At 37.5% G+C, this 126,674-nt stretch overlaps 1 protein-coding gene across 1 annotated transcript; it reads right to left on the bottom strand.

The window, feature by feature from the left end:
- Window positions 1-8,147: 8,147 nt before the first annotated feature.
- On the bottom strand, window positions 8,148-69,917 carry SPRED1 (sprouty related EVH1 domain containing 1). Its single transcript, XM_063160485.1, has 6 exons — window positions 69,464-69,917; window positions 35,656-35,830; window positions 27,671-27,839; window positions 26,346-26,395; window positions 18,191-18,349; window positions 8,148-13,038 (listed from the first exon to the last, which is right to left on the bottom strand). The coding sequence occupies exons 1-6, from the start codon at window positions 69,490-69,492 to the stop codon at window positions 12,379-12,381; spliced, it is 1,242 nt and encodes a 413-aa protein (XP_063016555.1). The 5' UTR covers window positions 69,493-69,917; the 3' UTR covers window positions 8,148-12,378.
- Between the last annotated feature and the right edge of the window lie 56,757 nt (window positions 69,918-126,674).

Here is a 126,674-nt window from a genome sequence, read left to right as displayed (position 1 = left end):
CACAAAGCTGGTGCTTTTCTAAAGCTACAGGCAGCAAGCAGCATTAAAAGCCTAAACTTGCTGCTCAGGGAACAATGTATGCAAGCAAACAAGTGACTGAGAATAAGAGAGAAAAAACCATAAAACAACCCAAAACACTTTTCTAGGATGTATTTGCTGGTAGGAGAGAAGCAGAATCTCCTGGCTGTGGAGAATTTGCTTGAGACACCACAATTTTTTTACCTGGCTGTGGAGAATTTGCTTGAGACACCACAATTTGCTTCAGCATCAGGCTGGGTGTATTTGCCATTCCTTGGGACATGCTGTGGTTCACTAAGCTCTGCTCAGCTGAAAAGAAACTTTTCATGCCATGCCTCTGCAGAGTGTTGCATGCAATATTTATGTTGGTAGAAGAGCTGAAATTACTGTGTTTGAGTTAAACAGATGAGCAGAACTAATGCAGGGTTGAGCAAGGCTGAATACCAAGCTGCTAAGGTAAACCACAGCTCAGCTTTCTCATTCTGGTCAGCTAATGGCTTGAAAACATTGAAATGAACTTACACTAGACTACGTGTACCATCAGCCATCAATAACTCATCTGGAGCTATTTCACCTGAAGAGGACTGTCAATAAACCACTGTGGGACATTGCTTACATGTTATCTAGCTGCCTGATTACCTGCTGCTTGTTCACTGCCATACATATTGGATGGACAAAATGTCTTCAGCAAGCATGAGTTTTTGGATGAAACCAAGACCGTCCACTCAGCAATCCTGGGCATTCACCACATTGTATATGAGTCCAGTTAAGATTTTAAGCAATGTTATATTCTGAATTCCTGAGATCTATGATCACTGTAAGTTCCTATATTCAAACATATAGTTGACTTGGAGGATACTACGAAGAAAAACCATATTAGGGAAAGATCTTTGCTTCAGTCCTGATTTGACATCACAAATTACTGTCAGCTGTGATTTAACAGTCAGTATCAAGACAAAAGTAAGTTTTCAGGTATTGTGCTGATCGACATGATGACATGGCAGGCTTTTGAATAACATAGCTGTATCTATCTATATCTATAAATGACATAGCTAGACTATGACTACTGACACTAAGCAGCACCTGTTGATACCTACCTCTTTACTAGCTTTCTCCACTTTTGTAAGAAATCAAGGTAAGAGTGAACTGACAATCTATCAAGATCTTCTTTAAAACTGTCACTGTAGATGTGTTATTGACAAGTTACTTACTGTCCAAAAAAGGAAGAAAAGAACTCAGTGGAACTTCTATTAGCATGTTGCTACCAGCCACATTTCAGAAGTTGTTTGAAGTCTAGTAAGTGACTATCCAAGCATGTCAGTAGCTGGTGAAAGTACTGCAAGTAGAATTGAACTTCAAAGTCAGAGATATAGTTAAGCATTTACAGCACCATGTAGTGGAAATAGGGAAGAAAAGATCATTGCAAGCTGCAATGATCTGCAGCTGATGAGGTGCCATCCAATCATCCATGTAAATATGTAACCTGAAATTCCTCTTGGGCTGCATCACAGATGTCAAAGTTCCACCAAGTCCTGGCAGTGTGTTCTCCAAATGCTCTGACAGCCAAGACTTTCATCTCAAGTGATGTTGTGATAGTATGTCAGTTGCTGTGTTTTTGCAGACATGAGTCATTAATGATGTCAGCCTTTCCTAAATGACCTTTGCAACACGTGGGAGCTGTTCCATTTAAATGTTCTTACGTCCAGTTGCCACACACACAGCTTTAAACTGGGCAGGCTCGAAGATCTTTTCTACAGTACAATCATTCATTACACAAAGTGAGATTTTTTCACCTACTCAAAACTTTTAGAAGGCAAACAATCCCAGAAGAGGTCCACACACATAGCAGGACCTAGTTTGTCTATTTATAAATCTGTATCACTTTGATGTCTTGCAAGGGACAGTTCTTTAGCCAATAGCCTGATAAGGAAGCCTACATTTTTTAAAGGTCATTTGTGGGCAAACAACACTAATATACAACCCATTGCTGAGTTAGTACATGCTACTTTATCAATCAGGGAGCAAGCCCAGGTGGTGTTCTGTCCAAGTCTACAAAAAGATTCCAATGTATAACCTTTTGATTGCCTGCTTTATGAATGGTAAGGCTTCTATATCTTCCTCAGGAGATCAAAAGTAGATTCCCAAGTGCAAGCCCTTAAGAAAAGAGTGAAAAAATATACAAATGAAGGGAGCAAGGACTTGAAATAAGCTGTTTCCTAGTACAGGCAGCTTTGAACTCAAGATGTAACTGAAGCCTGTCCCCAGGGTTTTGTTTAAAGCTGACTTCTGTCTCATTCTTCAGCAGATATATAGCCAATTGGGAATACCTGCTCTGGGCAAAGCACATTGTAAAGGTTAGTTTGGAAGAAAGTATTCTATGTTGTCTAGAAATGTACAAGTCAACTGGTTGAGCATTTTCTAAATTATTCCAATAATAACTGGAACTGTCCTAACAAACTGTTACAATACAGATCTGTTAATGTTCTCACTCTACTTTTCCCTCTAAATGTAAATGTTTATGTTAAAGAAATTCAGAGGGAATGGAGATAACTGCTGCAGCGAAGGAGTTTCAGTAGATACATCTGGGCCACACATTCAGGGTGTGAAGTCAAAGTGAGTCTTACACTCTAACTCTGGAGCCAAAGATATATTACTGCAAAACTGAGGAGTGATAGCATGGAAAAGTACAACCAACATATTCACTCCCACCCTCCCTTAGCTTACTTCCCACCTTATGGGAGGAGTAGATTTTTAATTTGATCTTGGGGCAAAATCCTTCTACTTTCCTTACACTACTGTAAAGCCTCACAGCATCATTTACCAATAAATTATATTTACAATTAATAAACATTGGAGGAAAATACTCTCAGTAGTGAGAACTGCCACCACATTCATGAATGTGAGCCAGTTCAGAGGTATCAGGCTGAGCAAATGAGGACTAAGGGGAAAGCAAAGATGTGACTGGTCTAAAGGGAAAAGAAACCTTGGAGACAGTGGTAGATTAATGGAGAGCAAAGCTACAGTGAGCATGAAGTCATCAAGGATAGTGCAGGAAGAACTTGAGTCACGATCAGCATGTTATTGAGTAAGCTGATGAGCCAGACTTACCACCTCACTGCTGGCTGGAGGTAAACTAGCAGGACTCCATTGGCAACAAGCAAACTATGCAGTTCAGATACTTGTGAATTTTCCAGAAACACAAAAAGGGCCAAAGTTTTTAGAATATTTCATTTTTCTAAACTTCATAAAAGAGAAATGGGACTAGGAAATGTGAACTGGCAATTACATAGTTAAAATCTATTCTAGTAACCACTTTCAAAAATGTCTAACTAAAAACAGGATGAATATTTGTGTGCACTGACATTACTTTGATTTTTTAGTAGTGGCATGAAGGGGAATGACTCAGTCTTCTCAAGTCCCCACCCATCCTCTGGCTCCTAAGAACAGTTTAAATTTTGTAGTAGAAACAGGGTCCCAGATTCACTGACTAGCTGCCAGCTCTGCCCGTACTCACCCACGGCCAGTGTCACCCTGCTGCTGATGCTTCAGCCTGAGCGGATGTGTGTGCCCCCCAAATATACTGTGCACAGGAATTTTTACCTGGCTGTTCAGGCCCCAGATTCCAGCCAGGTTTTAGAGGTGCTTTTAAGATAGATTGGTAATCTGGAAAAGGTTTGGAGGTTCTGATTTTTTTAACTAAGCTATCTTGAAGTTAGCAACTCTGTGAAAACATTTTTGTGCCAAAAGAGCATGTGAAGCAGCTGTTCAGTACTTATGCAAACACCTGTGAATAGTTTTAAGCTTACTAACACTTAGCTTTCCCCCTCACCTCAATACCATGCTAATACCGATTACTTATATTGAAAAGCCTTTGTTCATGAAATATATTCATATTTTAATAATTCTGACAGTGAAAAACATTGAGTTATAATGATGACATGACTAAAATGACAATTCTTTGATCGTAACTTGAAATATTCAAGCATTAACGGTAGGATTTGCCTCAAAATTAGAGATCAGGTTTAGCAGGCAGAAAATCACATCACTTATTCTGAAACTATCTTGCTTCTTCAAAATTCATCATTTTCTTGAAAAACCACAGAATTTCTGATGCAGTAAGTGAATTCTGGAGATCATCTAGTCCAACCTCAAATGCCCAAAGCAGGGTCAGCTTAAACAGATTACTCAGGGACCTGCCTCAGTGAATTCTGAATGTCTCAGAGGATGGAGACTCATCACTTCTTTGATCAACCAGCTCCAAATGCACTAAAGCCTTCAGAACTATGACTTTAGAAATATAAGTTTACTAATGTAGCTAACTTATAGAAATCTGTGCAAGTCTGCCACAGACTAATCAGAAGTCTGGATAGCACCGCTATTTTAGAACAGCATTGTTAATTGAAATGTCTGGACAGCAGTCAGCCTTCAATACCAGTCAATTAGCTATTCATCTGTGCAAATCCCAGACATGCACCAAGTAGAGTGTCCTGGACTAGGACTTGGCAGATTTCTGAAACACTCCCTGTTATGGAAGAGCCAGGACCTTGACTCTATCAGACTTTACTTTTTAATTCAGGTACACAAAAAGGCTTAAAGGTGCTGGGGAAGTCAGAAGCTGCATAGCTGTATTCAGAATGTTTGAAATTACTTGTGAACACATCCTGAAGAGAATAATTTTGTGAGCAGGACCCAGATGATGTTCCTCTTCCTCTTCTCCCCCTCTCTAATCCCGATTCAATGGAGGTGATTTCACCCCTGTCCCACAGTGTACCTCTTTGCCTTGCAGGGATCACCATTCTTACGTCTCCACCAATTTCCAGGCTTCTAAGAACTAACAGAAGACCACTAAGCCCAAGGAAGCAGGAAGAGTCACTCACCATTCTCATGAGAGAAGTAGCCCTGAAAGAAAAAGAGTTCTCTCCTTCATAAGCAGCATTTTTAACACTTAGCTGTAGAGTCATGGAAAACAAGAACAGTGGATCCTGCACAGCTGGTGACTCAAGTGTCTCTTGTACTCTTGAAGGCCAACAGTGACAACCTTCTCAAACTAATTTGTTCCACCTCGTTGGTTTCAACATAGGTCTAACAACTGTTAAAATTATTTAACTCTATTACCAATGTGATTTTTAGGACAAGAGAGCAAACCAACAGTTGTTTAGAGTTTCAGTGTTTTAGTTTTCTTGCTCCCCTTGAAAAGAGTCTCCCAATGTTTTGCAGAATCTAGCCCATTGTCCATCTTATAAACAGTTAAATGCAAATAGGTAAGAGACAAAAGAAAACTTAGGTAAAACCATATCAGACTTGGAAAACAGTTTTTGGATTGGTCAGTCTGTGGCTGAATGCCCACTTAATGGAGACAACTTCTCAGCATTACTATATTCAAGAGTGATGTAGTATTTCAAACTCTTTTGAGGCTTGCAATACAACTTTTAAATACTATTTACAATGGGCATTTAGTAATTAGCAGCTATCATCATCAGATGCACACAGAGACTGTAAAAACTTTATATACTGGCAGAGAAAGCTGAAGACAACTTCAGACCACACAGAAAGAAAAAGGGCACAAGTTATGGAGAAAAGACAGGAAAGAACAAGTCACTGTAACACTTCGCTCACAGGCAATAAAAGCAACAACAGAAAAGCACCAAAGCACATTGTCAGGTACAAAGAGACAGCCAGCTCCAGCAAAGGGCACTGATAACTGCTGACAGCGGCAATATGTTTGCACAACCCCCTTCTACTTCACAGAAACAATATTTTCAGTTTGAAAGAAGTGGTTCACTAGACCACTTGCTGTTTACATGGGATACAAAATGGCAAGTTACTTACACAGAGAGCTAGGAGGTGTCAGCTGTAAATACATTTGTATCCTACAAATGTAGTACTGGAAGGAGAGAGCTCATACAGGAATGGTTTGGCAGGTTGCAATATTGGAGTAAGGAAGATTAGCCCCTAACTCAAAGCCAGTTTTACATGCAACAGTAAGTTTAATCATCTTAACAGGCTTTCTTATAGCTACTTTTAGCACTTACCACAGGAACAGATTTGATTGATCAGTACTGGGTCTACATTTAGAAGGGTGTTTCTTTCAAACATTTATTATTTGGTCAGCTTACTTACCTTGATTCATATTACTCAAGATCAGAATGCAGAAGAGGTTTTTGTTGGTGGTTTAAAAAATAAAAAAGCAGCGAATGCCAAACATGAAATAATTTTTCCTGTGCATTATCTTGAACTGAAACAGATAATTGCATATTGCTAAAAACATTGGATTTAATTTGGTGGATACTGAGATGTGCCTGGAGTCTGCCAAACCACCACTTAGCTGAAATCACAATTAATCTGAGAAGCTTATTCTGACAAAGACATTATAGTCTTAAATATTCCCAAACCCCTCAAGTCAGGGCACGGATATCTAGAGATACAAGTTTCTTGAAGAACTGACTTCTCTCTTTCTTTCCTTTTCCTTCTAGGTAAAACCAAGTATTGTTAGTGACTCACAGTACACATTACTCAAAGCACAATTAAGTCAGATCCCATTGTGTGTGTATACACACTGTCCAATCTCAAATTAAAGGTATAAAATGTGGATTATTTTTTATTGTCATTCATTTACTTGTTATGTCTGTTTCCAAACTCTTAAATTACAGCTCAGTGTTCTCAGATTATGGAAGTGATGATACAATACTACAGATTGAAGTCTTTGGCACAGGATCCCATAGTGATCCACAACAGTAAGCCAAAAGGCTCAGGAAACAGTGATACAAAATCTGAGTATTAGTTGGTAAATGACTTGGATATTTTTGTGAATTGTCTTTAGAAACTGGCCACCAGGTCTGTGAACTCCAGCAACTGACTCAGCTGTAAAGAAAAAAAGAATAACGGAAAAAAAGAATAAGAAACAAAAACCCCCACAAAATCCACCACCACCACAAACCCCCCAAACCAAAAAAAAAACAAGCCCAGAAGAAAAAAAAAAAAGAAAAAAAAAAGAGAAAAAAGACCAAGAAAAAGAAATCAACGAGAAAATTAAAAGAACAAGTACCCCTTACTTATCCTTTTTTCTTGTTCAAAGCCAGAAGATTATGCATTAATCATTACATTAAGGTAGATTTGTGTGAGATGTAACACTAGGTTTCTAAGTCATATGAAACCATATTTAATGCTGAACTGCTTTCTCATACTTGTTTTTCACATAGTTCTATAGTTTTCTCTACTAGCTCTTCACCTTATTCGTCATTCAATTCATTTGTCTGCTTCATTTCTCTGGTAGAGGTGCATTTTCACATCATCAATTAAAAGCACAAGTATCTACACTTAATAGTCCATGTAAAATTTACACCTGGCAATAAAAATTCTTCAGGTTAGCAACTGATCAAATGAACAGGAAGAATTACTTTATTGGCTGTAACCAATAAGAAAGCATTTGTAAAACCTAGAGGCAAATACAATTCAATTTAAAATAATCTATCCTAAACCCTGACCACTGAACTTTCAAATTACAGTCTCACAGATTTCTACTTGTTCATTTTTCTTCATAGACTGATTCATTTCCCTTCCGTTTCTGGTGTGTATCTTATTCAGTAACTTACACAAGGTTAGAATTATATTCAGAGATACACATTTTTGTGGTGGGGTCAAGTGGGAATTCAGATATATATGTTTTATGTAAAGGAATCTTGACCTCCTCAGCATGATGTCAACAAGTACTGCTGTGCATACAAAGCAAACTGGTATAAGCTCATTTTTCTTTAAAACATTACAGCAATTCTTAAAAATGCTTCCTACAATGAAAGATGTTGGAGTTTGAAGGTAATACCTGTATTTACTTCTTTTTATTCTGTTCTTGAGCTGCAACATTTCATGTGCACTGTTCTGAGCAACACCAACACAGAATGGGAAAACATATTTTTTCATTTCAATATAGTTTTAATCATGTAATTACAGGAAAAAACATTGAAACGGTTTTTATGGTGTTATCTACTTCGGCAACTTAGAAGGATATGATGTAACAAACCAGTTACAAACTTAAAGACATATTTACATTATATACTCAAAGTAACAAGCTAGATTCATATTCTTTACGCAAACACCTATGGGATGAGTTAATTAAATTATACATCACTTAGTAGACACAAATAGCAGTTGAGGTTTAATGGAAACAATATACACATGAGGCACTTTGAGGTCATTAGGGTGAAAAGCATATGGCACCAAGCAAAAGAAGAAAAACCATGTACAGCTCATACCACAGCTTTAAACATGAAGGCTGCTTTTTCACCAAATGCTTTGATTTCTTTAACAAACCACAACTTTTGCAATTAAGGGAAACTTTCAGGGGGAAAAAAAAACCAAAATGAAAATCCAACATCCTCCTCAACCCCTCTTAATATTTGTAAATGCACCAAAGTAAACAAGTTTTATCCACCCAGATGCTGGACTAATAGTACCATAAGGCATCTTGTTAAAGTTCTTGGGGTTTTTTTGCCAGCCAGCAATCCTGATCTTCATTTTACTAATATGAATGTATAGCTGTACTGGTTGCACATTGTGCCATAAGCTTGGAAAAGATTTAAAGTCTAATTTAAACCTGGGCATTATTTACATAAGTGTTCAACATCACCCTTCAGATATACACAAACATATCATTCTGAGGAGAACTCATCCAAAATGGGAATGTTATATTCCAGCATGCACAATTACGGCATTCTTTAAAATACATTTGCTTCTCTAGAGGAAACTGCATTGGTTAAGACTGAAACTTCTATAAGCTCTCGAAGAGTTTTATGATGCTGTGCTGTTTACTAAACAGTTACCATAATAATTGTAGATTATCACTAGATATTGCTTTAACCATGCACACAGCTGTTGGTGTATCCTTCACAGCCACTGAATTTCATGTGTGAGAGCACACACCCACCTGTGCATACTCACAACTTGATTTGTATCACAAAAGACCAAATTCCCTCAGCACGAGCATCAAAACTCCATCCCTTTGCTGTGGGAAGAACTTCAAGAGGGGAAATACATAAAATAATTATAATCATAAACCCCTTTTCTTAGAAGCCCAATGACACAATCAAAGGAATTTTCATTTCATTCCTGGTTCTTATGCTCCTGTAACAGGCCATCACAACAAATTTAAACCTAACAAAATATATAGCTAAAGGATTTTTTACTTCAGTATTAATAATGCAGCTTAAGAGGCACGGTGAGCTAAAGCATCCCAGTCAGACTGCAAATGAGTATTGTGTAAATTCACGGCTAAAGCACACCCTAACCGCGCGCCTTAAGCCGTGCACGGACAGCCCGTTAACTGCGGCGTCACCAAGAGCGGCGCCTGAGGCCGCCGAGCTTTCCCCAGCAGATGGCGCCCGAGCGCCGCGCTCCCTTAGCTCCCCCCTCCCAAAGGGCAAACGCTTTTCACCGTAACCGAGGCTTTCACCGTAACCGAGGCTTTCACCGAGCGAGGGACTCAACATTCAGTGGAGGCTTCCAAAGGCTCGGGTCCCCTCCAAGCAGCACAAAGCTCTGATACTACATGCCCGACAAAGTACAGCTCGGATGTTAAGGGCAAGCATTATGGATCGGAGAAGAAATTTCTCTATTTCCAAATGCCCAAGAAAGTATTTCAGAAGAGATGGAATGAATGTTACGTGCCACCAAAACCAGAAGATGTATGGATGTAACAAGCTGTTCTGGAATGGGTTTACTTCCACTTCCACTGCTCATCTCCTAAATGTAACAGTGGGCGAGATCCCTAGCACCAGAGAAAACGTACACGTGCCTGCCACTGAAACCAAGCCTTATGCAACCTCGGATCTCTGCATTTGTTTGGTCTCTCCAACCAGGCAAGCTGGCTGACACTTGCTGCACAACAGGAACAAGCGAGCATGGGCCCATTCAGTAGCCCGTTTTAGATGATACAAGTCTTCAAAGAGAAAAGCAAAAGGTGAAAACAGTTTAGCAGCAAAGTGGTTAAATGCAAGGTGAAAATATTAATGCACACATTTAGTAAAAATATTAAAGTATATGTGTCATATAAAATACAGTACAGGACCAGGAGTTTCACTATGTTGTATAGTGCTCAGAGGAAATTGCTAAAACTAATTTCTTTCTGAAGTATATATACAGTGTGATTATATAGCATTTTCTTATACAGCCAGCAAGTTCTTTTCTTAGGTTGTTCATACCTCTCCACCTTCAATTAGGAACTTAGCACTTACAAATATTAATATTCTCTCATTCACTAGAAAAACATCACCATTTTTTAATGAAAGTTGTTTTTAAAGTTAACAGTCTATTCTAGGCAACCAAGTTTAGCTGAAAATGTGTGAAGCATGAAAACCAACCAGAGTAGCAGCTTTCAAATACATAAACAGTAAAAACCCAAAAACCATGACTGCTGCTACTGTGTCATATTCTTGGACTTCAGCCATCCAATCAACTCTGAATACAAAACTAGAAGCTCTTCCATAACTTCTATAGTTATCAAGATATTTGTCATCTTTTTCAATGTGAAATAATACTTTGAGATGATCTATGTACACAAGGTGGTCAAGTCAAGCTGTAATATAAATATAAATGTTTTCTTTTAAAAAGTATTTTACAGACAGATAGTTATATACATTTGCTCATTTTACTTCTGGGCTACAAAGGAAAATTAAGGGGACAGATACATGCAAAAAAAAATTACACAAAATATATTGAAGAAATGCATGTAAGTGAGAAAAGTAATGCATTTTTAAAATGAAATTATTTGGTTTTGTGTTTAAGAACAAGGGCATACTAAAGACAATCTGTCCCACTCCAGCCAAGATGTCAAACAGGCATGTTTGCTAATGAATTATGACTGTTTTTCAGTGTTTTACATGTTTTTAATAAGTAGTAAATGATTCTTATTTTATAACACAGCACAACATGTAATGCTTTTAAAAATTCTCTGTGGGTTAATTGATTAATTCTTACCTGAAAGTTAGACTTACTAAGTACAAAACCATAAGAAATACCATACACAATATACCAGCACTCATACACATACATAGACACGCACTCTCCAGCCTCCCTCCCCAGCCCTGCCTTCAAATTTCCCCAATTAAGAAGTTCACTCAGTTTTGCCTGGGCTTTAATTTATTTCTCAAGCTAAGTCTTCTGTTGTTCTTTTTGAAAAAAACACACAGTACTTTTGTTCTTGCCCATTCAAATTAGAAAAAGTTGTGGTTCAAAATAATGAAAACAATTTCACTTTTGTTATTAATCTTTTGTTTTAATCATAGTACTTGATAAACAGCTGAACAGGATCCTAGTTTAACAGAAGGATAAACAAGAACACTGGTGACAATTTGTTACAACTGCCTTAATGTACCTTTTGCTTAATGAACATTTGAATATGCAAGAAAGTATTTTTGGAGGACACCCCAAAAGAAAACAACTTGCTGGTTGAACAACAGAAACAACGTCCTTCTTGCTATTATGTTGAAATCAAAGTCATTTATATATAAAAATAAATGTTATGTTCTAACAAGAACATTTTAGACAATTACATCTGTGCTTAACAAAAAAAATATTGGTCACTCAAGACTAGAATAATTAATATTTTAAAGGTTTTTAGATTATCAGAATGCATGGATACAACTCAACACAAACTGTAGCTGAAGGGAACCAGGACTGAAAATATCAATTTGTCCATCTGGAATAAAAATGCAACTAAATTAACTATTTAAAATACTACCATGGAATGTGACAGTAGATATGGTCCATACCTACTATATCGGAGGGAAGGAAAGTTTAACAAGTAATAATTCGTACCTTACACATTTAGTTAAATATAAACATTTGTTATTTATACATAAAGTTGCTTCCAAAAAACTATTAATAAGTGATTTAGTTGCACTTAAAATCAGTTTCATTTCTCATTTGCTGAGCTGAGTATTAACTTTTCTTAATCTTAAATCAACTGTCACTAGTGCACTTTTAGTTAAAATTTCCCCTCAGATAAGTTTTAATCCTTTTAAAAGAGCCCCCTCACCTAAACCATGAATGTACAAAGTGGCAAAAGTTAATCCCTTTTAGTATAATCATAGTTTATATACTCATTTTATAGCCAATAATAAGAACAGGCTTTCCTTCGCAAAATCTCCTTCACAACTTGCAACAAATGCCACGCGCTCAAAGCAAATAGTTAGGCGTGGCTAGCACTTGTAAAATGCCAAGGTCTGACAAGTCTCGTTGCTTCCTCCACATCAAGCATCTCTTACGTGAAAGAAGATTCCCTTCAGCTTGCCAAAAAGCTTCCACAAATCCAAGTTAGATGCTTCCTGGAAACAAAGATTTTTCAGCTCTGTTTGGCACAAGACTGATTCATCCTGCAGCTTTATGCTTTCCTCCACAGCACCCACACACCTCACCACAGTGATGGCATGCTCTCAAGGGGAGGTAGCAGCACATACATGGAGCAATGAACGAGAGCGCCACCAGTGCTAACCAGCGTAAGCAGAACTTGTCATCACTAGTGTCACACGAGCAAGGATCAGAGAAATCTCCTTCAGAGTCTGACATGCAGTGATACAGCATGCTCTCTGCGCAAAGCATGCAACTAACTTGGTAGATACATCTTTTAATAGGATCTGGCGCATCTTGACATTTTCCTCTGCCATTATCTTCATGATTAAACCTTTCCTGGCAGTATATACAGCGGGAACGCTCACCATCCTCTTTTCTTCTTTTTGAGTTTTTAAATTTTGATGAGGAAGGCTGAGTTTTAAATACCACAGAACTCTTTGAGTCTTTTAGGGAATTCAACTTAGTTCCATCTCCACATGGGTATAAATAGTCAGATTTTTTACTGTCTGATTTAGAAAATGGTATATTTGAGTCCGCATCATCCCTCTCCAGATCATTCTTCCACATGTCAGGATGCCTGTAGTCTGCATAACGACGTATCAAAATGTCACGAGGGTTTATTCTGACAATTTCATCTTCATCCTGAAAACTAACGTGTCTGATTGACTTCAGTGGGACCTGAAAAGTAAGGCAAAGTAAGAGAAGTTACTATGGTGAAGTCCCAAATTTATGTCCACTTACAATGTTAACTTAGATTAGAAAACTAAAAAACCAAAACTTTTTTCTTTTGCTGACTGAGGATAAAAAATTCAGATTATTTTCTCACTACTAAAATTTACAAATATCCCCACAATAATGAGTCCTCTGTAGGGTATTAGGTCTATGAGCTTCAGTATTCTTTCCTGACTTTTTGGTCTCTCGTAAGAGCTTTGGGTATTTTGGTATCCACATAAAACTTGATGCAGATCTGTGAATTATTCTCAAAATTAGAGAATTAACATCTTAAAGTGGAAACGAATTCCACAGACTAATTATGCCTTATGTGCTGATTTCATGTGATGATCTGCTGCTTTAGGGCTAACTCCCTGCTATATTCATGTGGGAACTCAGCACATCACTCCTGATGTCCAGAGTTGCTGAGGTAACCCTTGGGGGGGCTCGGAAATCCTGGAATGTTGCCAGGAGTGCTTGGTGGTTGGATTTTGACCCTGCACGGGATGTGCCACCTATATGAGGACGAGAGGATCACTTGGTAATAAGTGGTGAAGGAATTGATTATTCACAGGGTGAAAGCACAGGTTTTGGGATCTTGGTATAGGGGAGTTCTTAGGAGGCTAGATGGAGGAATTAGGGCGTGCCCTGTCCTTCTGCTCTTCTTCTTGTCATCCATCTTTGATGGTGATGCTGGCACTTTGGGATTCGTTCACACTAAATCTGCACTTGTTAATAAAAGTAAAAGGTACTGGAAGGTAAAGGTAAATATCTTATGCGTTGTTTTTAGTATAAAAATAGATGACCGCCCAGAGGGAGGTCAGTGTGCCCACGGCTGTCTTGCTGGGTAGACCTCTGTCAGGCTGGCAGACAACTTTGTAGATAAGAATTAATAAACAATGTTGAAGACCGAAAAATCTGAAGAGTGCTTTCGTCCTTTGGAGCGCGGGCTGCCTCAAGGCCATCCTAAGCCTAACCAGGCAGAGACAACAGGCCGAGAATGGAGACATTCACTACTGTGTTATCCAGGAGAAGCTTTCCTTAATTCCTACTCTAAGTCTTCAAACTCTCTTAAATTCATAACAAGAGCACTGAATACTGGTAACTAATTATCAAGGCTGTGTTCTACATAAGGATTTCACAGTATGAAGAACATTCAATAACAGCCTCTGTTATTGAATGTGTCTCTCCTTAGATAATGTACAGTCCTTATATTGATTAGTTTAGGACACAAGCAGGCAGAGACCCAAGTACTTTTTAAATTCTCAGCTTGTAATGAACTGACCAATATTTAAGACCTTATACTTCAAAAGGCAAGTAGTAAGGAATGTGCTAAATACATACAAAACCATCAGAGAAATAAGGTGAGAATTCTTGTTTATTCTCCCTCACAATAAAAGGGCGTGGGAACATGAAAAAGTTGATAAAGATGACAAAATTAAGAGAATCGTCCAAACTGAAATATTATAGGCCTTAGATATCTAAGTGTAAGATAGTGAATTGCCACTAAATGTGACTGAAATCACATTAGAAGTGACTTGCAAGAAAAGGTGCAAATAATTACAGGATGAAAATTTAGCATGTTTATAAAAGTAGCTCCTGAAAATAGCAGGCAGTGCAGCAAAAAAGCAAGAGTCTCAGTATGCCTCAGTATTTCCACCTTCCAGGCAGACAATTATTTTTCTACACTGTAGGGCTATTATAATCAGAGCCAGATTATGAGTGGGCTTCAAGTCAAATTCTGCCTTTTTCTCTGTCTAGTGCACAGCCTGTAAACCATTTCTCAGAAAAGACAGAATACCCTTCCTCTCTCTAACCTGTTAGTCTTACAAATTCTTCCAGAATCTTGAATTACTTGGGAATAATCTTTGGCATCAATAAAATGAGAGAGTTTATCTTATTAGTACTCAAATTAATGAGAATTAATGTGTCACCATTCCATAGTCAAGTACAACAATTGAACTGCATGTTCCTAATCTGTTGCAGTGTGTGAAACTACTGAAGATGTTTTAGGTTAAAACACTTCTATGTCACTTTGCATGCATCTATACTCCTACTGTGCTGAAGTCTGCATGTCCTGATTTTGGGGTAGAGACAGACAAGGGAAAAGGGAAGGCAGCTGGAAAAGAGGAAGGAAGAGCTTCTTAAAATATGCTATCTTCTGATTATGTAAGAATATCTGTAGCATGCTCTAACCATCACTTCCCTGCTCAACAATCCTTGTGTGATGAGTACAGAACTGTAATTAGAGATGCTTTGCCCGGGGACTTTCAACTGGAGTATGCTAACAAGAAAAATTTTTTTTCCTTGGCTCCAAGCCACATAGTTGAACTTCCACAAGGTTTCAAGGATACAGGGAGAAGAAAGGTTATACCCTATTCAGCTAACATTGCTTCTCTTCCATACTTCCCCAGGCTCCTATACAAGCAGTTAAGCTTCCCCTTTGCTTATAAAAGCAGACTGCTTCTCAGCCCTATTCTGTTTCAAACAAGAGGAATAATCTATTGTTTAGCAGAAATAACTAACTATGGCTAATGGGTTTATTTCAAAATTTTACAGCATAAATTTATTTAAGAAAAAAAGCCGTAAAAGTTATTAAATTCCAAGGCATATAGGATCCTTACCCTGCTGTCCACATAGAATATTATGCATGCACTTAAGACAGTAAATAAAACCCATTGTTTAGAAGAAAAAACCCTGAATCCTCAATACAAAAACACCCCCTCAACTTCCCATTGCCCAGACAGTTAATAGCCATTAAAGATTACTACAAACACTAACAATGGTAGAATCTGACCTCTCCTTAGCCTTTGAAGGCTTTTTATTTGTTTGAGCAGAACACACCACATACATAGAACTAATTTATTTTTTTCAAGTCTTGAGTCCAACACCTAAAAATGCTTAACTGGCACGTTACAAATAAGGCACTGCTACATTCTTTAAGGCACTGATATTAAGAAATATTTTTGGAGCAGAACGTACTGAAAAATAAGCAAACTGAAGAAATGCTGAAAAGAGCTTACTCATTGGGTATTAAATGGGACCTATGTGAATGCATGAAGTACATGAAAACTTTTGAACAATTCACAATCCAAATTTACATAGGTAAAACAGCAGCAAAATTTAATGAAAATAATGCACTTAGTCCTCTAAACAGTCAAAACTAAAACTCAGTACAAATGTTATCTATGTGAAGCTGAAGCAGGAAGGGAGGGCGAATGTTACAGCAAACTGAAATTTCACAGAGAATCTGATTCCGAACACGATTAGCCAACTGGAAATCAGACAGAAAATTTTTGTTGGTGCAACTGAACCCACAAGTATCACACCTTACTTGAAAGTGCGCACCTTTAAACAAGGCACAGTCACTTGCTCGGCACTGTAGCCTTTGCTGCCTCTCCTCAAAGAATTACACCTGATTTTGCTCATCTTGCAGCTTCTCAGTATGAAGACACCAGCAGCTGCCTACATCATTGCAAAGTACTAAGTTTAACACACATCCATGTATCAGAAGCTGGAAAGCTGAAGGACTTGAGTAGTTTTTACTAACAGTCAAAATATTACAGGTAAAATCTTAATTGTCATTAATAATTTATTTAGTTGGAGCATGTACTTCTTGAGCTATTTAACTTATGAGCACACTCTAAAGTAAGAATATTCAAACTTATTTACACAAAATTGAAATAAACCCATGAATTAGCTCAAGATCTGTAGTGCCACCTGGTCACATGCATGGAGTTTAGCAGACCAGTGCAGTGTGTGCACATAAAGAATGTGAAGTTCTGGTGACCCGCCTATGTTCCAAATGTGTGTACCACAAGACCATGCAAAAAGCAGAGAGTGTCTGTTGCTGGCAGGAGGTGCTACAACAGGAGAAAAATATTTAAAAGAATATCTGCTTAAATTTTCATGGAATCTCCCATAACTTCACTTTTCAAGAACTGAATTCTAACATTGTCATTTGAAAGAAATCTCTATTTAATTTCTATCAGACAGACACAGATTAATCAGTTTAACACAATCTAAATTATTACTTTTTCAGTAGTCAATTTTATACATGCTTTTAAAATATACAGGCATTTCAAGCTGCTGCACTTTTCTTTACAATGCAAAGAAGACTAACAGGACATATATCACTGAGTACTGTAGCCATTAGCTGCAATAACCTCATCACCAATCCATTCTATTCTAAAAAACATTTACAATTCTCTTTGAAAGTAAACGAGAAGAGAGAAAAATATGTGTCTTAACAGAAACAAAAGGTAAACATGTACCTTAACAGAAACAAAAATATGAGGTGATGTACATGAAGAGATAATTGGAGTAGATCAACGATTAAAGATAAAAAAATAGTAATTTCAAGCTTCTGAGTTCCCCAGATAACACTGCTTGCTTCTTTTGCCCAATAAAACAGATTAAAAGTAGCTGATATAAGACTTAAGTACAGTCCTATTTTTCTCTGCAAAAATAACTGAAGGTACTAAAAAGTTTTATTATAAGCAGTAGAATTATTTTTGTAAGTCTTCAGAACTACCTGAACTTGCATTCTGCTTTGACATCTGTTATTCAGCATATTCTAAAAGCTTTCTATGTCTTTGGTTCTAGACATAAGACCATCAAATTAATTGTAATCCAACTTACTAAGACTACTTCCACAGTCTACAAAAACTCAGTTCTTTTAGCTTTAGAAAAAAAGAAAAATGTATAGTGATATATAGCTGTACCGATGGCTGAATACTTTTTAATATTTCTAAGCAAAACAGTATTAATATACATGTAACTAAGATTGAGCTAATGTCCAATGAACATTTTCTGAAAAAAACTGAACAGCTTTTTAAGGCTGCAGATACTGAAATCTGCAATACAAAAACAGACTTCAAAGAAATTAAATATTTATTCATGTAGTCTGGTGCACTACAACGAGAGCTAAATACCTTCACAAAGCTTTACCTCTGTCATAATAATGCTATAATATTTCAGCTGCAAAGTTTGTATCGAACATTTCAAGAAGTTGAAAGTACATGGACTTGGAACGCAGTGATTTCTTGTCAGAAACTACATACTGTGCCATTAATACAGCAAGCAAAGTAAGGATTGCTTCTTTTGTTGATTTACTTACCTGGTTAGGTTGGCTAGGAAAACAGGCTCTCCTGGTGTTGAAATCCTCAAATGTTGAAGGCCGTAAATTTGCACTGTTGTAAGTTTCACTGGTTACTACAGTTTCATGTTGAAAAAGGTGATCTTTCATTAGTGAACCTGATGTATTTTCTTGAGCAGTCTAGAACACATAAGGAACTTCCATGAGATGATTTTTGCATTTATATAAAAACAACACCAAATCCAACCAGTGCATACATAAGTGTGTTAATATTCCATATAATGTGTTAGAGGTATCTATAAACACTAGTAATCTTAAATGCACATTTTTTTAAAGCATTTAGAAGCAGGCAAGTATTTTCTTTATTTTGAATCAGCCTTTATAAATACAGAATTTCTCTGCAGACAGTACACAACTTGGGCACTAGAGATACGTGCCATTGAAATACAGTTGCAAAATCAGACTTCTTTAAGGAAATAGATATTAACCTGTCTCTGAGATGTTTTCTCTAACTACCCATGAAGCTGCCAGTATTTACAAAAACACAATTGGAGAAAAAAAATTTGGAGACTATTTTATAAGGCAAAAGCTAGTCAGATCTTTTAATAAATTAAAAGTAAAATCAGCTGGAAGAAAAAAAAATAACCTATACTGGCTCAATTAAAATATCTAATTGCACCAAGTGTGCATTAGACATGAATGACAGTCACTTTGTAATTAAAGTTCTATCAGGCAACTCGATACAAAAATGAGACTATGAAGCAATACATTATGAGATAGCTGCAGGACCTGTGCTATTTAAAAGAAGGAACAGGAAGTATGTTTGGGTGGAATACTGGCTTGTAAGATGATCCAGTTTCTGAAATGAATTGAAAAATGAACAGTTCTCATTCTTTAAGCTTGACTGACTGGGACATACTAAGGATACAGCACAGCATTTTGATACAAATTCCATTGAGCTGCCAAAAATATACTGTATGTTTTGTTTGCATTGAGGGATGCTGTAAAGTTAACTGGCTGTCATCGTGGATAGCACTGAGAAAATTCTGGCATCATCCAGCTTCCAGCAATGAGAATGTTTCAGCTTTATTACAGGGATTTGTATGTATCAAGAAAACATTTAGAGGAAAAGAATAAGAATACTACAGAAAAATACTGAGGCAGAGGCAAACCTAAAGTTTTGGCAGGTTAAATATTGACCCAGAATCATTAGTTTTCACTTATCAAAGTACTTAAGGAACTTATTCTAGGATTACATTAGTACCTCACATACATAAAAGCCTAATGTATCAAGTTTTAAGAGATCTAGATAGCTTGAAGTAGCTGGCTGGTCTGTAGCTGATTTTGTAGGAGAAAAAAATCATCACATCACTAAATTTATATCTATTGTTTCAGAAGCCCCATGTGGGGAAATATTAAATTTAGTAATTCATTCATGATCAGCATAATTAATACTACAGAGCATACACGCCAAGAAAGTCAAAAGCTCACTCAATCAGGATAAAGTACCCCCGAAAATTTTTGAAGACAGGCAAAATACCAAAAAGAAGTACTATTGGCAGATCCTTAAGCATGACACCACCACAAAGTAATTGACCCTGTTATTGTCAAAATTAAATTTTCTGGTCAAACATTGTTGGAAAATGAGTATAAAAGAAATATTGGAATGACTAAAAAGAATTGGACTTCATATATGTATACTTATTTTAAGAGCAAAAAGCATCAAATATTAGTGCTATAGCAAACATCTGCACAGCAGGAGGTACTCCTGCAGATAGATTGCCCAATAACATAAAAAGCTTCCAAAACAGTGGCTCAAACTACAGAAGAACTGTATTCAAAATGAGGAACAACCATTTTTGGTATGAGCAATGTTTAAAATTACTACAAGCATTTAAGCTAAGAGCCAGAAGCCATTTTACAGAAATCACAGTGATAAGCATCCCCTTTCCCCTTCCCCTGGCTATTATAAACTTGAGTGGTCTAGGAAGAAGGGAGCAAGCTGCAAAAACTTCTACTCCTTCCTTCCCAGGGAAAAAAACATATACTACTCACAAGCCTGTTTTTATCCCTGGGTGAGATTTGCAGCAGCCTGCATTATTTCCTGTCCCTGCAGGTGATTCACGCCTTTCTTCTTTAAAAAGAAACTATCTACACTATAGAGCAAAAAGGACACATGCACATGCTCACACAGGCAGACACAAGTACTTCCCTTGGCACTCAAGGAGGGCTCCATCTAATGAAGGACACAGGCACGGATCACCTCTGACTGTGCTAACTAGCAGTGCCACATGATGCACTAAACCCAAACCTTAATCTTAAAGCAAACCTTCATGCCCTATACACAGCAATTATCAAAGAATGCTTTTAGAAAATTCCAACACAGATACCACAATTCAAACTAATTGACTTCAAGGACAAATTTCAGGGTGGCAGCAGACAGAGAAAAGCATGTGACCTTTTGTAAGGCAAGAACTCGCCAAACAGCATTTCTGAAAGCACAGTGCTCAGCTTACCATCCTATACCGTACAGGTAAGTGGACACAGACTAACTTCTGGTATTAAAATAAAAAGCAATCATGTCAGTCCTTTAGCCAATAAATATTCACTAGGCTGAATTACAGAAATGCAAGATGAACATGGTGAACTCTCTGCTTTTAACTAAACTGCAGTTTTAATACAGTCAAACCACGCTTATTAGTATCAAAAACCTTTTCCTTGGACAACTTCCTGCTCCAATGTGAGGTTTTATTAAAAGGTCATAAACATCTGAAAACCCACATTTATAATGGAAACACTGACAATCTGAAGTAGGAAGCCCTAGAAACAAAAATGGTATTGTGTTGAAAATGCATTTAAGTAAGAAGCAAACATATAAAGTTTTCCACAAGAACATATACAGAACAAATATACAGAGTATCACACACTAACACAGATGCACACATTCTCCCTTTCTACTGTCCAAAACAATTACACCGCCCACATTCAATATTCTTTAACCACAGCCTGCAAAGTACAGTACTGGCATAGGTTATTCAGTATCATCTGTAAAGCAACCTACGCCAGTTTTTAATGCACAACGGAAATCTGGTTTGCTCCCAGCTGCTGGTATAATAATTACTGTCCTATGGTTGCTAAGAGATACTCTGAATTTTTTTCCAAGACTACTAAAACATTTCTGTGCGCACAAGCAAAAGGATGCTGGGTAAAGCAATAAAATGACTCCAGCTGTAGCTCTCCAGCAGAATTCAAAGCCAGATGACAGCTGTAGAGAAAATGAAAACCAGACTGAGCTTCTCTTGTTCTTCAAATTTTCTCTCCTTACTTCTCCCAGTTTGCCAGAGTTAAGTCTGGGAGAGAATTCAACATTGTTCTGCAAACATTGTTAAAAATGTTCTCCTCTAAGTAAGTTTAATGATTACACAGAAGGATGGATGAGAGACCACATTTCCGCTGCATCCCAGTTCTTGCATTTACTTCCCATGAGGCCCGAAAATCTGCTGCTTGATGCTAACAACACAAGAAATGTTTTAATGCTTTTTCCTTAATTTTTCAATTCTGAATAAATGATATAGGTTTCAAAAACATCTGAATGACTTCCTTCTGCTTTGGCTATATCTGAGACTGATGGAGCAATATATTTGGCAAAGAAACTCTATTATTTTCAGGTATGTGTTTCTGACATAGGCTGAAATATTACCTAGGTTACTGTAAATATTTCATACAGTTTAAACTAAAAAATAAGATATTTGACATGTCTTTTTCTTCAAAGGCTTTACCACCTGGATATATAGAGAACTCTACATATAAAGAGGCTGCCAGGAATACTGGTGAAGGAAAAAAAAATTCCTCCTGTTTTTTATATACAACTCCAATAAAAAAGCTTAATAAATCAAAATGGTTTAGCACAATATATTAATAGATTTATTTGAAATTGATAATATGAATTAGTATTACTTTTAGTTCTAAGAACTGGATCTAAACAATTTATTATGTGCACTAAATATTTCTAATCTTTACTGTTTTACCATGTAGTATTATCTTATCCATAAAACAATACAGTGTATCAAGGGTAAATTATTTCACATTTCCTTAAAAGTCATAATGTTATTTTTATAAAATAAAACTTCTGCAAACATTTTTTTAGAGACAAAATAAATTGAGTGGTCCTTGAAGGCCCTTATGAAAAGGTCACAAAGCAGTGTATTTACTGAGCAGCATATGAACAATTAATGTCTTCCCTGCCTGCACCAACCCCACTTAAGATGCATGTAAGTTTCAGGCCTTTCCCCCTTACTATTAACAAAAAGTCCAGTGTACTTCTGAAAGAACAAGCCAAACTTTTTATTTTCTGCTTACAATTTATCAGTCTACAGTTTTCTTCTGCCAGTAGTAAGAAAAGTATAAGTGATCCAATTCTTATTACTTCAAACTGTTAAAATGTGTTGGTAGCCTATAAGTAACACCAATATGGCTGAATCAACAAAAACTGAAAGAAATTAAAGCTCAACTACTCTATTTTTCAGTCCACAAAACCCCTACAAAAATAATTCTGAATGTATGAACTCTAGATTTCATTTAGATTTACTTCTAAGGAAAAAAAATATATTTTGGGGTTTTTTTCAGATAAACTAGGTGAATTTTAGAGCAATAAGTTTATATTTGGTAGAGGAAAATAACCAGAGACAGTATTTTAACAAACAAGCAAAGTGACTTACACAAGCTGCTCCTACATTCAAAATGCAAGGTTTTATACCAAAACCATCTAAACTTTCTAACAGAACAAATTCCCAATGTACATTTCCATGTAAGTACATCTACTTTTCCAGGTTCCATTTACCAGCATTATTAGGAAGTCAGATAGTTCTGCCTTAACTCATTGGTGTATTTCTGTTTGAAATGAGTCTGGTAAGACTAGGACTTATTTGATGATATGAACAATTTGCATTGAATAAGTTAAATAAACAACCAAAAATAATTGCAATAATTTAAGTAACCATGAAAACCCTTAAGTGATCATATTCTTTTAATACTAGGATTTTAATATTTGGAAACAACAGAGAGGTTAAAAAAAACTATAAGGAAGCTATGTCTTAAAATGATAAATTTGATCTTCAGCAAAAGGAATGCTTTCTCCAGGAGATTTTATTTACAAAATGTAAATTAAAAAATCAGAAATTTAGTGAGTCTGGGTATAACACAGCAAGCCAATTGCTAGCCTAGAAGGCACAAGACGAGTTCAGTTTTTAGATTTACATTTAAGATATGCACATACAACTTTTGGACAATCACTATTTCTGCTAACTACTTCTATAAAATGTGATAATACATATTACAAGGAAGCACTGAGATTTCACACTGAGATGATAATTTTTGATCTTCTTTGGATCATTTTATTTGCTCTCTGTAGCACCAAATATAACCAGCCAGTAAAATAACTTATGAAACATGTTTAGCTTTCTTCATCATCTAATCATCTTCATTAAAAAAAAAAGCAAACAACAGAACCAAGCCACCATTAATGAAATTTATGTACAAACCAAATACTATATTTATAATTCAAATGCACATTAAATATAGGATTCCTGCTGTGTAAGATGACTAGAACAGTACAGAAAAACTACTATTTAATATTCTATCCACACTCCAAAATGCCCTTGCACAGATATACTCCAAAACACACTTAAAAATAGTAATGGAGACTTAGGAAAACAGCTTATAAAATGAACAGGAAAACAAAAAAATCATTAAGTCTTTTAAACAACGTAGAAGTGGCAAAAAGCAGGGGGACAAGTCAACACAACTCTTCAAATACTCAACACATTCTCTTTAAAGAATGCCGGTCTTACACATCAAGTTAAAAGGACCCTGGGGTATCCACTTTCTCTTATCAGAGTACCAATCTTGGAAGGGGGGGGGGGGATTTAATAATTTGAAAGAAAATGTGGACTATTTAGTATTTCAAAGGTGTTCTTGGAGACTAGACCTGATGCCTGTGACTAAAATGGTGTAGCTTTTCTGCACTCGTTCATAAGTCTGCAATTGCAGATTCGTTACTGATACATAAACCCAGTTTAGATGAAGCATAGCTAAACCAGGGTGGATTCAGTTTTCTGAGTTTCTTCTTTTTTCCTTCCTTCTAGTATTAGTATCACTTATTTTACTTTGCTGTGCAGAGATATGGTAAGACATATTGACTAGCTTTTTTGTTTTTAGAAAACAGGACATCTATCCACAGCACAAATCCACAGTTAAATAATATCTACTGTGATGAAGTCTTTAAGTATGTTTTCCTGTCTAGAATGTAAAAGATAGTTTGGCCAGTGGCTTGTACCACACAAGATTGTTTGTACCTTAACATATATATCTGGTGTATGAGTATTTATACATTATATGTATAATGTAATAATAATATATAATCTATATATTTTAATATATAATAATAATTATAATTTGGTTTACAGACATTTAAAGATATATACATTTATTTATTTATACATTTATTTTTTAAAATGGAATATAAAGTAAGCCTATACTTACATATGTAAATAGCTGGTGTATTGATATTCACATGTATAGAAGAGATGCTGTAAATACACTTTCCTCCACTTTGCCAATAACAAATTTGTAACTATAATGAATCTCAGATATTTTCCTCAATTTTGGCATCCTTATATAGAAATGTAATAACTAGGCAGCAAAATCAGAGGTAATTGGTTTGTTCTAATCTCATTAGGGCTGTAGAAACTGTTCAATTAATCCTTGCAACAAAGCATGTTTAAGCAAGTCATTTAAGAGCTGATTAAGGACTGCATTAACTTTGGCACATATTTCCTTCACCCTGTAAAAAGATAATCTCTTTTAAAAATCTGAAATATCTAATATTCATAAAAATTTTACTTTCAAGTGCCTCAAAATAAAGCACTGAAAGTATAGAACAACAGGTGATTACGCAGCCAACACTTACACAAAGTAATACATTTCTTCTGCCGTAAATGAAAAGATATCAGGAGACTTCTGTGTTGCCACTGCATTGCAGTATCCTTTCCAAATGCTTGACTCTCAGTCTCCTATCATATCTTCAAAGTAAGCTGCTAGTTTTCTTGATTTTGTGTTCTAGAGGTTCTACACTGGATCTATTTACACAGATACAGGATTTATTATTGCATAAGTGGCAAGACTCCTTCCCAGAAGAAATCACTTAGCAACACTAGCAGTTTTCTGAATAGTCACTAAGACCCCTGAGTCTACTTGTTTCTTTGCCATCTTCATAATAAATTAAATTTCTGCACTCTGAAAACTGAATATATGTGTGAATGAAGACACGGCTTTCCCTTAAAACCATACATAAGAAGGGAAAAATGACAAGCATACAGAGACACAAGTAGGACTTCCTCACTTATAATATAGTTATTCACTCTGCATGTGTGTATCTATAGCTAATCTACAGCTATATATCCATTCATAATGGTTTTTTATACTGGCTTTTTAATTACATGATTCTTGGATATTGCCAGGCAGTGCTATGCATCAGTGTTACCACACTTATGGTATATGATATGGTGTACTTATATAGTACTGTAGCTCTGAAGCATGGTTGGACATAAATTTTTATCTCTTAGGTCATTATGACCTACAGAAATTGAACAGTGCAAAAAGAAGATCAATAAAAACTTGAATCTCAGTAAGTGATCACTTTATTTTCAGTGTGTTTTTAAAAATTGAACTTCTGTCTTTCTTTGGACCAGATTCTCTCAACCATTGTCTCAGCATCTTTTCAACTCTAAACATTTGAAGTTAAAGAGTTTTATCACTGCAAAGGGAAATCTAAGGAAACAAACAGGATGTATAAGTAGAAAGATTCTTCATCCCTCTATTTTGTTGCCCAGAAGAATATTTCTTATTTCAATAAGATCAAAGAGGACATATAACTTGAACACATACTGAAGTTAAAAATTAAACTCGGGATACTTAATGATCCTATGGATTAAATAATAACTACTTTGTTTAGGACAGATAATTTTATAAGTCTTCTAGATAATTCTTCTAGAACTTATTTCATTAAACTGAATTTTGCTATTGCTTTTATTTTGCTTATTCTCAGTAATGAGAGCAAAATCTCTTCAGTACATTTGTAAAATAAAAAAATGTACTATTAATTAAAAAATTTACTCACTTGAAAGCAGTCTTCTGCCACTTCAACATCATTTTGGGAGGGTGGATAACCTTCATGTGAAGAAAAAAAAGTAGACAAAGTTATTTTCTTCATATTTACCACTTACTGCTTCCAGTTATCCACATCATCTCTCAACATCCAGTGATGATTATACAAATATTCTTGTTTATGGTTTTAACCTATAGATCACTGCATTTAAAGTTGATTTAGTAAGCATGATTTATTTCTACACTGCATTTTCTATACTGAGTATTCCTAGCCACACTCCTCTCTCTTGTTCCCACCTTCCTTATAAAAGCATTTTCAGTGTCATCAGCAGTCAGAAGCAAGGGAGTATACTCCTTTTAATGTAGCACTTTGAAAACTAAAGACAGATCATTTGGTTGGCAGGAATGCACACTGTTTTATTTTGCTATAAATTGGCAGAAATTGAAAGTGTGAGACCCTAAGAGAAGAAAATTACTCTCATGTTCTCTAAATATTTGTCTTGAAGGGATATGGATTGTACCAACAAATTTCCAAAGCAGTCATTAGAGTATGTCAAAACCATTTCCCCTCAGAAACATGCTCCTCCCTTCATTAGTAGGATAACACACATAAAATCCCTAAAGTTACTTTTTACAAGCCTGAGATGTTCTTTCAATTCAACAGACACATGTTCTCTTCCCTCCCTGTCTCAATCCAGCAATACATTTATCATATTTTCAGCTTAGAATCTAGGCTTGATGATATCTTTCAGTTTGCTCACTGGTTTCCACTAATTCAGTGAAACTCTGGAACTTCATTCCAGAGTGGGCCATATTGTTATCTGAGTAAATTCTTCTTCTGTTTCTAAAAAACCTGTCCTCAGAACCATGCTGAACACAGAACTACTACTAACTCAGCTGTTAGTAAAAACTAAAACTATTAACTGAAAGTATGTGTAGATAAAAAGAGAACTCAATAGGTCACAAATTATTCAACTTCCCAGCTTATCCTACAAGAACACAGGAGTTGCAAAAAGCTTCTAAGATCCAAGTGAGAGAATATTACACTCCAGCTTCCTCCATTTCTTCATGTCTAAAAGAAAGAGGCAATGCTTTATTACGTAGGGATGTTTCAGGAAATTACCTAATTAGTGTTTGTGAAACAATTTAAGACACTTGAATGAATGGCACTTTAGAAATGCCAGAAGTACTATTACCTATTAAAATCCCGATATATATAGTTTAATCCACATCCTTAAGTACTGTCAATGAAAATGTTACACAAAGTGCTTTGACATCTTTTTTAGTAATGACTCAATATTCATCCCCCCCACCAAGTCTTTCACCTGAAATATGTACCTTGAGAAATATCCTCTACTGCTCTCCGAATACCTCTATCAAATGCTCTTGCATCAGCAGGACTCTGAAATGTGAGGCCAAACTTTTTGTCATCAATCTTCCAGTGGTAAAAAGTAGGAGTAACTTTGTTGTAAACAAGGTCTTTCTTTAATGTGCATTCCAAGACCACCTTGCAGAAAGAAAACAGAAGGAAAAAAATATCAATGATGAATATATCGAATTTGTGAACAAAAGGTAGTCTTTGTGAACTAAAACATACATCATAGAGGTCCCTCTTCAAATTTCTTCCTGCTACAAGGATGTAATTTTAACTTCATTTCCATTATGAATTGTTCACTATCGATTGCTGATAAATAGTATGGGTTGAAGACACTATTTGTTTACTGAGTCAACATTCCTGTTCAAAAATCTCATACCTATAAAAGAATCTCATAGCTGCAACAACAAGTATAGACTTGGTAGATGTTCAGCAAATGAAATAGGTCACATCCCCCAAAAAAGTATTATGTGTGCTGGTATCAAATTTTGCTGTATCACTGAGATCTACAAAATTTTTTAGCACTAGACTAACTTCATGCTGCTTTCAGGCAGATTTTCAGATTTCTCTCAGAAAGGCTACTAGACAAGTGAAAGTAATACAAGAGAATTCTTTACAAAAAATGAGATTAATAAAATCTTTATAGTGCCTGCACCTAGACAAAAATACATTTGTGTATTGTATATAAAAAAAAGTAACTGCAAATAATGAACAGAAGTATTTGGCTACAAAATCATTAGAGGTATATATGTACATTCAGTTCTAAAGCAAAGTCACAGTCTTCACACTGAATCATAAAATGGTTTGTGTTGAAAGAAACCTCAAAGGGCGTCCAGTTCCAACCCCCCTGATATGGGCAGGGACGCCTTCCACTAGACCAGGTTGCTCACAGCTCCATCCAAAATGGCCTTGAACACTTCCAGGAATGGAGCATTCACCACTTTTCTGGGCCACCTGTTCCAGTGCCTTAACACCCTCACAATAAAGAATTTTTTTCTAGTATCTAATTTAAATCTACCCTCTTTAAAATCAAAGTCATTCTGCCTTGTCCTGTCACTCTATTCTCTGTTAAATAATCCCTATCCAGCTTTTTTTGCAGGCTCCCTTCAGGTATTGGAAAGCCTTATCATTTCTCCTTTAAATAGACTGGTTTTAAAACTATATTTGCATTTTTATTTTACTGGTAAAAATTATTTTAAGCAGCATTGTTGCACTGAGCATTTATTGATTAAAAAAAATCAAATGTGAACAGGAAAGTATGGAGGGAAATGCATTGATCTGCTCCCACTGCAGTATGATGAAGCTCCCAGTAAGATATGTCTCTCTGTATTGGTATTTGATGATGGAGGCCTACACTGACTGAGAGATGAATGAGGAATTTCAATATTCTATCATTTCATTGATGTACTTCTAGAATTTTTTCATTTTTTGTTTTGTTACATACGTGGCTTTTTAAAAGAAAAAATAGGGAATTCCTCACAGAATATGGTAAAATTAGTTAAAGCACAAACAACAGCAAAACCCCCTCAAATTAATATATAAATATATATATATATATTTGGGTTATTCCTACATATTCTTTGCATTCCTCTTCTCCTTTCATTGTCTAATTATTACACAGGCAAATAGGTTTTTTTCTCTTGCACTTCATTATTTATTCCCCCTACAACCCACCAGTAATCATCTCCTCTCAACTGTTACTGCCTTTTACCTCTGCCTCTAAAAGGATAATAATCTATCTGCACATATAAACTCCTTTAGCATTAATGTAATTTTTTGTTTCTCCACTCAGATCTCCCTAAATGGTCAACAATATGTAGGTAAAAACGCTTACAAGAAAACATAAAAAGGAATCTGTTTGCTGTAGGTCTGTGGGAAAAGTTGTTGCAGGAAGAAAAAAAGGATTATTCTGCAGTTCTAAGGTGCATCAAATAGTTCTTTGTTCCTCTGGATGATTTTAAACTTGCTTCCTCTTTCAAAGAACAGTTAAAAAGGAAGGCTTCTCACACCACTGCCTTTTCTAGGTCTGAGAGCTCTTTAGGGGGAATCGCTAATACATTAACAACAACTATTTTCAGTCTATTTTGTGTGCCATGTCATCCAAAACATCAACAAAAAGTACTGCAAGCCTGATTTTATAGCATTACAATGATTTTCTGGTGCCCAAGGGATTAATCCAGATTACTTCACACTGAAAATTCATACCCAGTAAAAATGTTACCACTAGAGATGAAAACTGGATTAAAACTTCACCACTGAGTAGAAGTTAGGGTTTTCAAAGACACACAAACCAAACTAGAAAATTCCCAAACCAACTCCCTCCAGCCCAAAAAGCAACACTCACCCCCAACTTCCAACCCTCACATATGATATAACAAGCTTTGATTAACAAAACAAGTAAACATCCCATCCAACACTGTAATTGTTTTCAACTTGATTCAAGGAAACAACACATTTGAGGGAGTGACACTGATTTTTTTCCCCATTCAAACCTGTATGAAAACAAGCTGCTTAACACAGAAGATATAAGTGAAAAGGCATTGAAAAGGGAAAAATATGTTGCATTAAAATTAAGCAAGGCTTGATTCCTGCCCTACCCGAGAGAAAGCTGAAAAGCTATGGGTCTCAATGAGCAGTGAGACACAAATTTATAAACATCCAGCACTTCGATAGTATTTGTTACACTCAGAAATACAAAAAATTGCAGATCAGATTAAAAAACATACCAACCATCCCCAGAAGCATTTTTCTCTCCCTGAAACACTTCTATGCTTTGCAACAATAGTGAATTTTTTAATTGTAAAACTTAATTTTGCCAAAGGCTACCTTATACTCAAGCATGTGAGCTATCATGAGGGCTGGGGAGGGAGTATCCTCATACACATATTCTCCAAGGCCTGGAAATGGAAACCAAGCTTTTTCAATGCAGTTATATTTCAAAACTCCAATTATTTTTAGTGTGCTTTGCTATGGTTCAGAACTCTCCATATCATAGGTGAAGATCATATACTCTTCCACATCATTATCCAAAATATGCACTCCCAAACCTTCCCCAAGATCTCCAGGGATAAGCACAGCAAAAGCCTGAAAAATTGTAAATAAAATGCCTACAGCTTAACTAAGTTTCATTTCCAAAAACATCCCATGGGTTACTGTTCTGAAAGTTTTCTTCATTTGGAGACTTAAACATAAGACTTCCATACAAATATGAAACATCTACCTTGGCACATAATTAAAAATGTTGCAGAATCATCAGACTCAAGACAGAAGAAAAACAGATCCACGTGACCAAAATTTAAACTCTCAGAGCACAAATATAGAGCCCTATTTATGCTCTATGTCTCCTGTTATTTATTTAAAAGCTCCTTTTAATATCTAGATGTCATTAAATGTAACAGTAATGAATTCATTGCTACTCAAAAATACTTGTTAGCCTAATGTTTCTTTTCTCAACTCTAAAAACTAAATTTTTAAAGATAATAAAATCTATCTGGCTTATGTGGATAATATCAATCCCCAGAGTCAGAAATTTTCTACTTTAGCACTTAAAATCCAAATACTTTTAAACAGAAATGAGTATTGAAGATATGACATCATTATTTAGAGCTTATTTCAGAAAACAAACAAACAAAAAAATCCCAAAACTTTTGCATTTGATACAAATTTCTATCTTGGTAACAGACTCAATAATTGCACGTTTTGAGATCCTGGACACTATTGTACTGTTTTCTAGCTGTACTTTCAAAGCTTACAAGAGAACATGTGAGATAGACAGCCTCACTGTTTCTCATTCCCAACCCAAACCTACAAACTTACAAACACACCACTTTTCAATGCCTATTCTGCTTTACTCCTGGGAACAAGCAGCACGACCTGAGCGGATTCATGCTACAGAGTACATGAACCCCGTGTCACAGTAACCATTTGACAATTATTCCACGCATACTTTACATTCAGTTCAAAAAAGAAGATGATGTACTGAGTTGTACTATAGCCCATCAGAATCAAACTTCCCTCAAACTTCAAACACAATTTAAAAAGTAAAATATTAAGTTTGTAAACAGCAGATTTTTAGAACAGAAAGGTATTTCTATTCAGTTTTAGCTTTGTGTCTCTTCCTTTACACAATTAGTTTTCATTCAAAGGAAAGATTTTAAACTTTGTTACTCCTGATTCATGATCTAAAAGATACTAGTAATATTTTTTTCTCTCCTTTAATAAAAGGAGAAAAGTCTGGAGAAGAAAACAAACCAGAGAAGCCTATTAGACTTTGCATTCAAGAAGGTAAAATTCCCCAAAGCCTAAAAACTAGAAAGTTTGAGCCTAATATGTGCTTAGCTATTGAGATAGAAGAGAGCTACTGTGAACACATTGAAAGAGAACAGCAGATCTGACCAGGTTCTGAGGGAGTGCAATTGTTCCAAGCAGACTGGCTGGAGCCTGATCTAGGAAGGTGATTATAATAAAGGGGGAAATGTGTAATTATGGGAAAAGTCTTCATGAAACACCCTTACATTCCAACACAAATCTAAACAACCTGTGCAAACTAGTGGGAAGCATTCTCTCTCAAATTAATTCAATGGAGCCACCAGTTTGATTTTCATCTCAGATAACTAGGATGCTTTTTGTGAATGCCACAAGATGTTTTAAATAGCTGTGTATGCACAAAAATTATGGAAGTTTACATGTAGATTGAAGCTGATTCATAGAAGGGCTGACAGCAACCTGCCCCTCAGGTCTAAAAAGAAACAAGATGAGCCCTCTCCAACAAGGATCTTCAATATTTTGATGTTGATTCCGGAGTATTTAATTTATGCAGCTGACTAACAGACTGAGATCTATTGTTATAACTAAATGCCTTCATAGCCTATAAAATACATGGAAAGATTGGTAAACTGGAATGGAACTGCAATTAGGGGGAGCAGCAGCAACTAAAGCTAATTCCTCTTCAGTATAACCATTTAATAGGCATCTGGAAAATATCTCCAGCAAACATCTCATCTATAGATTTCAAGCTGGTTTAGAGAAAATTTCACCTTTCACAATCTGACACATTGGTGGTTAAACAGTTATACTGGCATTATGATTGCCATTTATCTTAGGTAAAAGCTATAGTTCTGAACTCCATTTACTTTCTAACCTAAGATATTTCAAAACCTATGCTTCCCCATGACAAAGAAAAGTGTTCCAAGTTCCACACTCTAGGTTTTCATGTTAAGGGAATTTCTGCACCTTTTCTGGAAGCTAAGCCATTTCACAAAAGAAGAGACTTATTGGCTAGAGAAAATCAAGATATAATCTTGATTAGAAAGGTATTTCAGCAACATGTGACTTTAGAGAATGTGGGGAAGTTTTGCTTTGTAAAAATGACTTTCTCTTTTAATCCACAGAAGTGTTTTCATAAACAGCTGTGTGTACCATGCAAAAGTTTCAGTGAAATGGAAACCATGGTCCAAGTGACTTGTAGATATTACAGCAGATTATTAATTAAACATTCCTGAAGACACATGTACTCAAAGCCTGAGTAACTGAAATGTTAGAAACTGTTTAGGAAGCTTTAAAAAAAAAAATTGTAACGTCTTTTCAAATACAATGGCAGAGCAACCAACTAAACAGCATACTACTAACTTCAAAGATTATACAGCCATTGAGATTTACCAAGGGCATTCTAAAATGAGACTTAAGGGAAGTTGGTGCACAGGAACAGTAGATTCAGCATAACACTTCCACAACATCTGAAGATTATCAAAATATTTGGTCTCAACTCAATAGCAAATACAGTGGCTTCCACTTTTACTTTACTTTAAAATAAATATATATAATTATTATGAAATATAATAGTCACCTGTCACTTCCATTTGGACTAAAACCCCACTTGTTTGACTTCATTAAAGAAAAGGTTAAAAATTGTGCTTGAACAGTGAATCCACAGGAATATCCTAAGAATGAATGTAAAACCATTAACCATATTGAAAGCATAATGATCAGAATAGTTTTAGAATCAGTGACGTGTCCAACAGAATTTCTTGTTCAGCGCCTGCTATCTTCTGCCCTTCTAAATAAGCGTCATGACCTAATTTTGTCATCACATTTCTTAGTGTAGGATCTTGTTCTTTCTGTGCCAAGTGGGGTCTTGTTGCATTCCATACAACTTGGTTGTTAATTCATTACTCATTAGCTGTTGCTTATAATTGCATTAACTGAAATCTGTAGAAATACATGAATACACAGTGACTTTCATTCAGTTATCAATTAATTACTGGTTCTCCAGTGTTCTTCTCCACACCCTAAATTTACATGTTAGTTCCCTGAGTTTTATTAAATATACACAGGAGAGATGTGCGTCCTAGCTGCACTTCTTCTACCTTTTATCCTGTGTTTTTGAGAGGCTGACTTCCAATAGCAACTTCCCATAACTACAGCAAGATTGCAATCTTGTTAGGTCACATTTGGGGGGCCTAAGTACAAGAAGACAGATGGACACAGGATGGGACACACACACCAAAAAGCCAAAACCAAAACAAACTGTTCAAGACAATAAATGTTTGGAAAAAATATTCAAGCTAACATGAGCTTGACTTTAGACAGGAAGAGGAGGAGAAACATTTAAAACCTTCTACCAGAAGTGGAAACAAAACAAGTCTTGCCGAGGGGAAATGGGAGAGAGGACACTGCAAACAGATCAGGACACTGATGACTGGACATCTTCATATGCATGCAGGCAAGACATTAAACCAGTCTCTACTTTGAAGCATTTTATTATTCTCAAGGCAAGCTGTGAATATTCCAAGTATTAAGAATTAAGAAAAAATTATCAAGTATCTCTAAATGCAATTAAGCTTCTCAAAAAGAGCCTTGACAAGACTAAAAAAAGTTCTAAAGGGAACTACTGCAAAGTGAGGAAGGAACTGCAGGTGCACGTAGCTGTGCGGGAACACAGGGTACTCTGCTAATTGCGCTACGCCCCACTGAAACAACTGAGTCAGCACAATTTCTATTTATATGCTCTCTTCCTACAATAGTCACAGTCAAGGCAGAAAAATCAGCAGTCCTGCCTCAGAGGAGAAACTGGTGTGCTTGAGGAAGGGTCAGCAGTACAGTATAGGAAGTAATTCTATCTTTTAAGCTTACAGAGGAGTCAACATTCATTTGCAGAAAATAATAAATTCTTGAAAAAAGTCATTAAGATGGAGCTTTTGTGCATTCTCTACTTCTTTTTGTTTCCACAGTAAAACACAGCCCCTTTCAGAAATCTGTTTGCCATACAAGTAACCAAGCAATCCTTAGTAAGCCCATTTTGTCTTCCTTAGGTCTACATGTAGAAATGGCTGAGATCCTGCACCAGTTTTTCTTTTGCGAGGCTGATATTCATGATGCCTCTTACGAGACATTTATTACTGGTATTTTATGTAAGGTAGCTGATGAATTAATACTGTCTATGTGTTCATCAAGCCAGGTCAATTCTTGGACCTGTCAGCTTCATCTGTCTTCCAATACAAAGTTGTTCTCATGTAAAATGGCTTCTTTTTATCATAGCCATATTCCATAGCTAACCAAATCACTACTGAGCAATTCCACCTGGTTTCATGTTCTTAATAGAATTCTCATTTCCAACACTCCTAAATGCAGTATCACTGCTATAGGAACACGATTTAACTCTAATCTTTCATTGGAAGAAAAATTAATAGCAAAATTTTTCCCAATATGGATGGAGAGTTCAAAAAAAAAAATCAATGCGCTTGATTCTAGAAAAGCAGAATCAAAACCAAATAACAGGCTCTTTTGGTACACAATCACAGATACAGAGAAGTTCAGCAGCGCATTAGACTGAGACTACAAATTTACTTTGTAGTTTAGAGGCAATAATAAGCAAGCATCTATACCTATGCCCCATATAGTTTTATATCATCTATTTTAGTATCTCTATTAAATAGATAGAAATTGTTACCGTTTTATCCCTGAGTCGTTCTCCATGGATAAGAAAATCAGCACAGCTATTCTCTTCCTGGGGAATGACTTTGAAGACTGTGACACAGCTTAGTCCACCCCCTCCAAGTGGTAACCATCCACCACTTGAGTCATCCCGGGTCATCACCACAGCTCGCACTCGTGCATAACTATTACTGAAAGAGAAGCAAAAGAAGACATTAGTTTTCCATGAAGTCTAGTAAAACCTAAGCCAAGTTAAAAACAAAACAAACCAACAAACCCACAACCAAGATCACAATAATTAGCAGTCTTTCCACAAACATCACCTAGAAGAAAACAATTTAAGATCACCCTCTAAAAAATGTTCCTCTATATTTTTGTGCCTTTATTAGGACTTCTCAGAGGTCGTGATTTTTTGTAAAGAGGCTTAACCAGAGAACATAATTGACAAATCAAAACTCATATTCTTCCAAAAACTTTACACTCAATGATCTAGCTAGAGGGCAGGAAAGAGAATATGAACCAACTCCTGATTTATTTTAGACTAATCATGAAGCCAGTCAGCCACCATGAAATTGCACAGAAAAGAGAATAAGAAAACAGAAAGAGGTCAGGCCTTCTGTCACTGAAATCTAAACAAGAGCAGGCTTCTAGCCAGAAACTCTGCTTCCCTTCATCCATCCCTCCTCCCCATGCATATAACTTGTTCTTTGCAAGGGCAGGTCAGGACACACATGGTGGGGTTTGAAAACAGGACCAGTTACAACTACTTAAGATCCACATTTGCAGTGTCTACTTGCTGCTTCTCTCCTGTATTTGTATCGTGTGTAAAATTACTGTAACTTTACAATCTAGCATTTTTCCATCATTTAGTATTTTTATAAAATAAACAAATTATTACCATGTTGTTACTTAAAAGCCAAACTCCAGAGTGTTGGAAAAAGAGGTTTTGGTCACTTCCCTCTTTCTCTGCTCTTAGTTTTTTCTTTTAAATTAAATGAAAACTTTTAGTTTTGGTTATGAATTTGCCACTATATCACTTGGAAAACCCCATGGTTTGCCAATGATAAGAGGCTACATTTGAAGTGCAGTTTACTGGATGAATGTAGCAGTTGATGACTGAACATTTCACTACCTTAAAATAAGGTGTTATCTTTTTGCAACATATTCCTGATTGAGGGTTTAAGTATTTATGCCACTTAGCACCAGTGATGTCAAACTTAAGGGCTGAAGAAGAAACATTAGAAGAGATCAAAGTTGTTCCTTCTGGATTTGAGATAAAACTATTAATGAAGCTGTTGCACTTTTAAAAGATCACTACTTTATTTCCAACATCCCCCTGAAAATCCCAAAAATAACAAAGGTAGGCTTTTTTGCATAATTAATATGTTACATTCTCACACACATGCATGATTCATAAATATGATTCACTTGTGTGCATATATATATACACACACACATATATATATATAAGAATTTTGCTGCAAGCATGTAAAGCCCAACTACATAATGGTTTGTAAAATGGAAAATTTTATAAGACTATAAATTTTTAGCTTGTGGGCAGCTGTATTTAGTTTGCTGCCTCTGAGCACAGCCCCCTCCTCTCTCTATCTCACAGTTAAAATGATGTTCAGTCAACGTTGCTCACCATTCTTTACCAACATCTTTCAGTAAAATACTCAAACAGAGCTGAGAAATATAATAAAGAAAAATCCAATCCTTCCTGGTATGCATCTATCACAATTTCAATACCTGCAAACACAACTGGCTGCATCTCAATGCCGAATAATATTACTGAAAGTTGAATCATTTATTCACTGGTCTCCATCACTGTGTTTCACTCAGAGCTAAGGTCAGACTGCAGTTGTGCACTTCATACACAGGCAGTCTCATCCCATTCCTCTCAGAGGAGCCTCTTCTGACAGAAACTGAGGACACCAGGACTCTCCTCCAAACCAGTAAGAAATTGGATGTAACAACTGGTTAAGCCTAAACACTGTCTTTGTATTCTCAATTTAAGTGAACCACAAATTTAGCTTTTAAGTTTTTCACTCTATATTTGGCTGCAAATCTGAATATTAGAGCTTTTATTTGTATATCCCCCAACTGCAGCAAGAATTCAGTTAAGGAGAACTTCCCTTAGGCTACATGAGAAAAACCTACAACATTAATTTTTTCTTAAAATGGAAGTTCACACTCCACATACATTTTCTTTCCAAGAACTGCTAAGAAGCAAAGACAGAGGCTTAAGCTACTTCCATTCAATAGAGTTTTCTGTCAGTGTTGGGGCTTTTCCCCCTGTCCTACACTGAGATGCTTAGTCTGGTCTAGTTAACAATCTTTAGATTTGCTTCTCATATATTCCAAATGAATGTTTTAAACATTTAGCCTTTCAAATATTTTAGAAACTACTATCAAATCCACTGCATTAGTGCAAAATGACATTCTCCAAAAGGTAATATTTAATGAACAATCTTTTAAATTGAAACTAGCCTGTTTCAATTCAATAACCATCCTGTAGATCCATATAACCACCCTTGTGGACAAATTTTGTACTTGTTAAAATGCCAAAGTCTACAAAAAGATTTTTAGTTTTATGTTTCTGTTGGTGGTTGTTTCAAAATGTTTTTTTTTGTATTTGAATGGAACTCACAATTGGTAACAAATATAGCTATTTTTAGCAACAACACAAGCTGGTTTGCAATTAACCAGAATGCAGCGGCAAGACCTATAAATGATTCCCATTTCCAAAATCCTCTGCAAACACAACAGGATCTGCATGTCACACTATTGGCACTACAAAAGCACTTGGAAGTCCTGTATCTGTAAGGACTATAGCCCCATCTACTCTTGGGAACTTTAGAACAAATGGTTAAACTGCTGGTGTACCTTAGCAGTGGGAAAGAGGGCAGACAAGGCTCTAGTGTTTTCCTAACACAGCCTAGGGTTTTTACCTACTCTTGCATGTTAGCAGCTCTATCAGGAATACCTCAACAAAAGAAAAGCCAAGCAGAGCAATCAGTTGAGCACTGCTCTTACAAAGCCTTTTACCAAAGCTACCACAAGAGTGTGAAATGGAGCATGAAGGCAGCATTGCAACAGCAGGTCCAAAGCTACTGTACTGCCAACCTTTCCTGAGACTCCCTGGTTTTGGTTGTGGCCACTGGAAATTCTTGAGGCAGAGCAAGGTTTAAAGGAAATGGTATTCTGGACAAAGGAGCATGCTGCTTTCTTAAAGTCAGTACTGAGGTTCAGTAAGACTGGGGACAATGACACTTGAAATCCAAGATCTTTTACTTTTTAATAAAAGATGTCTTTACTTTTTAATAAGTGAGGAAACAGATCTTTCTAACAACTGAGTGCCTCAGGTAGGAGATAAGAGTATGGTATTATAATGTGATTAAAGGGAATTATAAATTGGAATAAAGGAGAAAGAGAAAAAAAAAGGTTATCTACACTGTTTTTTCCCTCTAGCAGTGAAGACTTACTGAAGAGTACAGCATGTGTCTGAGTACTATAGCTAGTAAACCTGAAACAAAGCAATTTTAAGACAGCATAATAAATATGTTGTGTGAAGTTTCATTCTAAAATTATAATCAAATGAAGATTATGATACCAAAATCAAAACCTGAAGTGGGGTGAATTAAGCAGTCTAAGAAAGCATTAGGGGCAAAATCAAAAGGTTATAAATCATAAGTGGACAGGAAAGATATGACCTACAGTCCTTGTGTGTTTCTATCACTGCAATGCTCTTGGGACCAAACTGACTTATAAACTGGATGACTAAACCATTGTGCAAGTGCAGGAGGCACATCACTGGCCAAGAGGGACCTTCAGCTCTGCAGCTTAGGAACAAACCTGCTTTTGGTGGCTAGGGAAGGAACACAATTGTAAAAAAGGGGAAGAGATGCTGGGGATAGTGGGGAAGCAGCCGTCTTGTTGCTTTACATATATTTTAACCTAGTTTCAACAGTATGCAAGTCTTTTCTCTCCTAATTCATATTAAACATTGCCATGCTTCTACTTACACTGCATTTTGCACATTTCTATTTTAATATGGGACTGAAAAACAAAAGTGATTTCAGAAATGTTGCTTAAAGTGATTGTATTGTAATTGCAAATTCTTTTTTTTTTAGTACTATACAGCTACTACCATTATCATCGAGAAACTTGAATCTGCAAGTGGAGTTATAAACTGAACCATAAGAGAAACTGACTCTTTCAGCTTTGGTAAAAATATTTAGAATTAAAATTTCTTTCAAAGCTGGAAAGCTGATCTGAAGAAAAGGACCTAAAGTTTCATTTTCACCAAGCCTAACACAAGCCAAAAACACGCCCTAGAGACAAAGGAGGCCAACAATTACACCAGCAGGTCACAGAGGCCGATCCTCTGTCTCTACTCAGCCCTACTGAGGCCACACCTGGAGAGCTCTGTCCAGTGTTGGGCTTTCCAGTACACAAGAGACAGACCCTGGAGTGGGTCCAGCAGAGTGCAACAAAAATGATTGAGACAGAAGCATCCATCATATGAGGGAAGGCTGAGAAAGCTGGGACATCTTAGGCTGAGAGAGTTGGGACATCTCAGGCAGAAGAAGAAAAGACCTGTGGGTATCAGTGTACACAAACAGCTCAAGGGAGGATAGACAGTGCAAAGAGGAGAGACAGAGGCTCCTTTCAGTGGTGCCCAGTGACAGTGAACACAAACACAGGAAGTTCCATTTGAACATAAGCAATCACTTCTTTGCTGTGAGGGTACCTGAGTACTGACACAGGTTATCCAGAGAAATTGTGGAGTCTCCATCCTTGGAGAGTTCCAAAATCCACCTGGACACAGTCCCAGGCGAGCAGATTTAGGTGACCCTTCCTTGAGCAGCAGGGAAGGTGGCAATCGGAGATGTCATCCAATCTCAATTATTCTTTCTTTTCTTTAGTATCATATTTCAAAGCACACCAATTTCACTAAAATACAACTTCATAAATACAATCCATGAATATATGGGTTAATTTAGAAGAATTCATGATACTTTGAAGCAAGAGTTGTCACTGTGCAAACTGCTATTTAAACACTTCTGACAAGGCTAAGGGGAAAAAAAAAAAGGCATTCTGAAAAATCATGACACACTCTGCTATGAAATTGCACTATCTTTGCTGGCACCCACGTAACAGCTCCAGGCTGGTCTCCAAATGTGAAATGGTCATGGATCAAGGCTCTTTACCTTTGACTGGTTTTACACACATACTTTAGTCCCTCCAACTTCTGCTGCAATATACTTTTGTGTTTGTATCCTTACCAAAAGAGCATACATTGGCTTTTTATGGTTCTTCTTATCAAAGTAGCTTAGCAGAAGACCTTATAATTCCCAGCTAGGGAAGTGCTCAGGAGTACATGCATGTCCACATACCAAAAGGTACTGTCAGACCACTAAGCTAAAGTCTCTTTTACTTGCAGATAGCATTTTTTGAATATTGACTCAACATAGAAAGAAAAATAATGTCACCAATACCAGATGATCTTGTCGGTACACTGCTGATGTTATAAACCCTTTGTTACTAAAGGTTTAGAGAATGAGTGCCACTGACACAAAATATTAATGACTTACCTAAAACAGAAGGAGACGCAAATGTAGCACAAGTGCTAAAGAAGACATCATTTACATCAAGAAAATGTATGATAGAGTATGTTCTGATTTTTTAATGAAGAGGATATTGCTATAATAACAGCTACTAAATGAGGCTTTGCTTAAAATGTCTGTTACCTTCCTCCTCTCAAAACTATACCAACAAATCAGAATATACACCAAACTCTTACGCTGGTAGAATGCAAAACTTGTCAGATTTTCTCCTTTAAAAAGAGGCAAGAGGTATTCCTCACAATAAACAGCAAATGTGCACGGCTACAATGCCTAGGAAGTTTATTTCTTTGAGGAGCTTAGCAAGAAAGACATGGATTTCTGGAAGGAACTACAGACAAATGCTGTTACATGTAGGATATTGGTAACCACACTGATTTACTGAAGAGCTTCAGATTTTGTCAAAAAACCTGAATGGAACATTTCTGCTCAAATAACAAACCCCCAAAAACCAATAAAATGAAACAAAACAACAAAAAGAAATTCTATTTACAGAAACCTGAGCTACCAAGCAAAATAGCTTGAACCCAAAATGGCAAAAGGAAAAAGCTACATGGGAACCAGTATTACAAAAGCAAGGGATAACTGGTATCCTGAAAGAGCCAAAACCACATTATTACAATTATTATTTAGTAGAAGAGGCTCATAAAACAAGCTGTTTAACAGTGCACCTACAATTCAAAAGAGCAAATGAGACACAAATGAACAAGAGTCAAAATACTATATTGCTCTCATGAAGTGTTCTTTTGGACACAATATAAGAATAATTAAAAAAAAAAGTAGGAATGGGGTTATAGTGTTCCTATTTGAATACAGACAATTTAAGATTTATGTCCATGTAAAGTAATCAATGCTGCAAGGAAGAAAGGCTGCAGCTGTAAGCTCTTTTGCAAAGCACAAGAACATACGAAGAATAGAGAAGCTGTTAAGATTTGAAACCCATCAAAATGACATATAAAGTACTTATTTGACATTTGTACGAAAAACATTTTAGCCCTGTTCCCCAGCATTTTCTCTTCTTTGATAATTGTAGCTAGTTTCTATTACTTCAGTATGTCATTTATGAGGGTTGGTTAAATGAAGAAATATTTATCACACTAAAGATAAAAACATACTTGGATTCTACTCCTTTTAAAGAAATTCCTTCTGAAGGACTAAATAAAAAACCCAAACAAATTTATTTTTCTTTCTACCCTTCCCCACAAAAATTAAAAAGACTCAAGGTAGCATTTGAAGGTGGTTCTACAGGTTTTGGACACATGTAGCAGAACTAAATAAATAACATATAATATGTAATTTCCCTTTGCAGTGGTTTATGTGATAAGGTGGACATGGAAGATGCTTTTTGATCACTTCCACAGCTGCCTGTTCACAACAGAGGACTTGGCAGTACCAAGGACTTCTGAATTAAATTCCATCCAGTTTTAGGCAGATGGGTAACATGATTCGAGTGGTCAGATCCTGGTACTCATGTACCTTCCAGGTTTAATGGGTTTTCTTTCAGAAAACCCTAAATTTGCCTCATTTTTAAATGCTGACAGCCATAACTCCAGAAATACCCACTCGCTATTCTAGCCTTTCTTCCCTTCTCTGCATATATTCTCATAGTTTTTACTTCTTCCTCACCTCAGAATTTCTGAAGATCCACAGGAATCTCTTCATTCCATTTATAGCACAGAACTGTCTGTACCCTCTTTTAATTCTGTGACATCATTACTTGTTTCTTACCAAGCTATTGGGTACTGATGCCATGTATTAATTCTGATTTGCTTACCATGGAAACATATAGAGAAAGATGGAAAAGCTCACAAACGAAACAAAAGAAAGAGGTTTAGTTTGGGTGTTTTTAGTGAGAAAAGTTACCATTTCTTTCCAACCTTGCAAAAACAAAGAAACATCTAAAGAAACGATGGAACACAAGCTTTTCATTTTCTTGAGCTCCTTAGCAAACAAGCACAAGTCTGCAGCCTAAGGCAGATTCCACTGAAACTAAGACAACTTGACACTTCCAGTAAATTTCATCAGACAACACCATCCAGTCTAGTTTTTTTTTTTTAAGTGAAGCTTGCAGATTCAGTTGCACTTTTCATTTTCCTGGGAATACTACAATTTAGGGTAACAATCTATGGAAAGATTTTAGGTAATATTTATATCTGAACAGGTCAGAATTCTCTCTTCTCACAGCCATTGTCCTCCAGTCTTATTTGCTCACAAATTCCGAGAATGAAGTATGCAAGTGCAATTAGATCACTCTCGTTGCCAAAGCTGGCCATCTAGCCACTGAGGTTATGGATTTCAGGACTGGAAACCCTGTTAACAGGTGTGAATACATTAATCAACAAGTCATTTTGTAATAAAGTTCTAGACCACTAAAATAAGATGAAGGTAACTAACACATTCCTTATAAACAATTTTAACTACCCTAAGGTACAACAGACTATACCAAGTATATTATTTTCAAACAAGCACCTGTGTACTTTTTATCCCAGTGCTTGTTGTATTTAGGAATAGAACTCCACAAATGCTCAGATAGCTATTATTTTCCTCCACCTAAGAATTTATACAGCAAAAATAAAGGACAAAGCTGTTATACTTTCACAAACAGGTCAGAAAACATAATCACAGACTTTCTGTGTTTACCCTGCCTGAATTTCTGTCAGGTTATCCTGGACTTACAGAGCCTTTAGGCCAGACAGCATCTGTAATGAGCATCATCCAGTGAAGCTCAGAGTTGCTTGTTGGTGTACAGAGCTTAGGGGGTGAACTGCTACATACTCTTGAACTTTTGCATTATGGAAGAAAATTCATTATGGAAGAAAAAAGCATCAGATTTACTGAGCTTATTCGCCTAAAATAGTACTTGATATTAGGTAGGCAAGCACAAAATCAAAATTTTATTCTTACCACATTAAAAGAAATTTCTAAAAGGCACAGGTCATTTCTGGCATGCATTTCCCACTCAGCCTGCACAGAAAAGGAGACAGAACCTGGAACCAAATAAAGTATATCCGCACATAAGAAAATACTCAAGCAGCCTTTGCTGAGCTCTGAGATTGCTAATGAATATTGTATACAAGAAACATTCACGTCGTGAAACCCATGTGAATTGAAACTGCAGCATCATTCATTGATACTGCTAAATCTAAAGCTTGTCTTAACATTCACCTTGACGTGGCTTTTCAAGGACTTTAACCACAAAACATCAAAGCCATCTTGCAAAGTAAATTATATTCTAAGAAAATCCCTAATGCTAAATTTCTCCTTTTATATATATATATACTGGTTTTTTATTATAAAAAACCAGTAAACATCCAAAAGGAAGTTTCAAACATGCAAATTGACAAATCATTAATGTCTGCATTAACAAAACAGAAAGACTACAAACCAAACTGCCACATGCTTAACAACATCAAAGTAAATTAGGAAGTCCAAATGAGCCTTAAGAAAGAAGCTTGTGAACTAAAGAACCTTTTTAAAGGTGTATGTTCACTGACCAAAAAAAGAAGTTCCCATTTCCTTGCTACAAAGCACCACATTTCATGGCTTGAACCAGTCTTTTCTGTAGTTTTAACAAACCATGAATATTTCAGAGAGAGGAAGTAAACAGAAATAAACAAGTGAAAGACAAATGCAAATACTTCTATTATGATAGTGCATCAAACCAGAAAAAAATATTAATAAGATTATACAAAATGTTTCAATGGTATGCCCTTTATATTTGTCATACATCCACATGAATAATGTAACTTACATAGCCATTATGTAATCGTATTATTATGTTTGATAATCTCAGAAACAATTAGCAGTCTAAGTATAGAAATAGGTGACCCACAGGCCCTAAGGTGAGAACACAGGAATTTTAACAAAACATCCCAAAAAATAACTAAGCCTTGTTTACTACATTCCCCATTCCAATTACTGCTAAAGTATTATTCTTCACAAGTTTCTACAAAAAGATGCCTGTATTGAATACATGGGTTGTGTATGAACATAACACAGAGACAAGCAATAATCAGGCACTGCAAGGCCTCTAAGTTCAAAATGAAGATTATATAAGTTCCATTACTTGCGGTTTTTCCAGAGAAGTTTAGAAACTTGTAAGCAACTGCACAGAAAAAGAGTAAGGAGTACACATGCATTCCCCTTCCCCACCAAATATGTAATAAAACAAAATAAGAACAAACCCACACTTTATAAACGATAGTCATGAGAACTCCCACAAAAATCACTGAGTCGCTGTCTATTCAGAAACTTAAAAGGGATCCACCAGATACATTTTCCTTCTTTAGGCAACAACACAACTCTGAACAAAGGGTTGCAACAGAAATGATGAGATGAGATAATTTAGTGTTATAATCACATCTCCTTGTTTCTTTTTTGGACTTTTAAAACCATTAATGCCATTAGAAGGCTAATGGCCTTAAACTGATGAAGGATAGGCTTAGATATTAGGGAGAAGTTCTTTACTGTGAGCGTGGTGAGGCACAGGAACAGGTTTCCCACAAAAGTGGTGAATGCTCCATTTCTGGAAGTGTTCAAGCCTGTCTTGGATGGGGCTTTGAGCAACCTAGTCTAGTGGAAGATGCCCCTGCCCAAATCTTCCACAGATGACCTCTGGGCTCCCTTTGACTGCAAATCATTCTATGATAAATTAGGGTGGAACTTCAACCTGTGGAAGAAATTCTGAAAAAGGTGATGGAGACAGCTAAGTCAAACTGCACAAGATTCATGATTAGAGTACCAAGAAAGCAAGTGCAACATTGTGCAATGCAAGCTCAAAACAGTTGTTAGACAGCAGAATCCAAGCAAGGAGCGAAACAACAGCCTTTCAGCTGCAGTCAATCTATGAGACAAAAACGTCACATAGGAACAGCTAAGCAGATTTTTTTTTCTGGTGCAGCTCTGACATCAATGTTGCACAGCTTTACTAGACAAAGCTGATTGCTATCCACTGTAAAAACGTTTTGAATGGCATTTTCCCATTTTATTATACAAAATAAAGTGCAATACCTTATAAAATATAGGCTAAAGTACAAAACTAAAAAACTTCACTAAATTAATGAGATATACATGAAGCCATTCCAAAAATATTTGTGTCTTTACATTTAACAGTACTGGAAATGAATCATGAGTACATAATTGAAGAAATACAACCAGAAAATTAAATATCTCTGCTTAGAAAGACTGAAGACATTACATATTCAAAAAAAATAAGGAGAAATTAAATTGGTATAACAGACAAATAGGTGTAGATGGAGAAGATCAAACTCAAGGATTTAAATTTGGCTCTTTCATTAGTACCCACGTGTTTTGTTACAGATCTTCGCTCTTACTGCAGCAACAGAAGGATCTTCTATATCTATACTCTAAGGACAGGATCTACTATCAAAACAGTGAGGATTACAAATAATTTTCCTTTATTGTAACCAACTATGAATTTTGAGTACTTTTATCTGCAAGGATACTGTCCAAGTAATTCAAATAAGGCAGGAGAAGTCATTAACTGTTTTATTAGTTGAAGAAGAGCAATCAACATTTTATTATGCATGCTGAAAAGCAAAATTGAAAGACCAACAGCATATTACAAGTAACTTTGGTGGTGCTAACAATCTCTAAATTTTGAGCTAAAATATTCACTGTTTAGGAATTTAGGCTTCAAGTATCAGCTGCATCACACATGTTCATCTGACAGAATTCTGTGCATTTTGCTCAAAACCCAACATTAGGAATGCATTTATCACATATGAGGTTTACATACAGGATGTAAAATAGTGCTTTTGAGGGCTCTGCTTCTTAAATTTGGTTGTTCAAATATCAAGAAATTAAATTGAGTTGGAAGAGAAGAAAGACTCTTCTCTAGTCATGCAGCAATTTCTAGACAGATTCATTTCCCTATAAGTTCAATAATATCGGGAGGAATGGATAAAAGAGTTTTTTAGCCAGTACATTCTTAGAAATAGTTATACTGATAGAGAGAAGTGATTATTTGAGTAGAAGAATTTTAGAACTGGCACTGCACTTTTAGCTAGGATTTAGGTAGCTACATCCTTGTAGCTCATCCTTGTTTTCTTCACCCCTGCGTTGACTGGGAAGTGTTGTGTGCTCAGTACTCAATACAACCATCTATATGAGGCATTTTCTCAGAAGACTGAGTAAAAACCTAATATTGCGTATTCTACATAAAAAGATGATTAAAAAACAAACAAAAAACAGCTGACAGAGTTGTTTCTTTAGGAAGCACCAAAAAAACCCAAAAAGGATTGCGTAAAGTGTTACTTAAGGGGAAGAAGAGGAGCTAAAATGCCAGAAGTCAAGTAACCAAAGTGAAGTAATAGATGTTTCAAAAGTCAGCGACATTAAAAGATTGGGGGGGGGAAATATGGTTTGTATAGATTGTCTGCTGTCAAGTAAATAACAGTAGTGGAGAAACAAAAAAGAAGGAGAGGGAAAAAAAGAAGGAGAAGAAAAATAAATAAGGGATGCAGAAGAAGTAGGAAAGAGAAAGGAAACGGTGTCTCCTTTTCCCAAACAAGAAGCAGACATGAGGAAAAACTAGGTGCCCTTTATCAATGACAAGCATCATCACAATGCACATCATTGTATGGCATGCAATTGTTATGCTATGGCTTTCTATAATACACTGGGGTTTTTTTTTCCTGGACTAAAAGGGCACTATAAGATCTTGCAGCCAAATTTATGTCAGGAAAAAACTGGTTAGATTGGTTCAAATTAAAAAAACCAAGACTAAGATAGAAATTTTTCATTTTAAGTTGTATATTAAGTAATTTCCAGCAAATACAAGTTATTGTATCAAAATCTATACCATATTAACACTTTTAAAAGGTGGAAAACTGGCAAACATCATGAAGAAGTAGAAAGAATGGTTTTAAGAAGCATTTCCAATGAGTAAGCAGAGACAGCTGAAAATGCAGAGCAATCAGATTTCTTTTAATCTTTTCTGAAACTATTCTCTGAAGCATGATCTCAGGAGGTACTTTAACAGAGACTTGTGAGAGAACACAAAGCTACTGACAGATCTACACTACCTTCTGCTAATAAATCCAGGGCAACTCACATACCTGCACTACACTGATTGTTCTAAGCACTCCCAAGTAATGTGATCTGGCACTGTTGCCAGAAGCACTCTCCATCCTTCTCTTGCCCTGACCATTTATTTCTACATTCGCTCTCTCCACTGCTTCTGCAGTGATCAACATTGGGAAGGCTGATGTGAATCAAGAATAATCCAGAAGAAAGAGCATCTTCAATCCAGAACAATTATCCAGCCTTGATCAGTAAATTACAGCCCAGTTGGAGCTTGCCTGCTTATCTACATTACACATGTATTTTGAGATTAGGACACAATTAACAATATGAGCACCCAGAATTTAAGTCACAAAGTTTGGCATATTTGACCTTTTTCTGCAGTATAAACATAAAGAGAACATCTAATTATCAATTTTTTTGACTTCGTATGTGAGAAATTATGAGGACCAAGCATGTAAAAAAAGTTATGGAAAAAAAAAGTTCTTTCTCTGAATCCTTACTCAGAGAGGTTTTGGCCCTCCTTGTGTTAGTTAAGCCCAGTTTATATGCTAACAAATCAAACCACTTCCTTTATGAAATGACTGAATACACAAAGGGAAAGCAGCCTTGATTCCAGAAGGTGCAAAGGGATTAACTTTGATAGCACAGAAAATAGGGTTTCTGAACACTAAAAAGTTCATCCCTTAATGTGGTGAGAGAAACAATTTTCAAGAAATACTATTGAAAATACATCACAAGCAGATGTGATGTATTTAAAAGCACATATAACCTGCATGTAGCTTTAAATCTGTGTATCATTAATTCATGCAAAATCTAATATTTCCAGCCATATAACAGAAATGAGTACTACCTTTCTGCACGTTAAAACATGATACAACATATATGGCCAAACTTTTATACTAATAAACAAATAATTTTACAATAAATTAGCACTAAAGATAGTAGTCATACTGTATGAATTTAGAACTTTGAATGCAAACTACCTTCTCAGGAAGGGTTAGGAGTATTCAGTCTGGATATTTTCACAGGAAAGGAATTATAGCAGTCTCTGTTTAATATACAGCAAACAAATGTGATTTTCCTGAAGTGATTCATCACCTCATTTTCTCTGATGCATAGTCACCAATATTCAAGGAAGTATTACTTTTCTGTTACAATAAAAAAAGTAGTCTTTAAAAACAACTTAGAAAAATTCATTTGGCAACAGAACCTTTTCTGCTACAAAACACTTATTCACAACAAAGAAAAACAAAACTGATGAAGTGACCAGGCTGCTAACTAACTACTTGTTAAGGAGACACTTTAAATTGAGATTAGTCAATTTATTAGTAAAACGCATTTTCCAACCACAGTACTACTGGCATAATGAACCGCTGTTGCTTGTAAACATTTCCCCCCTGCCCCCCTTGCTCCTGCTCCTGCTCCTTATGCCAAGCACATAAGGGAGAGGAAATACAAATCTCCTCTCCACAAAAGAGGAAGAAGAAAAAAAAAGTCCCAAACATGAAAACTCTACAAGTTTTGCAGCTATTCATCCTTTAATAAGGATTGGTTCTTAAAAGAAGTAATTCAGCATTTGCTGAGAATGCAAGGAAATAACACAGAATCCAGGGATTTGAAACTTTAACACTGGGTTCCAGTAAACTGGCACTCAAAAGAAAAGCTTGCACTCATGTAAGCATTTTGACACAGACAGATGATGCATCTCCAGGAGACAAATTAAAGGGTGTTGCTCCATTGAGCGGGTATGTGACAGGAGTACACTGTACTATGCATAGCACATAAATGCTACGTAGATCTCTCATTTTTTGAATTCCTTATTAATTGCAAGATGTTATTCATAGGAGATGACTGAGCAGCCATAAATGCAGAGCTCTATCAGTGATTCAGCATCTGTAGGTCTGCAGCAAAAATTATTTGCTTTTATGGGATAATGGAAAGCAGCTAAACCTCTACAACTAAATCCAGCCTGAACTCCTTCCCCTTTCTTCTCCAGTCTTGGGGTACAATTCTCCTACCTCCTTTGTGTTAACTTAAATCAGTATACAACTGTAAAGAAAACTAGTTGTGCAACCAAAACAGAAAACCCATCCTCCCAAAAAGATGGTTCTGATGGATCAGTGCCCCAATTTACCTTCAGTCATGTGCCCCTTATGTCTAGGGCCAAGGCTGTGAATGTCAACTATGCCTTTCATTGGCAGCTCAAAACAATATTTCATCATTTTGCATAGTTTGCATAGGTTTCATAGGTTTGCATAGGTTTTTAAAGACTTATCGAAAATATTCATTTTGGGAGACACATGTACATATAAAATATTTTTTTTATCCACAGGAAAGCCACAGAAGTTGTTCTATAGTCTACATAAGTTTTTAAATTCTAAATAGACTACCTGTTTACTACTTTAACTCAGTAAAGCACTAAAGATTTAAATCAGACTGAAACTGATGACCAATATCCTAGTCATTTTTCCAACATAAAAATCCATTTGTTCCTCCTGTATACTCTGGGAACAAATAACATTACCCCTTTGCTTTAAGGGACCCAGAAACCAAGAGAAAAAATTCTGTTGCGTTTGGCATATTTCAATCACTCTCCATCTATTTATACACCTATTTCCTAGGTGTGAACCCTAAGAAAGTCTCATTCAGGTATGATACTGCTACAGCAGTGTTTTCTAGATGAAGCCAGTAGTGCACACATTCAGCTGAATGTAGAGTTTGAAAAAAAAGGGAAGTTAAAAACAAAAAAAAATAAAAATAAAAATAAAAATAAATCAAGCCATGATTAACTTCACCCAGCTAGAGAGGCTGAGAGCACCACAGCCTTGTTTCAGATTTGAAAGAAACACTTTAAAGATTTTTAATTGAAATTGTCCCTTTAAGTCTATTTATGCATTTACTCTTCATACTCATATTCCAGCTTCCTCAGCAGCATACACAGAGTTAAAATCCGACGCTTATTAGAATAGACTTCTGGTGGGAAGTGCTAAGAATTCACCCCACTGCCTACCAATCTATCCAGAAATCTGTTCTCACTCCTACTTCCTCCTGTCTGTTCCTTTCTGAAACAGCAGTAGGGGGGCTGGGAGTTTGCCTTTCCTCTCCTGGATCACAGTTGTGTACATGAACTGCACCAGACCATATGGCAATCTCTCTCAGTCCGTAAGAGGCACAACAAGCTTCCTCCCAAGGCAGTCTGGAGAGGAGCAGGTAAGAGCCAGAGCCGACAGCAGTGTCCACGTGCCTGCTCACACACACCAGCTACTACATCTGGGCCTAATGGAACAGGCAGGAAGTACAGAAAATGGTACTTCAAGGGTAAGAGCAGCCCTGGCCATACTCACAGAAGCACACTCCAGCTTCTATCTAGCTGCCTACATGCAACTTTAAGTGGTCTGGAGAAAAATCAGACTCAGAGGTATTGTTTAGCATGCAGGAAGGCTTTGACATAAAGAAAATTACTGTATTGAAGAAAAACCAGTGCCTGTTTGATGAGCAATGCATGCAGAGGATAAGCTCACTGCTGGAGAGTGAGACTAGAGAGAAAAATTGGACTCTGAAACCTCAATGGCTGTCTGGAAGCTGCTAGACAAAACCAGCCAATCAAACATAGTGAAAATGGATCTTCCTTTCATGAAGGAAAAGCATTAAAGTTTTATTGAATACCAAATTGCAAAAATCCAGTAGGAAAATCACTCCAAGAAGCAACATCTGAGGAGATATTCCACTGCTCTCAGTGAAGAGCTGATAGGATTCCCAAAAGGGCCCAGCTTTTACATCCATGAAACCTGTGTTTAACTCTGGTAAAATTGGAATTGTCTGATCAAATACACCGAAATAGGATCCCACTCATGTTCTTTTCTGGGAAGTCAAAAACTATTTTTACAAAGATTTTATTTTCAATCTAATAAATTAATAATTGCATTTTACAACAGCTTTTAGCCCAGCAACCAAGTTCTTCTGTAAATTAGTACAAAATTTTGTCAACATTTTTTACATTAGATTTTAGGGTATACAACCTACATGAGCGTGCAACAAGTGACTTGAAAGAAAATACATTCCCTCAGCTAGAGCTATGTCATTTTCACTTTTTAGCTTAATTCAACTAGTGGAGTCATTATATCTGTATAACAACGCAGTAATCTAATTTTCCTATTTAACTTTTCTGCTCACTGCTGTGTTCTTAAATTCTTTACTACCACAGAGACAGCTTACTGAGAACAAGAAGTTGCTTTACTTAAGGGAATAGGGAGCAAAACTGAAGCAGCAGAAGGCGCTGCAGATTTCCTGTCCTAAACAAACATGAAAACCACCAGAGACAAAGAATTGTCAAGTAGCTGGAGATACATCCAGGATCTGCCTACATTGAAACATTATTGCAATAATGACCAAAACTAAACCACAGTTTTCCATCGCATCATTTCTTCATCAATATCCTGCACAACGTGGAAATAGACATGGGTCACTCAGCATAGGAACTGCATAATTGTTTGCCTTTAACTCAGGTGTTAATGCACCTGTAACCTGCCACCAATGATCTATGACATTTGATACACTAACACCAGAAGTGTTATTGTAAAAAAACATTCCATCTTCAAGTTAAGGTTAAATATTCATCCCTCTCAATTTAAGAGATTGTACATTTCCCTCTGTCCACGTTACATTAAAGAAAAGTACATAAGCAATTAAAGAAATAAGGGATTTCAACAAAATCCCTAAGCACCAAACTAAGAAGCCTGACCACATATGCATTTCCCTCAGAGAGGGAGTCATCCTCTATGGAAACACTGCTGTAGATATGATGAAAGTGTCACACTCCCACAATACAAAAGAAAAATAATTTTCTTTTCATTGATAAGCAGCTAGGAAAAGATGGCACCTTTTTATTTTCTTGGTTCTGCCTTAGGTCACAACTTCACATTATGAAGATTAAACATCCAAAAACCTTAAAGGATTCAAATGTTAGTGTAAAAACATTGAAGGATTATAATTTTCCTTCACTTAAACTTTAAAATGAATATTGACTGGCAAGAAAATGTCAGCAATGCCACTAGCCTATCACATTTTCAACCTTCAGAAGACAGCTGTAAAAAATAAAAATCCAAACAACCCCAACAAAAAAAAAATCACAACCCCTTCCTCCCCTCAAACCCATCTTTGATAGAAACTTAAAAAGTCTCTGTTAATAGCAACAAGTTTAAATACTCGATCTTAGAAGTCCTATAGGGTAATATAGATTTGAGAAATCTCATGGAACCTCTTTAGGAATGAGGTTCTCTAATTCACACTACAATAATGTGAGAAATTTGAGGTTCAGTTAGCATCAAACATCATTATTTCTTAAGAGTTTTTCCCAGACATATTATATGTCAAATAAAATTAACCCCAGAGATGTAACATGATCCTATAATAGTTTGACTAAATTACAAGTTTTAAAGTAGACAGCCATCAAAGTAAGGAGAACAGGCAATCATGAATTCAGGAAATGTACATTGCCCCATAGTCAGCTAATGGCAACTTTAATAGGATGTGATGGATTTTTCTCCATCAGGAGAAAATACTGCCTGCATTTTTGCTTCAACAACCCACGCCAGCTGACTAATGGAGTTATATTTTTGTCTCGTATGAGGATGGTTACTTGCCCATCCTCTAGCAGTTGCAGAATGAAACATTAACAACAGCTGTGGGGTGAACAGAAAAGCTGCTCTATTTGGTAGCCAAGATCCAAAGTACAGGCCTTTCCTCCCAAACAGTGGAGCTCATTTTCTGTCACAGGGTGACAAAAAGACAGCACAGAACAAAGCCAGTTTTAGGGCCTGAAGTAGCTAACTGAAGGTACTTCTAAGGAGGAACACATCTTTATGGAGAAAAAAAAAAAGTACAGGATTCACAGAAATTAAAAATAGGGGTACTTGGATAGATAAGAGCCCTTGGGAGCTTAGAAGTTGTTGCTGAAAAGAAATACCAGTGGATCCAGACAGGTTTCTTTAAACAACACTTATCAAATACTATTAAATATAAAAGTCTTTAGCTCGGCATACTAACAATCCTAATCATAGCAGACCAATCCCAAACACTCCTGCCACACTACTGAATAATCAGCATATGCCTGCAACTAGAAACATCTTTTCATGCAAACACTTGGGCTTCAGTCCTGCAAAAATTTAAATATATCACTCTGAGTAGACCTACAGATCTCTCTGGAAGTCTGTAGAGTTTATCACACACATAAAAGCTAACACATATTTATAAGTCTTGCAAGATAATTGCTTTTGGCAGAATATAAATAACATTGCTCTAATGTGTTTCAGCATCATGGTCTCCTGCTTTAAGAGCCAGACATTCTGGTGAAGCCTGTCATTCTTCATATAAAGAGTGGCAGCTGTATAGCCCACAGAGACATTTAAACTTCTCTTTGCATTTTCTTTAAAGTTTCAGAATAGTGTTTGGGCATTCTTTTAGAGTAGCAAGAAAGCTAACAAGTGAAGCCAATAAAAATTGCCTAAAAATGCTTTCTTACTAGTGCCATGGATACCACTGGTAGGACTGGAAGCAATTCTTAGACAAACTATCTATAGCTTCCAACACTGCCAAACAGAACATCAATTAGGCTGTGGAGTTTACTAGGTATTTTTCCAGAACTCAATGCACTGGGCAGCAGGGCAGTAATTCAAAATGAGAAGCAGCCTTAATAAAGGACTCTAATGCTCACTGTACTATATACTTCAATGAAAAACCTTAAAAATCTGCTACAAGAAGAGTTCTCAAATAGCAACACAGGCATCTGAAATAATTTTAGAAATTTAATGCTAGCAGTTTGCCTGATTTCTAGATGCATACCTAAAACTAGGGCCCAGATTTCTCTCCTTGTCAGTCTTTATTTTTTTTTTTTCTTTCAGCATTGTCTTACTGTCTCTATTGCCTTTCATGTCAACCTCTAACAAGGATAGTCAGGAGCAAAGAAAAGTAGCTTCAGGTTCCATCAATGCCATTGAGAATTAGAAGAATGGTATATACCACCTACTGCAAGCCCCAGCTGGAACAGCAGACCTGTCTTGGCAGAAGATCCAGTTCTAATTAGGGGAAAGAAATGACTATATTTTGTAGACACTGGTAGCCCTTACAGCAGCTTTACTTTTGCCCTTCCGTGCTCCTTCCCTTATTTTCATACTTTCATCTCTCTAATGGTTTATCTAACAGATGAACCACCCTTGAAAAAAGATTTTACAGTTGAGGAAGTCTTGCATGCAACACCAGACCTGTTGTTAACTCTAGTTCAACAACACAAAAAATGTAATTTAAAACACTCAGCAGCTCTCTCAAACCCCTATGAATTCACATTTGCAGTCAGTATCACCTTGGCCCAGAAAAGCAGTTAGAATTTCCTTGAATTAAATTGATTTCCATTAAGCATATTTTGTTTTGTGTACAAAAATGACAGACATACATTTAAGTGGAATACACAGGCAAATTTTGAAGTACCTAACTTTTAATCAAAAAATCCTTTGTTTGTGCCTCAATTGTATCTAGCATAAACTAGGATCTTAAAAAAACCCCAAAGAACCAAAAACCACACACAAAACCCAACAACAAAAACCCAACAAAACAAACAAACAAGAAACCCATCCAGTTTCCAAGTATTAATGAATGAACCTTGACTGAACAGAGACTGGAGGAAAGCAGCACAGGCAATCTCGCCCCAAGAGCACCAGCACCTCCCAGCCCCCTTCTCTATCTGCTAAAACAACACCTTCACAACAGAAAGAAGGCAGTTGACACTGACATGACCATTAATTCAATGCATTTCCTAACAAAACTGAACTGCTAAGTTCTTCCCTAGAACACCATGCTTACCATTTTCCTCATCACCTTATTCACTTGGTTCTTGTGAGACAAATGGTTTCAAGAAAAGAAATACCCATGCAGTACACAGATACTGAAATACTTCATATAGATAAGACTAATTTCAAGTTCTACCATCAAGCACGAACAGCCAGTTACATCAAAAGATTAAAACTGCATAAGCTGGCATAGCAATTTCAGTAACTTCTAAATGCCTGAAAACACAGCACTTCAATTAAGAGCAGATAAACCACCCAAATCTAACTTTCTCCTAAGGTCAAATGAAGCTCTACCAAACAACCACATGGTAAAGTTTCCCACCAAACAATCCAGAAAGAAATAATATATTTCAGCTCAAACCTTCTGATGAGGAAATAGATGCATTTGGAATTTAACCAAATTTCATAGCAAATGGAAAAGATAGAGAAAGAATGTCAACAAAAAATTTTTGCCAGAACCTATATGGAAATTCTTATGTTTTTATGTAAAGCATGATAATCTTCAGTAAAGCAGCATTAAGTTGTTAAAATAACAAAATACACTATTTAATCATTATTCAATTGTGATGCTCTTGGAATACTGTCCAGATATAAATGGGATCTCTGAACATCTTCAATGTTTCTATTGAGTTTCTCAGACATTTTCAAAGGGATATTACCAATCTCCCAGAAAGGAGAAACTGCAGCTGACCCCTCTGTAGTCTTTCAACAGTCCTGAATCATCATCTGCCTTGTCACAACTTCCCCAAACCATTTCAAACCACAGATCTGTTTTACCATGAAAAAGCAAACAAGTGAGCATTTAAGTTCAGTAGATTTTAAATAAATCTACTCCCACTCTCTCTCATTAACTGATTTCAACTGTAAATTTGCTTTAGTTGCTTTAAGAGGGGACTATTAACTACATAGAAACAAAGTTATTTTGTGTGTCAAAATGACAGCACCAGTACTCTTATATTTAGTGAAACTGGATATGTCAGTGTTGATTAAACACTGCAATAATGGAATTCTCTTTTATTTCTATTTTAAATGGCTGTTAAATAAACAACTGTAGTTTATTCTGAAATACTTCACAGGCTATCAGAAAGGGTCTGAAAAAAAACCCAAACCAAACTTTCAAACGTATCCTGAAGAGTTAAGCATTTCAAATAATGCAGGCTATCAGAAACCTTTACAACAAAGCCATTGACAACACATATCAGATATGTCATTACAAATCTTCATACTGCTTGGGAGCTGGGGCATTTACATACATCTCTTAAAAACACCCATGCAACTATGAAGATGTGCTTGTGAGTACCCTCTTCTGTGTATTTTTACAAAGGAGCAACAACTTTGAGACCTTTCAGAGCCACAGATAAATAATTTTGTGTAATCTCAAGAAATATGATTACCACTGAATTCAACTTCACTCCTGTGGATCTTAGAACCTCACTTGGTATTAGCCAAGACTGAGAAACTGCAGTGCAAGTCTAGTATCTATATGAATGAAGCACACACAACAATTTCCTTTGTGAAGAAAATGGTACATAAAGGAGCTTGAGAGACTGAAGGTTAATGAATCTAAGTTTATCATTAGGAAAAAAATCAAATCTTCAAAAATAGATAGACAGAAGGAATACATAAACCTCCTTACTTGCACTGCCAGATGCTACAGCAATTTCTGATCATACTGTCAGGGAAATAAAAAGAATACAAATAGTAGCTGGCTATTTCAACTGTGAGAACTATTAGTCTGAGCTTCTTGTGATCTACTGGAATATTGCATGAAGAAAAGGTTAGACCAAAAGATTTTCCTGCTTTTTGTCCAGCATTGTTATTGACAAAGGACAAATCCCAAAGACAAACAGGAATACATCCTGACAAAATCATTTGCTGAGTTATAGTAAGAGCCCACTGCAGAGGAAAGTAAGATCACTCTTTTGGAGAACCCCATTTCTCAATGCAAATAAAGCTAATGGAAGTTATATCCTACTGAAAACATGATACAACCACATTTTTCTGGTTAATGATAAAAAGATTGAACAGCATCTTTAATTTCAATTATTAAGACTGAATTCATCAGGAATCAAATGTACTGTTTTAATCTTTAGACAAAATAAGGGAAGCTAAGTAGTAACAACACTGAAAAAATCCTCTCAGCAAATACACCTAGATCACAGACATTAACCAAGTAACTGACAGTTATGTTTTCTCCACTGTAAAATACAGAGGTATAAGTGAAGAAACAAACAAAAAAAAAAAAAAAAACCAAAAGAAAGCAATTAATTTCTACTGTAGGATACCACAATTTCTGCACCGCCTGACTGTAATTGCCTTTAAAACAAACTGTGAAGCAATCTCAAAAAAGCTGACCAAAATCGCTCTTGTCCTTGAGAAGTGTCACTCGATCCTTCCTCTTTTGCCATGTGAAATACAATGAAGTTCTCTCTTACAACTTCTCTACTGAAATGATCTTTTACTGAAGTACATGGAAGAGATTTGGATCATCATGCTTTATTTGGGATGCTAAGTTGGTCCAAGCTCATACTGAAAGGAGCATGAGGATTTTTAACTAAAAGCTCTTACTTCATCCTTGAGCTTCAGTTGAGGGGCTCAAGCTCAAGCAGCGTAGATTTGCCAAATGGTAGAAAAGCCAACCCTGTATCTGCCAAGAGCCTCTCAGGCCTAAAAACCAGCTGAAATAAGACTGGGTAAACTTATTTCTCGTTATTCCTCAAGTCTAGTGCACACATTTTGGTTTTGTTCTGAAAAGGAGCTATACATCTGCAGTTCTACATCAGAAAAATTAGTTGGCAAATATCAAAAAAGTTGAATTTTCTGTAGCAGAGAAGTGACTCAACATTGATTTTCAATATTTTTGCAATGTCTTCTTTCACTGATGAAAAGAAGATGAACTTGTAGCCTGTGGGAAGCATTCTCTCCTTCTACAGCAAAAGAAACACGTTTTTATTTGGGTTACGTTTTTATTGTTCCAGAGTGGTAAAAGACAAACTTCTTGCTAGCATTGCTCAAGGGTAAAACCCTGGTATTAAGACCTGTAAGGATGCTAATGGGCCAGTGAAACATCTCCAAGAGATACTAACCAATGGCTTACTTTCCAGAGAAGTTTTTCAGGATAATCTACATGAGAACACTAATAGAGAAATATTCTCTAAAAATGCTTCCTAAAACTACTAAAAACAAGCCAAAATCTATGAGGATGGTGAGATACCCACACACTTCAAAACCATCACATTCAAAACATGGAAAAGATACATCACTTTCAGCAGTAATGAAACAAACAAAAAACACAAAGAAACAAAATAAACAAAATAATTAATGCAAAAAACCTATAGTTTTAAAATGTACAGCAGAGAAGGAAAGAAGAGAGAACCTGAAAAAGCGTCACTAATTAGCCAAGTAAGGTTATTAGTTTTCCCCTAGTTAACCACAACTTACTCCAGAACAAGGAAAATAAAAGGCCTTCACAGGAAATTACACTATACTAAAGTACAGCACTCTAAATTCACCTGCTCTAGAATAGCTTCCTTGAATAGACCAGTTCTTCATCCAGAATTCAACTAACAGATGAAGAAGAGCTCATGTTTTCTACCCTGCTTCAGGGCAATTAATGTGGACGTGTCCTCCTTGGGCAGGATTTGCTGACAGCCATGACTGAGAAATGAAAGCTTGTGAATTCATGCATCGTCAGCCCAGGTAGTTTGAGGAAAAGCAAAATGAGGTTTGTGTCAGTGACAAACACACACTTGCCCAAGCATCTCCTTTACACTACGCAGAACACCCTAAGTATACGATAGAAGGTACTTAAAAGTATTTGACAAGGCAAGACTACTTCACCTTCTAAAACCATTAGCAAAAAGTCATCTTTGCCCCTCAGAGAACCTGAAAGCAGGGAAGCAGGTAATCCCACAACAAGATTCCCTCAGCCTGCCTGCAGCTCAGAGGCTGGGGTGCAGGTATGGTCACAGACTCAGTTTGCCATGTCCCAGGCAGATGCTTAACTGATTTCTGCAAATCCTCCATTACCTAACTCGGGTTGTTAACATGCACGATTCTTCTGCATCACCATAGTAACAAAGCACGTACATTTTAAGGTGCATATGGGGGCTCTTCTAGAGGATGTGTCAAGTTGAATACATCTAAGACAATATAAGATATTTTAAGCTAGCCCCGTTCAGTACAGAAACAGAAAGCATGAAAGTACTGTGCTAGAGATTTTCACAAGACTGCTCAAGCAGTGGTTACACATCCATTAAAAAAGTTTTCTGGAGGCTGAAAGAAGTAGAAGATGAAGAAAGATTCTGTCAAGACACTTATGGGTCTTAATGCATTAAAACAACTGTGCAATTAATAATGGCCTGATTTACACACACTAATTTCTTTGGGAACCACAAAGCACAACATAGTAAAAGATCTTATGAACACAGTTTACCTACAAGTTTCCCCACTCACCCTATGCCTCCAGAAAGCAGTAAAAAAGATCCAGATAGAAAACATACTTACTCTTTTTTTTACTCATTAGGAAATGAGAAGCAACAGGCACTTTCATGTCAATGAGAGTGCCAAGTACCTTGAGCTTACAGGCCTATGACACCATTCCTGTAGGATACAGGAGGGACACCACAGAAAACCCAGGCTTAATGGCACCCCTTACATTAGGTGGCCCCACAGCAAATAAGCCCATACATTGATAACAGTGTCACGGCCACTCTGTGACTTGCCACATTGAGATGCATGCATCAAGTGTGCATGACTCCTCATAGCAGACACCACTACTGCCTTAAAGAACCAAACCAAAATAACGTTCAACAAGGCAAATGTATTATTCCTCAAATAAACCTCTCAAAAAGTTAGAGAGAGGCTCTGAACTGGGGGGAAAAAACCCCCAACACTAAAACCCTGCCTTTCAGGTAATGATTAAGAAAATCACATTAGCAGAAAGAATGTAAGAAACAGCATGCTACAAGTCTGGATGCAATTACAGTGATATTACCAACATTTGAAATGCTCACATAGTTGAAATCTGAAGATTAAAGACTAAAATCAGACCAAACTCAAGAAACAAATCAAACAAAAAAACCCTAACAAATCTGTCAGAATATCACTTTATTTTTCAATATTAGTATTAAGAGAATTTTAATGCTTACTAAGATGCAGTCTTCAATTACACAGAACACCTGTGCATGACCAGAAGACACAATATTCCTCCCTGGCACAGGAGAAGTAAATTAGACAAGCGGTTGAAAAAAAAGAGAATTGGTCATTTCCTAATATTGAAGGTTTGAGAGCAGAACCCAGGCAACCTGATTACAACTGTGTATCTGTCTTATTACCAAAATCATCAAAATTCATGCATGCTGGCCACATGGATTTTATTTGCACAAAAAATTCTCAGTTCTCAAACACAAAAATTCTCAAACATTTAATTTTACAATTTTGCATTCCCTTGGCACGCTCGTTACGTACAATTGGTACCAGCAACCAATTTCTTCTTAAAAATCTTTTGATATTAGAGACAGCAATGCCAAAGTTATTTTGCATCAGTAGCACAGATCAGTATCATTTGAATCACAAGTGGAACTTGTAATGAGATAGTTAACAGCCCCCTGAAGAGAGCACAAACATACCTATCTGAAGTCTATCCTGCTATATGAAACTTCCAAATTACTGTTGGCCCTAAAGCAAGCAAAGACCAGTGATTATCAACAATAACTAGTGCTTACAGACATACAGCTTTGTTACATAAGGTCAGCCCCATACATAGATTAAAAATCCCCTCAGGATTTCCCATTTTAAATGTATAAATCTCATCTCTAAATCCTGAATTAGCTTCTTTACACCTTTTAAAAATGTATTCCTGTTCAATGTTCAACATGTATCAGCCTCAACCACAGGCCTCATATTAAGACATGCTGTACTGGGATCCAGAATAAGCACACCATGCACAGGAAGGAATACCCAGGGCTCAGAATACTTTAGCATATCTGAAAGGTTAAAAAGTTTCTAAGAAGCTACATAAAAATTCCTAAATCCGAGCAGGCGCAGTACTCCCACCTTTCACTAACCTTACTTAATCCTTTCAAAAAAGGCTAAGGAGAGAGAAATCTCTTCTGCCCTCAAGGTTTATACCACTTCACCAAAACAGTTCTGCACAATTTCTGAAGGAATAAAAGCTCCTGGCAGGAATCCTCACTGACAGCTACATCTTACCATTCTGGAGTTATTTAGGGAAGACAGTCAGTCCCAGTAACAATTTTTAATAAACCTGGCACTAGATTTCAGTAATTGTTTCATTAATTAAATTTTTGATGCATCTTGTTGGTACGTACGTTTGTTGACAACATTCGACTTTACTTAAAGCTGAAATAAATCAGTTTCATTTTTGCTTTGACAAACTTCAGTATCTCAACTAACCAGCAGGAGTCAAAGAAAAAGGGTGATTGTTAACAGTCATCAGATCATCATGGGGAAAGCCTATTCACTTATTGCTGTTTTTCTGGAGGTTTTTAAAAACAACTCAAAAAACCCCCAACTCTTCTGTAGACTTTAATGACACCTGCTCTTGCAAACCACTCTATGTCACTGTATGTCTGTAAGCACTAGTTATTGTCAAAAACTGGCTCACCAAACCATTCAAGCCAAGCATTTGGGCCACAGAATTCCTTCTGGCATTCTGAACAGGCGAGTGTTAAACTTGCTTTAACAGAATTAGACTTCCTTACATAATTAAAACATTATGAACAGTGGTATGAATACATATGGAAGGGGGGAAGAAGAAACAGATGCCATATCACCTAATTTTTAAAATGGTTTAGATGCTTCAATTATACACATTTGGTGAATTCTTGCATAGTGTACACATGAAAAACACTTCTTCTGAATGGAAGTTTGGTATCACACAGCAGTGCAGAATGGAACACACTAACTGAGGAAGTTTCTACAGCCTGTTTTCCCTGTTTGAATAACTTAGTGTCATATGACATTGAGTTCTTACAGAGAAAAATGCTTGTGAGTGATTTCCTTTCACAGATAGATTAATTTACTGTCATTATACTGGGACAAAATTAACAATAGTAATAATAATAATAATAATAATAGTATCATCATCATCATCTGTTTTCCCCACCTTAAGTGGAGCATTGGGAGTTAGGGCCTGTGTGTAGCAAGTGAATAGTTATTTAATCAGAACCACACTTATAAACAAATTCTAGCACTCAGAGCACTTAAATGCAAATTTTTTGTCCCTTAGCATATTTAAAGACTTGTAGGTTGCTTGGTTTTCTTCTTTTTCTTGTTCCTATGTAGGACAAAATTAAAATAAAGCAATGAATATAGACAAATTAGTATATATTTTTAAACAAATTGATATCACAGATACCAGCATGAACATTATTATAAAGCTTGAAAATATTAGAAAATACAGGCACTTAAAATGTCTGCTTACTTTATGCAAGTGTAAGTGCTGTTCAATACCACTGCAGTCTTATAGATTGATTCTTATTACAACTTTCAGGTAGGAGAGGTACTGTGTTCATGCTAGTATGACACACCATAAAATATTTTACTATATACATAATGTTATCACTTTATGAATGAGAAAAACCACAGGGAATAATGACAGCCAACAGATTTTACTAGAGGATAGTCTAAGCATTAACAAAAAAAAAAATCTTCACTTACAGAGTACAGAAAACCAAGCACAACAGAAGTATGTATTGCTATTGTCTTAAATCTAGAAATAGATGGCAATACACAAGAGCATTCAGTCCTCTTCCTTTCACCAAAAAATAAGCATTGCTGAAGATAAGGGACACACCTAACAAAGTATTAAAAAGCATTAAAAAAAGTTTCATATGTGTTTACACCTTATTGAATTTTAATTTGGAAACTCTGTAGCACGTTAGTTGCCCAAAATTAAACAGATACAAAACAATGGAAAACGCTTTCAGAAAGAGATATGAATATTTTCAAGGGAGAAGGGAAGAACAAACTTTATATTTTTAGGGAACATGAAATTTCTGTTTGCAATCAATTCTAGCCATTCAATAACTGCACTAGTTTAAATTTACTTGCTGAAGTGTTGCACACTAGAACAGGAAAAAGAGAAAGACATTTCCTTCCTAAAGCAGCCATACAGAAACCGGGATCCTGAACAATATGGCAACTTCCAGACATCTTTCATACTCTTCTGAGTAACGTGGGACATGTTCTAACTGAGGAAGAAGAGCAGAAGGGAGAAAGCATTTAACATTTGAACAACAGCATTTAAGACAACACACACTCTATGTCATATCCTAGTCACTCTTTTGGAATCAGCGGAATAAAAACCAAAAAACACAAAATTATTTCCTTTGTCTCCTTTTTAAACTTGTGCTAACACTCTGAAGAGTATTTTTTATTTCTAGTATTTGTCACAACCCCATTAAATCATCACCTACACACGAAATTTCTCCAGATATACACAAGAATGAGTAAATAACAAACAAAATTGCCAGCATTTACCCCCAAATGTACCAGGATTGCCCTCAGCTTTAATCCTGTGACTTCTGATCCTGTCAGGATATATTCTTTTCAAGAAACATCTTTACTTTTAAAAATCACACTGATGTCCTCACAGCCACTTTAACACATCAAGAGCATTACATTTTAAATGAACAAAGGGAAACACTCGGCATTCTTGAATTCAAACATTATTGCTGGCTCCAGTTACTGAAACATCCAAAAGCATTTTTCTGCAATATCACAGTAATCAAGGACTGTTGCTAGGGTGAACCTTTTTTTGAAAGAAAAAAGTAAAAATACCCATCCCCCCCAACTGACTCTCAGATTATGTAACATGCAAATTCAGTTTCACCTTCAAAATAGTGTCATACAATATAAAGCCAAACAGACAGCAAGAAACATTTCATAAGACTGGAAAAGCCTCCCAAGGACTCCATAAGCAACCTTCCCTCAAATGAAAGCATATCAGAATTGCAATGATTTATTATAATCAATTGGGTTAGAAAATCCTTTCCTTAAAATAAAAAAAAATAGTTCTATTTACAAATTCCTTCCATTAAGGGATGAAGAATTTCAGAGTCTATATATGCCCTGAACTGCAGAAAGAAATTTAGCCTGCCAAAAAGTGTTAAAAACCTCCCAGAAGTAATAAGCCCAAATTAATAGGCATTACTTTCTGTGATACAATTTCACATTCAGCTTTCAGTTATCTAGGCTTGTAAGACAAATTTAATTCAAGTCTGAAGTACAAATGAAGTACAAACAGTATTTTCATATATATTAAAGGAAGACATGAATAAATACATTTTTAAAATTTTGTTCACCTTTACTTTTTCAAATCTGCACTTGAGGATGTTTACAGCACCATAACCTGATGTTGTTAAGCACACAGCATTAGAATGTAGTGTGTTTAATTTACAAGCTCTTTAATTAAATTATCTATGAAAATTAGTATATTTATGTGGTAAAACAATCAGCACGTGACAGTCTGAATCTGTAAAAAATACAATATGTAAAAGCAACTCTAAACATGATTCGAGAGCAGTAGCATTCCCTGAAATAAAAGCGGCCACCTGCAATAGAGAGGAAAGTAAACAAGGCACTAAAGCAGTGCTGCTACTTTTCGATTGCAGCAACTACGACTCCATCTTAAGCCTGTCATCATTCACCCCTGCTGAATGAGGGCTACACAGCACAACCACCATTCTGCTTTCCCTAACATGGAAATTCAGTCACATTTCTAGACAGCAATTAAAACCTGCTACCAAAAGAGAAATTTGGAATAGTGCTCACTGACATGACTCCTGCAACATTATTACATTCAGTTGCATGAGCAGCAATTTGACCCATGAGTTCAAAATTCTAATTCCTTCATTTAAAAACTGATTGGCTTTGGGAATATATTGTGTTGATGCTGACCACCCTGACTGCAAAACATCACTGAGGAAGAAAAAGAATAAAATTATCTGGAGATATAGAAATACTTTCATTTAACTAATACCTAAGTGAAAAATACAATAACAACATTACAAGAACAATGTAAAAATCACCAATGAAGACTCATCTGTAGTAATCACAATTTTATAAGGCTGCCTTCCATATGTTCATGATCGAGAAGAAACCCAGTAGTCCTTAATGTAGCTTCTTAATTAATCTTTCTCACCACCACTGAGAGTTTATTGTTAACTGAGGTCAAACTCCAGACACCACAAATATTTATATCTAACTTTGTAAAATGTAGTTTTATAAACAAAGACTAATGCTCAATCACCAGAATATTCCTGGTAGCTACAATGACACAAAATGCATTGCAAAGTACCCGTATTCACTCTTACATGCCGAAAGGTCTGTTAATGAACTCAAGGCCATTGATGCCATCAGTTCTACTGATAAAATTAAACACAGTGAACTCCTAATATATGAATTTCAATTTGTACATCTGTCTTATTTTCACTAACAGTTCATCTGGAATTTCAACCATATTGCCCAGCCATTTGAAGTGACACACTTGTGCTATGTGCAAAAGCAACCAGAGAGAAATTATGACACTGGCCACACCAAAAATGCTGTCAAAAAAAAGCAAAGCAACTGAGAAATATTTTTCTTATTTTATTTCTAATATTTAAATACATGAAGTAAAAAAAAGCAAACAAACAAAATCCCTTGTGTATTTTTTAAGAAAAAGCATCATTTATAGTGCTTTGTAAAGGTATTTATATAAGAACACATTTAGTCCTATAGCACCATTGAAAAAACTCAAAGCAAATACGGTATATGAGCTTTCCTTCCTTGTATTAAGTAAAGATTAGTAATATTCCACATATTCTCTTAGGCTGTACTAACAACAAGCCTCCTCCACTCCATGGATATATAATTAAGGATCATCTCCGTGTAATTTGTTAAGATAATGAAAAAGCATACTCATGAGCAATGAACATCACCATTTTAACACTGGGAACCACAAAACAGTTACATCAGAAAAATACACTGCCTGTTCTGGGGATCCTTCATCAGTAAATTTCACTGTGGGTTTTTTTAAATTTCAATAGATTTAAAATCAAAGATAATATATTGCCCTCTAAACAATTTATGCCATATTAAAAGCATTGCTGGTATTCTGATATTTCAGAGGTCTCTTTAGCCACAGCATAGGTTAAGGAGAAACTACAATTGCTAATCTGCTGTAAAATTCTCAGAGTAAACAGACAGAAAAATAAATTGCAATGTTGATTTCTATCAATTTAGCTGTTTTCACTGTCACCTGTATTTTATAATAGGCAACATTTTCAGATGCCTCATTAGGTATGACTGCCTTCTTTCTGCACCATGTTGATCTCTTGCAGATGTAAGGCTATATCAATAAAATGTAAATTACTCCAAATGGATTAATACCCTGTCTCGAAAATGCATTCATAATAATGAATTTGATTTTCAGTATTCTATTTTTGACTCTATTCATGAAGGGGAAAATATTTCAACATTTTATGAATAAAACTCTTCCTAGTTTAAATGTAAGATGGTACAGCGAGAAGGTACTGATGAATTCATGCTCCTTTATAGGAAAAGGATAAACATAAACCATAAAAATAAGCCTTTCTCGTCCCTCCACATCTCCCTTTACAGCGACTTCCCATGCTCGCAGCCATAAGCCCTCTTCCTGCTGCCCTCTCCGATAAACCTGCCGGCCTGGCTGTCTCTCCCTTCCCGTGCAGGTCTGATCTGCGAGGCTGCTGAATGCAGACACTGTAGTGCACTGTGAATGGACAGCCAGGTATTTTATGAATGGAGCTGATCACGTGCTCCCAGCACCTCCCCGAGCTGATATTTCCCACATAACTGTGTCAACAAGCAGCGAACAGCACATATTAATACAGCAGGTCCTGGAGACCTTCCGCCGCCGGCCGCGGGCCGCAGGCCGGCCCTCAGCCCGGGAGCAGCCGCTTCGTGCGCTCCGCAGGGCAGGTTCCGCCGCAGGTCAGCGGCGGTGACAGCAATTCTTTTTTCGCAATTTTTTTTTTTTTTTTTATGAATGGAGATTGTGGTATGCAAATGAGAGCGATTCACAAAAAAAAAGGAAACATGGCGGCGGCGGCCCCGGCTCCCGGCCCCGCGGCGGCTCCCCCCGGCCCGCTCAGCGCCGCGGGCGGCAGCGCCCGAGCCCCGAGTCCCGCCGGGCTCCGCTCCCCGCGGGGCCCCCGCGGCCTCCCCGGAGACCCGAACGCCGCGTTCGGGGAACGCACGGGAAGGTGCGCAGGCTTGGCTCGGAAGGCGGCAGTGAAATGGGAAATCCATCTTTCCTGCCGGAGGAACCCCGTCCGCACCCTGCCTGTCAGCTCGGCTGCTCCCCGGCCGCTCACCGCTACCTACAGATACAATGGGCGCCGCGCTCCCTCCCCACCGCCATGGCCGCGGCCGTCACCGCATCATTCATAAAATCAGACCGAGCAAACACCGACATCGCAAATCGTAACGCTGCGGCTCGGAGACCGCAGCAATCAACTTGAAACCTCCCGATCACAAGAAAAGTTTCAAAATACTTTATATTCCTGTTTCAACGCCATAAAGTACTCAGATGTTTTCTGACAGACATTTACCGCCTCCGACCCAAATGTATTTCAAAGACTGATTACATGCAAGGGAATACAGCCGCACAGACACACAATCTCCTCTGAATTTCCTCCAAACCAGTCACAGCAAAAATATTAAGAGATCCTTGAACTATCCCTTTCCTCTTTGGGGGTGGGGAGGGGGGAAGGGAAGGGGGAAAAAGTCCCAAGTGCTCATTAAAAAAAAAAAAAAAAAAAAAAAAAAAAAGAAAGAAAGAAAGGGAAAAAAGGGCTTTAGGGTAGGTTTAAGCTGTATTTACACGGACTGACTCATCCAATTAAAATTCAGGAGCAGTTTCCTGCAGGATGAAGCTCCCACACACTAGTTTCCATGTGAAATATCTACAAGTAACAGGATTTTTTCGGAGGTAGTACGTGCCGACACCTCTCTGGGCATTTCAGACCCATCCTCCCCCTCCAAGACACCATCGTTACCTGCACCGTTTTCTGCCGGGCTTTAACTAAACCAAGCTTTTCCGGCCGGCGGCTCGCAGCCCTTCCAAACCAAGCTCCTTCACAAAGAGGGAGCTTCTGGGCTTCCATGTACGCGAGCAGAAATGCGCAGTCCGCGCAGGGGGAGGACAGCACCCGTACGTGCGCGGGCAAAGGCCCCGCGGGGCGCGGAGCCGAAGGGACGCGTCGAGCCCCATCCCCATTCCGATCCCGGGGCGGAGGGGAGGGGGAGCGCGGCCACTTACTCGTTAGAAGTCGCCGTCTCTTCGCTCATTTTCTCCTCACCACGATCCGACAGGCACACGGAGCAGCACCGACGCAGCCAGGGCGCAGCCAGAACTCACCAGAAACTTCACCATTGTTACCCCCGGTCTGCCGCCCCCGGCCAGGGCACGGGCCGTGCGGTGAGTAAGGGAGAGGAGCGGGGGGAAGGAGTAGGAGAGCGGTCTTTATCCTGGAAACCCGAAATCCTGACGTCCGGCGGTGCAGCGTATTTCCCCTGTCTTTGGAGACGATGATGATGGTGGTGATGGTGAAGCAAACAGAAGCAAAACCCACGGATCTTCTGATATCGAGCTACTCCCAGTTAGAGGGGGATAGAGTTGTGGAGACAAGGGAGGGCTCCCCGCCGCAAAAAGCTGCACCGCACCGTCCTCCCGCTGCAGCTCATCTCCCGCTGCAGCCGCCTTCGCTGCTGCCCTCCTCCTCCTCCTTCTTCTCCTCCTCCTCCTCCTGCTGCTGCTGCTCGGCCGCCTCCCTCCCTGCCCGCCCGCCTCCCGCGCACAGCCGGGGCAGGCGGCGGCAGAAATTCCTCCAGACACCGGAGCCGCCACAGGCCGGGGCAGGCGGGGAGGGACGGGGAAAAGGGGGGCAGAGAGGCTCGACGAAGATCTCCCACCCCCTCCAAAGCGACGTCGAGCACTGCGGAGGGAGGACGCGCCGGCCCGAAGGAGAAGGCTGGCGACGGGGGGAGGGAGGCGTTTTAAACCAGCCTGGGGGTGGGAAGGGGGGGGACGGCGGAGAGCGAGGATGCGTCACGGCTGTTTGTGTGAGGAGAGGCGCGGGGAGGGAGGGGGAGCAGAGCTCCCAGGGCGAGAGAGGAGCTCTCGGCTGCAGGATGAGGGGGAGAGGAGGGAGAAAGCCCGCGGGGAAGTTCAGCGGCGGCGCTTCCTCCCCGGCAACAACTCCATTAGCGGCCGCTGCCGCCGCCTCGGCTCCTCGCGGCCACCCCCGCCTCCTCCTCACAGGAAAACTGGGCGGAAGCGTTGACTTCAGGCTCCTTCCGCCGCCACAGCTTGATCCAAAATAACCACGGGGGAAAGGGAGGCGGGAGAGGAGGGAAGAGCGAGGGGAGGAAAGTAATCCCCTTGACCCGCGCCCGCCACCGGACGGGCTCGCGCCGCCGCCCTCCCCGCAGCGCCCGGCGCTGCCCGGCGCTGCCCGACGCTCGAGTTTCCTGAAAGTAGTTCCCTCCCCCTGGCGCTGCCTCACGCGCTTCCCGGGGAGCCGCCGCACACGCACGCACGGCGCCGCGGAGGGATACGCGGGCTGCCCGCTGCCGCGCTCCTTCCTGCTCCGAGGGCGCGGGGCCGCCGCTCCCGGGCCCCGCCGGCCCCGGCGCGCCGGGCGGTCCGTGCTGGAAGCGGGGCCGCGCAGACCCCCGGGGCAGCTGCCGCGGGCCGGGGAGGGCCTCCCGAGAGTGGGGGGACGAAGCGGGCCGCCGGTGGCGAAGGGCCCGGCTCAGGCGCCTGCAGCGGCTGGGGGCTCGGGGCAGGCGCGGCTGAGCGTCGGAGTCTCCGCCTGCGGGCTGGGCTCCCACTCTTTGACTACTTTTTAAAGCCGGAGTGAACGTAGCCGCGAAAGTGCGGCCGTCTCTGGAGAGCGCGGGGGACTTGGTGAAGCGGGACCCCCTGGCCGATGGGTGCTCCCGGAGCGCCCGCCCTCAGCCCCCGGGTTCCGCTGGCGGGGAGCGGCTGCCCCGGCGAGCCGGGGGAGCGGTGTCGGCAGCCCGGGCTGCGCCGCCCCGGCCGTGCCGTGCGAGGCTGTGCCAGTGTCCTCTCCGGGGACCTGGAAAAGCGGAGCCCTTTTGTAATTATTTCCGTAACTGCGGTTCTGAGGCAGTGACGGCACGGGAGGGTTTGTGTAAGTTCGAGTTGTCCCTTTTTCTAAATGCATGCTGGAATGGAAGCATTTGTAGTTGATTTAAGTAAAGCAGTGAAATCAAGAAGCAGCAGCAACCAAGTCCTTTTCAGGAACTTACATTGTAAATGTGCCGCTTGATCTGATGAAAAAGTGGAGCAGAGCTGCAGACCCGGAGGACTCAAAAATCATGAGTCAGACCATCAAGTAAATTAAGTTATAATAAAAGATTATACTGTGGTTTTGTCTGTCGGTTGGATTTTTATTTCTTCCTTCTTAGTCTTTGTATGCATGCTTGCCAACTGATATATTTCATTGTCCAAACTTCATGGAGAACCCAAAACATAGTGCTGCTGCTGCTGCTGCTGTAAGACTTTCCCAATACACATTCCATTATCCCAGACTTCCTGTGTTCTTCCTCACTTTTTCACAGCTGCTCTCTAAGAACCTTCTCTGTCAGTTGTGATCCCATTTCATTTTTTCCTGTAGCTGAGATTTTTTCCCCTACTCTGGTGGTACTATAGGAGTGGCAATGACCTCCTCTCTCTTTCTGTTTGAAAAGGATGGGGCAAGCTCCGCTGGCAATAATAATGTGTCTGATTCCCACACTCCGGTTTGACTTTTTCCCAAGAGAGAGAGACAGGAACATGGGAAATCGGGAGGACTTCTCACCATTTCAAGGGAATCTAGAGTGCCTCACATCACTGAAGGCCAGACTATAAACTTGCATCATTTTTTTGAATTCCCAGAAGCAGGGCAGTATTGCATTTGTGAAGCATATTTGTTAAGGAAATAATTCATTTTCACTAAACATATATAGTTTTAGTCAGATTTTTATTTTGGTTACTTAGAGCATTGTAAACAAAATCTGTTTTTATCTTACCTAGAAGTCAAGGAAAGGCATATTGCATTTCTAGATACTTTATGTTGCAATGTTCCTAGAAATTGAAATTCCATGTTTCTATAAAAGGGTTCTACCATAAACTTAATGGTGCAATTACAGTGAACTGTTATCATACTTTCTCTGATAAAGACACTAACATGTTTCAAGCAGCACACATCTCAAATCTGCAATATTAAAATTTGCTTCTTTATCCAGGAGGCTTTGGGGGGGAAATTTCCAATTGTTTTGTAAATTTTATTCTTTTTTCAGGAGAGTACATTCAAAAATGGAAGTTATTCATGCCACAACCTCATCCAGATACTAAAAATACTTTACAAACCCACTTTTATATAATTTTACACTTCACATGAAAAGTGTTTAAAACTTAGCTGTGGGTATAATATAATTTTCTACTTAGCAATAAGAATCCTTTCAGAGAACTTCCTGTCTTGTGACTGGCAAGATAATGTGACTGCCTGCTAATTTATTTCTCATTTTCTTTTGGCTTTAAAGTTGAAATATTTAACATTCTGTAAGTTGTTGTTTTGATTAAGATAAGTCAATTAACATGATTTTGTGCAGGGAAGCTTAAGAATAGTTCATTTTGTCAGATGGTGGTCTAGCTCTATTCACTGCATCTGAAGAATGAGATACAATGCTGTCAAAATCATTAATCTAGGTGTGTGCGTTTTATGCTAATTCTTTAAATATATTTAATACTAAAATTATTTTCATAGCAGCAATTCAATAAAATGAACTGGTTTTTAATATACCACAAATAATTTCAAATAATTTCCGTCTTCTTAAAGTTTTCATGAGTTTCTTTGTTAAGATTAAAATGTGTATTCAGTTGTCAACTGAAAAATGTGAGACTCATCCTGGGCTTCTATTTTTCTGTGTGGAGGCAGTGAGGGGAGAAGGACCCGCTGCTTCTTCACATGTTGGTAGGTCCTTCAACTGCTGCAGGCAGTCTCATGCAGAGGTCTTGCAAGCAGTTTCCCTCCCCTCACCTGAGTATCCTAAAGAGGACAGAAAATCTGCTCTGATTTGTGTCTTGATTCTGAAATCCTGTTTGTTTGTGCTCCTGTCCAGGTCAGAAAGCTTGAAGAACACAGTCCTGGAGTACTGGTGTTATTTTGCTGAGCAGCAGCTGGTTTCAGGGCTTTCCACATCTGATTCTTTTGAGCAGAATTAAGTGAACAAGTGTTTTCAATGCAAATGGTTTGTTTCTGTAGTATATGAGTCCTACCTGTGCAAACAAGGCAGAGGCAAATTAGGCATATATGTCACCATTCAGACACCTCAAACAATTTCTACTTTTTGTTCCAACCACCACATGTTTTGGGGCCTTGTCTTTGTAAATTCTGTGCTTCTGCTTTGTGTTGTTAGAATCTGGACCACTTAAGTCTTCTGAGTCGAAATTTGGCCGCCTTCTCTATGCCTTGGAAAAGTTACCTCTAAAAAGGAAAGCTTCTGTTACTCTATTCACTAGAGCTGCTGAAATGTACTCACTTTTTGGTGTGGGTACAGAGGTGACTCCTTAGCTAGAGACAAGATATGCTCAGTATAGAAAACGGCAAGTGAAGTTAAAATCATTATTTTTATGTTGCATTTGATGTTTTGCTATATCAAACACCTCTTAAATCGCCCTTTACAAAAACTAATTTATATGTCAATGCCATTGCTCTGCTGTAACATTTTCATAGCTGTGGCACTTTTGAAATGAGAACTGGGGAGGCAACTGTTACTGCTAAACCAAAATGAAGGTGATACTTGTTATTAGGAAGCCATATAACATACAAGAAATCTGTGTAAGTGTAGTGGACTGACCCTTGCTGGACACCAGGCACCCACCAGAGCGTCCCTGTCACTCCCCTCTGCAACTGGACTGGGGAGAGAAAACATAACTGAAGGTTTGTGCATTGCCATAAGGTCCAGCAGAGAGATCACTCACCAAATACCATCATGGGCAAAACATGATGTAGCAAGCATAAACATTTGGCCCAGTCTTCTGGTTCACCATTCCTTGAAACAGTTTCACTTGTGTGACACCTCTGATGAAAGAGGTGGTCAGGAGTGGCCATGGAGTGTAGCAGGACTCTGAGTCTGTGGCAAAAGAATTATATTTAGATGTATTATGGAGGTTAGGTTGCATAATTCTGATCTGCATGGCATTCACATCTTAAAATCCATAATAGGATCAGTGGAAGTTAAGTAATGCAATCCAGATTAGTCAGTCATTGCAGAACTTAAGTGACCAATTCATAGCTCTAAGTCCTAAATATGAAAGTTTTGAAATCTGCCTCCACAAAACACCATGATGCTTATGTTTGTATACAGATGCTAATGATACATTTACAAAAAAAAAAAAAAAAAAAAAAAAGAAGGTCAGGTGGATGTTCTGCCATTTTGAAGAAAATTATTAGAGGTCATTTGGGAATTTCTTCTGCAGTAGCTTTCATTCACAATCCTAGTGTGAGATAAAACACTGGGTGGTCATTACACGTCTTAATAAGGATTTAGCTAAACCTAGCTGATTAGATCTATATTAGTATATCAGCAAAATCAGATTTTGTTAAGTTCTAAACAGGAATCCTGTTACTGCACATGGCATGAAAAACTTATTTGTTCTACTGATGCTACTGGCTCAAAAAATGTTTTCCAGCAAGATACAATACAATGTTAGGATCAAATCCTTATCAATTCTAATGTATTTGAAATGGATCTAGCTCATCAGAATATCAAGGTTTCATAAATTATTCCAGTTGATGATTTGCAGTAACCCAGAACAATCTGGATAGAAATTACTGCTTTGTGTTGGAAAGATGGAGACCCAGGTGGGAGGATGGGGAACTCATCTTGTGATGTTGATGTGGCAGATGTGATTTGTGCACAGCAGTTGCAGTGGTGGTCTGTGATATCAGTTGTTCAGGAAGTTTATTCTGTCCTTTTGGGGCATGCTTGCAGGGTGCTTTGGGATTAGTATATGTTTGATTTTGGTGATATTTTACATGCTTTAAGGTAAGGCCAGTTAGGACAGCATTGCTACTGAAGCAATCAACCTCACCTTCCTCCTACTCTGTTCCCTTCCCTATGTGGCACCTTAGGAGGCCCAAATATTTGTGTGTTGGGCAATGTACTTCATTGGGATGATCACTTAGATTAAAACTAGTGTGGGAAAACCACCCTGATTATTCTTTCAGTATTTCCAGCTAACCATGTGACTAGACACATGCTCACACAAGAATGGATAACGTGGAGAGGGGAGGAAGAAGATGGTGACAGTGCAAAACTGCTTTTTATGGAGGCAGTGGTGAGTTGTGCCAACCTGAAGTGTGGCTTGGTACAAAAATTTGGGTAAATCCAAGGAAGAAAACTAACTATTTAAGTACACTGCAATCTCTTTTGTTCACAAATGGTCATGCTAAGAAGTAATTATTCTGTGAAGAACATGCTAAAGTCTTACTTAGAATATTGTTCTTAATTTAATATAAACTCTCATGTGTTTCTTCTTTTTCTTTTGCTTTTTGACTTGTTAGGATCAATAGTCACCTAGAAACTCAGTTCTCAGGATCCTCCAAAGGGAAAGCCCCAAATATATTCAGAAATTACAGTGGTACCTGCTGGCCAGCAGCTGCGGACAGATTAATTGCAGTCATTTCAGCCCATATGAAATAGAAACAGGAGACACATTTCTGTGTCATATGCAGAAATGCCCTATCTAGGGGAAACTGTGGCCTAATGCACTGAACACAGGATCAGCAGTCTTGGTTCTCCTCCCAGCCCTGCAACCCTGTTTTGTGCAGTCTTTGGCATTTAAAAATTCATTTAAAATATTTCCAGGGTATGATGTGATGGAGCAAGAACTTGCAATGTAGTTGAAGAGATTTCAGCTGAGATGCTGTGGTCAGTTTTATGCAGACTTTTAATTAATTTCAGGGCACAGATGGGTAAGTTTCAACTTACCACTGCAGGGAGTTCAAGCAGACCTGGTTTTTTTAGTAAAATGAACAAGGAGCATTTGCACTACCATTTAATATGTTCAGTCATGAGGAAGTAAGTTCCTCCATCACTTGACTTCCATGGGAGGATAATTCTTATTCCGCCCTGATTTCTCTCACTTCTAAAAATGAGAATGGAAATATCCACTCTATTTTTAAGAGTCCCTCAGATATGCAAACATATAACTCTCTCAAGCTCTTCTGGTCTGATAGAAGCAGGAAGAAATCAGGAATGGATAAACAAGATCTGAATGGAGTGTTGACTCAAGTGCAAGTGAATGTTGCACATAGTCTTTGCTTTAGAAAATAGACTGCACAGTGACAGGATAGCAGAGGGGGAACTTGCCTTGTACCACTTTAGGTGCCCAGTTACTCTAATATCTTCTTCCACCATGCTTATTTTTGCCACTTCATCAAAATAATTTAGTTTAAAAGAATGTTAAACCCAGAGATTTTCTGCACTGTACTTGTTTATTTTCCTACAAATGGTCTTGTGCTGCAAACCAATGTGATGACTACTCTGTGTGCCCTTATTTCTGTAAGCCATGTAGAGTTGAGCTAAATTAACTAAGGACATGATTGTGCTATCAAACAAATTCAATTTGATCATTACATATGCATGTTGCCTCTTGGAGAAAAGTTTAACCTGGAGAAGTATAACAAAAATCTAAAACACCAATACAAACTTGCTTAAAAACCAAACAGCCACTATAGATGAGTTTGGTATGTATACTTCACATTTCCATTCCTACTTTGTTACTGCAAGTTTCCATTCTTACTTCTGTACTCTGGAGCAAATTCATCCTTTTATTTTAGAAAAAAAACTATATTTCATCTAGAGTAGTGGAGATTATGAATATTATTTTAGAATTGTACTCTCTCTGCTTCAGATCTGGGCTATTTTTAATTTAATTTGCCTAAGACATTTTTTTTTCAAGGAGGACTTGAAGGAAAAACTCCTATTGCTTACTTCCCCAATTCAAGCTCATCGTGTGTAACCCCAAAAATTCACTGCTCCTAGTTATCAGCACTGGAATATATTTCTGGTTTCATGACTAGCTTAGGCCAGACACTCGCCTTTTAGATGGCCAAAAAAACTCTACTTAAGAGTACTTTCTATATTGTAAAAGATGATCAATCTGGCAAATGGATATAATACTCTAGGGTCTCTCAGATCCTCAATTGCTCTGATGTCTCTCAGTTGAGAAATAAAACAAGGTCTTGATTAGCAGTGTTTATTAAAAGCCCTGTGGCACTTTTTGCCCAAGCTGACTATAGATGGGTAATCACATCGACGTTACATAACGAAGATAAACATTTCACGGCATTATAAACTCTCCTGCTGTGAAGCACAAGCCACCCACCAACTGCCTGATTTTAGGAAGAACCGTCTCTATTACATAAGTGTTCAGTATGGGGGTTTCTTGCACCTGCCTCTGAAGCATCTGGTACTTGTCACCTTCAAAAGCAGGATTCAAGACTCGATGGACAACTAATCTGAGCCAATCTGGCAATTTTTATGTAAGCAAAGGCTCTTTGTGACAAGGGCACATGTCATAGTTCTCACTGATGTATGTGCTGAGTTCTCAGGGCTATTTAAAATGTATATTGTGTGTTCTTCCTTAAAAGTTCATTTTTAGGCTACTTGATACAAGGTAATATTATAGGAATTGCTGTACAAATGTGCGAGTGGGACTGTATTCATATGTGTGATTGTGGGTGACTTTAAAGTACATTTCTGTTCATGAAGAAGCAATGAATTGCTAGCAGAGAAAGTGGGAGTACTATTACATAAGTTGGAGCTATTCAGGATATCTTTAACTCGTTCTCATATGCTTGTGCATTTTTCCTCTCCTTGCAGAAAGTGCAGAACAGGTGTAACTATTTAACATCGTCTGTATCTCACCCTAGATTCAACTCCTCCCTACAGTGTTCGCATGGATTCCTGATTGCTCTCACAAGCAGATCACACAAATGTTACCAAAATGCTTGTGAAAGAATTTGCTCAATAAATTTATACCAGGGACTTTATTATATACAAGGGACTTTATTATTTACAAGCAGAGAAATTTTAGATACCTTCTACTGAAGTAACATTTTTTATTTCAAAGCAATCTGCAAATTGCAAATAGGAAACGTTTTCTTTTTCAAGAAGATGTATTGGGCTCTGGGATGGTACATGATCCTAATAAAATCAACTAATTTTCTGTCTAGGCCATATGTAAATCTCACTGATATTTCTAGGAGTTAAGCTCATGCATACAGTTGATGACATTCTTGGCCTCTTTAAGATAGTGCAACTTGCTGCCTGTATTAAAACATGTCTAAGCCTTTCCTAAACAATAGTCTTTTAGTGCACAGCAGCACTGAAACATTTTATTGTGGGGCATTAAAAAAAAAACAAACAACTGTATCTGAAACATAATGCTCTTAAAAAAAAATAGATGGCTGCATTAGATGCTGTATCCATGTTCCTTAGAATGACTTCTAATATTTTAAACATCAGTTTAATCTGAAACTCTCCAACCAATAGACTTCTTGAAAAGCTCTCCAAACATTTTCATCCATGGCTGTGGATTCCAAATGTATTGGCTCTTTGTCTTTTTCCTGGTTGCACTGATTGCAACTGTCACTGAGTCACACAGCTTGCTTTGGGCCTGCAGCCAAGTTGATTACAACGACAACTTGTGAACCATAAAAAGGTAGTCTTGGATCTCAGAGAGATATAGAAAAACTCTCAGAGAGTTATAGAAAAAAAAGGACATAATCCTTCTGGAAAAAGACTGGACCCCATTAATTACTTTTGAATTGTTTTCTCTACTTGCTCAAGAATAATTTAGTTATCAATGGTGAAATTGATTCTTTTGAGACATCACAGTCAGCTAAAAATGGAAAAGATGTTGAAGCTGTCTGTAATCTGTCAGATGTTAGTGAACAGATCACAGGCACACAGGTTTAGGGACAAATGTGCCAAAAATTTATTAGTTCTTTTCAGTGTATTTCAGTGTTACATGGGCATGTCAGTAAAATGCCTGCTCACCAGCTCTCTAGAAATATTTGACTTCTCCAGGGTTTAAGTAATAAAACTAACAAATTTCTTTTTATAGTAACATTTTATACAATGGGTGGTAAACATACCAAGCAGGAAGGAATAAAACTGTTGGCTTTTGGGAAGCCCTGGAAAACACTGTACTTAAAATAATATCACAACCTTTTTGGATGGCTGAGTCCCCATCTTACACACTGCAGCATGGCACACATAAATCATTTGGGCAAAAATAGTTGACTTTCAGTATTTTAATCCATGTATTTTTTTTTTTATTAGTTCAGTGGGGTTGGGTATATAGATAAAGGATTAATGGGTTCAATTACTCTGCTGAAACATCAATTCAAAAATGAAGCTTTGCATACATAGCTAAAAGAATTCTATAAAGTAATAAGGACAAAAAACCAGTAAGTTAACTTATGTGGCTCTGCTTGCATGAGCACCTATGTTAGATAATTTCTCTGTTGTACTGAGCTGTTTTTGTTAGAACAAACTGTTGTGTTAGAACACCCTGTGTGTTTCTCCTTCATACTTAGTGGGAAGCTGGTCTCTCTATTCATTCCCTAATTAAGAGAAAATATTTTAGTATCCAACCTAAATCTGCTCATTCAATCTATTCTGATTATACCCGTGTGTTCTTATGACAACACTGTCTGCTACCTTAAATAGTTATTTCCCCCCTTAATATATTTAGTCCATTGTCCCCATACTCTAGATGAACCAGACCACAGTCTTCAATTCTCTTCTCATATGCCTGGCTCTCCATTTCCCAGAGCAATTGAATATACCATCTCTGCAACTACTTTAGCTTGAATTCATTCTTCTTGAACATGGAATTGTGCAGAACAGTACATATGGGTGATTGCTAGGGTTCTATGCTAGTGGTATTAATCCTTCCCTATCCCTGATGTGGCCTATTAATGTATCTCTCTTTTTCTTTGGTTATAGCAGATTGGTAGCTCAAAGAGATTTGTATCCAGTTGATGTTTACATGTCCTTCTCCTCCTGAGTGTCCTCCAGCTAAAAAGGTTGGATTTTACAGTAAAACTTTTGTTCTTAGTTTAAAATTGGGTTTAGTGTTTGAATTTAATTTCTGCTACTCCAGTCCTCAAAGTTACCCAGTTTTTCTGGTGTGATATCTCCCTTTCTTGCCATTATTTTGCTTTTTTAGTCCATCTTGTAAGCACAGCTGTTTCCAGTGACATCTATGTCCATCCAGATGCAAATAGAACTAATCCAAGAACAGTGCTTTAGGAACTCTACTTGCTGCCTTTTTGCAGCTTGATGATTTCCTTTCAACAATGGATGAGAAACACATCTGCAGTTTGTAAGGTGGCATGGAGACCACTGCTCCTGCATATGTTTTAAATGAGATTTGAGGAGGCATTTTGTAAACAGAAATAGAGACAGGATAACTGGTTAGGGTTTCCCTCCCCCCCGCCCCCCAAAGATATTAGAATTATCATTCAAGGCCTTAAATCTATTTTTGTCCATCAAATTTTCCCCTGCTAGCTCAGTCTGCTAACATTTGCAGGCAGTTCACTAGTTTATATGAGAGCATTTTAACAACTGTAGAACAATTAAGGACTAATATTCAGATTAAGTATAAAGAAGTGTGATCTGATTTTGATGCCTCATCTGATTTAGAATTCTGATTAGAAGGCACCAGAAAACCTTCAGCATGTCTCCCCTTTCATCCAAGGTTGATTAAAAAACTGTGGAAGTAAAACTAAAAGCCTTTGTGAGAAAGAAGGTTGTCAGGTTCATTCAGATCCAGAAATTCAAATGTATCTTGGAAAAGTAAGGCAGAAGCCATACTTAGTTTCAGTTTAATCTGCAAATCACAAACTACATCACAACTAGCAACAATTTATATAATTCTTTACAGTTTCATTATACAAGGCAAGACATAAAGAGTAACAACCCTAATCTGCTTTCTCTCATTCCTTAGGTTGTAAACTGTTTGAGGTACGGCTTGTTTTAAGATTATTCTGTTTCCATAGTGCTTAGAAAAATGGACTCTTTTTCTTAGTTGGCACTATTGTAAGAAACACCATTTCTGAAGAAGTATGGACAAAAACTGCCCTGTTGTCAATGAATCGTGGATAATAGTAATGCTTTACATATTTCCTATTAGCCTCCACATTCTGTAAGGATAAAAAAAAATCTCCCACTGTAAATAACAAAGTACATGTATTTGCTGTACAAAGAACAGTGTTCAGTTAATTTAATGCCTAAATCCAATTCACAAATATATGAAAAAATTTAGTAAGATTTTAGAAACTATTTTTAATTATTTCCAGTGCACACACCAGCTGCAACGTATATGATATGACATTCCTACATCTCTGATCTTCCCTGAGAAGGGAATTTTAAACCCTATTCTTGATTTTCTGAGATTGATTAAAATGCTTCAGCACAGCTGAATTGTGCAGGTGTAAATTGTCTGTGTGTGGGAGGAAGAGACAGAATTGCTTCTCTTCAGCCTGATCTGACTTACACTTACAGCAAACAGCCTTTTCTCCTTTACGAAATGTGTGGTAGTTAAGAAGCATCCTGCTCCTCTTGTGATCTGGTGTTCTGACAGAGTGTTTCCAGTTATTCATTCTAGATGGAAATGCAGACAAGTACAATGAGGAACACATGGCTGGAAATGTGCTCTGGGTTTTTGGTTGAATTCTTCCATTGCTAAATCAATCTTCTAAATGCTTGTGAAGTACCCTCATTTTTAAAATGTCTTTCATACACACACCCACACACACACACTCATTCATGTATAGCCATGCACACATACACAAGAGTGTGCACAGATATACATCCATATGTATGAACACATATCTTCATGTGCATGAATCACAATGGGTCAGGTGTGAAGGGACCACAGTGGGTCATCTAGTCCAACATCCATGTCATCCTAGAGCACATGGCACAGGATTGTGTCCAGACTGTTCTTGACTATCTCCAGTGAGAAAGACTCCTGTTCCAGTGCTCGATCACTCACATAGTAAAGAGGTTCTTCCTCATAATCAAATGGAACTTCCTGTGCATCAGTTTGCCCCTTCTCCTTACCACTGCCTCTTGTCCTATTGCTTGCCAGCCCTGAGAAGAGTCTGGTTCCATCCTCTTGACCACCTCCTTTTGGACAAGGTCGCTTCTCAGTTGTCTCTTGTTGAGGCAGAACAGGCCCAGCTCCCTCAGCCTATCCTCAGAAGAGGATGTTCCAGCTGTTTCTGAAAATTTATATCTCAGTTGTTCTTGAAAAATTAAGCAGTTCAAAATTAAAAAAAACCCATTTCTGGCTATTTTTCTTCCATGGCATTGTACCTACTTGGTAGGCTCTGATGCTGCTGTCTACGGTTCTCAAAATCTGGGCTTCATTGCACTGGCCATTGAACGAGCATGTAGAGAATAATCCAATGAGGAGTGGAAGTCCAGTCCTGTTTGCAGACAGAAATGGGAGGGACCTATTATCTGTCCATTCCATCTAGCCTGGAATTGGCTAGGGAGACTGGACTGTGAGTGAGACACCTAGGCCCTCATCAGAGGCCCGAGGATATCTGTTGTGTATCTGGTTTTTTCTGCTGTGATTACCCAAGACTGTACTGAATCCCTGTGGTAGGAGCATGAATTGATTCTAGGTCTCTTGATTTCACTCAAATATGTTAACTACACATTATTCTCCTGCTGTTACTAGAAAATGTGTACCTGAAAATGCTGCGTATCTGAGATTGCTGGGAACTGTTATTTAGCTTGACTGGCTATGCATCAATTTAGAACAGTAAGAGTGGGCATGCTAAAAGTGGATTGGTAAAGCATTTTGGGAAATAAGGAGTATAAGCCTCAAGAGAGCATCGAAGAGTGAAACTTTCTTGAAAGTTAATGGAGAAAGCAGCTGACTGACATATATTTTATGCAGAAATCCACCTATTGTGCAAAAGTGAGTGTTAATGTAAAAGCAAATAAATTTTTTTTTTCAGTCATTTGACTAGAAATGTGCTGTGCTAAGGACACAGACTCCTGGTGAGCTGCAAAAGGCCATGCAGTGAAAAATACTCTTTGAGCATGTTATTTGGACTCTTGTCTTTTAGATTACCATCAATGAAGTCTTGAGATACCATTTCTTTGCTGATATGCCGTCCTGAATCAGCATAGTAATTACCTCTGTTAAAATAAAAATACCATCTGGGAAGCACTCCTATAAACACTGTTCAAAACAGATAAAGAAAGTTAGTTTATCTGCAGGGATGAGAAGGAGTCAAGCAAAACAGTCATTCAGCACATTTGTTTATTTTTTTTGTTCCCAATGTCCTGAAACCATCAGAAAAATTTTGCTTCACATTATTAATGATCTAGTAGGATAAATTATTTTTGTCAAAATTTTTTAAAGGGCAGGAATAGACAAAATGGGACAAAGATATAGAAAGAATCAAGGAGGCCATTTTTCTTGATCTGGTGCTAAATTTCTTACTACTTATAAACTTTCAAAATATTGCTGAATTTTGAGGTGGAGAACTTGATTGCAATATGTAGCAATAAGCTTTTGCTATCTTTTATTACTTTAGCATTTATGTAGATCACATTGACTGTAGCAGTTAACTGGGACCTTCAGGCAATCTTTGTTTATGGCCTATTGTTTCTGTATATATTTTCAAGTTCTAAGACTCATATGCACTTATTGTGGGGAATTTTCTGTGCTTCACTTTACTACTGATCTAAAAATATTGCAAACTTCCAAATATGCATATGTTTACCTATACATTTTCAGTTTTTCTTTTAGAAATGCTGCTGTATGGCTTATAGAAGGTTTGGGATCAAATTTCTGCCTGATGTGAGAATGTAAAATTATATTATTGAGAAACATAAGCTTATGGCAGCTATATGGCATGTAAAGAAACCATATTCTTCTATATTACAGGAAATAGTCTCTGATTTCTGTCAACCCAGAAGTGCAAGAGATGTCTCCAAAGGAAAGACACTCTTACTGGGAATATATAGTTTTGCAATAATTTGCTAAAAAACTCTCTGGATCTCATGGTTTGGATACAAGGCAGTCCTGATGCAGTCTGATCTTGGGACCAACACCTTTAAGACTTTGAGAATGCAAAAGGAGCTGCCTCTTGCCACTCCTAATCTTCTGAAAGTTTCGGCTGCATTCAGATGGGTTCAGCTAGATCAGGATGTCTGTCCTTTAATCTTTCCACATCGCATTTTCCTTTCTTTAACAGTGTCAATGCTTTTATTTGATTTTCCATTAGAAAGAGAGTTGTAATCAATGGCTTTCAAGATTGGGGAGTGGCTGATATTTGCTTTAGGATTACCTCAAACTGTGAGACCATTACTATCTCTTATGTTGGCCATGGGTGTATTTCATTGATCATATATGTTAGCTACTGTATAGTGATTTCTTCTATTAAATGAAACACATAGAAGAAACTTGGCCAGCATCTTAATGAATCTTCTGAGAATGATTCTCTTGTGGTTCAGCTGCCTTGCTAAAGCTCCCAGATTTTCATTTTCAAATTTACCACTTACATTTCCATAGACTTTTGTCATTAGCTCACAGATAAGGTAAAGAAATAAGGTTTGGTGCATGCTTTTGCTTTCCAAATAACACAAGGATTCTTCAAACACTGTAGACCGCAGAAAATTTATTACGCAAGTCAAGCTATTTTAAATAAATAAAAAAAAAAAGCTGTTGTACAATTATATATATTTATGTTTCAAATGTTCTCATGGGATTCAGAAACACAGAATAGATGCTGCTCTCAAATTACTCACAGGATTGCTATAGAAGTCATCCTGCTATTCTTAGAAACATTTCTGAGAGCATTTTTTTTGCTGCACCATCACGAATAAATCCTACTTCATCTCAAAACCCACAGAGACTCAGAAGCTCTTTTTGTGCCACCTTCGGTTGCATCAGGACACCCCATTCCATCATTTTGGATGAATCACTTGGTCTTTCCAAGCAAGATTGTTACTAACACATAACTACCACCCATGTAAAAGAAATGGTGCTCTCTCCTCTTACAGCTGAGCAGGTAATAACCAGCTGGAAAGAGCAGTAGCAGGTATCAGGCAATACACAAAAGGCTCAATATTAATCAGCCAATGTGATGAAGAGCTGAGCTGGAATATTTTTCTTTAGCTTCAAATAATTCTCTTTATCTTTAATATTATGTAGGAGTCTCCGTACATAAATCATGGTTCTCAGGCTGCACCTCACAAAATGTAATCGGCATTTAAAATAAAATCCCTTTCAATCTGACTGCAAATAGTATTTTAAGGAGAGATCCCCTGTAGAAGATCAGAATAATTCTACTCCTATTTGTATCTATTTGAAAGCTTTATTTTTAGATTTTAAAACTGTCCCAAATTTGGCTTCACACTTTGCTGATTTTGTGTTCTCTTTTGCCATCCATTTCCCATTTTAGATATTTCTCTCCCTTCTTTTTCTGCCCTTTTCTTCTGTGAGTCATTCTTCTATGTATACTACATATCCTTTTTCCCAAATGCATGTGTCTGGTAACTCATACATGGAAACTAGAATTGGTGAAAATTGCAAAGTGCACCTGAAAAAGCTACAAAATAGTAATATTTTCTTAATGGTATCACTGAAAAATTTATTTTCTACTTTCAGTAGACTTCCTCTACAATATATTAGTGATCTAGTCTATTTAGCATGATATATAAATCTCTCAGGTTTTGTAATGCAGAAATACATGAGTAAACAAGTTTTAAGGATCAGGAAGAGGAATTATATCATCACAGAGAACAGAAATATTCACTAAGACTGGCAGGTTCACTAATGATCCATTGGACTATCTGCATGAGAAAGCCTTCCCTAGTAAAACCCTGCAATCATACAGCACAGAATATTCCTATGAAGCATCTGCTTGGGGTTTATTTTACCACTTCCATGTTGTGCTATTTTGGCATGACCATCATTAGGCTTTTGAGGTCTGAAACAAACCTACAATAAAAAGCTATTTTTTCAGTATAGTTATAAAACACTCACAGCATGAAATCCATCACTGCCTCCTCATATACCACAAGTTAGGAAATGGTGTGGGATCACATTTGCCTGTTGCTATTTTCTTAATGTAATTTGATTTTTTCAGCTTTTTAAAATCTTTATTTTATTTTTTATATATTTTAAGGAATCTGCTTGTGTTTCTATGTATTTTATTAATAAAATACTTGTATTTTCAATAGAGGAGAGTGAGCTAACAGAAATTAAAACACAAAGAACTTTTCAAGATATATGGAGATAAGGCAAAAAAAGAGAGAAGTCTGAGGAGAAGAGTGTTACATTCTTTGAGAGGACAGTAGGGAAACCTACTGGTAAAATGTAGCTTCTGCCCATTCTTCTTACTCTCCTTTGAAAGAGATGCAGTATTAGATGCTATCTGATATTAGAAAACACACAAAAGCAAATCTACATATGCAACTAATTTAATCAAAGGGATGGGAGGGATGACTGGAACAGATCAACACATCAATGCCAAAACCAGACTTTGCCACAAGAAAAAGTGGAACTGGGAATAGAGTGGGTAAAAAATTTAGTCCACATGGTTTCATTATTGATGTTCAATGTCTTTGTCATCTGCTAAACACAGGGAGATGCAGCTTGAAGTATGTTGTCCTGGTTGAGCTGTTTGATGGCTTCTTTCCCCATATTTTTCTTTATAGAACAATAAATCACCAAGGGCTACTGCATAACAACATTTCCTTAGTATTCAAGGAGAGGCTGTACTTCCCATCACATCCAAGTGTAGCTTGATGTAGAGTCCATGGAGAGAAGGACAAGAAAGCATGTGGTATTTCTTACTGTGCCCTAAGATTGGCTGGTGGCCTGTGGCACCCAGGGGAAGGCTTTAAGCAGCATAATTTTTCTTTTGATCATTTGAAAAAGATTCAATAGTAAACCCACATTTTTGGTCCAGGTGTCCTTGGATCAGGGTAAGCGAGCTGCTGATGGGGCACATGCATGAGACTGTGCTGAGCTTGTTCAGGGAAAGTAAGTAGGAGTTGCCATGTTTAGGGAACTGAATCAGGCAAGTTCTAGGAAAGGCACCTTGCAGTTATGCGGGTGAGATATTTTCCCCCTGGCCAGAAGTGTTTTCTATTTTACAGATTCTCTTGGATTATAAAATAAGGATATTGGAAGACAGAGACTGACCCTTTGTTGCAGTTCCTCTTGGATCGGGAAAGAAAAATGAGCAGGAAGTACAAAACAACCTAGAATTCATGTTTTTAGCATTCAAATAGTGCTTTATAGTTAATACCATTGCCATTAGCTCTCATCAGCTAGAACTGCAGCTTGGGAGTCATGCAGCATAGCAACATTTCCAGCAGTCTTTTTGTTGGGATCCAGTTTGGCACAGGATTGCGGGACATAGGATGGAGGGGCCATGGGACCTGGCTGGCAGGCACTACAGCCCAGGTGTACAGTGAACAGCACAGAGCTCATCCTCCAGGCTGTCTCATTGTTATTCTAGTGCTTTATCTCAGTGGGATGCATTTTTCCTCACCATGAGAAATAAATTTAAGTCACAATACTCTTATTACTCAAGTGGAATGAGGTATACATGTTTAATATCAGTGCCAGCATTTTTGGAAAGCGTTGTAGATTGTGTTTCCTGCTGTGTTCAGAATTCTTATCTGTTCAGTAAAACAGTTTCTGCCCCTGCCCACTTCCCCAGGCAATCCCAATTGTCAATTTACCAATCAAAATACTCCAGATCTTTTGAGCATTTTCCTCTTAGGAAAGGCATATCAGATTTAGTGCCCAACTTCTGCTTGATCCAGTCACACATTTTGATCAGACTTTCAGAACTGAGTAAAGCATTAAGTACATTTCTTCCAGTATTCATTTTTTAGTGAATTATTCAGTAAGTCTAAAGCAGTGTGCCTTGTGAAGGATAACCTCCCCCTCTGCTGAACCACAAGTATGAATATTGAAGGAGCCATCTAATTTAGACTCAGGCAGATATGATTGTTTTACAGTTTTGGGTTTTTTTTTTTTTCAGGTGTACCAATAGCTAACATCTCCACTTATGGGCAAGAACATTTTAATCCACAAAAGGATTAAACCTCCAATTGATGTTTACATGAATTTTACCAGCAAATTTAACAAGATCAAGATTAGGTCTCAAACCAGCCATTTAAAATCTAAGCAAATGATTTTACTGCCCAGATTTTTACCACGTCTATATTATTGCTTGCAGAAAAGTTCAAGTCAATGAAAGAGCAAGTATCTGTCATTTAGCTCTCTAAGAAAGGTGCTTGTCTGTAAGCTGCAATTTGCACTGCCTTACTTCAGTAAAATCTATATGAGTAGCTCTCATCAGTGTGGAGCTATACTGTGCTCCAGAGTGGTCTAATCAATTGCCAGCTTCAATTTCCAAATCAAAACTGTTTATTAGACATTCAAGAGCATGCAAAAAGCCTGATTTTTAAAGGAACTCAAATGACTTAGAAATAACCCTAGTTATTAGGAAGGAAAATAAACAAGCCCCCCAAACCTGAAGTAGAACGTATGTTCCCAGGCTGAAATTATTCTAAGTTTGGAGAGAAATTTAAATATTGCCTATAATTTCATGCAAAGTGGTTAGAGTATTACCATTACAGTTCCGAATGTTTGCTCTATCTCTGCATGAGTGTAATGACAGTCAGGTCTCAACTGCTCAGAATAATTAAATTGTATGGTGATAATACAGTAAATAAACATTACAAGCAAAATCATATCATTTCTTTCATTAACTCTGTGTGGCATATTTTCTGGTAGAGTATAAGAATGTCAACAAAACGCGTAACACAACACCTTATCATGCAAATATTACACATGTAAATGAACTGAAACATGATCATTTAATTAACAATTATCTTGCTCTATAAAGGACTTTAAATACATTTGAGTATATTAAAATATACAGTAAATATTTCCTAAATTTTAAATCCACATTTCATTCAGCAGGCAGGGAGCAACTTTCTGTGTCATATTATTATCCTGGAACTTCTGCTTCCTAGCAAAGATCAGTAAGATTGGTTGTACTGATAAGAGTGAAGTGTTACAAATTTAGAAAGCCCTTGTGGACTGGATATTTATGTGCTCTTTCCAGTTTTTATCTTAATGTATGTGTGCCTTTCTGTACACACATATGCACATACAGAATAGAAGATGGAGAAGAATATTGTAAAGTAACTTGTAAATGAGTAACCTGACAGGAGCCCTGCATACAAAAAGGATGTTACCTTCCTCAAGTGCGAGGCCAAAGCTGTCCCTGTATGTATCTATAGGTGCATCTACAGCTTTGCCATAAGGGAGGAGGCTGTGGTGACTGTGGCTTTTACAAGGGGGATAGCAATGATCAAATAAGCCCCCTTAAGGCAGATTTGGGCAAGCTCATGAAGGGAGTTTGTGTGCTGTGACAGTTACTAAGCGTTTCAGGAAGTGCTTAGTTTTGTTTAAAGGATGGAAATATATTAACTCGTTTTATTAATGAATGAAAATAATTTTGGGCCGGTAATATATCCAAACAAAATCAAAAATCAATTTCAGAGTTTCACAGTACAAACAGTTATATTTTATAAGTTAACATGAATGTATTATGAACTAATGCCTTACCAGTTCTGTATTCCTAAAATGGAGCTTTACAATCACATTGCACCAAAAGACATGCAGAGAGAAAAGATTTTCTTACTCTGATGTATGTCAGAGTCTCCACCCTAGTCACTCTTCTTTCCTAAAGAACAGCATCAAGTTGTTTATGTGTTAGTTCTTCTCTTAACATCATTTTAAAGTGTTCAAGAAATAGATCCTACAGAAGCTGCTTCTGGTAGCAGGCTTAGCTCTAAATGAAAAGTTGAAAGAGTAGTTTGCTCCAACAAAAGTCAGAGAACCAAGCTAAGTTTTGGTGGTGCTTTAATCACCATAACCTATGGACATCCATGCTGCTGTAACTCAGTACAGGTTAGTTTTTGTCCAGTAACCCAACTTTTTTCAGGTCTGAGATCATGGACGTTTGGGTTTCCTTGGTGCCCAGAAACTGGTGTTTTGCACATGAAGGAAATAATAGTACATGCCACTATAATAATACATAGCACTGCTATCACTATTTCTGAAATAGACAAATGTAAAACATACATTTATGACAAAAGATTTCCACTGAAAATAGTTTCAGAGATGAATGGAGTTACAAGTCTGAAAGTTTGAATCCAACCAATCTGGACTTAGCCCTTTCCTTGGTGTTTTTCTTGCTGACTTTCAGATGCAAGATACTTTTCATATTATTTTCTTCTCCATCCTGGATGTTTTTGATCATGATGATGATCAGTAAACCTAATATCTAATAGTACTCTTTCTATGCCCCTGAGCCCACTTATTATCAGTATTTCATGCTAGGGTTGTAAGATTTAGCTTAAAATATTTCTACAGTCCCTTGGGGATTTTATGCAAAAGGCATAGTGGAGATAGAAGTTACTTTCAATAATGAAACTTTTATGAAGATCCTTTGATACTGCAAAACATTATTTAACTCTTTCTATTTTCTAAGTCAATTAAAAATAAGGAACTAAGTTCTGACTTACATAGTGACTACCAGAAGCACTTATAACTCAGATATTATGCTACTAACACAAAATTAATGAAGTGAATATGCTCAATTTTTTTTCAAAACAAGCACTTTCTAAGGCAAAGTTAGCACTAATAACTGGTTTGAAATAACTTAATTTTCTTTTTTTTTTTTTAAATAAACATAATGTTATTTCTAAACCTTAATAGTAGAATCTTTGGCACAAAGCAACATGATAACAGTGCAAAATAACAGTGTAACCCCTTTTTGTGTGTGTGTGTGTGTGAATCTGTATGTTTTATTCCATAGAGCATGTGATAGCATAGATTATTTTGTGCCCTGGATTTTCTTCTTCAGGTTCTGTTTGCCACTGGTCTTTATGGTGAGTAATATTTGCACTGGAACTAACTGAGTGCAGAGAGTACAAAGTAACATCTCCACATTTAGGAGCATTTTATACCCAGTTTAGGCTGCATTTGTGCAATTGCTACTTAAGAAAAATGAGTGAAGCCCTTCAACTGTAAAAATGAATGATTCAGCAAACTATTGCTTATATGAGTCACACTTTCTTTGCTGAGCAGATCTTTGATCTTAATGACTGTCTACAGCATCCTGAGAAAGCATTCTGAAGAAAAGTTGTAAGTGAAGTAAGTCTGACCCATTGGGCCCCTGCTTTGTAGGCAAAATCCACATATTATCTGTAGTCAGCTCGTCTGGATCTAGCTGGCAGTTTCTAAACTGGGCATGTTCAAATTCAGGTTTGTTTGGCTACAACAAAAGCCATACTTTCATATTTGTTGTCCACATATATAAGCCCAGCATTGGCAAATAAATCTGCAGCACAGAATGATTTTATTTAGCAAATCACAAATATATTGTTGGGATAACTAACCAATTTCAGCAGTTAGGCTGGTGACCTAACCTTTGCGTAGAAATCCCAGCTGAAGGACTGGTTTTGCATCTCATGCATAGAAGCATGAAAGGACAGGAAAGCCAAAAGAAAATGTTCAGAAATTGCTTTAAATGCTTTTTAAGGGTCAGATTTAACTCTTTATTTGCAAAAAACATTCTATGGTTGTATTTGTAAAATGCTTTTGGGCATGATCTCTATGTAAATTAAATTCTCAAATCAATTGCTGTCTCCCTATGAGCAAAACTCATCAGCTCAAATTACAATCTTCTTCTTTTTTTTTTTTTTTTCCCCTCAAATAGCAGTTTTCTATGCAGGTCATAAAAAGTTCAGTCCCAAATGAGAAACTTTTCAAAGGTTGTGTCCAATTACAAACCAGTAATTTAGGTCAGCATGAGTATGTGGCCAATTTGTAAGGCAAGATGATGCAAGGGCTGGCTAACTAAGTTTATGGCAAAAGTGCTATGTTTTTTTAAAGTAAACCTAAGTTTCCAAGGTTGATTATTTCTATATTTGTTCAATTATTTATCCTAGTAAAGAGCAATGCCCGATATGAGATTCTCTAGTTTCTTATCTACCCTATTTACATAATTGGCAATGACCTGCATGTGCAAAGCAGTAAAAGATTCATTGCTGTGCTGTACTGAGAAGTGCTTGCCAGAAATGCATGTTGCCTTTTAAAAGTGGGGCTATTTTTTGGTTAAATAATGCTTTCCCTAAAAAATTCCAGTCTTATTATTACCAACATGCACACCAAATGTGGAAACCTTTTAAATCCTCTGACTTTCCCTTTATTTGCCAGGTCACAGACTAAAGGTGAACAAGGGTGTCCATTTTACTGGAAGTCCTCAGGTCAATACTCTGTGCTATACATCACCTAGTAACTATGTCTGTCACTCACAAATGGATAATTACTTGGAGGGCAGCAACTGCAGTCCAGTCACTTTTGATATCCAGAAAAATATTTTGGTTTTGTGTCTGTGATGAATGGCATAGAAATCTTTTGCTTATATTCAGTGCAATCTTTAGGGTTCTGATCACAATCCCTATAACAAAACTCCAGGACTACAGAAGCATTTCCCCAGTTTATCTTTTAATTCTTTACAAAGTACAGTTTTAACACCATTTTATAGCTGGAGAAATTGAGTGTGAGAAAGATAAAGTGACAAGACTGAGGCCCTGAAAACAGCTAAGTAGAGACAGAAAACAATTGATGCTGTCTATGTTGTTGTGCTGTGGCCACATTCCTGCAGGATTCATATAACTTTAGATAAAAGAGATTTAAACATTGGGCTCTGTTTCGAGTTTTGGAATTTTGAGTTGTGATCTCAGCTGAAACCAGTCTCCAACTGATTTATGGTTATTTAATACTAGGCTATTCTTGGAATAATTAAAATATACATATTTTTCCTTATATATTGGCAAATACTGAAGCATGCTTGAAATCACAAAGAGAGCCTCTTTTAAGAGGGTTGTGAACATAGCTAAAGAAATTCTTTCTGTGTACTGAATCTGGAGGCTAAAATAACATCCAGTCCCACCCGAAGGTGTTCTCCTTTAAGTGAACCGATTCTGAAAAAGAACAAAGAGTGAACAAAGACAAAACTTTTAATTCAGGGAAGTTAAAGGACCACTGCCTAAACTCCACATTTCAGGCAGAGATGAATCTGAGAGGAACACACCTGCTTTCTCCCAGAGAGCTGTTCATTCCAAGTCTTTGGAAAAGGAAAATCCAATCATCCAGTAGCCACTGAAGCTGCAGAAGGAAAGTGAAAAGAATTATCTTTCTATAAAGCCTATCAGCAGTTAAAACTGTTTTGTTTCACTGGAGTAGTGCAGAGCTGCTAAGCTGGCCTGTAGGTCAGTGTCTTCATATTACAGATGAGAAATTCAGAGACTACTCACACTATAACATCAAGTAAAGAAACTTGATTTGTGGCCTTCATAAATCCATAAATCTGTTTAAATAAGAAAAAGGCTTTTGGATTGATTAACCATGCCAAGAAGGGATTTGGAAATACCAGAGTAGAAACCTCTGGCATTGCTCTAGTTCAAAAAGATAATTGTTAAGTAAACAGAACTTTCAAAGCAAGAGCTTTGCTCTGCATAGCAAATAAGCACTTAATCAGGCATGTAAATGGAAGAGAGGCATCTCAGGTATTTTATGAAGGTAATTTAGGGGCACTTAGGACTGCTGTTATGCGCTCGAGTTGGTACCCTGACTAGATTTATAAAAGTGGTCAAAAGAGATTTTGATAAACTAGACAAAGGTTCTTCACAGCTACACAGAAGACTGAAGATCATCACGGAAAGGCAAAAACTGCTAGGAAGCACTTCAGATTTGGTTTTTGTGTTAATGTTTTCTAGTCCCACATTTGAGAAATATGGAAAGAATCATGCTAAAACTGAAAAAGGATAGGAAAAATCACAAAAGAAGCTGTGTAGTACAGAATTGAATTATGCATACATATATTTAAACAGAAAGAAAAGACACAATGAGGAACATGAGGAAGTACTGGGAAGAGGGTGCAAATGTTCTGAGGGGAATTGCTGTTGTTCATTTCCTCAGCTGGTTGGTCTGCCTTCGGGTGAATTGCTGAGAAGATGCATCACAAGCTCTGTCTCTGTGGCCGCAAGGGCTGCGATTAAAGGCGACTTCACGCGTGTAATTTGCTCAGGTCTGTGGCCAGAGCAGGGCTGGTTGGGAGGGAGGGGAGCGTGGCAGCCCAGGGACAGAGGCTGCTGGAGGGGAGCTCTGCACACTGGCTGCTCTCCTTCCCCCCTCTGCCCCCCACGCTGCTGCCCTTAGCCAGCTGACACAGGCCCACCCGTGCCAATGGGCTCCCCTTGGGAACTGCTGCTGGAGAAGGGAGCAGTGGGGATGCTCTCCATGGAAAGGAATTCGTGCACTTGTTGTTTACTGGTTCCCTAGTCAAAACACAGCATCAATTCGTTTATGTGCAGCTGAGGTGTGACATCTGGAAGCCACTGCATCGTGCTGTCCCCTGCCATGCATTTCCCGTTTGTAAGAGGTCACCACCAGTTTCCAGGAATATTTAACAGGATACAGTCAGATAGTTTTTCTTCTGTATACATCAAAAATATTTAGACTAAACACATAAGTGATTTCCCTCAGCCTATTTTTTTTTTTAAAGTGTTGTGGAGGAATGTAACCTCATCTGCAAAACGGGACAAAATTTGTCAAACGTGAATTTTTTCCATTTTGACATCCATAAAAAGAAATTATCAAAAGCTAACAGAATTTTCCTGTTAATTTTTCACATTTCCGAAGAGAAATAAATTGCTTTTAGAATCTCTCCCCCAAATAAGTAAAACCAGTGGATAGATTGAATAATATATTGCACGTTGCTTCAAGCAAAATACCTTTTGTGAAAAAAGTGAATAATGAGTAATAAAAAAGAGATACACACAAACATTTAGAGCCACACTGAGACTTCAGTGCATACAATAAAGGCATGTACCACCAATGCAGGATAATTCTGTGGTTCTTAAAATTGCACCCTATTATATTGTGCCAATCATTTGCTAAATCTGCCATCAAAACCACATAACTCAGTAAGACAGTTTTTTGGTTTTTTTTACAGGCAGCAAACCTGTTATTTTCCTGACTTAAAGCCATATGGTCTCTCTCAGACTTTCCTTTGTGGCACAAATTTGCTTATAATATTGAGATTAATTCTCTGTTCAGTAAATGCTTTTGAATCACACCTTTACCCACCTGTCATTCTGTGTCAAAAACGTGGCACCCCTGTATCTACACACATTTCATTCACCTTGGATTTTTGAGTGACGCTCTCAGACTACATTTTCCACAGATTTTTTTTTATTGATTCTTCAGTTTCATGTCTGTCATCTTGTGTTCAGTCTCTTGTGGTGAATGCACTGAAACGTGATTGTAATGGGTAAAGTCACCAGACTGTTGACCTGATTCAAGGTAGATTTTCTGAAAATAGGCCAAATAATCCCATTTTAATGGACAATAGATCAGAAACCCCTGCACAGAGGCTCTTTGCATTGCTGTTATGTGGCTGTGCTTTTGAATATGTAAATATTGCTTTAGATTTTGTAATTAGCTTTATTCTGACAAAAACTGATTTTCTGTCCATGTGACAATAATGCCCTAAGGTTGCTTGTAAAATAGTTTATAAAAGACAGCTCTGAGTTGATTTTTTTATTTATTTTTAGAGTGTATTTTGACAGTGATATGTTACCATTTCCAATCTCACACTGAGAGAAATAAGATTGTTATTTAAGGAGTAGACATTCCTTTTCTCTACATGTGTACACAGGGCTTTCCATAGCCCTTGGTGATGCCAGTCCTTTGCTGGAGCTTGTAAAGCCAACTGTACAATGAGAGCAATATGGCATTGGGAGGAGATTAAGGAACATAAATCAGCAGTGTTTTATGTTCCTGCTGACTTCTACTTTTTAATAGATACGGGTTGGAACTGATTTGGCACCACACTTAAAATACTCCAGGACCTGTTCTTGTTCCTGTTTTCAGAGGTCTTGCCAGTGTTATGATAGAAATACAAATCACTGGCTTTACTTCCTGTCCTTTTTTTTTTTCTTTTTTTTTTCTATGTGAAAGCTGCTGACATTTCAAATGACAAATCTAGTTTCCTCCAGTTCTCAAAAGAGGAAGCCTGACTTCAGTGAACATGTGAATCAGAAACTACTGCCACATGGAAATGGTGTCTTTTAGGGTATAATACAGGAATCCTGTATTATCAGCACTGAGCTTACTACATAAGTAGTAGCACAAAGCCAGACAATGACCTTCAAATTTGAACATGCAGCAGGTACCTTTACTAGCAGGTGTCCCAACTCCCACAAGAAAAGAGGATTTGGCAGCCAAACTAAGGAAGTTCTGCTGTCACTCCCATGTCCGTCAGCAAAGGAAAGCCTCAGAGAGGTAAAAAAGGGCAATGTAGGTGGGTGGCAAGGTGGGAAGAATATTATTTTTAACTCATCCTTTCATGTTCTGAGAGGAATACTGGGTAGATAAATTAAGTAGCAAGCCACAGGGATAATTTTGTAACACGTTTTACTTTGCTAAACCTAAAGTGGCAGGAAATCAGGCCTTCAGCATGTTTGTGAATTTTTAGAGATAAGGTGACCCATTAGGTTCACAGATAAAGCCTCTTGGTATTTGAAGAGGGAAAAATTCTTTTGTTCTAGTGAAACAGCCTGCACAGTTTCTCCCTATTTCGCTCTACAGAGTTCTCTTTTTTGCAAGCTTTACTATGATTGGGATGCAAATAAAAAGACAGTGTGGGGAAATATAAATTATGACCTATGACAGAGCAGTTTAAAATAGAGTGAAATCTAAAAGCAGGTGCAAATAAAAAAAAAAAAGCAGTATAAATAAAAGTTGAGGTTACTTCTACTCAGTACAGTCATATTGTATTTAATTGTGGGAGTGACAAGGGACTCCAACAGAAACACAGATTTCAACTGTGCTCATTGCTGCTTAAAGACAGCATATATTGTTCAGCATCTTTACTGAAGAACATGTTCTGAAAGAATGTCATGTGTCTGGAAGAGGGAAGACACCATGGAATATACATACTGTCACAAAAGGAGTTGTGTCAGAAATGCGTTCACTGATTCCAGTGCAAAGAAAAAAGTTTATATCTTTATACCTTTTCTGCATAAATCTCTTTAGAGGTCATATTATTTGCAGTTCTCGCTGTCTTTTTAAATCTCCTTTTGATAAAAACATGTATAATGAAAGAATAGTACCGATTTGCATTAAAGCAGAAGTGTCTGGTGCGTTCTGAAAAACACCATATAATATTTAGGACATTTCATCACTATATGAATCGCCTTTATTATCACAGAAGGAAGCATTCAATTAGAAACAGACATCTGAAATTTTGAGTGACGACACAGTAGACCACAGAGAGAGGTAACATGAGGAAAAGCATAATGACACCCTCGTGCTGGGCTGGTCTAATGTTGAGCACCAGGGCAACTGGGAGACAGAAAAATGTTACTTGCCAAATAGTGTTTTTGCTGTAGTAGATACAGTTACAAGTAACTTTGAATGGCAGTCTTGGCATATAAATTCCAAGATATTGATTCCAGCATTTAGGCAGCTGTCTGGTGCAACATGATATATTCTGTAAGTAGTTTTCCATATAAAATGTCTCTCAGAAGGCTTTACAGCTAATCATCCTTTGTATAGGCACACACAGGAGGATACCAGTTGCAATATAATCCATATTTGGCACATAGAGACACAGTTTAGGCAGAGGCAAATGAATCAGGATCTGCAGCAGAAGCAGACACTCGTAAAGAGCAGCTAATTAAGAGTTTATCAGCATGTCACTGTGCATAGGAGCCCGAGTGTTCCACTGGGGCATGGTGGTGTGTGCAGGCTCGCCTGTCATGTCTTGTCTGCTTGGAGGCTTGTGTGGGGTGAGGCTGTGACACTGCACACAGCTCTGTGCTGAGTGGGGGAGTGGCAGGATACAGGATGGCAGGATGGTTCTTCTGTGAATTCACATCACTGCTTACAGTTCTCAGAATGAAACCCTTGCAGAAATGCCTACTCTATATGACGCTCTGCCTTTAGTAAGGTAAGACATTTGGGGACCTTGTCCTAAAAATAGAAAACAGAAACAAAGTGTAAGGTAGTAATATGAAAAGGCTGCATTATCAGAAGACAGGTGCTTCACAACACCAAAGAGGCAGCTGAACAAAGGAACAGCATCTTTAGCTGCTGCTGGACATTCCCCAGTATGCATGTGCTGTGATTGTACAAGCTATGTGAGCTCATCACTCTTTCAGGGGCAGAAATATGACAGAATAACAGTGCTTACTATGCCAGTGTGAAAAAATATTCTCGTTTCCTTCCATTTTCCGTTAGTGCTACAGAACTTACCCTATATCTCAGCGCAAGGGTGCAAAGATTGCACAACAATTATATGAAACAGATGCTTTCTATTTAGGCTTCAACTTGTGATCCCTCCATCATGATCACTAATTGTGCAGCTTAGGGCTCACTCTGAGTCCCATAGCTTTGCAATATTGCTTTGAGGTCATCTGGAACAGAGTCAAAGTATCCTGAATGATCAGGCTTCAGTTTGGCAGCTGCAAGTCTCTAATTGTCTGATACCTGTATTATTACAAAAAGTCTGGTTTCCAGGTTTCCTTATCTGTTTTCTCGGGATTGGAAGAGGATTCTTTACTCATGCGTGAAAACTTTCAAGTACTGTTTGCCTGGGTTCTGGATTGCCAGGGGATTTAGACAGAAAGTACTGCTGAAATCCAGAAACTCAGAGATTTGGAAAAGCCTTTGATCTGGTAAGCTTTCCTACAAAAAAGGAAAAGAAATTCCTTTTTGTCAATGCAGAGAGTAGGCATGATGAAGACATTTGCTTTTTGGAAAGGGGAAATGTGATTCTGAGCTACATCAGAATCCCCCTGGCTGTAATTTTAATCCTTCTAACTTTTATTAACACGGACCAACTTCTTGCAGTCTCTGTCAGCTGCAAGTAATGACCATCAAATTAAGCTATTGGCAATTAAATTCAAAGCAGAAGGGGTAGGAGCCTTGTGAAACCTGTTACCAGAGGACATTGTGGATTATGGCAATTTACAGTATTTTAGGGAAAGGTTGTCTAACTGGGAGAGAGAACTGTTGGTGGATTGCTGCACAAATAGTATCAGGATTAGGAAGTCCTCAAATCTGAAAGAATCAAGAGACTGGAAAAGTATATGTTTAATCCACTTTTACTGGGTTTTATGCATCTACTCACAGATATTTTTGGTGCTAGAATATGGGGCTAGACAAATGCAAGGCTCTTATATAAAGAAATTTCTGAATTCCAAACTGCTGGTTATCAGGATCATCCAAATACCAGGAAATGTTGACAGCTAAGTCTTCCTGCTCTTTGCTCTTCTGCAGGTCCCTGCTCTTGACCAGTGCTGGGGCCAGGGTGTGGGGCTACAGGGTCCCTCAGATCTAGTACAGCTCTTCCTATGCTCAAGAGTAGCAATTCAGGGTATAACTCAGGATACTACTCTTCCAGTCACCCTTTTTATCAAGACTTTTCAGAGGGATCTTCTGGCATATACTACCATCTTTTTATCTGTCCAGTAGTCTCTGTGGGTCATTCCAGAAAAAGGAAGTAAAAACAAAGCACTTAAGAGAATGACTGTGATCATGACTTGGTTCCACAGCTACAAAGCTTTGTACCCTCCCACTATTGACAGTGTCACAGAACATGAGACCATTAGAATTGGTCTCAAAATATTTCAGAATAGTTGTTTGTATAAACAACTCTTTTATCTTCAAAACAGTTCTTTTTGCTCCAAACACTACACCTACGATCACAAATTTCTGCTTATTATGTGCCTTAAAATAAATAAACAAATGACAATAGAAAAATTGCAGCAGGCCTTTTTGCTTAATTTCCTGAAAATACAGAAGTGGCTTCTTGGTGGGACTTTCCAGACGTATGTACTTAAGTCAGTTTTCTCTGAAACCACAAAAATGTCTCAGAGTTTATGCCTGTTTGTAATTGTACATTTTAGAACATTTCTGATTCTCTGTTAGTCAGAACTTGATGAAATATTACAGGAATGTGTGTGTCATTTTTTTTTAAATGTTAAAGCTAACAAAGGAAGATAAAAAATATCCAAGTCAGGCATCTAAGATCTTTTTCAATAGTGACTTGTCCATTCAGAAGCCCAAGCTGCAATGAAAATTAAAGTCATGTATTCATGAAATGTTTAATCAAGAAAACAAATATTTTAAGTGATTAACTAGGTCTGTTTTCACACTATGAAATGTAAAGTGTCATCCAAGGTCACCAACTAAACTTGTTGGAAAGTTTTTTTTCTACCTATATTAGTACCACATGTAAAATGTATGGGAAAAGGTCTACAGAAATTACCAGAATGGGAATTTAAACCACAATTTTAATGATGTCAGAACAGAGAGACTAGTTTTTTCACCATCTTACATCTACATTATGAAATTTATTAGCATCTATGCTTAAAAACACAGTGAATGTGAGAAAAGTTTTCTGAAGGTCCATGGTGACTTTTAATGACTCCACAGCAGCAAGATAGCAAATGTCCAATTTCAGCCCTCTCTGCATATCATGGTTTCATCTTAAACTGAGTCATGGTGGAATGTGGCAGTTCCCTTCTCCAATGAGGTCCATGCATTTTTCATGTTGTCCACAAACGTGTTGCAAGTAAGCTGTGGCCACATTTTTATGGTTTCATGTCAGACACTGGAAATCTAATACATGAGTGACGAACTTTGTCCTCAACACACCAAAACCTGTTCCCTATCTTCAAAACTGCAATGTAGCCACTTCCATCAGTCATATGCATGTATTATTTCATTGAAGGAACCTAAAGGTTTTACAAGGAGGCACAGTCATAAAATCACGCAATGGTTTGGGTTCCTTTAACAAAGAGCTATTAGACTATTAAAAAACCTATATTTGAATGGGAAAATGGAAGAATGTAGGTAAAACTTCAGAACCATGTGGCTGTACTGCGGAAGAGTATAACAAGTGGCAGTCTAGGGAATATTAGTATCTATTAATCTAAGTAAGTCTGCATCTGATTTGATACATAAATTATGGAATGACTGAGTATCTAGTTTTCAAGAGGATCACACAGAATACAACCTCAGTAAAGGAAGAAAGAAAGGAAGGAACTATAAGCAAGGAAGGAGAGTCATCAATGGTGGTTTTTTTTGGAGGGGGTGTTTGGTGGAGTTTTTTTACTTGGGTTTTTGGGAGGGGGGTTGTTTGTTTTGTTTTGGTTTGGTTTGGTTTTTTGTTTCTCTAAATAGCACAAGGGAAATAGTAGCTGAGGGAATTAAGTCTTAGAAGCTTTCAGGAATTGGCATGGTAATTCATCAGTTGTGAATGAATGTACTTCTCAGTTTTGGATACAATTTAATGGAGGAAGAGGTAAAAGCACAGTCATTTACGATTCTAATAATATAGGAATGCTTACATTTACTTTGTTGTGTAAGGACATGGAGCTATTAGAGAGTGTCCAGGGGAGGGCTGTGAAGCTGCTGAAGGGTCTAGAGAGGAAGGCATGTGTGGAGTATCTGGACAATTTGGCTTGCTCAGCCTGGAGCAAAAAGGCTCTGGGAGACTTCATGGCTGTCTACAACTTCCTCATGAGGAAAAGTGGGGAAGCAGACACTGATTTCTTCTCACTGGTGACCAGTGACAGGACCCAAGGGATGACATGAAGCTGTGTCAGGAGAGACTTAGATTGGATAGCATGAAAAAGTCCTTTACCCAGAGGGTGGTTGGGCACTGAACAGGCTCCTCAGGGAAGTGGTCACAGAATCAAATCTGTCAGAGCTCAACAAGTGTCTGTACAATGCTCCCAGGCACAGGGTGTGACTCTTGGGGCATCCAGTGCAGGACCAGAGGCTGAACTCAATGACCCTGGTGGGTCTCTTCCAAGTCACGATATTCTATGATTTTATGATCTTAGCTCTTGCTAGTAACCTCTAATTGTTGATTAAATTTCAAGCAAAACCTGAACAGAAGGTCAGGTTTCTGGCCAGAAAACTTGAACCATATTTATCAATTATGTTTTCAGTCATGTTTCTAAGCATTTCAGAACAAATTACTCTGAGTTTAGGCTATTTTACAAGTATTTTGAGAGTATCTTTTACAGAAACTTTCTAATTCATCTTTTATATGAAAAACAAAAGGAAGTTTATTTTAAAATTCAGGACATCTTACAGCTCTATTTGTTGGAAAAGCATCTGAAGTAATTAAGAAACAGATAATCAGAATTCAGAAATATACAATGCAAATTGGTGTTTCTAAAATGATAAAAGGAAATATTTTCTTGAATTTGCAAAACAACTTTTATTCCAATCTATAAATTTTTTGTAAGTGTCTGGATAGAAATCAGCTGATAGGGTGTTGATATTAGATTTTGGCCTCTACATGCTCATTTAGGGCAGGAAGCAAGCAGATTAAAAATGGATATATATTTGAATAGGAAAGACAGAGCTTATTCTTAAATACAACTTTTGAGAATATTAAAAGCGGACTTAGGAAGACTTTACTCAGGGTGATGGAAGGGAAGTTTCTGGAGCCAAACTAAGGCAGCTTCTAACAGACCATTTGTACAACTGAGTCTGAATTTGTGGCTATCCAGCCCTGCAGACTGTACAAACCAAATGGGAAGAGAACCTCAGTCTGTAAAGAAAAAACGCTGTGTGCACTTGCACCACCCTTTATCACCGTGCTGCTGAGCTTCTTGGTGGCATCTGCAGAGGTGGCTTCAAGGAATATTGTGCTTCTTCTGGGTCTTATCTTTCTATTAGGGTTTCATTTATTTATTTATTTATTTATTTTTTAAGAGAAATCCAGAGAGGGTTGTGATTCAGAGAACAGCTGCTTCCTTGATTCTCCTCTTCCTGTTCTCACTCCAAGGCTGCTGTACGTCAGCAGAAGGGCACCGGCAGGAGCAGGCAGGGAGGGCTGGGAGCCATGGCCAGAAATAAGGAATGCTTTCCTCAAAACACGGCTGGAGAGACACTTAAGGATACCTGCTTCTGTCTGCATTCAGCTCCAAGAGGAATTTGGCTTGCATGATTGAGTTAACCTGAATAAAGGTTTTTGCACATTGAGTAATTTCCCCATTTCTAAGAAAGGAAGCAAGAGGAAATTGTGTCATTTTTCTAATGGCTTCTACATTTTAAAATGTCTGTGAAAATTCTCAACAGAGTTAGTAAGGAAACATACATTAGCTGTCCAGAATTAGAAGTCATCTAAAAATCTTAACAAAAATCAGGATTGGAATTTATATCTCACTCAAAATATGATTCCACTGTGCTTCACCAACACCTGGAATGCAGTCTGCATTTGACTAGTAGCAGTAGGCAGAATTGTTTAATTTAGTTTTCTATATACAGCCTGTAGGTTAGGAGCAGTGGACAGTACTCTGCAATTTTAGTGATTGTTGTCTGTTTACCATAATTACAGAGATATTTTAAACTTCCACATTTTGTTGTAGACATAATATTAGGTAGGGAATAGCAGCAGAACATTTTGAGTAATCTGTTATTGTGGACACATCCTGAAGACAGGCTGATGCTACATTTAGTCACTATGTGGTTAACTGTGACTAGAGTAAGGATGTTATTTTATGTTTTGTGTTTGAAGTTGCAAATGTTGATTTTTTCAGTCTGCAATTGCTCAGTTGAAGAAATAATAATAGTTTTAATTCAAAGCTGTGCATATGCACACACACACAGATTCTTCCTTCTGCTTTCTAGCAGCTAGTTTATGTGTAGTTCAATTTAATTCAGTGAAGTTTCTCTTGAAGAAAACTAGCTGAACAATATGAAAAGTATAAATTCACACCCCACTTCAATGTAAAATTTATAAAGGATATATCCAGAATATTTTTTTTAAATATTTGTACGTGTATGTTTAAATGTGTACGTATCCAGATCATGTATCCTGTATCCTGACCTTGTTCCCACTAAATAGAATCAAAGAGTGAACACTGTAAAGGAACAGAAGTTTAAAAAAACCACACAGAAGTTATTCAGCAGGTACATTTAATATTATAATTCTCTAAAAAAGAGCTGTACAACTTAAAAAAACCAAACTACCAACTTTTTAAAGTGGTAATATTCCTAACTGAAAAGATCTGATTTAGCATTTTAGGTTAAGCTATGACTGGCACAATCTCTACTTAGTTTTGTGCCTACTGTAAGTATCAGCAGCAAATGCAGACTTTGTTCAGAGAAGTTCAGGAATGCCTTTTGAGCAGGGTCAGGACTCCAAAGACTCCTTTGGAAGAATAAGGGAGGAAGCTGTGTCATGCTGTTTCCTCTGTGCAGGACAATACAGTTAGCAAATTACAAATACATTTAGTAAATCACAGACATTACTTGCAAAAAGCATATGTAATCTGTGAAACAATTTTGAGCTAAGGGTAAAGTTCTGTTTATAGCAAAGATTCCATTTATTGCACCGAAGCCACAAAGGTACCCTGAAATTTTGCAGCTAAGGTTTCCAGAGATGTGTGATTAATAAATGTTTATATAATTTTATTGTATATGTGGACTCAAAATCTTTATAATGTCTTAATATGCAGAGCCTGAACCTTTATAATGTCTTATGGTTCAATGGTAATATTTTTTATAATCTGAATTGTTGCTTGTAGGAAGATGTACAATGTGTGCCTTTCTTAGGACACAAAGGATCACCCAAAAACTCCTCTGGATTTCAAACCCAAAATTCAACATCACAAAACTTAGAGAAATATTAATTTGACAGCCATCAGTTGGTGCTTCCAGACATTAATTTTCCTGTTTTTCATGATCTTTCTGCAATTTTCCTTCCTGCTTCTCTGCTAGTAGAATTGTTCCTAATCCACAATAGATGAAGCCAGGAGGTAAATTCAGGTGCCAGCTAAAGGAATCTGCCTGTTTTTATCGCTGTGAGTTAGGGAGTGCTCCAAGGACCAGCCACCTTGAAAACAAGAGAGGAAATGAACTTGGAGATTTAAAATTTAAGTGACAGTACAATTGCAAATTTCCCTGCACTTTTTCAGAAGAGGTCTTCTGCTTTTTAAGTCACATAGGTGCACCTAAAAATTTTACCCTTTGTTAGTAGGAAATGATTCACATTTCTAGGAGATCCAAGCATGTTAGTTATGAAAAAATCCTAGGCATTTCAGGAGCATACACTGTGTCTTCTAGCTTGTAATAGGTACATAAATCAAGTGACCATTCTGGAGATAGTCTGAAATAGCATCCCTTACATACAGCACATAGCATTTCAAATCCTCAATACCAATTGAGTCTCCATACCCATTCTCCTTTTTGTTTTTTCGTGGTCCATCTCATTTATTTCAATTGGCCAGCAAGCCAATGTCTACCCACTGCCAGCTGTTTAAAGAAAAGAAAGTCAAAAAGAATCCATACTGATCTCTCTCTTTCATGAAAACAGTTTGCATTCTACACAAAAAATTCTTTCGTGGTGTAAGGGAATTGACGTCAGTACTGTTACGCCCAGGATGATTTTGGCCCTGCATATCTATTATGCAATGCTTTCAGATGCACAGTTCTATGATGAACAAATGACTGCCAGATGTGAGAGTAGTATTTCCCCCTTTTTTTGAGGTTCATGAACAAGTTCTCATGTGTGGACTGTGAACCTCCTCAGTGTATGTATGTGTATGTACTCTAAGAACAATTCCATAGAAAATAGTTGAAAATGACAACATTAGAAAGAATAACAAAAGAAGTCCTATATTTGTTGCTCTAAAAAAAAAAAAATAAAGCTCTTATGAGTATCTTTCATACGTGTGATACAGGCTCCTCCTTCCTTCCTGCAGAAACTAGTAATGTCTACCAAAATACTGACCACATCCAACTTTGGGAGAGAAGCCCCTGGAAGGAAGAAAAGAAATAATTAATAATTTGGCCTTCTCCCAAAGTCATGATAGAAAGCTTTATAAAGACACCTGTAGTTAAAGATGGTCAGGGTCACAGGATGTGTGGAAGAATCCAGTGGCTTGGAGCCATCTGTTGGCTTTCCAAGTATATCCACAAATTTTTTTTTCAATTAACCATAGTAAAAAAATATGAAGTTTTCAAAACTGTATTTCAGCATTTAAGCATGTAAGGACCTAAAAGCTCTGTATATTCATTGTTCCAATGGATTTAATCTTGATTTCATGAGAATAGGTAACTGCAATGATATGCTTTGGAAGGATACTGCACCCAATACTGGTTTGCTTCCCTCCTGTGTTTTTCTACCCTTTATGATAAACATCTTGGATTCCTGGTTCTTCTTGGAAAGATCTTCCCACCTAAATAGCTTACTTTTCAACTGCTTCTGTGACTTAATCTCAGGTTTGTGTCTTTTATCTCCTGTAAAGCTAAAAAAATTTGTAAAAGCTCATAGGGAATAATTAAAACAGGTGAAACTTCAAAGGGGCACTTCAGAAAGATGGCTCAGACATAGAGAAACTGAGGTCTGATACAGTAAGTCACCATTGCTGCTGCGTGTATATTTTCAGGCACAGTGTATCTTGAATAAAGCACAGTTTCCTTGCGAATGAGGATTCGCTATTTGTTTCTCTACCTTTTGGCTGCAGACAGAAATGTGTTCTTTTCTGACGGACAGGAAGCAAGATTCCATATGAAGCAATACTCATCTCCTAGTCATGCCCAAACACATATAGGGATGGTGGGGAGGAAAGGCTGAGGGAGAGCAACAAAGTCTTTTCCCTGGCAGCAAGAGACTTAGCTTGGGAGAACCAAAGCAGCAAAGTCAACAGGAAGGAAGGGTGCACAGAACAGAATTGCAGAAGCAGAAACAGTCCCTAGTGGAGAATCACTTTTGGATGGCTCAGCCCATTTTATTTTTAACCTTACAAACACAGAGGACTGAAAAGCATGGAAAAACAGAAAAGCTCTGACAAAAGGCCAAGATGCCTAGAGTGGAAACAATCTTGAGATCTGTTTCTAGTCAGTGCTGCACATCTGTATGCGTAACAAAAGCACTACCCTGCTCATCACAAAATTTACAGCATAGAGTGATCCAAACTGAGAGCATCAGAGGAATTGCGGATGGAGGCAGAGCACTGGAGCTGGGGGAGCTGGGGAGTTGTGGAACACCTGCTTGCAATACTGTTGGCGCTAGCTACCACTCCGGGCCTGTCACTTTCCAAGTTTTCTGAAATAGTATAATATAAAAGCCTTAAGACAAAAGGACTGGTGTTTCTGCAGAATTCCCTCTCTCTTATTCACAGCCATCATATACCAACCAATTTCTGAGATGATGTATTCAGTATCCTATGGAACTCTAATGAACTCAATGAAGTTATTTAGGGTATAAATCAGACTCAGTTTTGCTCTGTTTCCTTGAGATTTCATATGCTTATTACCCTCAAAACTAGCTGGTCCCTCCTCCTTTTATTTCTGCAACTCATTTCCCACAGCTGTAGTATTTATTCAAAATCCTTGGCTCTTGTTTTGCCTCTCATTCTGCTGTCTGAATAATTTGATCCTCTAGAGTATACTACTTTAAAACTGTTGCACACACTAGATGAGAGATATTTTTGCACCTCTTTTCCAAGGCCAGATTAGAAATGAGATTATTTCTGTTTAGATAGCTAAAGACTGATCTCTCTCTTTTTTTCACTTTTTTTCCTTGAGCATGGATCTCTCTTTTTCACTACACACATTGAAACACAGTCTGTGCCATAATTTTTAGGACTGCAAGCAGAGAGTTGAATCAGAGCCAGGGTATTATTTATTAAGACAGTCTGGGCAGTCAGTGAGGTAAAAGCAAGTAATTTGCTTTGTATATAATGCCCCTTGATGTTATTTCTGTTTGTCATGCTAATATTGTTCTAGATCTCTGCTGTGTCAAGAGCAGACAGGAAACTAGTTGAGAGTGGCGTGTCCTTGACAAAAATTACATTTAGAAACAATAAAAAATAATTACTTTGAGCATTCAGTAAGAGCATTAATTGTTAATTTCTGAGGTCCTTGTGGAGATGGCTGCTTTTAGAATGACTAGCATTGAAATAAAATTAACTAACCATAGTTTCTTGTCACCTCTGTTTAAATTCTGGAAGGAAAGTGTCCAAGATTCAGGAAGTAGACAAGCCTTCATTTCAAACAGAATCAGAGAATCATTGAACAAGATAATGGTGTGGGTTGGAAGGACCCTTAAAATCATCTTATTCATTCCAAGCCCCCTGCTATGGGCAAGGATGCCGCCCACCATTTGTGGTTGCTTAGAGCCCCATCCAACTTGCCACAAAACACTTCCAGGGATGGGGCACCCACAATTCCTCCAGGCAACCTGTTCCAGTGCTCACCATCCTCTGAGAAAAGAATTACTTCCTAACACCTAATCTAAATTTCCCCTCTTTAAGTTTAAAACCCTTTCCCTGTCACTATTTGCCTGTATAAAACGTCTCTCCTTTTTTTATAATCCCTCATTAGGTACTAGAAGTTGCTGTAAAGTCTCCTGAAGTCTTCTCTTCTCCAGGCTGAGCAATCCCAGCTCCCTGAGCCTGGAGTGGTGCTCCAGGCCCTTGGTCATCTTCGTGGCCTTCATCTGGACTGTCTCCAACAGGTCCACATCATTCTTATGCTGAGGACCCCAGAGCTGGATGCAGCACTTCAGGTAGGACATTGTGCACCCTTACAAGGGCAGAGTAGGGGTTCAGGATCCCCTCCCTTGCCCTGGCCAGCTGGCCACACTGCTTTTGGGGCAGCCTGAGATGTGGCTGGCCTTCTGGGCTGTGAGGACACACTGCTGGCTCATGTCCACCCTTTCTTCAAACAGTAATATAATAGTAAAACAAATACTTAGCTTTAAACATAAAGATTGAAATCTCAGTCCTTTCATCTTTTCAACCACATTTCATCAAAACAACTTCATAGGATAACTTCTAATATTTTTCCTCTGAACTTATTATTTTTATATATTACAGAATCACAGAATCATTTAGTTTGGAAAAGACCAAGATCAGTGAGTCCAACCTTTGACCTGTCACCAACTTGTCGAGTGGACCACAGTGCTAAATGCCATGTCCAATTGTTTCTTGAACACTGCCAGGGATGGTGGTTCCACCTTCATGGAGGATTTCTTCCTGCCTGGTGTTCATCCTGAACCTCCCCTACAGTTTGAGACTCTGTCATCTTGTCCTGTCGCTCAGCAGAGGCTGACTCCCACTTCACTAAAACCTCCTTTCAGGGAGCTGGAGAGAGCAATAAGGTCTCCCCTGAGCCTCCTTTTCTCCAGGCTAAACAATCCAAGCTCCTCATAGGACTGACTCTCTAGATCCCTCACCAGCTTCATTGCCCTTCTCTGGACATGGCCCAGCACCTCAGTGTCTTCCTCGAAGCAAGAGGCCCAGAAGTGGGCACAGCAATGCTTCAGGTTCCAGATGGAAGTTCAAACTGGTGTTTGCTTTCTAACTGGTGTTAATACTTTGGCTTGACGTATGTTTGCCTGGTTTCTGAAATTTTTTTTTCAGTTAAAGACTGACCTATAGTGCTAAGTTCAGAACTAGGACTTGGAATGTAGTTTGACAAAATAAGAGCTGGAAATTACACGTGTCAGCTTTTGTCCATACATCCTTTTATTTATCAATAATATGTATATATTGACATTGAAATATTTTACACACAAACAAATGTATATAAACATGCATATACATTTAGGAGGCATGACAATGTACACTTTGTAGCTAACTATAACCATTATTGCAGAGACCTGGCTTAGTCCAGGTCTGTAACAGTTTTCTTCTCTGCTAGCAGGAAGAGTCTCACATTCTCTTGTAAAATACTAAAATTTGCTATCACTTTGACCCCTCCTGTGGTGCCTGGTGAAATCTGACAGCAATCAATTGTTGTTAGTTATTGGCCAGTTTTTAAACTGTAGCAGTGGTGTAAGATGCCTCAGGGCATACTTTGATCTCATGTGCTTTAGCAAAAGTGGAACATGAGGCAGTACAAACAATAAAGATATCCCCTTTAACTGGCTAAAGAGCATCTTTTAAATTTGGAACAAAGCTTCAGACTAAATGTTTCTCATTACCATTGCCAACACAAAGCTAATGTTGAAGACAATGGTTAAAACATTAATCATGTAGAGAGTGGAGGAAATGTCCTAGCTGAACTGAGTAAGCGGAGGCATTCTGGAGAGTGTTTGCTCCAGGAGTTAGTCACCCTTCCACAGTCACAGAGCTGGCTCCCACTAACACAGAGATAGTTGGCTGTGGGGTTCACTATTTTTAGTAGGAATACATAAAGATGACTAACACTGCATCATGCCTTGGAGTGAACACGTAGCATTTGTCAGAAATACATGTTCAACAGAGTTTAAGAAATACCATGAGTGACTGTATCTATGTCTAATGAATTTCTCATAGAGAGGAAGTGATTGAGCACACAAGGCAACTTCTCCATACAAAGAAATAATGAATTTTGTGAGCACAGAGGAAGAAATGCATCTTTCTTAAAATGCTCATCAAGGAAAAGAAAGTAATGGAGTAAGCCAGAAAGATCATCACATTCCAAATTGTCCTGCTGTCTATCATGATGCTTGTGAAGTCCAGTGGAAATGGGTATACATATGAGATCAACCAAATCTCTGTGGGGAGGACAGGATATGAGAACTGTGCACTTTGTTTTAAGTATTTGACAGATGTGAAACATGTAAGGCTGTAAGATGAGGTGCTGAAGGAGATGTCAAATACATTTTTGCGTGCTATTATATTTTTTATCACATAGAAGAAATATGATTGTAACAATCAGTAGATGCATAAAACTGGAAAAAGGAAGAGAAAACAAGTATAAATAGCAAGGAAACCCCATAATTGTTCTTCCTCCATGTCTACACACCATACATCTTTTCCACAGTCAACAGGGGTGTTGAAGTTCAGCTTCTAGTGCGCAAAGAAGTGTAGCAAGTACTCAGTCCACTTGCATAAATATCAGAATTTAGCACAGTAAAGCACTCAGCCAACTTGTGGGACAACTTAAAGAGAAAAAAGAAAGGAATAAAAGGAGTGAGCTAATTCAGAGTAAGGAGACTGTCAAGGAAATGACAAATGACAATTTTGAATGTAAATCAGCTGCAGATTTCTTTCTATTGCTGCAGTGTGTTCACTTATTTCTTTTATTATTTTAGGAGGAATATTTAATACCAACAAGTACTATCTACATAAATGAGCTTGTCCTCCACACCCTGGCATACTACACTGTGGGTAGTGCAGTACATGAGAATCCACGGTGACATGACAACCTTTGCATCTTCTGGCTTGGCAGGCTTGCTTGAAACTGACTTTCAAAATAAAGACTTGCAGATACACAAGAGCTATATCTAGCTTCCATGCAGTGAGGGCTCTGGTTAGAAACTGAAGCTGGTTAAGTAACATTTGTTGAAAGGTCTGGACAGAAATTCTGCCTCAGGTTTTATTCCATGCAATTCAGTAACTTTTGTACCCTGACAAAAGTAGATACTGGAGAGAATGTAGCCTGTAAAATCCACAGTACAATCATGTAAATTTTGATGTTTTCCATTTACTGTGAAGGGTTCTGAAAAGGTCCTAAATATTAATTTTCTTTTTTTTTCCCCCAGAAATAGCATCAGCTGTCCTCTCTATAAGCAAGAGTCTAGTTATTCATATTAAATCAAGGATACTTCTGTTTGAAATTACATAAATATGAGAAACATCTTCAGAAACATCTTCAGAAACAAAAAAAGATGAGATATTGATTGTCACAGATGTGCATGGATAATGGAGGTCTTTTCATTAGAATCATGGAATGGTTATGGTTGGAAAAGACCTCTAAGATCATCAAGTCCAACTTAGACTAACACTGCTGTATTCACCATTAAACCACATCCCCAAGTGCTACATCTATGCACCTTTTGAACACTTCCAGGGATGGTGATCCCTCTGTCTCGTTACAACCTCTAGAATCATAAATTATGGCTGGAAAAGACTTTTAAGATCATCAAGTCCAACTGGTAAGCCAGCACTGCCTTGATCACCACTAAACCACATCCCAAAGTGCCACATTAGGGGCCTTGAGAGCCACATAGGAAGCACAGGATAGTGCATTGTGGAGGTGAAACTACTCTGTGTGTTACAGACCATGTGTGGAAGAGCAGACAGCCAATGAAATGTCACTGTAGGTTTTCCAGCTGTCTGACATGGCTCCACTGGAAAAGTAAAAGGAAGAGATATATTTTACAGTTGTTTCATCTTTGCAGCTGGCTATGTCACAGCTACTGCACATAAAGTGGGGCCTAGGAGACCAGACATGCCATCTTCCCACACAGGAGAAGGATGACCAAACACACCAGAAACTGAAAATAGAGCTCAGGCAATGAGTCACTCATTTGTGACATTCTCTGCTATGATATGGGAAGAAACTTCAGCATATGCTTTTCCTGTAATGTTCAGCTGTGGAGCTGATTTCAAATGAAGCCACACACATATCTGACACACCCAAACCCATACTTCATTATGAGGGGTGTCCTATGTTTGAGACCCAAATTAGCATCAGTCATGTAAGGGCATGGTGTCCTCATTTCAGTTAAAGTAAATTACTGCATGAGAAACACTGAATCATAAAGTTTACATTTAAAGCTTTATAGTCAATTGTTATTCTCTTACCCTCTTTGTCTGTATATTTATTTTAGGATTTTGACTATGTGATCAGGCTTTATTGCAAAAGCTCCCTAAGCCTTATTGGGAATAACTCTTTCCTTTATAGAATTTAAATCAGTAAATAATATATTTTGTAAGCAACCTTCTGTAAAGGCCTTGTACCAGAAAATGTTTTTTTAATACTTTGTAATCAGTACGAAGTTATAGCATATGAACTCACTTTTCAATTATCAAAGAAAGTTTTACAAATACCAAGAAAGCAAAAAATCTTGTAAAGAACCATTCTAGGGCACGGTATTCTACTTGTAAATAAAAGTAAATCTATTGAATATTTGTTGCTTACTTATTGTCTTCTTTTGTTTGTTTTTTAGTTTGTTTTTGTTCTGTTTTCTGAACAAATAAGTATGAAAGCCACTTTTCTAAATGGCATTCATTCTGGAGAATTTTCTTTATTTGTTGCAGTAATGTTTATATCATCTTTTGGAAGAGCTTAGACACTTCATTTCTATCACTTACATCTATCACTTCAGTACAGCCATCTCTGAGGGGCAATACAGAAACCATTGTAGTAGCAAAAATATTCACAAATGGATTAAATAATAACTCCTCTTTTATTACATCTGCCCTAATAACATATTAGTTGTTTAGATGATTGCATACTGAGAAACATCTGTCAGCACTGTTTTTTAGTAAGTCAAAATCTGTAAAAGTAGCTGGTCTCATCTTGCTGTAAGTGCTATTTGTCAAATTTGTCATCTTTCCATAAATCTCTGAATGTCCAACTTATGAAGAGATCACTGTAAACTTGAATAGCTGTGATTTTCTAAGAAATAGATGAACTGGAGAATGTAGGAGAGAACAGACTATTTTCCCAAGCTGTGCACATTCTTAATATGCATATATAATTTTGGGCCCTGCTGCTTGCTTCTTTTTGTTTTAAACAAATCTTTGTTCCTGTTTGTGACACTGAAACTATGAAACTATGAAAAGATGCAGGGAGGGGACCAAGCTGACAAATTCAGATACCATCATCTCTGAGGATACGTAGTGACTCAGAGAAATACAGTAAAAAGGGTTCTACACTGCCTGCTAGCTCTCCTTTAACCCCATTAGAAAAACAATGAAGTGTTTGAAACAGGGCCAAAGAGACAAACAGGGAAAACAGAAAGGAGCTTGATTATTTTGTTCTTACAGTCTTTAGCAGTAAACATATTGGAAGAATTTTATTGAATTGTAATTTATTGATGTATTGAATTCATTTGCTGTCATCCTTTGTCTCAGTGAATAATACAGAGCTGTGCAGGATTCAGGTGTATTGTAAAATCAAAGAAAAAGTATCAGCTGAAATACAATCACATTTTTGCCTTAAACACATATGGTTGACACTACTAAACATAATGCATCACTGAGTCATGCAGAATGGCAAAACACATTTATTTTTCTCTGTATTTTATATTTGTTTATGTTAGCTTTTGACAGCATTTTTGTTGCTTCTCATATAAAGTCTGTTCCCCCTGTTGTTTTGTGATCTTTCAGACAGCACAAAGGATCTTAAGGACAGGATTCTGAGTCATACTCCAGCTTGAAATATCCTAATTTTCTTTTTAAAGATCTGAGATTTCAATAACTCTGATACTTTATGTAACAAATAGTAACTTCAAAAGCACATAAGCTACTAGAACGATAAATTGTGTATGGCTTTTGCTTATTCTCATTCTACTAAATCAATTTACACAGTCAAAGCCTAGTATAAACATGTATTTATTCATCTTGAATGCTCACCTGTGAGATCAGTCAATATCACTCTTTCTTTCTCCCATCATAGGAGAAGAAAGGTCAAGAAATATCTTCCTATTCAAACCTACAACATATTTAATTAAATTCTCAGGCTTAGGAAAATTTACTCAATTTTCAGCCTTTTTACAAGTGTATTACGATACTGAACTTCTTTCAGAGCCCATTAAAATTTTTTCCTCATTTAAATGTCCTGGAGTTTTCAGATATTCTTTCATTCCCCCTTCTCAACAATGATCTGAGCAGGATGTAGCCTGCTACAGAGACCAGATTTATTTCAAAAGCCAGTTTCCATCAGGAATCCTTTTAACTAGAGGGAAACAATCAAATACAAATTAAACTGACCTACCTGTTACCTGGGAAAAAAGCAGAATTTGAAGTTTAGTTCTCAAAGTAATTACCTGGATCTAACTGGCAGGACTTGGACTAAATCTTGCCTGGGACAGGCTTTCTGACACAATAATTAGCCCAAAGGAAAAGAAAGCAACCAACATAAATCCCCCAATTCTAATATGTGTGTGATCAGGTAACAGAAGCTGAAACTAGAGGGGAAAGAAAAGAATTCTCAGGATTTTTCTGTCTCAAGTGGACTAATTTTACTGTGTCCCCCTGCATACAGCAGCAGTGCTCTGTGCCACAGATTGGTGGTGACGCTCTTATAGCCTTGAACTTTTAACCTAATTCTTTCTGCTAGAGAGAAATTCACTTCACGGAAGTTGGGATCTGTTTACATGAATCTAACAAGGAGAGAAAAAAAATCCCCTTCAAATTATTAATATCAAATGGAAAAACAGGAAGAAACTTTGTACAGTCTTAAGTTAACGTGTGTGCAATACTGAGGAGAAAGGAGCATGGATCTTTAACTGATGCCTGAGGGTGTTGCAATGATTCAGATAAGACTGATAAAAAATAGCTGTCCGTGACGTTTTGACAGCTTTTTTTGGCTAGTGAGGTTTTGATCTTTTTACTATTGTACTTCTGTGTTTGTAAGTTTTGAAGAATGTGAGGCAAATAACATCAGGGTCTTACACAGATGAAGATGATATTTCTTTTGATAATGTGTATAGAAGCTGTCCAAAACTCAGTAAAACCATAATGCCTGTGACTGGTATCTGATTTGTTTGTGACCCTGAGTTGAAAGGGAGCAGTACTCTCTACATCCATGTATTTGTTACAGTTTTTCACTTGTAATTTCACTTTATTATAGAATTCAGAGTACTCCACAGACAGTCACCTTGATTACTTGCTCTTCTACAAAAATAGATAGATGCTGGTAATCCCTAAGATTAAGGATGCTATAACTGCTTCAAAAAATAAAAAAATCCTTTGGATGCTCCATTTGCTGGACTCCATGAGGGTGCAAGAAGAATTAAGACAACTTTGCAGCACTGCATCATATTTCACAGGCCACTCCAGTACAAATTTCAGGTAACTGACTATGTATACTCCAATTTATGGCAGGAATTGTAATACACTTTAAGTATTACAGTTTGGAGTATTGCCATCCTTTCATACTCCTGCACATATGGCACAGGCAGAACTAGAGAATATTACTGAAAAAGGTGCTTAGGCAGAAGCATATTCTAGACTGTTAAATACAATAAAAATAATGGGTGAGATTTTGAATACAAGAACTCTCTACAAATGAAAATAACTGCAGGATCATTCTGTGCTGCTAAGGAAGACTCACTAATTCAGCAGTCAGAAGAGCCTAACTTCAAACTGCCACAATAGCTGCATAAACTACTTGAAAAAATAATTTGTTAAGCTTTTCCTTTTACATGGATGACGATTCTGTTCTAATTTCACAAGCATAAAGAGACAACAAATTTTTAAGTTTTTATAAAATACTTTTTTCATCTAACTACCATGTCTGATGGGAAACAGATGCTATACAGCTCTTAATGCAACAAAATACTTAAACAATTGCCATGTTTAAACATGCCATGTTATGTTGATGAAGGCCTAATGTATAAAGCTGCTGGATGATTTGGATGTCTAAATAATATCAATATTTTCTGGGAATTATATGAACAGGTAATTATTGTAAACTGGTTTTATTACACTGTCACAACAGTCACAAAATGACTTATTTATGTCTCTGTTTACTTATAAATTCAGCCAATTCAGTGCTGTAAAATAACTTGGTTGAGTTTTACACAGCGAAACTAGAGTAACCTTTTCTTCCTGTCTGGCTGTTCTGTGGTAATTCAGTATCACCACATCTCACCCACCCTGCTTTGTTAGTGGATGATTACAGAATTGCCACAAAGAGGAGAGAGAGGCAGATTAAAAAACCCTCAGGCTGAGAATGACATTAGCTCTCCATCTCCCATGTCCTAAATAATGTCACTAACCATTATCCCAAACACCACCAACAGCAAGTCAACTTCTGTTTTCTGTGTAAGAACAAGCATGGGATAATCTCTTTTGTAAAAGGATCATGTTTCTGGAGTGCTAATGGGCAGAGACTGGATTTTAACACACAGCTTTACTGCATATTCTTAAGAGAAACAAGGTTTCTGGAAGTGTGAGAAACAGAGCCAGTATCATGGAAAAACATTGAGAACATGGCAGTTGGAACACTTAGATTTGTAGTTCATTTTAAATCTCCTGCATGTGGTAAGAAATAAATATTCACAAATCTCTCATAGCAAAACCATTGAGTTACACTTGTCCTAAAGCTGCTTAAGGAATTTGAGGTGAATCTAAGTCCATGGCTACCATTTACTGCTGCATTTAATTTTAATAAGAAACAGACAGGAAAAATACACCCTGGTTTTTTGTTTTTTTGGGTTTTTTTTTGTTAGACAGAAGATACAGCATTCTCCATGTAGCATCAACTTTTACAAATGCCTTAGTCATATAAACATGTTGCATTGCTTTAAGTTACCTGAGGATTTTAATTTCTTTTTTGTGTGTCTTTTAAAACTGCCCCTAAACAAATCATATAGAAAAAAAAGTAGACATTATTCCTACTCTACAAAGTAACCTGTCCATCACAGGTAAAAGATAAAAGCAAAAGCTAGTCAGACAAGTAACAGAAACTCTCTGAACCCCATTAGGTGAAAATATTGCCCATTTTTTTTCAGTAAGTTACCATGGAGAACATGATTATGATTATTTTAAAGCCATGCTTCATTGAGATAAGTAATCAACTCAGTGGAGTTGGCTTTATAGAACTGCTGAACTAAATCTAGTCACACATGTAAGCTTTATTAAATGAGAAAACATCTGCTACATTGATGCACCAGAAAAAAGAATAATTGTGAACTTTACATACCATGGATATGCAAATTAAAATTACAACAGCTGGAAATGTTTAAAATAAAAACAAAAATTGAGCAGGTAGTAAAGAAATGTCAAATTAAGGAAGTATAAATTACTTCAACTTTTAACAGCAACTTGTTAAATTAGTTGTTCAGTTAAAAGAGCCTCATAAATTTATCCTTAATTAAATGTTGATACTAAAAATTCAGACTGTGTTAGGGTACCTGTCACAGATATTTTAGTTTTGAAGTTTTTTTACAACTTTACAAGTATTTAACAACTGTTAAATACTTTTTCTGCGCAGAAGTTATGGTAAACCCTGAATGGTGTATAGACTTGGCTGCCAAAAGCAGCTACTGAAATGCGTAAAGACTTCAATTCCTTGTAAAGTCTGAATTTCACAGTCTAAATAAATTTGGAAACTGTAGACAAACACAAAGCTAAAGAAAATTCTGATTTGATATTTTCATAGCAAGGAATAAATGGGTACTTGCACTGGACAAGTGCAGCCCTTGTTGTTATCAAAATAAATGCTAATATTATTCAGAAAGTACAGGATCTGCAATCACACCAGCATTTTCCCCTTCAGTAAGTGTATCTTTAACTAGATTTCAGATGCTTCTATAATTCATCCTGTATAATCGAGTAATCACCAACAACAAAGACCAGAAGACAAAAGCAATCGACACGGCAGCTTTAGAGTTAAGGACAAACAACATGGGGTACCAAGAACGCAGAACTAAAAACCAGGCTCTGGCTGAGTTCTCCTTTTGTGGTTTCTGCTTGTTGTGTTGCCTCCTTTCTTGCCTCAGGCTGACATGAACCTTCCCAGCCAAGGTTTCTCTCAGCACACCCTGGCTGAGCACAGCCAGCAGACACAACCAGGGAAGGAGGTGCACTCCCATCGATGGAGCGCAGGCAAAGCGTGGCTGAGCTGAAATTGTCACTGGATGAGTGCAGCTGTGCTCTGCTTCATCAAATGGGGACAAGAATCAAAATGACCATCTGTGAGACCTTTTCTTTTGTCTCCTCAAGTCTTTATTTTAGTGGTGCAGGGATTGCCTTCTGCTGGAATCATTCTGGGGGAATAGTTTAGCCAACAAATTGTGGAACCATAGATTCTGCCCTGAAACTGGGGACTCAGCAGGATTGTACTGAGAAGCTTTAGGTAACTTGAAATCAATTTCATTAAACTCAGACTTCTGTCTTCTCATGAATTAGCAGAAGATGTTTTAGACTGAAACGTGTAACTTTGAAACCAAGAAAAATGTCTCCTATCTTTATAAATACTCATAGAAATGAGTGTGGAAGTCTCTGCAGACTCCAAAAAACATGAAATCAGCAATTTAACAGATTTGCAATTATCTTATGGTTGTGGTTGTTTTAATTGTTTTTCTTACAGAGAAAAGAGACAGAGAACAACTATAAAAGAAAGAGAAAATAGCTGGTAAAAATATTATCCAGGTTTTATCTGGTGCTCCGTAGCGATGAAATCAAACAGTGTAATGTAGTCTAAAAAAGATGGAGTAGAAAAGAAAACACGGATAGTGTAGCATGGATTGCAAAAGAGCTCCACCAGTCACAAACTGATAGGTTGCTTTCTTTACCAGTTATCTAAATTTTTAAAGGTGCTAAAATCAACCTGGGCTCAAAATTTTGAATATCTTGCTCCATAAAAAGGAAAATTCAAAGGATTTTGTGTCTCTGTGTGTGGCAGTTTAAGTTGACTTCAGTAAGAGATGTTTTGGTTTGACATAATTACAGCAATGTGTTACAAGAAAATGAATATAGGACATTATTGCATTGATCTTATTTTTCATGTGGGTGAGTATCCTTCATCTGCATGGTTACCACTTTATCACAGAATAGATAAAGAAAACATTATGATTTTCCATTTTTACTTTGAGGGTCCCATGAAGAAAACAGAAGTGTTTGTTGTAAGTCATGTAAACTATCCAAAAACATCCTACCAAACATGAATAAAATAAGGCTGCTGTTCTTGGTGTAGTCAATCACTACATTAGCCATGGGAATTCAGTTTGTCAGAAATACAGCTCTTTGGTGTTAAAAAAGAATTAAAAGATAGCATTTTGCTGCTGGGGAATGGTAATAATATGCACAATGGAATCTCAAGTCCCACTTCTTGGATAAGTTCTGCCTCAGGAGAACTTGAAAATTACCTGACAAGAACAAATAATGGTAAACATGAAGTGCTTTTCAGTGAAGCTGACAGTGCTTTGAAAGCAATCTTTTATCATACGTGAAAGTAGGGGCACATGTGAAAGAATTTCAATCCTATACCCAGAAGTTAATTCAGAGCAGTAGTCAATACTAGTAAAATAGTGCTAGCACTATTTATGTAGATAATCTTCAAAAAAGTCACGATAGCTTGTTTGGTAATCATTGCAGAACAAGGGAAGGGAAGGGAAGGGAAGGGAAGGGAAGGGAAGGGAAGGGAAGGGAAGGGAAGGGAAGGGAAGGGAAGGGAAGGGAAGGGAAGGGAAGGGAAGGGAAGGGAAGGGAAGGGAAGGGAAGGGAAGGGAAGGGAAGGGAAGGGAAGGGAAGGGAAAAGCTATATGTGAGATGTACTAGGTCCCAAATATTTAAAGCTAGGGATGTTACTGGGTTTCTACACAGAAGCTGTTCTGAATGAAAAAACCAAAATCAACTCAACAACAGTGCAGTAGGTACTGCTTGTGATCGATGGACATTCTATATTTTGTTTTACTTTTAAACACCTCATCCAAGATAGCTAAATGAATGCTGTTTCTCTGATCAGAACATGGACTAGACCCTAAAACAATACAGGTTTTTAGTGGTCTACTCCTTCTCGCTATCAAAGCCATGTTAGCAATCAACTTCAAACACAAGTGAGTAAAAGTACTTCCACTTTAAATGTTCTTTTGTCATGAATCTGGACAACTTAATTCTATTACAAAGTGGCCATTTATAATTTGTATATGCAAAAAATCACAGCAGGATGTGGCTTATTGAGAGATAACCACAGGCATAGTGGCTTTGCTTTTCTACCCATAAATATTCATTTAAGACAATCCTCTCTCATTGAAGCTGGGGCAAAACATGCACTCCATTCAGTGGGATCAGACTCAGGCCTTAATTCAAGAAACACATCAAATGCTGTCTTCTTCTGGTTCTGGAGACCTCATGGAAACCTATGGGATTCTTGAGCAAACTTGAGACCAAAGTCCACATAATGAAGTAATTTAGTTTGTATTAGTAGGATGGGAAATTCTTTCTAATCATGCCTGATCTGAATGAAAATCAGACTGTCATATGGTTGAGACTAATAATATTGTTAATACATCCTTTCATCTCAGAGCGAAACTAGAGCCGAAATTCCTATTTAATGTGTTGTGTTGTTTTGAAAAATTCCAGTGGAGAAATAAGGAAATACTTAATTTCAGCATTTTCACAATGAAATATTTTCATATGGCCAAACTGAAGTCTTTCACTTCATAGACAGGTCATGTGTCTTTGATGAAGTATCATCCATCTGATTGGAAAAGAGTTTGACCAAGAAACACTAGCCTGCAAGAGGGAATATGCATATGAGATGTACAGCAAAGCAGCTGCAGAGGGATATTGATTTCAGTATGTGCTGACTTCAAATGAAACGTTTCAGATTAGTTCAGCAAACCAGAATATACGGTTTCATATTCACTCAACTGGAAAGAATATTTTTTTCTTGTTTTTCCTAATGGGAAAGGGAAGGAAAAAAAAAAAAAAAAAAGGGATATAACAACTTTGTTTTCTATAAGGTTAAAAAAATGCCCAGAACATTTTGATATAAAGTATTTCACTAGCTCTGAGGTACATGAAACTCCACGATAGTTCTGCAGGCCAGACCTATCATTAATAAAACACAAAAGAAGTTGTTTCTTGATTGCTTTTTAACAGTTTTCACCAGGCTAACAAAGATGCCAAGTTGGTTTTATTTCATGATTTCTTGCCTTGTGACCAAGATGACATTTGCCAGGAACTTTCTTTTGATGGCCAAGAATTTTGATGAAATGAAGAAATAGAAAAGCTGGAACTAATTAGCACTTTTAAAAGAAATGTTAGATGATCAGTCACTGACTTGGAGACCTTTCGATGGTACAAGGTCCTAGAGTAATTTTTAAAAAGTAATTAGTAGACAACACAGCAAAAGCTTACATTTACATGATTACTGCTGTCCTTCATTTATTCAATGTCTAACAAAAGAATTTTTCCCCAAATATTGTAAACAACTAGCATTAAATAGATAATCTGAAGGGTCAGAAGAGAATAAAACAGAATGGATGGACTTCTCATTAGGTTATGCTCTATACCTTGGTGAAATATGGAAGACCAATTCCTTGCAATTTGCAGCTGCCTAGGCCATTTAAGAATTCTTTACTACAGTAGCATCATATTGGTTGCATCATTTGGTTTCTTAAATCTTATATATATTTCAGTTCTTTTTTTTTCTCATTCAAACTCTATTCACCTTCCTAGACCTCTTCAGTACAAACACCTAAAAATTCATCATTCAAAAGTATGAGGGAAGAAGGAGAAAAGTCAGAACACTCAGACAGCTTTGCAGGCAACAAAATTTGCAGGCACTTGTATAGCTGGATAACTCTGCCTCTATTAAATTCCACTACAATTCACTGACATCCTACAAGTGTGAGGCTGCTGTATGTATCATCAGGGCTTTTTTAGCAGAAAGTTTTATGCATGAATTTTGTTTGGATACTTGTGTGAGAGATCGCTGCTTAAGAGCAGTGTAGGTGTGTGACTTGAAAGTGCAGGCTGCAAAAATTGTATTTCAGGAATGAAAGTCCAAATACATTTATGTATGTGTTTATGTCAAAATACAGGAAACAGGAACATTACAATGAAATAATGCAAAGTATGTCACACATCCATGGGTTGTTTCCTTCAACTGCTTTCTCTGCAATTTATCTTTATTCTTCTGGAAGCTGGTTCTTAAGGGTTTAAAAACTGATTACTCAAATAAGTTTATGCCAATAACCAACCCATTTCAATTGCAGATGAGGACCATTTATTTCCCTATAGTGAATGCAAGAAATACAATAAAAATAAATCAAAAGTCAGAAGTTTTAGGCAACATCACTGCTCAAGAGTATTCTCCAATTTTTGAATGGAATCCTGATGCAATTGTTCCAAAAATCCTTATTCACTACTATAGGACTTCCTAATATAGGAAAATATTGCCAGGTAAGATGTAACAGTACTCTGCCTCACTTACTGTAGTGTAAATGACTCTTAGTAACAACACTCTTAATAAATCTATCCATGTCACTTAGTCTAAGTATATAACATCTTAGAGCTAGGCTAAAAAGTGCTGGGAAAAATACTTGCCAACAGTCCAGGAATCTTTCTGTGCAGTTACATGCCAGCTAGTTTTCACATTCAATTCAAATTGCTTTATTTTTGAAAAATGCTGCCAGACTAAATAATATACTTGGTCAGTAAAACAACTAGGGACATTATTGTGTGGAAAGGGCTAGACCAGCCTATCTAGAATAAAATGAACATGAAATTCAAACCAACAGGGAGCATATCTCTTAAAAACTCCTTAATCTCTTAAAAAGTTTTTGAAAGCTATTGCAAAGTTATGTCTTGGCACTTCTCTGTTTCAGCCAGAACTGAAATTGGAAACACCAAAATACTGTTCTTGAACTACAGCTGTCCTGAATAAAACAAGGAAGCACTACAAAGTCATAGTATATAGACTGTTTCTAGGAAATTGCCATCTCATTTCCCAGCTAGAGAAGTTTGGATGAGATCAGGTAAACTCTGGAAACTGCTAAACTTCTGGATGTATACCTGAACTGAACCACCAATCCTTTGTGACTCATCCATTACTGAAGTCCACATTTTATGGAGATGACTATAAATAAAATAGTTTTACTTTAAGAAAGAAAGAAGGAAACACAACATACTACACACGTGAGAGGTTTGCCTGCAAACCCTCAAACTAGAACTGTACTGTACATTCAATTGTAGTGATCATAGGGATTTAAATAATGGGTACATCTCTGAAGTCACTGGAGATTTCTGCCATATCTGTTCATGGAATGTAGAAGGAAACTGCAGACGTACTGGGCCTTAATCATCCAGGACATAAACCTCCATTGCTTCAATGATATTTCATTAGGAATAAAGTTGATCAACTAAACCTAGCTTGGTTATCTTTCCCTTTAATCACTGTTTTTTTGATGTTGTAATGACACGGTTCATAATGGTGACTGTTGAAATGGTGCTTATAGTCACAGTGGCTTAGCCTCTCTCAACCATATCTGCTGTTTATCTATGAAGAAAAGCCTGCCTTGCAAATCTGGTATGGGTACTGTGTAATTTAGGGCTTGAAAATGAAAGTTGTGACCTGGTTTTTCTCTTTAAAAAACAGATGTGCTGAAGGTTGTTATGTGCTCTTGCTAAAAAGTGTTAAGCTTTTTATGAAGCTTTAACAATTTTTTTTTGTACTTTTCATCAGTTTGATATCTAAAAATGAACCAACACTATGAATAAGGTGTTCCTTTCTCTTTAGACACTCAGTTTATAACTTAATCCTAGTTGGATTATTTAAATCAGCAACTGCATCTATATTAATTTTCTTAAGCAAAATGGTAAGCTAATTTCTTTTATGTGCATAACACAGGAACATGGGAAAACACGTCACTTATTTACTTAGTTTATAAAGTTACAGTGGGTGGGAACTTTCAAGGAACATAAAAGTCAGGAAATGACCCCTGCGATGGGATTCCAGAGGCGGCAGATTACAGACAATGTCCTCTCACAGCTTCTGTAACTTTGCAACGTACCACCCCAGAACGCATTTGGGGTAGGGGAACCAGCCACCTGAGCTCCAAGGAGCAATAGTTTCGTGAAGTGCGGTCCCAAAGAATACGTCTGTATGCAAAGAGTGGGGAAACAAAAGCAAGCCACAGCTGTCTTTCGGCACTCACGCCAGCGCTGAAAAGGAAGTCTTCATCCCACTGGACTAATTCAGGATGCCAAAGGGGTGTCCTTGGGGAGTTTTGTTCAGGCAGCGAATCCTGTGTCGGTCAGATGGCGTGCTCCAGCCAAGCTCGCCGCGGCCAGAGAGCGGTGCGGAAGGGAAGCTGCTCCCCATGCTGAATGGCGCCTTTGTTCGCCCTGCCGCAGCAGTTACATTCTGCAGGCCCTGCAGATACAACAGCGGCTGTATGAGAGAGGAATGGAAATGAGATGTTGGCTCCCCCCAAAAAGTTCTGCTTCTTTCCATTAAAACTGCAAAGGAATTCTGGCAACTGAAAAGTAACCCTTCCTATTGAGCAATATTTTCCTGTCTCTAAAAGCCAAAGAAGCCAAAAGTGAAAAAAATTTCATAAAGTGAAGCTAAAATATGGCCTAGATAGGCATATTATAGGTTGAAGATTTTATAGGTTGGTTACCTTCCAAAACAGAACCAAGGCTTGCTGGTAAATTAAAGACAAAAATCATACAGTGGCTGCAAACCACCTGCAAATCCGTACATTCACCTAAGCCCTCATAATCAGTACAACTGCAATGCACCTACGACTGATTTGTTTGCTAAACACGTTCTTTAGTATGTACTGCTTGTAAAGGTAGATAGTCCAGCCCTTGACCTGTGCACCTTTTTCAGTCTTTATCTGAGCCAAAATCCCTATCTGTTAAGAAGGCCATTTTCAAATGACCATAGATTGAGTTCTTCCATGCAGAGGTAAACTGCCAGCAAGCTTGGGATGTCATATTATCTTTTGTAACTAGAGGAAGGGAGTCTCCTTCTTAGGCTACTGTCTAGTGGGAATCAGCCTATTGATAGAGAACTCTCTACTCTGTTTTCATAATTAATTTTAGAAAAGCAACACTGAGAGCTTTTTTCCTTAATTGTCTGCTTCCATACAAACCTTGCTTATATTCAGAACTTATATAAAGGTATAAATAAATAAATAAAAAATATAAATATAAATATAGATATATAAATATATATATATACATATAAAATATCAACATTTCTTTAAAATAAGGCTCTAGGGTAGTCTTCTGAGAGAAAGTAGAGCTGTACAGATGCAAAGCAGGAACTGTATCATATATTACAACTGAACTATGTTACTACTTGTGGCCTAATTTGCATTTCTATCCAATTTTATGAAATGAAAAGGCAGTTTGTTTGCAGTAGCAGAGCTATTTGCTATTGTGATCGTTGGTTTACTTACCATATAGCTGTGATTTGTTCGATTCTAATGAGTTCTAAAGTTCTAAGACTCCCAGTAGTTTTTTTGACACACAGTGGGTTCTACAGCCTGTATGATTTCTTTTCTAATACTGTTAGTTAACAGAACTCATGAAAGAAAAACCCTTACAGTCATGTGGAAAATCTTACAATTTGATTTTGGAACTGCTTCTGTTACCAGCCCTTTTTCAAACAAGAAGTCCCATTGGTGTAAATAAATACAGGATGTAGGACAGATAGAACTCTTCGTTTGTAACAGCTCACTCTCAGGCTCCATCTGTGTGTTTTTTCGGGGAAATAAAGGCAAAATAAGAACCTCTTATATTCCCTGGCATGGCCTAAGTATTTAATGAGAACAAGCACGACTGCAGGAGCAGTTCATTTTTGCAAC

Source organism: Melospiza melodia, chromosome 6, assembly GCF_035770615.1.
Source record: "Melospiza melodia melodia isolate bMelMel2 chromosome 6, bMelMel2.pri, whole genome shotgun sequence".
In the NCBI taxonomy this organism is placed as follows: Eukaryota; Metazoa; Chordata; class Aves; order Passeriformes; family Passerellidae; genus Melospiza; species Melospiza melodia.
This window is presented reverse-complemented; position numbering and strand designations above follow the sequence as displayed.

What these genes read in the sequence shown, in the direction of transcription:
- SPRED1 (XM_063160485.1), bottom strand. Translation starts at nt 69,492, where the DNA reads ATGAGCGAAGAGACGGCGACTTCTAACGA. An exon ending in AACGACTCAGGGATAAAACG is followed by an intron (nt 27,840 to 35,655) that starts GTAACAATTTCT and finishes TCTTTCTGCAAG; the next exon opens with GTGGTCTTGGAATGCACATT. An exon ending in TGGCAGAAGACTGCTTTCAA is followed by an intron (nt 18,350 to 26,345) that starts GTGAGTAAATTT and finishes TATGTGTTCTAG; the next exon opens with ACTGCTCAAGAAAATACATC.